The sequence below is a fragment of the Heloderma suspectum genome, chromosome 3 (genome assembly GCF_057233095.1).
Source record: "Heloderma suspectum isolate Gila_16-S chromosome 3, 16-S_ref, whole genome shotgun sequence".
NCBI lineage: Eukaryota > Metazoa > Chordata > Lepidosauria > Squamata > Helodermatidae > Heloderma > Heloderma suspectum.
This window is the reverse complement of record NC_139460.1, coordinates 201,990,221-202,134,399: the sequence shown is the minus strand read 5'-3', so window position 1 is coordinate 202,134,399 and position 144,179 is coordinate 201,990,221. Positions and strand designations below refer to the sequence as shown.

Below are 144,179 nucleotides of genomic sequence, written 5' to 3'. Positions count from 1 at the left end.
AACCCTCTGGAACTTGATTATTCAATTATCAAAGAACCTGCTGGTTTAAGAACAGAGTTAAGGCTATCTGATGTTGGCTGAAGCTCCACAAAGCCATGAAATTGGAAACTAAGGCTCATGCCTTAAAACAGGGGTTGGCAACTTGTGACCCTTCAGATGTTTGGAGCTCCAACTCCCATGATCCCTCACCATTGGTTAAGCTGGCTATAGCTGATGGTTGTAGGCCAAAACATCTGGAGGGCCACAAGTTACCCACCCGTGCTTTAACAGACATGCCCTGTGATCAGTAATTATGTGGTTTTTAAAAAAATGTTTTATTATAACATTCTGACAAAAGAAAGAAAATATGTGGCTACATAGTTCTGAATATATCAATTTATATGCATACATATGAAATGCTTCTATATCTCTATCTATATATTGATATAAAAATACAGGTTTCTAAAAACTGTACATTAACTTTAACAAAAGCAGACCAAATATCCAAAATAAGTATCCATTTGCAGGTGGCTTTCATACACCAGCCATTCAAATGTTGAAAGCATTGTAAGGTCTTCAGTCCAGTGCATTATAGAAGGTGAGTGTTTATCCTTCCAGTGTTCTAATATCAGTCTTTTAGCTGTCAGAAGGATGCAGAGAATCCATTTGCGCTGACCGTGCGTTAGCTTCCAGGAAGCACGTAGATAATTTAAAGGAGCATGTACATCAGTAAATATTAAGCAGTATTCCAATACAAAATTCATCCGTATATTGACCAGATGCTGAAGCTGTAAAAGCAGCAGGGCCAAATCTAGATGTTAACAAATGCTGCAATTGCAAGCATTGCCATTCAGCCATAGTTGGCTAATCGTATTTAGCACACAAAATAGAAAACAACAAAAACTCATCATCAGCACCCACCAGTTGATCCACGTAAAAATCGCCTTATCCATCCATGTCCACAACAAAAACATTTTCTTACAAATTCTTAGACCTGTATTTCCCCATAGTGTTAATTTAACATGAGAAAATGGATCAAAATGTAATTGACCTGACATTATATGCCATACATCTCTAACCCCAGTAACTGTGGGAGGAACCCTATCCATTCTAATATGCTGAGAACCTAATGCCATCCATTTAGAAAGAGGGTCCAGACAAGCACCAGCTGCACTGGTGTTTCTGAGCCCAATTTAAAGTGCTGGTTTTGACCTTTAAAGCCTTAAATGGTTTGGGACCAAGTTACTTGAAGGCCCACCTTCACTGATATCAGTCTGCCCACACTTTAAGATCAGAAAGAGAGGCCCTTCTCATTTGCCCATCCATGACAGCAGTTAGGTGGGTGACCACACGTGAGAGGGTCTTCCCTGCAGTGGCCCCACACCTTTGGAACAAGTTGCCATTGGAGGTCCGTCATGATCTGTCATTGCAGGCTTTTAAGAAGGCCTTGAAAACATATTATTTTACCATGGCCTTCTCATGATATGATTACTGCTGTTGCTGTTTTTGCTGTTGTTGATGGTTTTCTTGTCGGTTTTAACTGTTGCTTTTATTGCTATTTTATTGTGTTTCTGTTTTTATCACTTTTAATATTTTAACTGTTTTTATGTATTTTATTGTTGTGAGCCACCTTGGGCGGGCTTCTGCTCTGAAAGGTGGCCAAGAAATTTTTTAAATAAATAAATAAGATTCCAAAACTGACCAAAGTGGAAAATCTGATCTAAACAGAAAATACTAAAAATTATTACAAGTCAACAAATAAGCCCAATGATATAAAGCAAGATCCAGAAAACCAAACCCAACTTCTTTAATTGGAGTTGCATTCTTTTTAAAGATAATCATGGCAGAGAGGACCCCCACCCCCCCAGATTTACAAAATAAAGCATTGACTTTTTGAAAATATTTGCCAGCTATAGATAGAGGAATCCCACCTATAACATAAACAAGGTACAGTATTCATCTTGAGTGTATTTACCTTGCCCCACAAACTCAGCTTTAAAGAGGCCCATCTATCTAAATCCCAAGATATCTTATTTATCAAAGAACTTGGGCAGGAGTAGGTAACCTGGTGACCTTTAGATGTTTGGACTACAACTTCCATAAACCCTGGCCGTTGGGCATGCTGAAGGAGGCTTATGGGAATTGTAGTCCAAAACATTGGAGCGCACCAGGTTGCCTGTCCCTGAACTTGTGAGAGGTGTACCTCTATCTGTTCAATGATTTAAAAAGACCCTGCTGGTTTAAGACAAGAGTTAATGCTATGGAGTGTTGGTTCCAGCTCCACAAAGCCAGAAAATTGGAAGTTAAGACTGTTGCCTTAACAGACATGCCTCATGATCAGTAATTATGAGTGCAATGTCAGAAATGGTGCTTCCTTACATCTTACGCTCCTAACACCCACACTTCTCCTTGATCTTTCAGGCCCAAATCCAGATGAGGAGGATGGAGTGCCTGGGACCAGCAAAGATGCCCCACGTTATCCTGGTCCTTATGAAGCATCTGAGCATTACTGTTCTGCTGGAGGAGTCCTCGTGTGTGGTGAACTATGCCTGTTTCTTGCTTGTAAGCAAACATAATTTGTCACATTGCACAACATAATTACCGATTGGGGTACATCTCTTAAGGCATCAGTCTTAACTTCCAGTGTTCTGCCTTTGTGGAGCTAGAGCCAACATGAGAAGATAGCCTTCACTCTGGTCTTAAACCGGCAGGTTGCTTGATCATTGAATTGCCCTGGTTTTAAAAAAGGAAGGTATTATTACAGTGTTTGGGGGCGCTGGGGGGGGGGACTAAAAAACAAAGCACAAACTAAAAAACAAAGTACAAACAAGTTATGAACTAGGTAGATGAGTAGAAATGAATAGGTGTATCCCTGTATGTTCAGAAAGGCTTACTTCTTAGTAAGTATTCACAGGATTCCTGCATAGCTTTTCTTTTACCTTCCTTCTCATCAGTGCTCTGTCAAGCAGAATAATTCCCTCAGCCCTCAAAATTGCCTCACTCTGCCTCAGTAGACGGTTTGCTGCTGCCTCTCTCCCACCGTCAGTATGCTGACAGGAGAACTGCACTAGGCAAACTTGACTTATGACAAGCATCAGGATTCTAAAATCCCAGGGACAATTTCCTGTGGGTAGAGGAGTCTCTCCTTTGCAGACAGTTGACCTCCACATTTGGGTGGGGGGCAATAAGAACAGCAAGGGAGAGCAGCGAGCTAGTGGACTCATTCCCACTCCCCTTTGCGTGTACAGCTTACACATGAGCAAAATGACAGAAAAGGGCTAAACTCTCACAACCATCTTAATGAGTGCACCTAATGTTCAGTAATTACACTGAACATTACACAGGTTCAGTGTAACGTGCAAATACACCTAGTGAAAGACACAATCATTGCATGCCCTTTACTTACCACACAGAAAAGTACAGCAAAGACTGAGGCCCTCACACTGTTTTTCTGCCTTCAGAAATGCAGCATATGGGCCCCAATCCCCTTCTTTCCTTTCCTACCACATGAAAAGGAAGATCAGGGATCAGGGCCCTTGTGCTGCACTTCTGCTTTCAGAAAGGTGATATGAGGCCCTGATCCTTCTGCTTCCACCACCTGTGCATTCCATCCCTCCACTTCCTTGAGGATCAAACTACATGTTACTTTAAAGAAGTAGCTAGGGTTTGGGGGGGGGGGTTACTCAAAAGTAAACACATGAGACCTATGGATCAGGACACTAGAGGGGGATAAGGGGCCTTAACGTTTGCCCTACGCCTGTAATTTACATTAGAACTGGATGCCTTTTTGTCAATGTAAATTGGAGGTTTGGGAGTCCTGATCCATATTGGGACCATGGGGGCAGGGATTAAAGTCCCCTAATTCCCCTTTCACATGCTAGAATCCCAATTGGTGTAGTAACATGTAGCCTGACCTTGTGAGGCCATGCTGCATAACTAAATAAATAGACATTGCACATAAAATCCACTAGATTCCCTCTGTAACATAGAATTCCTCTGAAAACACTGGAGTACTGGCAGCAATCTCACTTCAGAATGAAACTGAGCATGCACGATATAGCTTTGCCAGCAGTTGCTGCCACAGGTTTTAATGGAGAGGGAAAACCTTAATAACATTTGAACTACTGCCCAGAACTTCACCAAACCAGTAAAAGGCACACTTCCTTGATAAGCCTGAATAAAGAACATCAGTATTTTTCACCAAAATTTGAAAGAAAGATATACTTGGTGTTGCATATTGGCAGAAAAAGGGTAAATGTGTGAACGTTCAGCAATTTTTCACTTGCTGTATCTGTGGCAATTTTTATGAGATAAGTTTGACCTTTTGCACACATGTAGACATCATTAGGTAGATCACGGATGCCAAGGTTCAGGTTATTAGCTCAGCAGGTGTCTTTTTTTATAAGCAATAGAATTTTGAGACTTGTAATGGCAAAAAACTTTTTTTTTTTTTTGGCTACTCATCTTATCTAAATGGGTACTCCCCTGCCCCTTTAATAACCAGGAAAAAAATGAGGAGGGGGTTCAGATACTTCATAGTGGTAGGGAACTTTGGTTCTCCAGATGTTGTTGGATTACAACTCCAATCATCCCTGACCACTGGCCATGCTGCTGGCTGGGGCTGATGGAAGCTGGAATCCAACATCTGAAGAGCCAGGATTTCCCACCCTTCTTTAGGACTTGCCTGAAAATGTCCTTATGAGTTCCTAAAATGCTGCTAGTTTTGCTTAACTGTCCACAGGGCTCCCATAAGACTCTTGATTACCGTACCTATTTATTTTCTGCATTACAAGACAGAAAAGGCCTCCCTACCGCTTACCGCAAAACAACCTTCAGTCCTCTCTCATTTTTGTCTGTTTCACAGAGCATTTTGTATATTTGGAGAGTGGCTAAAACCTCAGTACTATGTTTTTTCAGTCTGTTACCTGTTAAATTTCAAATTAAGGAGATCAAGGGGAAGCTGGAAACCAGTTTATTCCCCCTACATCAAAACTGTAAGACCTTAAATCCTACAAAAGGCCTGTTTAGGAATGTAATTAATTTTTCTGAGGGTAGTTTGAAAATACTGTTGCACAAATTATGCTTAAGTTCGTTCCCTCTAGGAGGGGTATGCCAATATCCCCTTAGAGACACACAGAACTCTGAGATTCAGTCCAACACAGTTTTATTTGGCAGGAGACAAACAGCGCTGTTTGGGTGGATTCTCGCGGCTAACTCCACAAAGGAGAACCACACCCTAGATGTTTTTGGTACAGCTTATATACATTCAGTATAATGACCTCATTAGCTATGCGGGGTGGGCCACATAATATTCATGAACTTCATTAAGCATGCGTAGTTGACATGTCTCTACGGCTGACCTGTCCTTGCAAGCTGGGCAGGAAGCGATCTAGCTGGAACTGGTTCTAACCAGCTGCAGGACTGGCAGCTACTCGGGGGGGGGGGGGGGCTCCTCTGGCTGTACCTGATATGAAACAGACCGTTACTGTTGGTGTCAACAAGGCAGTTGATAAGACTATCTTCCTCTGGGACTTTCCACTGTAGAAGGCTGCCTCAGATGGCTGCCAATACTTCAAGACGGTGCCTCTTTGGTTCTATCAATCCCCCCTTAAAAGCCTTTCATCGAGCATTAAACACGTTAGTCAGCCATCTCGACTTTGTCATAAAGCAAAAGCATTTGTTTTGACAAGGCAGCTTCAATTAATCTTTGGGACAGACCCCTAGCGCAGGGGATGATGCAATAGCCAAACAGTACCAAAACTCCGACTACCACTACAAGTGAGATAAAGATAGAGGCTGCCAAATGTTTCCATTTACCGAACCATTTTCCCAGCCAGACGGTTAAGGGGTTGTTGACTCCTGAATTCTCAGCTAATTCTTCAGATAGGGTGGTGAGGCCTTGCAACGCCTTCATTACCGTGCCATCAGGGGCGGTGTTGTTGGGGATGAAGGTGCAGCATCTCCCGCCTAACATAACGCATACTCCTCCTTTTTCTGCTAACATCATGTCAAGAACACGCCGATTTTCCCAGGCCATTTGGCTGGTGGTGTCTAATTGTTCAGCCAATCTCTTTATAGCATCTCGGGTATAGTTTATAAACCTTTGCTGATTATAATAGATGTAATTAATCCAACCTACATTTTTGTTAATGGTTGCCCGCCAAAACAGAGTAGATTCAAATCCCGCGGCTATTTGGTTTCGCCCTTTAAACTCATCAAGGACTCCTCTTGGCACTCCTATGGAATCTATATATATTCAATTGTCAAAAGGGGTCGCACTTTGCCTTTGGCGGAAACGGGAAGGCTGCTGAGGTGGGTGGAAAGCAATGGAAAAGGGGACTGCAAGCTGAACCAGCCTGCAGGTCCCAGACCAATTTGAGGGAAGGGTTTCAAAGAGCTCCAGGCCTCCGCAATACCACCAGAGGTCGGCTCGGGGAACGGGCAGAGAGTTACTATGGAATGTTGTGGTATTGAGGCAGGTTGAGAGATTGCCCAGAGGGGTACTATCTTGCTCTAGGGACTGGTAGATGCATCCGGTGTGGTTCCATCCCTCCATGGAAGACACAGGGGGTGGGACGCGACCTTCTATTTTGAGGGGGGGTAGAGTTTATTGAGGTCTTGGCAACTCTCGTCGCCCCACGCATCGGGATGTTGAAACAGATGGATCATGCAAGTAAGGAGGAAAGGCTGGTCCCATCCTAAGGGAAAAGGTAATACCTTGGCGACGGATCTTCCGGCCGCGCATACAAAACAATCGGATTTGTTTAAGGACTTGGCTGTGTATTTTACCCACTCTAGCCATACATTATCAGTTTCTTTTGTCACTGGGATCCCTAACCGGGCTCTCCAGGGGCAGTCTTTTATTTCTGGGATTTGCACTAAGGGTGGCTTGGCAGGGGCTTTTGTAATTAATCTGGTCTGTTGTATGACTTGCTTGATGGTTTTATGGACCCGCGGTGGGCTCCACTGATCCAACCCCCGCTGTCCTCCCTTGGTGAGGCAGACCTTGGTCCCTAGTGGTAACTGGCTTTTCTTGCTGCCAGTGTAGTAGGTGTAAGGTTTAATCAGTTGTACCTCAAAAACCCTTTTTCCTAGGCAGGTGATGGACTTCATGGATTTATAATATTCTGCCCCTAAAGAAGTTCTGAAAACTGGCCATTTTCTTGAAAACAAGACTGCCCTGCTCCCACTACTCCATTGGAAGGTACTGCTAGGACCCACAGCCACTTCATTTTCGGCGAAAAAGTCCCTTCAGCCCCTCAAGAGCCTGATAGTCCCACGCCGTCTCTAAATCTTGCCCTGTGCCTCCCCGAGTGTCCAGGGTCAGGGAGGACAGAGGGTTGTTGCTTGTGGACCCCAGGTCTCCCTGGGGACAGGATGCAGAGGTCTGGTCTGGATACTTTTTTATCCTAGTATGATGAGTCCACCTATCCCTCCCCAAATGTTTTACCGCTGTGTGGCCAGTCAGGGCCACAGTATAGGGTCCGTCCCACCTGGCAGTCAGGGGCTCCTTTTTCTACTTTTTGACCAGGACTTGGTCTCCGAAGCGGAAAGGGTAGGGATGTACGAAAGGCACTTACCTGGTCCCGCAGCTTGCTTCGTGGTGGGGGGGAGGCGCTTCCGTTCTCCCCCTGAAGTTCAGGCCGCGGGGGGGAGGCGCCCCACCTCGCCCGGCCGAAATTCAGGCCGGGGAGAAGCGCCCCGTCTCCCCGGCCGCGAAATACAAAAGTGAAACAAACAAACAAACACCCATGATAGGCTACAACCCTGAGTGCTCATTGGAAGGACAGATACTGAAGCTGAAGCTCAAATATTTTGGCCACCTAATGCGAAGAGAAAACTCTCTGGAAAAGACCCTGATGCTTGGAAAGACTGAAGGCAAAAGGAGAAGGGGACAGCAGAGGATGAGATGGCTAGATAGCATCACCGATGCAATGAATATGAACTTGAGCACACTCTGGGAGGCCTGGCTTGCTATGGTCCATGGGGTCACGAAGAGTCGGACGCGACTGAACGACTGAACAACAAAGCCTATCACGGGTGACTTTGGAAAAAAAAAAAAGCGCATACGCAAATAGCGTTGCCCTTATTTTCGCCATAGTCTACGTAAATCTTTATGTAGACTACCCAGGCCCAAATAAGGAACACAAATGGCGGTGCCCATGGGCGCTGCCATTTGCGTACGTGCTTTCTTTTTTTTTTTCAAAGTCACCCGTGATAGGCTACGTAACGATTTATGTAGCCTATCACGGCTGACTTTGGAAATCTAGCCGTGATAGGCTACGTAAATCGTTACGTAGCCTATCACGTGTTGTTGGTTTTTTTACTTTATTTTGTAATGGCGGCGGCGGCAGCCAGTCAGAAGACCGGCCGCCGCCCCCACCGAACCGCCACCAGGACCCGCCACCGAGAGGGACATTTGCAGGAGGTAAGTCCCATCCCGGGGGGGGCGGGGGGGCGGAGAATTTCACCGCCAATTTCGGGGGGCCGAATGCGTTGGCATTTGGCCTCCCCGAGATTCGTGGAGAAATTCTCCGCCATCCCTAGGAAAGGATGGACAGTCTGGTCAAGCGGCAAAGACTGGAACTCCACAGCATGGCAGTGTAACTGAAACAAAAGAGACTGCAAACCAGTAACATGGTCCCACAACATTTGCTTTCCCACTTCCCAAGTGGCTCCCTCACGTTGTCCTGGGGGCAGAACTCGGGGTGGCCGCCCAAACATGAGCTCGAAAGGGGACAACTTAATCCCTTTGCGGGGTGTTTTCCAGATTTTAGTTAGGGGGAGGGGGAGGGCCTCAACCCATTTGAGGTGAGTCTCAGCACAGATCTTAACTAAAGTTTTCTTTAGGGTCCTATTCATTTGTTCGACTTGGCCAGAGCTTGGGGCCGCCAGGGCGTGTGAAGGTGCCACTGGATCCTCAGAGCCCAGGTGGTTCTCTGAGTAACTTGGGAGACAAAGCGGCTCCCCATATCAGATTAAGTGGACTCAGGGAGGGAAAACCGAGGTATTATTCCATTGAGTAGGGCCTTAGCCACAGCTTGGGCTTTGCAGGTACGGGCTGGGAAACATTCCACCCATCCAGTGAGCTGATCAACAAACACAAGCATATACTTAAAACCTTTACATGCGGGCATCTCAGCAAAGTCAACTTGAAGCCTTTGGAATGGATAGTGAGCCCACAGTCTCCCTCCCATCGGGGCGGGAGGCTGTTTCCCTTTGCTGTGCGTTTTTAGGCAAACAGGGCAGTGTGTGAGTATTCTCTGTGCCTCCGTGTGCATGGCGGGCCCTAGGATGGTGCGTCTAGCTAAATCTACCATGGGTCCAGCTCCCATATGGCCCTGGGTATTGTGCAGGTCTTCCAAGATCTGCCTTAAAATTACTAAAGGGGTGTACATGATTCCATGGGGCAGGACCCACCACCCGTCTTGCCCCTTTTGCCCTCCTTTTGGCCTGTGTCTCTTCCTCCTCAGTATATTGGGGCTTTGTTACTGGCGCGGGCTTGGCCAGGCATATCCAGGTCATCCCATCCTTGGAGGCTTCTTTGGCTGCGATGTCAGCTTGGCGATTCCCCCGCTTTTGAGCGGGATCCTCGGCCCATCCATGTGCATATACATGCACAACTGCTAGTTCCTTGGGCAGCATCAGGGCTTCAAGGAGGGCTGTGATCAGACATCCGTGGGCCACCTTGTGTCCGGAGGCGGTTATGAAACTTCGCTTTCTCCATAGCTTGCCATGTGCATGCACTGTCGTGAATACATACTTGGAGTTGGTGTAAATGTTCGCCCGCTTACCAGTGGCCATTTTTAAAGCTTCTGTCATCGTGACCATTTCAGCAGCCAGGGCCGAAAGGTGGGCTGGGAGTTTATATAGCCAGCGGTTTGAGCTGGATACCACAGCTGCTCCGGTGTGTCGATGCCCATTTTTCATGAAACTGGGCCCGTCAACGTAGAATTCTTCATCGGGGTTGGACCAGGGAACGTCTTGCAGGTCTGGCTGAGCCAGGGTTTCTTTGCTGAGGACCTCTAGGCAGTCGTGGGTGGCTCCCTGACCTGTTTCTGGCAAGAGGGTTGCCGGATTCAGAGTTGTGGAGGTTTTGAAGGTGAGATTTGGGGCAAGCAGAGGGGAAATCTCATAGCGTGAATGCCAGGCAGGGCTGAGGTATTCCCCCCCTGAGCCTAATATCTGGGGAACCCCATGGGGAACAACCACTTTCATGTCTCCTCCTAAGGTTAGTTTTTCTGCCTCTTGAACGAGGAGGGCGCAGGCTGCAACAGCTCGCAAACAGGCAGGCCATGATCGAGCAACGGGGTCCAGCACCCTTGAGTAATATCCTACTGGGCAAAGGAAAGGCCCACACTCCTGGCAAAGCACACCTGCCACCACCCTGCTTTGCTCATGCACAAAGAGGCGGAAGGCCTTGGCAGGATTTGGGATCATCAAGGCCGGGACCATTAGGGACCATTTAAGCTCTAGAAAGGCTTTTTCCATCTCTCTGGTGCAAGCCCAATTGAGCGCCCCTTCTTTTGTCAAGGATTCATAGAATGGCTTAGCCTTGCCACCATAGTCTGCAATCCATAAGCGACAGAATCCGGTGAGGCCCAAGAACGCCCAAAGTTCATGTGGGCAGCTCGGGGAGGGGTAATCTTGAATGGCCTGTATTCGGCTATGATCAAGGCGGCACTGGCCCTTTGAGATTTTATAGCCTAAAAAGGTGACTTCAGCTTTTATGAGTTGTGCCTTTTTGCCAGAGACTTTATACTCGCAGGTGGCCAGCAAATTGAGCAATTTGCGGGTTTATCGTTCACAGTCTTGCGGGGTCTCGGCGGCGATCAACAGGTCGTCACAATACTGTAAGACCTGGCCTTTTTCGAGGCCCCCCTTCCAAGCAGCCAGGTCTCTTTGCAATTGGGACCCAAAAGTCTCAGGAGCGCATGTGAGCCCCTGAGGCACTACTGTTCACATAAGCTGGGTCTTGTGGTGGGTGTCAGGGTCTTCCCATTCAAAGGCAAACAGGGGCTGGGCCATTTCATGGAGGGGTATTGAGAAGAACACATCCTTCAAGTCTAAGACAGAAAAGCAGGTGCTCTTTGGAGGGATCTGGGTCAGGATCGTGTGGGGGTTTGACACAACAGGATAGGGAGCTATAATTATAGATTCATAGAATAGTAGGGTTGGAAGGGGCCTACAAGGCCATCGAGTCCAACCCCCTGCTCAATGCAGGAATCCAAGTCAGAGCATCCCTGACAAATGGCTGTCCAGCCTCGTCTTGAAGGCCTCCAGTGTGGGAGCGCCCACCACCTCCCCAGGTAATTGGTTCCATTGTCGTATTGCTCTTACAGTCAGGAAGTTTTTCCTGATGTTCAGCCGGAATCTGGCTTCCTGTAACTTGAGCCCATTATTCCGTGTCCTGCACTCTGGGATGATCAAGAAGAGCCTTCTTCTCTGTGACAACCTTTCAAGTACTTGAAGAGTGCTATCATATCTCCCCTCAGTCTTCTCTTCTCAAGGCTAAACATGCCCAGTTCTTTCAGTCTCTCTTCATAGGGTTTTGTTTCCATTCCCCAGATCATCTTTGTTGCCCTCCTCTGAACCCTCTCCAGTTTGTCCGCATCCTTCTTAAAGTGTGGTGCCCAGAACTGGACACAGTACTCCAGATGAGGCCTAACCAGTGCTGAGTAGAGGGGAACTAGTACTTCCCGGGATTTGGAAGTGATGCTTCTATGAATGCAGCACAAAATAGCATTTGCCTTTTTTGCAGCCACATCACATTGTTGGCTCATATTCAGCTTGTGATCAACAACAATTCCAAGATCCTTCTCGCTTGTAGTGTGGTTGAGCCATGTATCCCCCATCTTGTAACTGTGCATTTGGTTTCTTTTTCCTAGGTGCAGAACTTGGCATTTGTCCCTATTAAATGTCATTCTGTTGTTTTCTGCCCAGCGCTGCAGTCTATCCAGATCACTTTGAATTTTGTTTCTGTCTTCCAAAGTATTAGCTATCCCTCCCAATTTTGTGTCATCTGCAAATTTGATCAGCATTCCCTGCACCTCCTCCTCCAAGTCATTAATAAAAATGTTGAAGAGCACTGGGCCCAGGACCAAGCCCTGCGGTACCCCACTCGTTACCTCTCCCCAGTTTGAGAAGGTCCCATTGATAAGCACTCTTTGAGTCTAATTCTGTAGCCAACTGTGGATCCACCGGACCTTTGTTTCATCTAGCCCACTTTGAGCTAGTTTGCTCATCAGGATATCATGGGGCACTTTGTCGAAAGCTTTGCTGAAGTCGAGGTATATGATGTCTACAGCATTCCCACTGTCTACGAGGGAGATTACTTGATCAAAAAATGAGATCAGATTTGTCTGGCAGGACTTGTTTTTGACAAATCCATGTTGGCTTCGAGTAATCACGGCATTGTTGTCAAGGTGTTTCCAGATGGATTGCTTTATGATCTGTTCCAGAATTTTCTCAGGGATTGATGTCAGGCTGACTGGTCTGTAGTTCCCAGGTTCCTCCTTTTTACCCTTTTTGAAGATAGGGACAACATTAGCCCTCCTCCAGTCATCTGGCACTTCCCCCGTCCTCCATGATTTCTCAAAGAGAATAGACAGCGGTTCTGAGAGTTCTTCTGCCAGTTCCTTTATGACTCTAGGATGCAGTTCATCTGGCCCTGGAGATTTGAACTCATTCAAAGTAATGAGGTGTTCCTTGACCATATGCCTGTCGATCTCAAGCTGCAATCCTGCCCCTTCAGCCTGTACTTCGCTTTTGCCAGAGGGGTCATAGACCCTCTTTTGGGAGAAGACTTTGCCAAAGTAGGAATTGAGCACCTCTGCCTTTTCTTTGTCATCTGTTATCGTTTTGCCATCCTTATTTAATAGCTGAACCACCATTTCTTTCCTCTGCCTTTTACCATGCACGTAGCTGAAGAAAGCCTTTTTGTTGTTTTTAACATCCCTTGCTAACCTCAGCTCATTCTCAGCTTTAGCCTTCCTGATGCCATCCCTGCAATTCTGTGCTATCTGCCTGTACTCTTCCTTTGTTACTTGGCCTTCTTTCCACTTCCTATATGTGTCCTTTTTTGTTTTCAGGTCATCCCTAAGCTTTTTGTGAAGCCACATTGGCTTCTTCTGTTGTCTTCCACCTTTTCTTCTTGTTGGAATTGCTTGTGATTGTGCCTTGAGAATTTCCTTTTTTAAAAGCTCCCACCCATCTTGGACTCCTTTTCTCGCTAGCATCGCTTGCCATGGGACCTTGCTGATCATTGTTCTGAGTTTATGAAAATCAGCTTTCCTAAAATCCAGGGTACACGTTTGACTACACTCGGCTTTTGCTTCCCTTAGAACCAAGAACTCAAGTACAACATGGTCGCTTTCCCCCAGAGTTCCTGTAACTGCTACTTTATCCACTAAGTCATCTCTGTTGGTTAGGATCAAGTCAAGGATAGCCGATCCTCTAGTTCCTTCCTCTATTTTCTGTAGGAGGAAGTTATCCGCCACACAAGTCAGGAATTTCCTGGAGAGGCCATGTTTTGCAGAATTTGTCTCCCAACACATATCAGGGAAATTGAAGTCCCCCATTACTACTACATCATGCTTCCTTGAAACATTGACTATTTGCTTTTCAAAAGTTTCATCCTTGTCTTCTCCTTGATTGGGTGGCCGGTAGTAGACTCTGACCACCAGGTTCCTTTTATTCTTTGCTCCATTTATTTCAACCCAGATGCTCTCGATGGGGCTACCAAGTTCCTCCTCCTGTATTTCTGTGCAGAGATATGTATTTTTCACATACAGTGCAACCCCACCTCCCTTTCTGTTCCTCCTGTTCTTTTTTAACAAGTTATATCCTTCAATTGCTGTATTCCAGTCATGAGAGTCATCCCACCAAGTCTCAGTTATACCTATCAGGTCATAATTTCCCTTTTGTATTAAGAGTTCAAGTTCGTTCTGTTTGTTTCCCATACTCTGGGCATTAGTATATAGACATCGAAGACCATGTGCTTCATAGTCTGGCTTTCTTCCTACATTTGTTTTGTACAAAAATTAATTTGTTGATAAAGCGTAAGTCTTGCACAAGCCTGTAAGCTGGGCCCCCCAATTTGGGGACCCCCAAAATGTGGGTGTTGAATGGGGAAGTTCCTTCACGGAGCCGGCCGCAAGCCTTGAATTTCTCAATGAGGGGTTTCAGGCCTTTCCGGGTAGCCAGTTTCATTGGGTACTGGTGGACCTTGACAGGGCCGTGGCCGGGCTTTAGAGTAAAAACAACGCAGGCTGCAGTCTTTGCCCGGGCCCATCCTCCGTTCTCAGCCCAGGTGGAGGGGTCTACACTTGGGAATCGTGACCACTCAGGACTCCCCTCAGGAGCCCTGACCATATAAGTCAACAAGGCCATCTGGTAGTTGGACCGCTGTTGTTTGGGAATTCTAATTTCTATTTGGCCATTGCAAAAGCTTATCTCGGCTTGTAGTTTTGTCAAGATGTCTCTTCCCAGGAGGGCTACAGGGCATGCGGGGCTGCAAACCAACTGATGAGTAAGGTGCGTGTCACCAATTTTAGTGAGGAGTGGTCAGGTCTTTTCAAGGTGGGTCGTACAACCCCCTTGACTTTCTCTTTTTCTTCCCGCCTATCATAGACTTTCATTGCAATCTCAATAAGCTCTTCAATGCCCTTTCCCATTACTCCTTCTACCTTTTGCAATTTTCTTCTAATGTCATCATATGACTGGCCGACAAATAGGGACAATAGATCCCGTTGATTGTCAGGGTTCTCAGGATCCAGATCAGTATACTTCCGACATACCTCACACAACCTTTCATAGAATCCCACTGGGGACTCTTCTTTTGTCTGCTTTATTTCATACAGTTTGGATAAGTTGACTGTCTTTCTAATACACTTCCTCATTCCCTTTACAAGCAAATTAGCATAGCTGGCATGCTGCTTGCCCTCCGCATCAGTCCCATGTGACCACCCGGGGTCAGTGTCAGCGATGGCCTTGGCTCCGCTAATCTTATCTTTGTCCTCGCCCTGTGCTCGAGCCATCTCAAAAACACATTCCCTTGCTTTTGTTTTTACTAGTCTACGCTCCTCAGCTGTCAATAGGGTGCGCATGACAATCTGCCTGTCTTGCCAAGCGGGCTTGTGAGTGTCAGTGATAGTCTCGAAGACCCCATTCGGCCCGGATCTTCGGAGAAGGTAGGATTTGGATGTTTCCAATTATAGAGGTCGCTGGTAGTAAAGGGAACATACACATAGGCCGTGTGTCCCTCTGAGTCAAGGACTTCCCTTAAGGGAGCTTGGAGAGATGTTTCTGGTGCCACCTCAGGGTTGTTTTGGTGGGGGTCTGATTCGTGGCTCCGGAGAGACTCTAACCGAGCCTTGGCGGTGGCCACCTGCCTCTCTTCACATTCCTTTTTCCAAAAATCCTCCCAAAATTTTTTCTCTGCCTGAATCTCAGCCGGAGTTTTCTGAGACACAGGTTGTGGGAGGCTGGGACATAAAGCAGGGGGGGTAAAATGTCCTCGGGGGCTGACGGGGGGCAGAGGCTGTCCGAAGCTGCAGCCTTCGGGGGACCTCTGCGGACAGTCTTCATTTTACACTGAGACATTTTACATTTCAATAACCATGACGGCGAAGGATTCCTTGTAATCACGGATTCCCAGGAATCAGTATATGGAAGCTGGTCTAAATGGCCGTCTCTGGTGACTACTTGGTAAACAGAAGAGACCAGCGAAGGGTCATAAGAGCCTCCCTTGGGCCATCCAACGCCAAACGTTGGCCACTCGCAGTTACAAAATTTCTCCAAAGTTTCTCTAGACATTTTGACACCATAATCACCCTTAAACTGTTTCCAGTGTTGAAGAATACACCCCAGAGGTGTGCCCTCAGAACATTTACAAGAGGCAGAACCCATGGCTCTCCTGGCCTCTGTTCCAATGTTAATTCCAAAAGAGAAACACACTCTTACCTCGTCTGAGGTGGCTGTGTCTGGCTGCTTCAAACCGTCACCTCTGAGCAGAGGACTGTTTGTTCTGTGTCCAGAAAGGGAATTCCCCTCTAGGGTCCCCGGCACTGGTCAACACATGTCCGAGAAGCAGGGGAATGGCGGATCCTAATTCAGGCTTCCGGTGCGCACTTCATTCCGTGTCGTCGGAGGTCGTTTGGCCACGGGGGTCGACTAGAGGAAAAGTCCTGGCGAAGTCGCCATTTGATTTGTTGCACAAATTATGCTTAAGTTCGTTCCCTCCAGGAGGGGTATGCCAATATCCCCTTAGAGACACACAGAACTCTGAGATTCAATCCAACGCAGTTTTATTTGGCAGGAGACAAACAGCGCTGTTTGGGTGGATTCTTGCAGCTAACGCACAAAGGAGAACCACACCCTAGATGTTTTTGGTACAGCTTATATACATTCAGTATAATGACCTCATTAGCTATGCGAGGTGGGCCACATAATATTCATGAACTTCATTAAGCATGTGTAGCTGACATGTCTCTACGGCTGACCTGTCCTTGCAAGCTGGGCAGGAAGCAATCTAGCTGGAACTGGTTCTAACCAGCTGCAGGACTGGCAGCTACTCGGAGGGGGGGCTCCTCTGGCTGTACCTGATATGAAACAGACCTTGGTATCAACAAGGCAGATGATAAGACTATCTTCCTCTGGGACTTTCCACTGTAGGAGGCTGCCTCAGATGGCTGCCAATACTTTAAGATGGTGCCTCTTCGCTTCTATCAATATTATCCTGAGATTCTGAGAGTGCTTCTGGACAGAAGGCTCCTAGTTTTAACATTTAAAAGCTGTTCTATCTTTCCTTTCCTAACAGATTTTTTCTGGTAAGAAAAAAGACAGAAGTTGTGGGAAAACATGGGAGGGTTACAAATTGAAGTCTATGATGTCTGGAACGACCCCCCTCCCTTAAAATTCCATAAACAAGGAGGTGTGATTGCACAATAAAAGCTTCAGTTGGAAGCACCTTGGATTGGCTGGGATACCAGGGTTGATGTAGATTAATGTCACCCATATTAAGATTATAGTTGTGAGAAATTTAGTACAGAGGTATTGATAATTGTCAGATTTGTATTAGTGTTAATGATTAATCATTTACTGTTTCAGTTTATGCTAATCGACTGCAATGTATTTATTTTCTATTGTGTGCTATACGCAAAACAATTATATACAGCAACGGCATTGGTCTACTAGATTATGAACAAATTGACTAATCATTAGAATACAGAAAAAACACAGATGAACATTCATATTTATACTATGTTTAGGCTGCAATCCCATATACCTGGGACTAAGAACATGAGAACCCTGCTGGATCCAACCAAGGGTCCATCTAGTCCAGTTCACACAGTGGCTAACCAGCTGTCGACCGGGAACCCACAAGTAGGGCACGAGTGCAACAGCGCCCTCCCACCCATGTTCCCCAGCAACTGGTGTACATAGGTTCACTGCCTCTGGTACTGGAGGTATCACATAGCCATCAGGACTAGTAGCCATTGATAACCTTTTTCTCCAGGAATTTGTCCAACCCCTTTTTAAAGCCATCCAAACTGGTGGCCATCATACTAGGGATGGCGGAGAATTCTGCCACGGATTTCAGTGAGGCTAAATGCACTGGCATTCGTCCCCCCGAAACCCGTGGCGGAACGGCCTCCCACCCCACCCCACCCCACCCCTGCAGAATCCCCCCGGGACGAAGCTTACCTGGGGCGGGGGCAGAGGCGGCAGCAGCGGCTCCGGTGGCAGCGGCAGCAGCTGGTCTCTTGGCCGACTGCTGCAGCCACAAATGGCGGCCGTCATAGCGACCACCATTTGCATCCTTCCAGGCTGCCGTGATAGGCTACGTAAGTATTTATGTAGCCTATCACAGCAAAGAACAGGGGCGCAAATGGCGGCCGCTACACCATTTGTGCCCCTGCTCTTTGCCGTGATAGGCTAAGTAAGTATTTGCGTAGCCTATCACGGTAAAGGTAGCCATGCAAATGGCGTAGCGGCTGCCATTTGTGTAGCTGCCTTTACTGTGATAGGCTACGTAAATACTTACGTAGCCTATGATGGCAGCCTGGAAAGACGCAAAGGGCGGCCGCTATGACGGCCGTCATTTGCGGACACAGCAGCCCAGCCGCGGCCGGAACTCTGGCTGTGGCTGGCCCCGGCCGGCAGCTCTGCGGACCTGCTGCAGAGCGGAGCCAGCTGGGGAGGATTCCAGGGGGAGGGATGGAGCGCCTCCCGCCCACCGCGGATGCCCCAGCACGGAACCAGGTAGGTGTTTCGTACATCTCTAATCACTACATCCTGTGGTAGCGAATTCCATAGTTTAACTATGTGCTGTGTGAAGAAGTCCTTCCTTTAATCTGTCCTGAATCTCCCGCAGTCAGGAGCACCCTAGCGGCCTCTGACAGTCTACTCCAATAGCCAACTAAAGACACAGACAAAAGGATTCTTTTCAAGGCTTTAATCCTTTTACAACTTAATGACTCTTTCAGATGCTAATCACCAGCGACTAAGCAAGGAACAGCACTGGGGAAAGATAGCAGAGTAGCCTATGCTCTGGGTTAGGCAGTTGGTCCCCGTTTGAAGGAGAATCACGGGCAGACCCTGAACCTATGGGCTAGGGAGAGATCCTCCTTCTTTCCCTTGGGTCCTCGGGACGCAACTGTTGCTTGTGCGCCAAACGGGCGCTATGCCTCCTTTCCGCGCCCTCCATCGCTCATCGCTCCCTGCGTCTGCGTCGAGCGTCCAGCAAGGCCCCCTCCAGCACTCTCTCACTGCCAGGGTCACTATCTATCCCAGGAATGCTGGCAGGAGGAATCTTTGCCAGCTGCTGTGCCTGTGAGAGATGAGCGAGCTCCTCTCCCATGGATTGCTGATCGTCCTCAGAATCACAACTGCTCTGGGGTTCTATCGGCTCAGTTTCCACCCTGACATCCACCAATCAGCTTCATAGGATGACCCCATGTTCTAGTATTTTGAGAAAGGGAGAAAAATGTCTCCCTGTGCACACTGCCTCTTAATTTAATCACACCATACTTAATTTTGTACACCTCTATCATGTTTCTCCTTATCCTCCTTTTTTCCAAGTTAAACAATCCCAGCTGTTGTGACCTTCTCTCATAGGGGAGATGCTCCATCCCCTTGATCAGTTTAGTTGCCCTTTTCTCCCCTTTTTCAGCTTTACAATATCTTTTTTTAGGTGTGGTGACCAGAACCGTACACAGTCTTCCAAGTGTGGTCGCACCATAGATTTATATAAGGGCAGCATGATATTGGCAGTTTTATTCTCAATTCTTTTTCTAATTATGCCTAACATGGAGTTTGCCTTTTTTGCAGTGGCTGCACACTGGGTTGACATCTTAATGGAGCTGTCCACCACAACCCCAAGATCTCTCTCTTGGTCGGTCACTGCTAGCTCAGATCCCATCAGGCTATACTTGAGGTTGGGATTTTTTTGCCCCAGCGTGCAGCACTTTATGCTTACTTACACTGAACCACATTTGCCATTTAGATGTCCATTCTCCCAGTTTGGAGAGATCCTTTTGGTACTCTTCACAATCCCCCCCCCCCGCTTTTTAACCACCCTAAATAATTTGGTGTCATTGGCAAACTTGGCCACTTCATGGATCACTCCTAATTCCACATCATCTATGAACAGGTTGAAAAGCATTGGTCCTAATACAGATCCCTGTGGGACCCCACTATTTCCTTCCCTCCATTGGCTTACTTATAGGATTGCAGTGTTAATCTTCCAAAAATCAATGAAAGGATGTAATTCTGCTGCAAAGTTTCTTTTTCATAGAATCATAGAGTTGGAAGGAACCTCAGAGATCATCTAGTCCAACCCGCTGCTCAATGCAGGTTCTGTACTGCAAGGTGTAGCTACAGCATCTCTGACAGATGGCCATCCAGGTCTGCTTAAATAGGGTTACTCAACCAGCTGTGGATCCACCTGATCTAGTATTGTCCAACCCACATTTTACCATCTTGTCAACAAGGATATCATGAGAAACCTTGTCAAATGCTTTGCTGAAATCAAGATATACTATGTCCATAGCATGCCAATGATCTACTAAGCTAGTAACTATCAAAAAAGGAGATAAAGTTGGCCTGGCATGACTTATTCTGGACAAACCCATGTCAACCCCTTGTAATCAATGCATTATTTTCTAGCAGCTTATAGACTGACTGCTTAATCATCTGTTTGAGATGTTTGCCCAGTGTTGACATCAGGCTGTGTCATGATCAGAAGTCCTCCTCAGAGGAAAAGCTACAGCTCTCAGAAAGTGTGGACACCCCAGAGCAGTCACTGTCACCAGACCAGGAGGAGCCTGGACCCTCAGGGGAGATGGCTGCAGGTCCATCCCCATCAGGGGGAGGGGACTCTGCTTCTGAGGCAGAGGCTGAGCAACCCTCTGACCCCCAGGAGCATCATCACCCCAAGCAACAGGCCAGTAGGGCTCCCATGAGGAGGAGTGCTCGCTCGTGAAGGACTCCTCGGGAGAAAATAACTCCTCATGAGCAGGGCTCTGACCAGAGAGCTCTAATGTACTGCAGCTCAGCTCTGGGTGGGGCTCAGCAGACTCTGGTGTTAAAAACTGCCTAGCCAATGCTGGAACCATATTATTCTATCAACTCCAGTGCCTTGAATCCCTGATCTTGCTTTGTGATTGACCCTCTGTGCTACTGACCCTTGCACACTTATAGAGCGATCCTATGGTCCCTGAGAGAGCGTCCCAGGGCCCATAGGATATTTCTGATTCCCCCTCCCAAGGCCATAGACACCCCTTTGACCTTGGGAAGAAGAAATGTGACATCAGATCCCTTCTACCCCACCCCCCCATTCATCCCCTTGCAGCCACTGCAAAATAGCAGTGCTTTTTGAGATCACAGTAGAGACTTTGAACAACCTCACAGAAAAGGGGGCATTCTGGTGAGCAGAGAATGTAGAATCCTATGGCCTCTCTGTTCCCCATCCTTGCCCACCACTCATAAGTGAGCTAGATGGGTTCAGAGGCCCATCTAGCTGTTTGCTTGTTTTTGTTTTTTGGGGAAGAACAGGAGGTGAAATCACCTCTGTCCTCTTCCTGCCCTGCCAGCAACAGCCCAGCAGGGCATAGGATTTTTGGAAGCCTCCAAACTCAGAGGCTTCTATCTAATGGGCAGCAATCAAGTAGGATTGTGCCCTTAATTAACACTGCCACACACTTCTATGGGAAACTATTAAAGAACCCATGCCAAGAATTGGGGAAATGCATTTGAATTTGCTCTAAAGGACAGTAGAACAAGTGTGTTTGGGGGCAGGTGGGGAGAAGCAGGGGAACTCTCAATAGGAGAAAAAGCCAATAAGAGATAAAAGTCAACAGAAAGAAAATTCTGTTGAATCTATCATGTGACTCATAGGTTATCAAGCCATGGCATAAAAAAAGTATTCAAAACCTGTCAAATGAGTCATAATTTGATCTAGTGAATCATTTTAAACAACCTTCCAAAGATCTGATTTTTTAAAAATGCCTTCTGGCACACAATTTGCTCTGCTTCAAGATGAAGTTCAGGTTTTGTAGATATTTTTCTATTCCCACTCTCTTTCCAGGCACAATTCAAAGTGCTGATATTTACTTGTAAAGCTCTAAACTACTTGGAGGCAGGTTACCTGAAGGATCATCTCCTCCCATAAATACCTGCCTGGTTGCTAAGATCATCTTCAGAGGCCCTCCTCCAAGTGCTCCTGCCAAATGAGATGAGACGGAGGTGGCTACTAAGCAGAGGGCCTTTTCAGTGGTGGCACCTCAATTGTGGAATGACCTCTCCAGAGAGGCTTGCCTGGCACCTATGTTGACCCTATTTGCATGATCACTGTGGCTTAAACAAGCTACTGTACGTGCCAGGCACCATTAGCCTAATTAGCCCCCAGGTACAGCTTGTTGTATCAGCTGAACCCAGGTGGCATGGCTTGTTAGAGGGAGAAACAGCCTTCAAATGACCCAACAACAGCCCAAGCTTCACGCAGATGGGTAATTAGGCAAATCGCACCCACCACGCACTGCTGCTTAAACAAGCCACCATGGCTTGTTTAAGCCATGGTGAACATGCAAACTGGGTAATTGTGTGTGTGTGCGTGCGCGCGCGCGGGGTGGTGGTGCCACGAAGTGAAGACCATTTTATTTCCCCAGGCTTCTTAGTCCTTCTGTTTTGTTTTTAAAATGTGTTGCTGAGGGTGTTCAGATGATGGTGGGGGGGAGAAGCCATCATGGCTTCTCCCCCCGCCTCTGCGCATACACCTGTTATTTATATAATTACCCGCACTGCAGCGCGGGTTGGCATGTTGTCCAAACCCAGGAGGTGGTGGGGTGGGGGGCTTCATACCCACACTAAACCCCTACTGCAAGGGAGCTTCAGCTTTTGGGCCCTAAAGAATTGTAGTAAATAAAATGATATGCTCATAAGTGGCAATGCCAGGGACTGAACCTGAGGCATACAAAGCAGGTACTCTCTATAGCAGGGGAGGCAACTTGTGGCCCTCCAGGAGTTTTGGCCTACAGCTCCCAAGATCCCTCACTCTTGGCAATGCTTTCTAGGGCTGATGGGTGGGGGGCAATTGATATACCACTCTATATCAATTGCCAAGGAGTAATCCCCCAATGTTACTCTCTGAAACTGACCCTGCAGGTAGGCACATAGTGCCTCCAGTGCCCAACTCACAGAGCTGGTCCAGGACGATACCATAGTTAATGGTACCAAAAGCCAATGAGAGATTGCACTCCCTGTGTCCCTCTCTCAATAAAGGTCATCCATAGGGGTGACTAAGGCTGATTTGGTCCTGTAACCAGGTTGAAACCCGGACTGGAATGGGTCTAGATAATCAGTATCCTCCAAGAGTGCCTGCAGTTGCACACGGCCCTCTCAAGTACCTTCCCTAAGAAAGGGGTATTCATGACTGGACAGTATTTGTCAAATACCATTGGGTCCAGAGTGGGTTTCTTGGGAAGTGGTCACACTACTTCCTCCTTAAGGACATCAGGAAGCACCCCTTCATGCAAGGACGCATTTACCATTCCCTGGACCCACCTGGTTATACCTCCGCCTTCTAGTTTTTATTAGCCAAGGATCGAGAGAGTACGTGGTCAGTCGCATTGCTGCAAGCACCTTGTCCACGTCATCAGACTACAGCTACTGAAATCAATCCCACAAAAGCAGGCAGCTGGTGGCATCAAACACCTCAACTGGAGCTGCACTAGCAACAGCATCAAGTTGGCTGTGGAGACAAGCAATTTTTTCCTCAAAGTGTGATATAAAAAGGTCACAATGGGTCCTCAAAGGGACCAATGCACTATTCACTGGGGAGAGCGTTAACAGCCCCCAAATCACCCAAAAGAGCTCAACTGGATGGCCACTTGAAGATGCAATGGAGGGAGCTGTCTTTCCTGCCCACACCACTTGCAACAGACATGATCATGTGCTCAAAGGTGTGCTCGGTGTCTTCACTTCGAGCTCTACACCATTTGTGCTCTAACCACTGTCCAGCCTGCAGTCCCCCAGTATATCAAGGAGCAGAGTAGGCTCAACAGTGCTGGAGAGGGTACTTAAGTCGATGGCCCTCCACATCTCACTGTTTCACAGTGAGACTAGGGCCTCAGCTGAATCACCAGCTCTCTCCACTGGAAAATTCCCAAGAGCTTTCAGAAATCCACTGGATTCCATGAGTCTCCTGGGGCAGACCATCCAAATGGGTCCCCCACCCTGCAGGAGGGGAGTATTATGCTGTGAGTTCAAATCTCACCAGGAAACAATCTGACCGTGACAATGAGGTAACTTGGACCTCCTCAATTTTCAGACTACTCATCTCACAGCCTGGAGCAAAGACCAAATCAAGGCTATGCCCCACTTTATGTGTTGGGGCAATAACAAACTGAGACAGCCCCATGGTTCCCATGGAGGCCATGAAGTCCTGAGCTGGGGCTCCAGAGACAGCCTCAGCATGGAAGTTGAAGTCAACAAGAACCACAATCCTAGGTTCCTCCAACACCACACTTGAGACTGCCTCTGCCAAATCGGTCAGGGAAGTCACTGGGTAGCAGGATGGGCAGTACACCAGCAGCATCCCCAATCTGTCTCTATGGCCCAACAAGAAGTGCAACCCCTCTAGGCCCACTCCAAGTAGTTTCCTGGTGAGAGGTGGAAGTTATGTAAACCACAGTGACTCCCCACTCCTGGTCCCAGACCTCCAGCCTATTTTGGTACTGCACTGAGTACCCAGGTGGGCAAAGCTGACCCAGCTCACCCACCCAAGTCTCAGTAATACAGTTGTGTGAATCATTTATTCATTCATTGCTCTTCTTTCAAGGAGCTCAGAGGGGTGAAAATGGTTCCTTCACCCATTTTATCCACTACCACCCTGTGAGGAAAGTTAGGCTGAGAGAGACTGACTGTCCCAAGGTTTTGTGACTGAGGGGGATTCTAACCTGGGCCTCTCTGGCCCTAGAGTGACACCCTCACCCAGTGGTCCTCAATCACCGAATCCCAACTACTGTTGGACTCTAATTCCTATCATCCCCAGCCAGCATGGCCAGTGGTCGGGCATGATAGCAGTTGTAATCTAACAATATCTGTCCATACCTTTTTGAAAAACTGCCAATTGTTTTCTTTCTTTGCAAAAAAAAAAAAAAAGCATTTCTTTAAGAAAAATAATTATTTTTAATATCTTTGAATAAGTGCTTTTAAAACTGTAATCCTGTACACATTTCCTTGGTGTGGCTTAGATCTGGTGTGGCTTATATCTGGTAGATATGCATAGGATTGCACTGTACAGGATGTAGAAACAGATTTTTTGCTTTAGATCCTGGGATAATTTGTAATTTGGCAGGCACTAGAGAAGAGAGTGACCGGTGTGTGGAGAATAAGTTGGATAAGCAAGGCATTAATATCTCTTTAAGGCTGCAATCCTAAATGCAACTAATTACTAGAGAGTAAGCCCTGCTGAACAAAGTGGGACTTACTTCAGAGTAAACATGCATAGCATTGCACTATAAAGGTCTGTACAGAGAGGAAAGGAGGAAAAATTGCCTGATATTCCGGCTCAGAGAAATATGAATGCTAAACGCATGCATCCACAAAATTTCTGGAGAGACAAGGTCATGCAGAACAGCAGTCTTTCACCCATTGTGCTGATGGATTTATTAAAACAAATGATAGATGTTACCGACCTGTATGTGAGATGAATTTAATTCTTCCTTTACAAATAATTGCAAGGGAGTTTTAATGCTTAATTTAACCTTCCCCCACAGTTAGGATCAGTGATATTCCAGGGAGGTGCTTAAAACCTTTGTCCTAGCTGTGGCATGATGGCAGTTAATTAAAGGCTCAGAACAGGATGGGAGGAAAAGGGAACAGAATTTCATACACTGATCCTGACCCAACCATTCCTTCTGGGTGGAGGAACACCATTGTGCTCCTGCTTGCAAGGGTTTCCCCATACACTTCCATGGAGGAGCAACTCAGAGGGATATAAAGAGTATCAGGCCATGGCTAAGCTCCACGACAGGATGCAGCTGTGTGGGTGAGGGTGGCAGTGTCTGGTTCTTGCACAAGCAAACAATCAAAGGGGCCACAGACTGATGATGTGGTTGAAATCAGCGTGGTGGTCTGGTTCTGAAGATGGCAGATGAAGATCAAGAGCATCAGTAGCAGAAGATGTGGTCAAAGATGGGCATGTGGTCAGATTCCTGGGAGCCACTGGGGAGTGGAGGGAGCAGAGCAGAAGGGAGGAAAATATCGGAATAATATATTTAAGCAGCCAGATGGAAATTTGCCAGTTGATCCAAATAGGTGAAAATGGTTGCCTAAGTTCAGGCTCACCAATTAGAATCAATCTTTAAAAGCTCACTAGGCCAAAAAACAAAAACAAAACACCCCACTTCCCCAGGTACTTTGAACAACAGCAAACTGGAAATTAGTTGTCTCATTACTTCCTTTGACACTGTGGATCAGGCCGAGCCACCAGCAAGATCAAAATAAATGTTGGCTTTAGCTGTCTAAGAGTGCAATCCTATGTGTGTGTAGACAGAAAAAAGTCATACCACTCATTGGATTAGATGCATTCCTTAAACATCTTAAACTGCAAACCTAAGCATTTTCCTGGGGGTAAGCATTACTGAACTCAATGGGATTTACTTCTGAGTAAACATGCATGGGAGTACTCTGAGCTGAGTCTCAAGGTGCAGGCTGGTTGCACAGTGCAAGCTGAGAGACCTTGAGTTCCTTCTGTGTCTTCCAATGTTTTGTGACGGGCCCCTCCCCTCCCCCACAGCAGCCTTTTTATGGTGGTGCCTATCACACTTCCTGAAACTTCCTTCTGTGTCCATGGTTCCCAAAAGGTTGGAGACCCCTGTTCTGTGGAATTACTTTTATCTCTTTTACAGATCCCTGAATAGTGGGTAAGTAGCCCCAGCTATGGGATATTTGTTCAGCACTGAGGACCATGCTGTAGATGATTAAGATGTCCTCAAAACATCTCTGAAACCATGACAAGGCGAAGGGTCAGACAGGGCCCACAAACCACAATTGCTCACCCATCCTTTTGAAGCCATTGGACCAAACTGATGTCCCAACTGTTTACTAAACACATTGGTTTTGTCCTCACTCTAAGAAGCTCAAGGAACAAAGATAGGTTTTTTCCACCATATCCTCATAGCAACCCTGTGAGGTAGGTTAGGCTGAAGAGATAGGAGTCAAATGACACGTGATGCTAAATGCATCTTTGTATCCCTGCATTGGGATCTTCCTTTCCTTTTGCTTTCCACCAGCACCTGGTCCAGGTTGGGACATGGGGGGAAAGAGAGTAACCCTTTCCACCTGATCCTATTTTCCTAACCCTTGTCAGTTCTTCCCTCAAGATTCCAGCCTCCAGTGGTGGCTTTTCCTTTAAAAGAAAAGGGTAGGGACTACTTGACCCTTTCCCTCTCCGTCATTTCTCCATCACCAGCTTGGGGAGGGGGGATTCTGAGTAGGCAAATGGTCAGCAAAGAACGTGCTCACTTGCCCTCATGCCCCCTTTCCCTATCCTCTCTTCAAGATCCCAGCCTCCTGCTGGTGCGTTTCCTTTAAAAAAGGAAACAAAACAATGTCATCAGGGAAAATGAATCAAGCAATTAAAGCTAATGTATAGTTCGGACCAGAGCAGCTTGGGACTGGAGCTGCTCCCACATGGCTGAATCTCATGCCACCTGTCAGCAGCTGTAGAAAGCGATCACACGAATCAAAGAAATGCTGCAGTTATTTCTCATACCAGCCTTATGATGGAACAAGCATCTGTTGCCCAAGCAACATTATTGTTTCCTACAGCTGTTATTGGAGCTCCCATGTCACTCCTGTAATGTGTTCATTTGGCCTCCTGATTCTGTCTAGCAAGACTCTGGGCACGAAGAGTTCTGGCCAGTGTGGCCTGTATTCAGCTGCAGGCATGCACAGAATTATGCTGTTTGCACATCACCCAGTGTCATTAAACATATGAAACTGTCTTAAGCAGGGTCCTCAGAGGCCAGGATTGTCCAACATGATTGGCCATGGCCTTACACTATTATCTGAGATCCTTTAACTGGCACTGTTAGATGATGACCTGGAGCTTTATGCAGGTAAAGCAGGGGTGGGCAACCTGGTGCTTGCTGGATGTTTTGGGACTACAAAACCCATAATTCTTGACAATTGGTTGTGCTGGCTGGGGCTGATGGGAATAATAGTCCAAAGCATCTGGAGGGCACATGGTTGCCTGCCCCTGTAAAGCATGTGCTCTACTATTAAGCGATGCCGTTTTCAAGCATTTGCAAGTGGATACCGAAAACATACAAATCTTACAAGTAGAGACAGAGTTTTTTTAATTCATTTATTTTACAAAATTTATAAACTGCTCTATATATACTGCTCAAAATTTATATACTGCTCAGTTGCCAAGGAATAATCCCCCAATGTTACTCTCCGAAACTGACCCTGCAGGTAGGATCAGAACCACTGTTAACAGAGTGCCTCCAGTGCCTAATTCACAGAGCTGGTCCAGGAGGATACCATAGTCAATGGAGAGCCAGTGGGCATGTTTGGACAACACAGGAGGAAATGGCAGCCATGGAACCATGCTGCAGAGAGGTTTAGGGAAACCACAGGCCACACACACGCACGCACACGACGGTGCAACCTCATCATGCAGCACGGTTTACCTATCTTCCCTGAGCTATGTCCCCTCCGGAGTCCCCCTGCCACACATCCCAGTGGCTACCGCAGCAGAAAAAGGATCTCAGTGGCCACACCATCAGTTGCCAGGCAGACCTCGACCATAGAGATCTGCCAAGTGGAGCAGAGTGGCAACAACATTTTCAGCCACTCTAGGCACCCATCTCCAGCTAGGTCCCTGTTACACTCGCGTACTCCCCACACGACATGGTAAGCCACCACGGGGCCCTTTACCCCACTGCAGAGTGTGGGTTATGAGGGTGTAATTAACCCTTTGTGGGTGGCAAAAATGGCACCCACATGATACGTTAACTCCTCGTGGGTCGCTTCTGGAATGTACCCACCATGGCTTAGCATGTCATGTGAACCCAGCCAGTGTGGTGTAGTGGTTCGTGTGTTGGACTGGGACTCAGGAAATCCATGTTCTAGTCTCCACTAGGCCAAGAAGCTGACTGGGTGACTTGGGCCAGTCACTGACTCTCAGCCTAACCTACCTCACAGTGTTCTTGTGAAGATAGTATGGAGAGGAGGAGGACTATGTAAGCTGCCTTGGGTTCCTTGTGAGAGGAAAAAAAGTCAGGATAGAAATGTAGTAACAATAATAGTAATAATAAATAAATGGTATCAAAAGCCGATGACAGGCTGAGCAGAAATAACAGGGTTGCACTCCCCCTGTCTCTTTCTTGATAAAGGTCATCCATTAGGGTGACCCAAGCTGATCAAGTTGTTGCATATGACTGGTTGGCTATAGGTAGGTGGGTGGCACAAAGAGGATTTCCAACTAGCTTTTTAGCACTTATCACAAGTAATTGTGACAAAATGTGGTCCACTGGAGAAGGAAATGGCAACCCACTCCACTATTCTTGCCAAGAAAACCCCATGGAACGTATCACAAGGCTAAAAGATATGACGCCGGAAGATGAGCCCTCAGGTCGGAAGGTGTCCAATATGCTACTGGGGAAGAGCAGAGGGTATTTCCAAGTAGCGCCAGAAAGAGTGAAGCGGCTGGGCCAAAGCCGAAAGGACACTCAGCTGTGGATGTGTCTGGCGGTGAAAAGAAAATCCGATGCTGTAAAGAACAATATTGTTTAGGAACCTGGAATGTCAGATCAATGAATCAAGGTAAGCTGGAGGTGGTCAAACATGAGATGGCAAGATTGAACATCGACATCTTGGGAATCAGCAAACTAAAATGGACAGGCATGGGCGAATTTAATTCAGGTGACCATCATATCTACTACTGTGGGCAAGAATCCCTTAGAAGAAATGGAGTAGCACTCATAGTCAACAAAAGGGTGGGAAAAGCAGTACTGGGGTACAATCTTAAAAACGATAGAATGATCTCAGTACGAATCCAAGGCAAACCATTCAACATCACAGTAATTCAAGTCTATGCCCCAACCACTGATGCCGAAGAAGCTGAGGTTGATCGGTTCTATGAAGACCTACAACACCTTCTAGAACTAACACCAAAAAAAGATGTCCTCTTCATCATAGGGGATTGGAATGCTAAAGTAGGAAGTCAAGAAATCACTGGGATAACAGGCAGGCATGGCCTTGGTGTACAAAATGAAGCAGGACAAAAGCTAAGAGAGTTTTGCCAAGAGAACACGCTGATCATAGCAAACACTCTTTTCCAACAGCACAAGAGATGACTCTACACATGGACGTCACCAGATGGTCAATATCGAAATCAGATTGATTATGTCCTTTGCAGCCAAAGATGGAGAAGCTCTATACAGTCAGTAAAAACAAGACCTGGAGCTGACTGTGGCTCAGATCATGAGCTTCTTGTTGCAAAATTTCGGCTGAAATTGAAGAACGTAGGGAAAACCACTAAACCATTCAGGTATGACCTAAATCATATCCCTTATGAATATACAGTGGAGGTGAGGAATAGATTTCAGGGATTAGACCTGATAGAGTGCCTGAGGAACTATGGACGGAGGTCCGTAACATTGTTCAGGAGGCAGCAACGAAATCCATCCCAAAGAAAAAGACATGCAAGAAAGCCAAGTGGCTGTCTGAGGAGGCTTTACAAGTAGCTGAGGAAAGAAGGGAAGCAAAAAGCAAGGGAGAAAGGGGAAGATATATCCAACTGAATGCAGAGTTCCAGAAGATAGCAAGGAGAGACAAGAAGGCCTTCTTAAATGAACAATGCAAAGAAATTGAGGAAAACAACAGAATGGGAAAGACTAGAGATCTCTTCAAGAAAATTGGAGATCTCAAGGGAACGTTTTGTGCAAAGACGGGCATGATAAAGGACAAAGAAGGCAGGGACCTAACAGAAGCAGATGAGATTAAGAAGAGGTGGAAAGAATACACAGAAAAAATATACAGGAAAGATCTGAATGTCCCTGATAGCCATGATAGTACGGTCACTGAACTTGAGCCGGACATCCTCGAGAGTGAAGTCAAGTGGGCCTTAGGAAGCATTACTAACAACAAAGCTAGTGGAGATGACAGTATTCCAGCTGAGCTATTTAAAATCCTAAAAGATGATGCTGTTAAAGTGCTGCATTCAATATGCCAACAAATTTGGAACACTCAACAATGGCCGCAAGACTGGAAAAGGTCAGTTTACATTCCAATTCCAAAGAAGGGCAACGCCAAAGAGTGTTCAAACTACCGCACAATTGCGCTCATTTCACATGCCAGCAAGGTGATGCTCAAAATCCTACAAGCTAGGCTTCAGCAGTATGCGAACTGAGAACTACCGGAAGTACAAGCTGGGTTTCGAAGAGGCAGAGGAACTAGAGATCAAATTGCCAACACTCGCTGGATCATGGAGAAAGCAAGAGAATTCCAGAAAAACGTCTATTTCTGCTTCATTGACAACGCTAAAGCCTTTGATTGTGTGGATCACAACAAACTGTGGCAAATTCTGAAAGAGATGGGAGTACCAGACCACCTTACCTGTCTCCTGAGAAACCTGTACGAGGGTCAAGAAGCAACAGTAAGAACCAGACATGGAACAACCGAGTGGTTCAAAATTGGGAAAGGAGTACGACAAGGCTGCATATTGTCACCCTGCTTATTTAACTTATATGCAGAGTACATCATGAGAAATGCCAGGTTGGATGAATCAGAGGTCGGAATTAAGATTGCTGGGAGAATTATCAACAACCTCCGATATGCAGACGATACCACCCTAATGGCAGAAAGCGAAGAGGATCTCAAGAGCCTCTTGTTGAGGGTGAAAGAGGAGAGTGCAAAAGCTGGTTTGAAACTCAACATTAAAAAAACGAAGATCATGGCATCTGGCCCTATCACTTCCTGGCATATAGAAGGGGAAGAAATGGAAGCAGTGACAGCTTTTACTTTCTTGGGCTCCAAGATCACTGCAGACGGTGGCTGTAGCCATGAAATTAAAAGACGCTTGCTCCTTGGGAGGAAAGCTATGGCAAACCTAGACAGCATAGTAAGAAGCAGAGACTTCACCTTGCCAACAAAGGTCTGTCTAATCAAAGCTATGGTTTTCCCAGTAGCAACGTATGGCTGTGAGAGCTGGACTATAAGGAAGGCTGAGCGCCGAAGAATTGATGCTTTCGAGCTGTGGTGCTGGAGAAGACTCTTACGAGTCCCCTGGACTGCAAGGAGGTCAGATCAGTCCATCCTAAAGGAAATCAACCCTGACTGCTCATTGGAAGGACAGATACTGAAGCTGAAGCTCAAATACTTTGGCCACCTAATGCAAAGAGAAAACTCTCTGGAAAAGACCCTGATGCTGGGAAAGACTGAAGGCAAAAGGAGAAGGGGACGGCAGAGGATGAGATGGCTAGATAGCATCACCGATGCAATGAATATGAACTTGAGCACGCTCCGGGAGAGAGTGCAGGACAGGAAGGCCTGGCGTGCTATGGTCCATGGGGTCACGAAGAGTCGGACACGAATGAACGACTGAACAACAACAACAACAACAACAAGTAATTGAGCCCTGAGTACAATAAGAAAGAACATTGGATACAATATATTATTTATCTGTGGTAAATGTGGTGGAACCCAATGACAATGTATTTTATAACATATAAACCAAACTGGCAAGATACAATATTTGATAGATCTCTTTTTAAAAAACTTTGCTGGAGCTATTTAGGTTAAAAGCTCATCCATAATTTAATCCAGATAAACTCCACCATTTGAATATTCTGACAATCATAGGAAAGGTAAGAAAAAAAATAGGGCACCAAGGGGAGATGATTCCTTCCACCTGTCTCTTCAAAGCAAGAGAAACATTCATGTGTTTTCTTTGATTTAATACGTTTCACTTTTCCAATCTGTTCAGTTTATTTTATTGAAACTGAATTTGATAGAGTTTCAGGAACTAAATCATCTAGGCTTGATGAGAAATTGTACCACTGTTGTTTAAGATGAAACTCCTGTCTTACTTTGAGTTTATATTTTGTGTGTACCAGTCTTCCCAACAAAAGAGGGTTGTTGTTGTTTTTCAATAGCCCACTTCAATTTCAGGACTGTATATTACTTGTAATGCTCAGTTGTGGGGGAAGAAAAGAATGACATTATAAATGCAGCATAATGTTCATTCCCCCCCTTCCCTTTCTCCTTTTTGTTGTTGCTGTTAAAAAGGCCAGACTTTGAAGAAACCTTCACTTATCTGCACCTGCTTTTTGCGATAACAATTGATCGATGTTACAAAGAGAAAAAAGCTAAAGAACTGCTCAAGTCTCCTGTAAAACATGATAAGCAAGTGCTGTAAACAAATGTGTATGTGTGTGTGTGTGTGTATTAGGGATGGGGGAGAATTTCTCCCCGAAACTTCGGGGGGCCGAGTGCCAACGCATTCGGTCCTCCGAAGGTTGTTCGGGGAGAAATTCTCCGCGCCCCCCCTGCCCCCCCCAGGATGGGACTTACCTTTCACGAATGTCCCTCCCGGCGGCGGGTGCTGGCGGCAGTTCGGCAGGTCTTCGTCAGGGGCGGAGGCGGCAGCCAGTCTTTCGACCGGCTGCCACCGCCGCCATTACAAGAAAAGTAAAAAAAACCAAAACGCCCCTGTGATAGGCTACGTAACGATTAACGTAGCCTATCACGGCTAGATTTGCAAAGTCAGCCGTGATAGGCTATGTTAATCATCACGTAGCCTATCACGGGTGACTTAAAAAAAAAAAAAAAGCGTGTACGGCTAATGGCGGCCCCCATAGGGAGCCGCCATTCGCGTTCCTTATTTGGTCCCTGTAGTCTACGTAAAGATTTACGTAGACTACGGCGAAAATAAGGGCAACGCTATTTGCGTTGTTGTTAATATTTAATGATAAATAGTCATTAATCCAATACAGGGACCAATCCCTCCATCTTCAATTTATGGTGTTCTAGACTTGGCAGAGGAAGCATGTAAGTTGGTGAGGAGCACCAAGAATGGTATCTAGTTTTTAAACTATAGAGAATCTGGGCAGAGATGGGTTTTGTTTCAGGGTTGTGCAAAAAGTGCAGGCAAAGCTGAAGAGCCAGATAGATTTTTCTAGGAGCCCATTGGGAGTGATGGAGACCAGGGTGCCAGTATGAAGACTGGCTTTAAAAGGGGGCTAGACAAATTCCTGGAGGAAAAGGCTATCGGTGGCTACTAGTCCTGATGGCTATGTGCTGCCTCCAGTACCAGAGGCAGTGAGCCTATGTCCACCAGTTGCTGGGGAACATGGGTGGGAGGGAGCTGTTGCACTGTGTGAACGGAATGCTGGTCTAGATGGATCCTTGGTCTGATCCAGCAGGGCTATTCTTATGTTTTTATGTTATGTTCTTATGAAGAAGACAGCTGGACCATGGGAAAAGGAAATGAATCTGTTCAGGGCTTGGCCAAGAGTAGGAAGCAAGAGTTTCCTAAAGCAGGCTCCTGCCCCCCGCTCTGTGCTCTGAAACCATTACATGCCGTCTTGCTCATAACATCTCCCACCTCCCCAGCTTGTCAAGACATAAAAGAAGCTTAATGCTGTAAGACTGTATACATTTACCTGGGAGTAAATGTCCCACTGAACTAAATGGGGCTTACTTCTGAGCAGACATGTATAGAATTGCACTGCAAGGGCGGTTCTACACCAGCCTAAAATCCTGCATTTAAAACGGGGCTTTCTGCTTCCGTTTTAAATGTAGGATCACAACTGACTCATGCACTTCCTTTTTTCCCTCCCCCTCCTTATCTGAGTCTTCCATTAACTATCATTAATCTCGTGCCTCTTCTTGCCACTTTAAGTCTTTTGACGGAGGAAACTGAAGCAGAACACAACCCGGTAATTTGAGAGCTCATTATCTGCAATCTATTTAAAAATGGAACAAAGGGCGTTTAGTCCAGGAGGGTCACGGTGTCATGTAAAGAGCCAGGAAACTTCCATGAAGGAGCAAGGATAAAAGCCCTGTGTGAAGGAGCCCCTAAGTGACACTGAAGCCGTCATTTAATTAAGTGTCTGTGGCTGCTTTAAACTATGCTGGAGTCAGCCCTATGCAGCCTGACCCTAGGTAGGTTTACTCAGAAGTAAGCCCCACTGAGTTCGATGGAGTTTACTTCCTGCTAAGTGTGCGATCATAGCCTTAATGAGTCATTCCTTATTCCCTGGCAGCAGGCTCTTTGATTATTTTCTTTTTAAAATTATCACAAATACACAACTGTGCAATGAGGATTAAAAACAATCAAATGGGTTAAAAACAAACAAACAAACAGGTATTTCAAGAGCTGACCACCAGGGTACAGGAACTACCTCTTTTTAGAATTAGTCCAGTAATGGTAGTAATGCCATGCCTTGGACTCCCTTACCAATTCTTTTCTTCTGTGTAATGCTGAGGGAGTTCTCCAGCATGGCCAGGTTGAGGGAACAGTTGGAGGGCACATGGGTTTGCATTGGATCCTAGCTGTGGCTCCTGATTACATGACTTGGCACCGTGCCCCGACCAAAGGTTGCTGTTCTCAGCAGCTTCCCACCACACTTTCTGTTGCCTGGACCAAGCAGTGCTGGTGACCTTTACTCCTAGAGTCTGCTCTAAAGGCACATGAAAAAGTGATCTTACTGAAGCTAAGCCAGTCTGGACTTGGCTGACACTTGGATGAGAGACTGCTTGCAGTAGTGGCGGCTGGCACTCACTGGGGCTGGTGGGGCAGAGGGCAGGGCAGATGCTCAATGTTCTACTGAGATGGTCAGAGAAGGGCAGAAGAAGATCATGCGTGGCAATCAGTAGCGGCATGCCATGCAGTGGAGCAAATGTACCCAGTTGTGGTGAGATTTCTCTGCCACGAGTGGGTGGGGGAGAGGCAGAGGGTCACTGCCCCATTTGCTCCAAATATAGCCGCCTCTGGCTTGCAAACCTTAAGTATGCCACCTTAGATTCCATCATAGATTAAAAATATTGTTGTTGTCATATGATGTAAATAGCTGGGAGTGAGGGGCCAGGCAGAACACAACTGTGCAAGTGTTCTTCACTTCCATGAAGGTGTCACCAAGACACCAATCCGAAGCCCTAGAACTACTAACAGGGTGGAGAGAGAGTAACCCAAGGACTGGCTGATGGCCAGCTCTGGTGACCAAGTCCTGCGCACTACAGTAAACTGCAGGTCAGGCAAGCAAAGCTGGCAGTGGCGGAGAAGCTGAAATCCAACCCACACAAATGCCCATCTGAAGGCACTCTACAGTGGCAGTAATGGTGGGAAAATGTCACTGGTTGGCAACTTCCCCCACTTGCTGTCATGGCTGCACTTGCTGCTGGAAGAGGGGTGTGTGTGTGTGGTTTTTACAAGGCATTTGTCTTCAAACCGCATGTGTGTGTACCAGCTCTTTAAAAAATAAATAAATAAATTGTCCCCATATACCGCTAAAATGCAGATTTTGCATATGTGCACACCTGCATGTTTTAGCGATACATTGCGATTTTGTGCAAGCATGCATTTTAGCACTATGGCGATTTTTGCACAATTTTCCGCCATTTTTATTTATTTATTGTTTATTTCTATAAAAGGAGCAGAAAGAAGGAAGAAAATGTCCGCCAGCGGCCATCAGCAACACTGCTCCTGTAATAGCCATGTGAGCTGCAGAGACTGCTAGGATCTATGAGGAAATGGTTGCAGAACTGCAGGAGGGAAGGTGGTTAGAGAGTGGTTAGGCTAACCATGCTGTGGGCCATGGTTAGCTACACGTGTGCCAGGGGCTCTTGCTGCACCGTGGTTAGCTTAACCACCTTGCCCCAATGTGCATGGAAACAGAGTCATTATCAGTTTCACTGAAGCATCCCCTCCCCATACACACACACAATATTTGTCAATTTCACTTCCAACAGAAAACATGGGAAGCAGCAGGGCAGGTAATGCAGGAAGACAGGGTCACCAAACATGTCATCAACCATTGCCCTGTACAAGTGCGGCAATCGTGCTAAGCCAGCTCAAACCTGAAAGAACTATGCCTCAACCATGCAGGGAGCGAATAAATATTAGATAAATAATAAATACTAGAGCTCAACACCGTTGTTGTTGTTTTTTTAAAAGGGAGTACAACACAGGAAACATTGTAATCCAGTGGTTTGTCAGTAACATCATCTGGATTCTCCATAGTAACTGGATGAATGCATGATGTTAGTTGCAGAGAAAATGGCTGCTCTTAGTAAAGAGAGCTGTAACCTCTATGGACAGAATAATGATTGTCCCCCTGTACTAATTCCCTTGGCCCTTGTTGCTTGGACAACCTTTGATCTATTAATTGCTCGATCCATGGGAGATGGAGACAGGCTAATGGGTTTCTGGCCATGGTGTGTGTGGTTTCATCAGTTTGCCCTGATTAGGATTCTGCCCAGACTTCATAATTTTCCTGGACAGCTCCCCCCCTAGTGGCTCCCGTTGTAGAAGCAGACACAATAACTGCAGCATTGTAGCTTGCTAACTGTCCGAATTGCTCAGCATATTTCTGAATTGACAAGTAAATCCACAAAAAGTTCTTAGCTCACCTCCTTTCCCCCAAAAAACCCTGCCCACACATTCCTATGCTAGTCATTCACAATTTTTCTGCTGGTCACCTTGAGGTGATTCTTCCTTGCCAAAGGTGACCAGGCCAGTACCTGTTTGCAAGTTGCTCTTTGAACCTGCTTGTCCTGGGGCAAATTATGCACACAAGCAACTATTTTTAACTCTTGTTTATTCATAACATGCATACTCCACCTTTTAGGTAAAGTCCTCACAGTATTGTAAGTCTCATGGCTTACAACAGAAATGTTTAAAATTATCCAATAATGCCAGGGTGGGCAACATGCAACCCACATGAAACTTCCTGGCCCTTTTTGTGGTCCCCATGTTTGCCACTATCACAATTGAGCAGTGCAGCAGTGGCAAAAAGGAGTGATCTTCCTTTAAAACAAGGTGCACAGGGAGCCTACATCTTGTTTCTTCTGGGGAGTGCAATTTTGCTTTAAAATAAGGTCACACTTCCCACACACCTTATTTTAAAGAGAAATAAAAGCTTTTTTTTGCCACAGCCACACTGCCAAAATTTGGCAGTAGCAAAAAAGCACTTATCTGGTGGCACATCAGCAATTTCAGTATGGCAGGGAGGGGTGTGGCCCCTGGTGGGTTCCAGGAGAGAGGAACTGGAACCCCAAACCCCTTAAGTTGCCCACCTGCAATAATAGGATGAACAATCAAAACAACTTCAGCAATACACTCAACAGAAAGCTTGGAGAAATAAAATAGTCTTTAGGATCTGTTTAAAGCAAGCATGGGCAGTAGATCTCCAGATGTTTGGACTTCAACTCCCAGAAGCCCCTGCCAGCAAGGTCAGTGGTGAGGAAGTTGGGAGTTGAACTCCAAAACATCTGGAGATCTATGTTCTGCCCATCCCTGGTTTAAAGGCCAAGAGAGGGGGCCAAGCAGAGTTCTTGGGGGAGGGAATTCCACCAATGTGGGGCAACCGCTTTCTTTCTTTCTTTCTTTCTTTCTTTCTTTCTTTCTTTCTATTTAGTGTCTTTATATTTAAGGCAGAGGTGGCCAACCTGCGGCCCCACAGATGTTGTTGGACTTCACCTCCCTTCAGCCCCAACCAGCATGGCCTGTGGTCAGAGACAATGGGGTTTGTAGTTCAACAACATCTGGTGGGCTGCAGGTTGCTCACCCCTGATTTAAGGACTTCCTTTATTCTACTGCATTTGATAGAGTTTCCCAGCCTTGTGCTGGGACTAGAGATGGGTTTGGGTGACATGCATTCAGAAAAGCACAGGCAGGAAAGCAGTGATACTTGAAAGGGGTGGTTTTCAGGTGCCCTCTTTGAGTCACTACCATTTGATGGTATCTACCATTAAATTGGGTGTTATCTGATTCAGTGGAGGTAACTATATAAGGTAGCCATCAAAAGAATAACATGAAAATGAGTACTTCTGCTCTGTAAATTTCGGAGCTCCCTGCATCACACCCTCCTCTATATCCACCTGCTATACATATATAATTCCCACCCCTCCTTCTTACTCCCCTCCTCTGTTGTTCTGCATCTTGGCCCTACAGCATCTCTGCTATCCCACTTTACAGGGTTGTTGTGATGATTACTAAGATAATGCATGGGAAGCCCTTTGAGCAGACGTGCTACACAAATGCAAAAACCCAAGTACTCCAGCAAATTCATGCTTTACCAGTGACATAGAAACATTTTGGTGCAACCAGTTTAAAGAAATGCAGTACTACCAAGACTGCCTCTCGTTAGGATGTCTGAGATCCACAGAGGGCATGCTGTGAATGAAATCATTTATGCATCAGGTTCAGGGGAAACAGGCCCAAAGAGAGGCTGTAGATTCACCACAGTCCAACCACGCCGACCTTTCAGAAGCACTGGAAACCGTACCTATCTGGGTTGGCCTCTGGGGCTTAGGGCTAAGTCAGGAAAGGGTGGGGAAATGGTGGTAAGTTGGATGGAATCTTAATTCTGTTTTGGTGCTTTGCTTTTTGCTTGTGTTACTCTGGGTTAGGGGCCAGGGCTAGTGGACCGATGACTCTCGCAGCAAAAGCAGGCATCTTACAGCATCAGAATGGCAAATTACCAGAGGGAAGGATTTGCTGGTCTGCAGGGGCACCACTGCAGATGATCATAGGGTGGTCCTGCAGCTACCAACTCAGCAGGGATCAAGGGGCCAAGAGGGTTGTACCTGATCCTATCACATTACTAACCAGTGTAGCTCCTCCCTGTGAGCAATTCATTTCTTGGGTAAAGACTTAAGTGTTTTGGATGCTGTTCCTGCCTTCTTGACCCCAGGCCATGAGGTCTGACACCCACCCGAGAGCCAAGCACATCCTGTATGTGTGCATCCCTTTTAATGTAGGCCAGGGTTGTGTAATTCACAAGCATTTTCAGCTCATATAGTGCATTCCTTGAGTATGGGGCAGAGCTGGTACTCTTCAAATGATGTGCAGCTGTTTTTGTTCATTGAGGAGAGAGAGAGAGAGAGAGAGAGAGCTGTTTACATGGAGTATAGTAATAACAAGTGGGACCTGCAACAAAACGTTGCAATGTGAGGTGCTTCTGTTCAACATTCCAGCCAGCCCTGCCTTATTCCAGTCATTCCATTCCTTCTCCCACCCACCCTCTGTTTTTCAACAGCAGGCCAGCATTTTGGGCCCACTGAGCATGCTTAATCCTCATTAGGCTGACTTGGGGTGTGTTCTCACCCATCCCGCCTAGGATTTCCTCCCTTTTTTAGTACTTCTTCAAACATTGGGGTTCCCCCAAGCTTGTTGATACTTCTCCTCTGTGCATGGATGGTGTCGTTTTGGCTACATCAGGGCTGGCATTTGGAGAATTGCTGGTAGTATAGCTGAGTAGTAGTAGTATTGTATCAGTATTATATCTACCTTGCTTTTTTGTCAAATAGCATTAGAGGCACTGATGTCAATGTTCTAAAATACAGATCAAAGTAAGCACTGCAGGCATCTGCATAGGTTACATTCTACTTTCCAGATAAATGTGCTCTGAATGAAATAAACGGCTCTTTTTAGAAGGATAATTATAGAAGAGATAATGTACCGCCAACTGTTTATAAGAAGCCTGTGACCCCTCTTATGAATCCTGCAGATGCAAACCCCACAACTATAGAATTCCAGCCATCCAGCCATGACCCAGCGCAATTTATGTACCTTTGGGGGCAACAGAAATGGGCAATTTCTATTATCCATTTGTCATTTGCCCACCAACTGGTGCTTTTCAAAAAAACGTTGCATGCATTTCTTTCCAAAAGGTTCAGGGAAATGGGAGGATTTCTATTATTCTTCTCTTCCTTCCTGTGCCATCGCATAGAAGACAACCTTCTTCTGTAGTTTCTCTCTTAATTGGCTTTTTAGCCTTTTCCCTCTGTTAATTTGCACAGTTACTGCTTTATTCATTAGTATCATACAGAGACTCTTTATGTCTATCTACTTCTGTTCTCTTTTACCAGGGTATGTGTGTGGCACTAATACAAATTGGCAGGCTCCTCTTTAGTAATTGTAGAGACTATTACAATCTTTGATGTAGGCAGAGGGACAGAGGATACTTCTGGAGGAGGCTTTTATCCTGCAATCGCCCTGCCTCGTGCACAGAATCTTGGAGGGGGTCCAGATGATGTCATCTTCCACTCATAACCCTCCTATGTTTGCCCACCACTTCTTCCATCTTTTTTTTTTTTCCTTTCCACAAAATGATGATAGGAAGCTGGAATAGCTGTGTAATGACCTTTCACTGGTAGTGCTGGGAGCTGTCTGTCTGGAAGCACCCAGAAATTAGAGCAGCAGGGCAGAACCTCAGGCCTGCAAGCCAAATCCAGCCCATCTGGGTTCCCAATCTGCCTCTCCAGTGTTCCCCAAATAGCCTCTCCCCCGTCCCCTGGTCCCACACACATTTTCCACAACCACAGATCATTTGGTGGTTTCCTGGGTTTTGCTGTGAGACCTTGCCCCAGTCTCAGGGGAGCTGTAGCCTGTGACAACCTATTCTGAGTCAGAGGGGGAAGCTATAGAGTCAAGCCCAGCTGTGGGAAGCCAGGCGCCTGAGAATGCAGTTTTACCAGGCCTCCAACTGGTGTACAAGCTGGGAGAGGGTGAGACTCAGCACACTGAGTTGCCTGTCTTCCACAGCCAGGACACCTGACCTTGACAGAGGCCCCTGCTTCTTGACCAGGGACATCTTCCATGTGAACAGGGCAGGAGGAGGAGGACTCTGCAGGAGAGGGAGTTTGGGGGGTGTTTCTTTTACTGTGTTGTCAACTAAAGAGGGTGGTACAGATATGTACGGTGATGCACAGCAACCGTCTGAGACCTAGGTCTCCCTACAAGGATCGAATGTCCAATAGTGATCTTTAGAGGCCACTCCCCTGCATTTAAACCAGAGCAACGGGTAGCAGGCTTTGCTGGAAGTAATGTCTTGGTAACCTAGAAAGCTTTCTGGTTTTGTTGGAACTGTAAACTTGTTTGGATCTATTCTGTATGCTGAATCCAGGGCTGACTGGGTATTTTGCTGCAATGCTCATGAACAGATTCTGGACAAGGAACTATGTTGTAATCTGTTATCTGTGGATCTTTACTGGGACTGTAAAGGCTTATAGCTGCTTAGTGGAATTACTGCAATAAAAGTTTTTACTGAGTCTCGTGCCTCGGCTTCGGGAAGTCAGGTCCTGACATTTGGAGCATCTCTACACCAGCCTAAAATCCCACATTTAAAAGGGGGCTTTCTTCTTCCGTTTTAAATGCAGGATCACAATGGGCTCCCTTTACATATGCTTCATTTTGTTGGGGAAATCATGGTCCAAAAGACTGGAGGTCATACATGTTCAGAGGATTGGGTAAAGCACTTCATTCATGCATGAGGTTGCTCTCCTCAGAGAAGAACAACATCTCCAAAATGGTGGCACACATATATATACATATAAGAGGCGGCCTCTGGGCGGGATGGTTCTGCCTTCAAGGCGGCCTCCATGCAAGGGTTACACAGCCAATAGCAACATTTGGCGGCAACTTACAACCAATCATATTAAGATAACACAGCAAAGGTTCTGCACATGCTCAGTTATACCTTACTCATGTGGGCATGATGATCGCATCATAACTCTTGGCACATATGCAATGGTATCAGTTATCAATGACCTCGGTACTTCAAGGCACTTCCTTGCATGAACACAATAGAAACGCGAATTTGCTTTGTCCACCTCCAGCTATTGTCTCTTACTGTTTACCCACAGGGGCTTGCTTGCTTGTGTGAAGTATTTTTATCCTGTCCCTCAGCCAAAAAAGATTCCAGAGTGGCTTACATATAATCAGTAAAACAAGATAGTCCCTGCCACAGGCGGATAATCTAATCTCATCTAATCTTTTGCCAACATGATCTGGAGAAATCAGCAAGGTGAAGCTTTCCAGGGCATGGAGATAAGCATTGTTGTTGTTCAGTCCTTAAGTGGTGTCTGACTCTTCATGACCCCATGGACCATAGCACGCCAGGCCTTCCTGTCCTCCACTCTCTCCCGGAGTGTGCTCAAGTTCATATTTATTGCATCGGTGATGCTATCTAGCCATCTCATCCTCTGTCGTCCCCTTCTCCTTTTGCCTTCAGTCTTTCCCAGCATCAGGGTCTTTTCCAGAGAGTTTTCTCTTTGCAGTAGGTGGCCAAAATATTTGAGCTTCAGCTTCAGCATCTGTCCTTCCAATGAGCAGTCAGGGATGATTTCCTTTAGGATGGACTGATTTGACCTCCTTGCAGTCCAGGGGACTCGTAAGAGTCTTCTCCAGCACCACAGTTGGAAAGCTTCAATTCTTCGGTGCTCAGCCTTCCTTATAGTCCAGCTCTACCACTTGCTGAAAACTATAGATCATCAAGCTGCTTTTAAGGGCACAGGAGCCAGTGGAGAAATTGGCAACCCCTGTTCTCTAGGCCTTCTAGTCTTTTACTGCTTCCCCCACACTTTCCCCTCCCCCCTTTTCCCCCTTATCTGAGTCTTTGATATGTTTCATTATACAGCTGCTAGATGGTGCTGTGGTCTAGCTCTTCTTATTGTGGGCTTTCCTCTTTTCATGAGGGAAATCAAGAGGAATTCGAGCACTGTAATTTGATAGCTCATTATCTCCGATCTTTTAAAAAATGGAATAAAGGTAATTTAGTGCAGGAGACGCCCTGGAGGTTGACGACGAGGACCCATAAACTTCCGTGAGTGAGCAATCTCAATAGCAGGATAAAAGTTCTGTGTGAAGAGGCCCTCGCACATCCGCCCCCACCCCCATTCTAAAAGGTTGAAATGACTCACCTAAGGCTTTGTTATTGACAGCAAGAGCTTGAAGCTAAAATATGTTGTTTTGATCTTTTGGCCCCATCTGTTTGTCTTTGGCTCTGCCCCATTTTGCCCTTGGCCTCGTCCACCACTGGAACGTGGCCACTGAGAGCTTCTCCAACGCTGAATTTGGCCCTTGGGCTAAAAGAGGTTAAACACCCCTGGATTAGAGGACAGCCTTTGAACTGATGCACTCACGTGACTAAGGGCCTGTTCATACATACACGCTCATGTTCACAAATGCACAATGGCTTCTGTGTGTGAAAGAGTCATAATCATAGGGAAAATATACTACAGACAAAGGTTTCAAATCTGGGAGCATGTGACGCTGTAGCTTTGCTGAAGCTCAGATCAGCAGCTGGATGGGAGTCCACTGGTAGCCCGATGGGAGCTAGTCACAGCATTCTAGAGAGAAAGAGCCAGATACGAGTATTAAATTAACTGGGAGACTTGTGGCACCTTAAAAACGGGGCATTTCTACACCAGCCTAAAATCCTGCATTTAAAATGGGGCTTGCGGCTTCCATTTTAAATGCAGGTTCACAACTGACTCCCTTTACACATACTTCCTTCCTCCTCTTCCCCCCCGCCTTCCCCCCCCCCCCGCTCTCCCCATACCTGATTATCTTTCATGGATCTCACTCCTCTTCTTGCGGCTTCAACCCTTTTGACTGAGGAAAATGAAGCAGAACACAACGGGGTAATTTGACAGCTCATTATCTGCGATCTATTTAAAAATGGAACAAAGGGCATTTAGTGCAGGGGGGTCATGGCAGGGTCACGGCATCATGTAAAGAGCCCCCAAACTTCCATGAAGGAGCAATCTCAATCGCAGAATAAAAGCCCGGTGTGAAGGAGCCCTAACACAGTTTGTATGGCATAAGCTTTCATGGCCTAGAGTCCACTTCATGAAATACATGAAGTGTTATCCTAAGTTGGCAGGAATTGGTAGTGCTAGGAGCTGTTGGTCTGGAAGTCCATAGAGATGGAGCAGGGGTGGGGAGACGGAAAAAAAATCAACAGCAGAACCAAATGGCAATGAATTTCAAAAAGTACAAACTGTGGAAATTCAATTAAAGCTTAAAGGTATGCAAAATAAACACAGCGACCATTCACAACAACAGAAATTGGTAATGATGGTGGACTTCTTCAGGTGTTCTAAATTCAGGGAAAGTAAACACATGAGGAGGGGGAACACTAGCTCCACCCCTCCATCATCGCTTGCATCGCCCTTGGCACATGGAGAGCAACGTTGTGAAGAGGAAAGCCCCATCTGTCTGTAGGGGTTCTGTACGCAATTCAGAACACTGTAGATGTCTCAAGAGCGGCCACTGACTCTGCTCAGCTTGGTTTGCAATGCCCGTGACTGATCAGCATAGAGACCACGAAGCCCCAAGGAAGCTTGTGAACACACAAGATGCCCCATGGATTCGGTTCCTGCCAACAAGCCACATCACTTGGTCTCTGAGGGATCTTTCCCAGAAATGCTGCATAAAAACACTGAACAGAGGAGAGAGGGGTTCCAAGAAAAGTGGGACCTTCTGTGCAAAATGCATCACCTGCTACAGAGCTATGGGCCTCTCCCGGAAACACGTCAGATCTTGAGCCAGTTCGCTGAGCCGCTGCAGGGGCTGGATAGCCATTGTCTACAACTGTGCCACTTTCAGACCTTCTGTGTGCTTGAGGGGTTGGTGCGAAGGTTCATCTGTTGATGGTGCAGCCTATCCCAGGAGTGTTGAACCTCTTTCAACCAGAGGGCCAAATTCAATTTTGGAGAAGCTCTTGTGGTGGGGGGGGGGAGGCAAAGGCAAAAGGGGGCAGGGCCATAAATACCAGCCTGTTTCAGCTTACAGCCCTTACTGCCAGTAACGAAGCCTTAGGAGAGGCATTCCAACCTTTCAAAATGGGGGGGGGTCAATTGGTGGTCAGCTGAAAGAGGCCATGGCCATCTGGGGAGCCATGGTGGGCCAGAGTTGGCCGACAGCCTTGAACCCAATCCAGTAGGTAATTTCAAATGGGTGGCTCCTCGTGCTGCTAATCAGAAGACGTTGTGGAGCTATTCCTTCTTCCCTTCCTTAATTTTTTTAATGGAAGTTAAAAAGATGGAAGAAGCAATGTGAAAACACAGGAGGATTACAAATGGAAGACGACTGAGTGTGGACCCCCAGCAAAATTCCATGAATGAGGCAGAGCGATTACATGATAAAAGCCTCATCTGGAAGCACCCGTAGTGCACAGCTTTTTTACACAAAGTCCTGAAAAGAGAAAGTTAGGTGAACTTATTTCTTTAGTAGTAGTAGCATTATCATTATCATCATCATTATTATTATTACATAAATGGTCACATCTGAATGTAGCAGCTAGTCTGAACACATGAAATATTCAGGCAGGGAAACCACACATGAATTTCTCTGATAACTGGGGGTGGGGTGGGGGGCATTTCAGCAGTGAAATTACTTCTGCTATTCTCTTTGAAAGCAATTTTCATGATTGGTGCTGATGACAGAGGTGGCAAGAAACTATAATAGAGCCATTACAGATGTGTGATGATGGTGACTACATCTGACTGCTGAGCAATGATGCTGTGGCTATGAACTGCAAAATGTACATTCCTGCTTCTTTAGTTAAGACGTCTAAGAATGTAACAGTCTAAGTAAAACATGTCTTCTTTAAGAGGGCTTTCTCTCCTCTGTAGATAAATTGGAGCTTTGGAATTTTGGGAATCCCTGTGATGCTAAAGATGGTTTGATCATTATCTGCTGATATATTCTTATTTGCTTTTTAAGTTGCTGTGTTGAAATCTGATGTATTTTTGCATTATGTTTTTAACTTTTGAGAGGTGTTTCAAAGGCAAACTGAATGAACAAATGTAACAGTGCAAGAAACTGAATCTCGGAAGCGAGAGAGGTTGAATAATCTATTGAATGCTTTCATGGACGACACACGGATCAGGAAGAATGAGTAATTTCTAGGGATTGGGGACAGGGGACAACAAAAAACACCACAAATTACTATCTGTATTTAGTTCCATTGACTAGCTGCAACCACTGATAGCTAAGTACAACTTTGGGGGGGGGGTACAAGTGTGGAACTACCTTTACAGAGCAATCCTATATTCCCATGGGGGGTGGGGGTTTGAGGGTAACCGCTGTAGTTATGTCCTCAAAACGTGCTGCATCCAACCACTGCCAACTCAGTTCTGAAAGTTCATATTTAAATGATATAGTCAATTTACTTTCATAACTTGTAAAATACAGTCAGGGCCAGAAGTATTGGAACAAGGATAACTGTTTGGCAGTTGGCCTCTGTACACCACCACATTGAAGCTGAAAGGAAACACACCCAGATGGGAGCGAAGTCAGGACTTTCAGCTGTAATTCAAGGTGTTGGACAAAAGTGGGACACTAACCATTCAGGAAGTGCAGCCAGTGGCATACACACACCCCCATCATTGGTGGTTCATAAGTAATGGAACAAACCAACATCATTTCAAACTTAACGATTGCCTTTAATACCTGGATGAAAATCCTTTGCAGTCAATGACTGCCTGAAGTCTGGAACCCATGGACATGACCAAATGCTGAGTTTCCTCCCTCGAGATGCTTTGCCAGGCCTTTACTGCAGCTGCTTTCAGCTGCTGCTTGTTTGTGGGTCAGTTTGGCAGCATTCGGCTGAATCTGAGCAGAAAGTATAGCCCTATACACTTCAGAATTCAGCCTGCTGCTTTTATCAGCAGTCAGGTCATCCATAAACACCAGTGACCCGGTTCCATTGGCATTCATACATGCCCAGGCCATAACACTGCCTCCACCATGTTTGACAGATGATGTGGTATGCTTTGGATCATGGGCTTTTCCTTTCCTTCTCCATACTTTTCTCTTCCCATCATTCTGGTGCAAGTTTATCTTGGTTTCATCAGCCCAAAGAATCTTATCCCAGAACTGGGCAGGCTTTTTTAGGTGTTTGCTGGCAAAGGCTAATCTGGCCTGTCTGTTCTTGAGCGTTACCAGTGGTTTGCACCTTGTTGTGAAGCCTCTGTATTTACATTCATAAAGCTGCCTCTTGACTGTAGATGTTGACAACAACATGCCTACCTCCTCAAGAGCGTTCTTGACCTGGCTAGATGTTGTGAAAGGGTTCCTCTTCACTCTGAGCAGAATTCTGCGGTCATCCACTTTAGTTGTCTTCCGTGGTCTTCCAGGCCTTTTGCTGTTGCTGAGCTTGCCAGTTAATTCCTTCTTTTTCAGGATGTTCCAAACTGTTGCGTTGGCCACTCCCAATGTTTTTGCTATCTCTCTGATGGGTTTATTTGGTTTCCTCAGCCTAATGATGGCCTCCTTCACTCACATGGACACCTCTTTGGACCTCATGTTGGGAGTTCCAGTGAACAGCTACCAAATGCAAATGTAATACTCAGAACCACCTCCAGGCCTTTTATCTGCTTGATTGGTCATGGGGTACCCAAGCAACAGGCCACACCTGGCCATGCAGCTGCTTGTCAGCCATTAGTTCCATTACTTATGAGCCACCAATGATGGGGTGTTTGTGTATGCCATTGGCTGTGCTTCCTGAATGGTTGGTGCCCCACTTTTGTCAACCCCTTGAATTACAGCTGAAAGTCCTGACTTCGCTCCCATCTGGGTGTCTTTCCTTTCAACTTCAATGTGGTGGTGTACAGAGGCCAACTGCCAAAACAATTACCTTTGTTCCAATATTTCTGGCCACCCAATTGCAGATGGATAGTGACCCAAACATACAGCAAAAACTACCCAAGAGTTTCTCAAGGCAAAGTCAGTCACCTGATCTCAACCCAACAGAGCATGCTTTTCACTTACTGAAGACAAGACTGAAGGCAGAAAGACCCACAAACAAGCAGCAGCTGAGGGCAGCTGCAGTAAAGGCCTGGCAAAATATCTTGAGGGAGGAAACTCAGCATTTGGTCATGTCCATGGGTTCCAGGCTTCAGGCAGTCATTGACTGCAAAGGATTTTCATCCAGGTATTAAGGGTGATCCTTAAGTTTGAAATGATGTTGGTTTGTTCCATTACTTATGCGCCACCAAGGATGGGGAGGGGGGGTGTATGCCACTGGCTGTACTTCCTGAATGGTTAGTGCCCCACTTTTGTCAAACCCCTTGAATTACAGCTGAAAGTCCTGACTTCGCTCCCATCTGGGTGTGCTTCCTTTCAACTTCAATGTGGTGGTGTACAGAGGCCAACTGCCAAAACAGTTATCCTTGTTCCAATATTTCTGGCCCTGACTGTAGGTGGGTTTTCCTGACTTAAAAAAAAAAAGCAAAACAAAATCTTAAAAGCAGCAAATTGAATCAAGCTAGTGGCACTGGGGGAGGAGATATTCAATTCATTCCCACTGAGCCATTTTCCTGATCTATAAATCACTCCCCTCCACTTGCCCCTTGGCTGCCATAAGCCCACTGAGAGGGGGCAAGGCAGACACAATACAGGTACCTGTCACTTTTCCCCATTATGGTTTATAGCAGCTTAATTTATATATAAAAAAAGAGCATGGATGAAAGGGCTAAACATCCCTTCCTCCACTACTGCTGCTCCAACCCAATCAGAACCTCCTACAGTTACTTTTGAGACTTATAATAATGTCCGGAGATTCAATCACAAATCACCCACATGACATCTGTTTTAATTTATTTCAATGTTTTTTTTTAAATCCCACCTTTCTTCACCAAAGAGTACTCATGCTGATTCACAACAAAAACAACTTCAAATTGTAAGCTATAAATCAAAGATAAAACACAATTAAAAGACCTCTAACCCCAAACCCACAACAAAACAGCCTGGCAATGTAGGCACTGCACTTGCTCTTGGGTAATCTGACATTAGAAGCCCATCCTAGGGCTGCCAGTTCTTTGCTTTCCCTTCAAGGTTCCTTTACACACACACACACACACACACACAGACACCGCAAATAGATACATCTCAATCTTGGTACTAGTTAATCAGCTATTAAAAACTGTATATCATCGAAATAACAGATTCTAGAAAGGCACAACTGTTTCCCTCTGTGGGAGAGGTGATGTCATGGAAGGTTTTGATGACACACCAGTCAGGAAGCTAGTCAAGAAGTTTATCTCTGCCCAGCAAGAACAGAACAGCCACAGGAAACTCCTGACTCCACCCAGATACAGCCAAATTCAGTGCCACATAGTAGCTAATCTATATCTTGACACTATCCACACAGGTGGTATTCTAATACCTTCCCCAGCCTTCCCCAGCTTGGTGCCCTCCAGATGTATTGGGCTACAACTCCCATCATCCCATTGGTCATGCTGGCTGGGGATGATGGCGTTTAGTCCAAAACGTCGGAAGGACATGTCGGGAAAGGCTGCTCTAGTCAGCAAATGATTTCTTAAGGGGACCATATTTTGACATTTGAATGGAGCAGGAGCTGAAGGGCTCATCTGTCATCTCTTCTGAAAGGAAATGTCTCTCCAGGTTCTCAGGCAGAAGTTCTTCACACTGCCTGCTATGTTGCTCTTTTAACTAGTAGTGCCAGAGATTGAATCTGGGACCTTTGGCTGCAAAGCACATGCTCTACCACTGAACTATAGTCTCTCCCCTACAAGCAATTGGGATTGATCTATAGCAGCTTTCTGCAATCTGGAGCCTGCCCCCCCCCCCTCGGACAGGTTGGATCACAAATCCCACCACCCCCAGCCAGCTATCTGGGGATGATGGGAGCTATGGTCCAACACTACTGGAGGGCACCATGTTGGGAATTGGCTGTTCTATATATAATTGGGAGATCAGTCTCTATAACTAGGGGCCAATGGGAATCCTGTGGGAAGTTGGAGTGAACCTCTGGGCTGTGTGTTGCCTCGAATAAAGCCCACCTTGCAGTGCATGTGGTGGGAAGAGAGGGAGGCAACAGGGCATAGGATAAGAGGACAGGGCCATCAGTTCCCCTGCCAAAGAACCACTTTGGTCTCCCAACTGAGGTTAACTGTAGGCCAAAAAGTAATATAAGAGCTGTAATCTCCAAGTCGGTCCCTGAAGGCCCAATTTCCCCCTCTTCCAGTGAGATTTCTCTCACCTCACAAAGGGGTTTCAGTAATAGCTCATGCGGTCTATTTTTACAACTAAATTTAATGATGGTAATTAAGGTCAATCAGGGAGCAGCCAGGGTGGCTGGCAGACTCGGGAACCATGACAGCAGCAATTAAGCGTGGCTGTGATATTTGGGTAGCTGATAATTGGCCAGATGTTATCCAGTCTTTTGATCCTCACTTGTGCTGAAAGCCCAGGGGTCTTTGATTTGGCAAAGGAGGGTGTGCTCACATTCAAAGATACAGAAAACATCAACCCCAGCCAGCATGGCTGACTGAGCTGGATGGGGATGATGGGGGTTGTAGTTCAAATGCATCTGGAGGGCACCAGGTGGGGGAAGCCTGGTCTGGAGGCAATCTTAGTTTAGAGCCAACAAATTGTTGTTCTGTCATGACCCAGGGTTCTAATTCTTCCTCTGATATTGACCTCTCAGACCCAGAAGAGGATGTGGCCATAGAAGCACCCATTGATGCTCCTCTCTCCTTGGGGCTCTCAGCCACAGAGGAGCCCTTGGGACCAACCCCTCTGCTTCCAGAGGAGGTCGCATATAACCAGGACTGCTTATAAAGCTATCAGCGCACCCCAGTTGCCTCCATGCTGTTGCAGCCAAAGGCTTCAAACACAAGCACAGGCCTTTTAAGGGAGAAGGTCTCATGCAGTGTGTGGAAAGAGCCAACAGGCTCTAGGAAGCCCAAGGCCCAATCTACATGGCCAATTTAATGTGGAGGGAGAGTACATTGGTGTTTGCGACACATGACACTGTCGCCAATCTGCAGGAACCCCACAACTTCCCTCTGGAAAAGGCTAGGGATGTACGGAAGTCACTTACCTGATCCTGAAGCTTGATTCGTGGTGGGAGTTCTGGCCGGGGGGGGAGGCGCCCCGAAATTCTGGCCGGGGGGGGAGGCGCCCCGTCCCTCCCACCCGAAATTCTGGCCGGGGGGGAGGCACCCCGTCCCTCCGGCCGTGAAACCTCCTCTCCTGCTGGGACGCAAATGGCGGCGGCCGTAGCCGCTGCCGTTTGCGTCCCTGCAGTCAGCCGTGATAGGCTACGTAAATGTTTACATAGCCTATCACGGCTGATTAAAAAAAAAAAAAAAAAAAGCGCCTATGCAAATGGTGGCGCCCATGGGCGCCGCCATTTGCGTTCCTTATTTTGGCATGTGTAGTCTACGTAAACATTTATGTAGACTACGGCGAAAATAAGGGGAACGCTATTTGCATTCCCCTTATTTTCTCTGTAGTCTACGTAAATGTTTACGTAGACTACACGTGCCAAAATAAGGAACGCAAATGGCGACGCCCATGGGCACTGCCATTTGCGTACGCGCTTTTTTTTCTTTTCCAAAGTCAGCTGTGATAGGCTATGTAAACATTTACGTAGCCTATCACGGTGTTTTTTAAAAATCTAGCCGTGATAGGCTACGTAAATCTTTACGTAGCCTATCACATTTGTTTGTTTGTTTGTTTGTTTTACTTGGTAATAGCGGCGGCGGCAGCCAGTCGGAAGACCGGCCGTTGCCGCTGCCGAACCACTGCCGAACCGCCGCCGGAGCCGCCGCCGCCAGGGACATTCGAACAACGTAAGTCCCATCCCGGGGGGGGGCGGGGGGCAGACCGTTTCTCCACCAATTTCGGGGGGCCGAATGCGCTGGCATTTGGCCTCCCCAAGATTCGTGGAGAAATTCTCTGAAATCCCTAGAAAAGGCACATTTTTGGAAAGTAGTTTTAGTGTGTTGTTTTCCTTAAACGTGGCTCCCACGTAGTTCCACTGCAGTGTGCCCAGTCCCCCTGCATTAAATCCTGGGCATGGTGTTTCTGTGACCTGGTCAAGGGGTGGGGCACTTTTGGACACAGGCTTCCTTTCCTACTTAGCAGTACTTCACATCACCCATTCAGAATAGCATATTAGTTCGCTTTCACCATTCGTAAATAGTAGCTTCTGGTTCCTTGATTCACAATCATACAATCACGCTATTTCTTCCCTTCAGAATAGCCCATTAGTTTGCTTTCCCCATTCATAAATAGTAGTCTCTGGTTCCTTGATTCAGAATCATGTAATTGCACTGTTTCTCCCCTTCTGAACAGCACTGTCAGGGCCCAGCTTCAGTACTGCAGTGGGCCTCGTAGGTTATAGCCAGGATTTGATTAGAAGTAGCCTGGAACGGCTTGGGCCTATTCAGCCTCTGGAATGTCAGAGTCTGTGTGAGCTTATCTCTGTCAGTGTTCTCAGAGCAGAGCCAGGGGGAGTCACCCAACTCCCTGGGCCGATCTACATTGCACCTGCCATCGCAATGAATTCGGTGTCCCATCAGGTTAAATGCTCTTGCATTAAAACGTGATTATTCACACTTACCCATTTTCCCTGTTGCAGTGCTTCATCGAATGTATGAGCTCGGTTCACACTCAAGCACTGTGCTGTTTTCCTGCGCGCGCTTGTCTGATCTCGGATGCTAAGCAGGGTCAGCACCAGTCAGTAGTTGGATGGGTGACCGCCTGGGAATCAGGCTTCCTGCATTGAGCAGGGGGTTGTTCTATCCTTTCAAATGAGACTAAGTTTTGCCCCCTCCTATCCACACTCTGGATGGGTTTTTTTTAAAATTAAGGCATTATCCTTGCAGAATCGGGGCTTCTCCGCGATGTTTGTTTTTTTCTAATTCAGGCATGAACTTCGAAGATTCGAAGTTGTGAAGCTTCACAAGTTCAAATCTTCAGAGATCATGTCTAAAGCCAATGGCTGCTGAAGCAGGCATGGCACCATTAACTGGAAGAGGCTGATGCTGACCACCCAAAAAGGACTAAAGCCTCATGTAGGTCGCAGTCTGGGTTTTTAAAAAATGTATTATTACATGTATATCCTGACGTTTTTCCTCTTGCAAGGAACCCAAGGCAACTTACATGATCCTCCTCCTCTCCATTTTATCTTCACAACAACCCTATGAGGTAGCTTAGGCGACACTCAGTGATGAGCCCAAAGTCACCCGGCAAGCTTCATGTAGACCTGCCTCCGTATAAATATGAACTGAGCTCTGAGTGTACGTTCTAAACAAAACTGAACAAAAAACATTTTAAAATTAAATGTATTTTGGTCCATTAGATGCACGCTGTTCTCTTATGAGTGCAGTTCAGGTGGCAGGGAAAGAGGGATGTAACCGGGGACTGGTTTGAGCCCTTAGCATTTTTAACAGTCTGTTTTCTGCCTGTGTTTAAATCCAGAGGTAAAAGAGACTACCACATAAGACAAGCTGTATTTGCTTTAATGTTATCATATTTAAATCTTTCCTCCTTTTGTTGTTGCTGAAACCAGAGCAAAGATTAATTTTGACCTAGATTTTAAAGCAAACCCATTAACACATACATAAACAACATAAACCAGCTTCATAACTGAATCCATTTGATACATAAGGTCCAGTCCAGGCAGCGTTAAACCCTCCTAAGTTGTATTTATTTCAGAGGGACATTTGAACATGCACTTAACTCTTTCCCACTGAAATAACAATAGGACTTCTTTAAGAAGTAATTTTGGCTGGATGCTGCTCTTTATATTTCTGTGTTTAGAGTAAATGTTGTTTTCGGATATGGACAAACTGATATGCCTGGGCTCAAAAATGACCATTAGATGCACTTTTATATATATTTAAAAATGATCAACAGTTTGGTGGCTTTTTTTAAGACTGTCTTTACCATGCTTTTCTCTCTCCTATTAGGGTGATGGTGTCTCAGGCTTGTCCAAGGAGCAATGGAGGAGATATGATGTCGAATTGTCCGTCAGTTTGACAGCAGAGTTAAGCCACTGCTTTGAAATTTGCATGGGACAAATCAGACTCTTACTGGGCATGTGCAAAATCTGCAGGCTCTTATATTTAAATGGAAAGCTACTTCTGTTGCTACTGCCTATTGCTGAGCTTAGAGACTGAAAGAGGGAAGCTGGAGCTTTATGGAGAAAAATCCCCATTGGATTGTGCAGAGTTCCAGAAAAGAGAAAGAGAAAAGCTGGAAAAGTCTTTTCAAGAAGTTTAAAATGGGAGAAACTATGTTGATTGTATAAAGGGTTCATTGTAGAGGATTTTTATTTTGGTGGCATTTCTTGGGGATTTTTTTTCTCTTATCCATATGAGTACTCATTCCTTCCGAAGAGGCATTTCATGCCCACCCACGGACTTCAGCTGCAGTAAAATCGTAGATGTCCTAAATGACTCAGAAGCAAATGGCTATAAGCTGGTGGACTTGGGCACCCTTAGCTTCAGCAGCAGTAAGTGTGGCAAAGAAATTGCTTGTCTGTGATTTAAGCTTCTAGCAAATGGTTTGACTGGCAATATTGCCAAATTGAATGGAGCTGTAGAGGGACTGTTCTGTCAGGGTGTGTGTGTGTGTGTGTGTGTGACTTTTACCTGTGTAGAGCTAGCAATTCACAAACAAGAATCTTTCACAGAAACTTGGAGGGGGGATGTAATTTGTTTAAAGACAACTGATGGAACAGGAAATAAACCTCTTTGGTCAGAATGTGAGTGACTTGTCTGTAATTTCACAGCAACCCCCACAGGGAAGAAGACTACAAATTGCCATTTTGCAGCTCTTGCAGGCAAAAAAAAAGAAAAAAGATTTAGAATATGGTCAAGTTCACACGAACAGAAGTAGAATAACAGATGGCAAAATTCAAATCTTCTTGAAAGGCCTTTTATAGACTTTCAAGTTTCAATTGAAAGAAAACATTTATGACCTTCCAAAAGAGCAACTACATTAGTATCTTGCAGCAAAAATGATAGTCTTGCAGCATCTTAAAAACTATCTGCTTGATTGCAGCTTCCATAGAAAGTAGCAGTCTATAAAGAGTTTGTTCTAGCATGAGCTTTCATAGGAAAAAAGCTGGCTTTGAAAGAAAGTGTCATAGGATTCATTTTTATGTTTAACCTGTGCCATGGTTATATTTACTGTTATCTTGTGGTGATCTCTCTGGAGTTTCAGGAAATGAATGGAATGAATTTACCTCAGGATTTCTGAAAACTAAAATGCCCCATCATTCTCTACCTCATACTTTGGATAGTGGATCAAAATAACATTTGTTCACATTTTCATAGTCTCTAAAACTGAAACAAACAATGAATAAAGTATGTTGAGACTGATGGGGGAAACAGAAGCTATTTTGTGTGGCTGGGGGGGGCAGGAGAGCGTTCCATGCATTCACAACCCAGTTCTTTGAAGAGTTCGTCTATTGACCTCAGTATGGTTAGACATGCTCAACCCTACAATGACTTGGCCTGTTATGTTACACCTCGCAAGTGACAGGTATACATATTTTTCTCTTTTTTTCTAAAAAGAGCTTCATTCCATGTTTGAAGCCACCCATCGATTTGTTCAGATTTAAATTTTGTGAGTAAATTCTTGACATGGCCATCTATGAAATTAGTGTTCAGAGAGTCAGTTCATAGGTTACCTCAGGCATCTCTGTTGCTCATGCAATTCGTCTATTCACATGACCATCATAGGTGGGAATGCAGAAAAAGTGGTAGGCAGCAGTATTGCAACCGAAACCCTCCCCACGACCTGAGTTCGATCCCAGCGGAAGCGGGGTCCCAGGTAGCCAGCTCAGGTCAACTCAGCCTTCCAAACTTCCAAGGTCGGTAAAATGAGTACCCAGCTTGCTGGAGGAAAGGTAGTTACGACTGGGGAAGGCAATGGCAAACCACCCCGCTATAGTCTGCGATGAAAACGCCAGCGCAAGCAGCGTCCCTCTAGGAGTCAGCAATAACTCGATGCTTGCACAGGAAGAACCTTTACTTTCCTTCTGTGCTCAAAGGGTGATCTTCTACAAATTCTCTCCTCTCCTCTCCTGATATACTGTTGTGCAAAATAACCATCTGCAGAAGCACCAAGAGAGTCAAAACTTCTCTAAATTAGGCTGCAATCCTATGCACATGTATTTGGGGTAAGCCCCCTTGAAAGCAATGTGATTTACTTCTGAGTAGACACACATAGGATTAGTCTTCTACATTTAAATAACTTGGGCAGGAGTGGGCAATCTGGTGACCTCCAGATGTTTTACCACAGCTTCCATAATCCCTGGCCATTGACCATGCTGATGGGGGCCTTACGGAAGTTGTAATGCAAAACATTGGAAAGCACCAGGTTGCCTGTCCCTGAACTTGTGATATGGATCTATAGCTATTCAATTATGATTTTAAAGAACTTGCCGGTTTAAGACCAGGCTATTTCATATTGGCTCAAGCTGTGCAAAACCAGGAAATTGGAAGCTAAGACTGATGCCTTAACATATGTACCCCGTGATCAGTAATGATGTTGTGCAATGTCACAAATTGTGCTTGCTTACAAGCAACAAATTTGCATGGCTCAACTCACAGGAAGATTCCTTTATCGATACAGAAGGGCTCAGATGTTTCATAAGGCAATACAGGACCAGGGTAATGTGGGGCATCTTGCTGTTCCCAGGCATTCCGTCCTCCTCATCTGGATTTGGGCCTGAAAGAGGAAGGGAAAGTGTGGGTGCATGGAGGGTTGTTTATTTATTTATGTATTTATTTATAGACTGCCCAATAGTCAAAGGTCTCTAAGTTGTCAGCAAGCACAGTTTGTGACATTGCACAACATCATAACTGATCACAGAGCAGATCTGTTAAGGCATCATCCTTAGCTTCCAATTTTCTGGCTTTGTGGAGCTTGAGCCAACATGAGATAGCCTTAACTCTGGTCTTAAACCATCAAGGTTTTCTTTTTTATCATTGAATTTTCTTAGTTTTTAAAAAGGAAATTTATTATTTCCGTGTTCTGAAAGAAACTAAAAAACAAAACACAAGTAATTTACTGAGTAGATGTGTACAAATGAATAGTTATATCCCTGTATGTTTAGAAAACTTTATTTCTGAGTAAGCCTGAACAGGATTCCAGCATAGCTTTTTCCTTTTCCTCCCTGTCTTCATCAGTGATCTGTCAGGCAAGAATGACGCCCTCATCCCTCAAAATTACTTCATTCTTATCTCACATGACAGTGTCCTGCAACCCCTCCCCACTGTCAGAATGCTGATAGGAACACTGGAATCCCTCCCAGAACACTGGAGTACTGGCAATGTTCTAGCTTCAGGGTGAAACTGAGCATGCCTGACATAACTTTGCCAGCAGTTGCTGCCATAGGCTTTCACAGGACAGAAAAACCTTAACTTTTGAACCGCTGCTCAGAATTTCACCAAACCAATGAAAGGCACATCTCCTCAACAAACCTGAGTAAAGTACATTAGTAGTTTTTACCAAAATTTGAAAGAAACATGTGATACACCAAGCCGTAGTTTTCAGTAAAAAAGTACAGATGTATCACTTTTCAGCACTTTTAAAGTTGTAACTGTGGCCATTTTTATTGGAGTGCTTTGAAAATTTGTACAAATGTAGACTTCATCAGGTAGATCATGGATGCCAGGCTTCATTTTATTAGCTCAACAAGTGTCATTTTTATTTTATTCTGCTTCTATGGGCAGAATCTTTTTTTCCTTTTTTTTTTTCTACGACCCACCTTAACTAAAGGGGCACTCCTGTGTCCCTTTAATATATATAGATCTTTATACAATGTGTGTATGTGTACACGATATTATCAAGTGAAAATAATGTCAAGTTAACATAACGTCAAGGGCTTGGGGTAATGGTGGGACTGGACTTTGAAGATTTATTAATACAGCAGCATAGATGTACACAGTGCTTTACGGTAATGTAAGCCAAAAAAACAGGCCCTTGCCCCAAGAAGATTACGATCTAAATGTCAAGAGAGTGGAAGACAACAGAGGGAGGGGAGGGGAGGAAAAGGAGAAGCAAGAAGTAAAGGGAGAATATTACACAAAAATGCATTTACACATACTTTGGCTTTGTTTCAGTGGAGAACTAACTTTTTAAAATATACGGTAATTACACTAATTTTTAATAATTGCATTTTAGAGGTAAGTTGTCCGCCCCAGGACTGTGCAAGCTAACTAGGTGGATACAATCATGAAAATGGATAGCAGACTGTGTGACTGGGGTGGGGTGGGGGGAGATTAAGGATGGGGAGATTAAGGATAAGTGCAAAGTGGTCCAATGAGGATGTCATTTACAGTTGGACAAAAGGTCAAAGCTTTGGGAGTACATCTGCCGCTGCTGGCATCTTTTCTAAGTTAACTGCTTGTATATCATGCATTTAACTTTACGTTTCCTAGCAGTGCTTTTTTATTCTGCAAAAGGATTGCATTTAATGGTGACTGACCACACATAGCTAATGCAGAGTTTAGACTGAAATCCAAAAAAAGATGGTGGTGCCATTGCTGTTGCCCAGCTGGGCAGCCTTTGTGGGGCAGGAAGCTTCTCACAACTCCTAGAAACTGGGGCTTATCAGTGGCGTCATCACGCTGAAATCATGTGGATCTCTACACCACAAGTTTATTCCTCATTCATGGTTGCTCACTCACTGAATTGTGCGGATCCATTACATGACGTCGTCGTTGTCCAGTCATTATTCCACTATTTCCTCCCACCTATCGCATGTTTTTCTCAAATGAAAAAAATTGGGTATTTTTCCAGATATGCGCAACTGGAGCGCCATGTACTCCCTGTGTATTTCTCCCCTAGCATGAGTGAAGCGCTGAGCGTGGTTGTTGGGGGCATGGTCATGATGTTGAAGGTGGTGACGAAGGCCTGATGGGCATTCAGGCTTCCCACTCCTGCGCCATTTTGGCTCCTTGCCATTTTCAGCCTGCCTGTTCAAAACAGAGCAGCAGAGCAGCAGCGGGGCGCGGGCAGCAGAGCAGAGGAGCAGCAGAGGAGTTGAGTGGCAGGGACTGGCCAAAAGCATGGAAGAAGGAGGCAAGGCCCAGGGAGATCGGGGGGGGGGGGCATCCGCATCTCAGTCCCCATCCACCAGTAATGTGCAAGGGGAGGGAAAGGGGCAGGAACCCAGGAGCAAGTATCGCTGAACCTGGAGCACGTGTAATGCCTCTTCACAGAAACAACGCTGTGGGAATGGCCATCTACAGAGAAGGAAGCATGTGTAAAGGGAATCACTTGTGATCCTGCATTTAAAACGGAAGTAGAAAGCCCTGTTTTAAATGCAGGATTTTAAGCTGGTGTAGAAATCCCCCATAAGCAATTGCTGCTGGGATTAGGTTTTTCATTGCAGTTGCCAGCCACAGGAAGAATGTTTACCAATGTGACATGGGTCAGAAAATCGTGAAGCAGGAGAAATATGGTAGTCAGTAAGAATTTTACAGTGCAATCCTATGTATATTTACTCAGAAGAAGTAAGCCCCACTGAGTTCAGTGGGGTTAACTCCCAAGTAATTGGGTATAGAATTGCAACCTTACAGCCTTGCTACACAATGCATTTATTGTACACTTGTGATTCCTCACTTATGGTAGTTTGTGGGTCCTTTACACAACCTCGTCATCCTCCAAGGCCTCTCCTGTGCTTTACAACCATTTTAGCATTTTTTTTTTCTAATGAGGAAAGTCTGGTAATATTTGTGAATGGCAAGGTAAAGTCTAGTATAATCGTGCAATTCCGCTATACTGCAGCACCACCTAGTGCTTGTGTAATGGAACATAAGGAAAGGAAGAGAAAGAAAGACCTGGGAAAAAACACATGTAAAGGAGCTGATCTTAATCCTGCAAAGAATCTGGAAACAGAAGGCTCAGTAAAGAGGCAGGTTAAGTCTGTAGATATGCCCGTCATCTATCCTCTGTGATCAGCTAGCTAGATGGCCTTAAGCAAGCCTGCTTGTCTCTCTCTCTCTCTCTCTCTTTCTCTGTCTGTTTGTCTCAGTCTCTTCCCACCCTCACGTGCATGCTAATTTAACTTACAGGGTTAAGGCAGGCATGGGCAACCTTCTGCCCTCCAGACATTATTGGATTACAACCCCCATCATCCCTAACCTTTGACTATGCTAGCTAAGGCTGATGGGAGTTGCAGTCCAACAGCAGCTGGAGGGGCACAAGTTGCCCACCCCTGTGGTAAGGCTAGATAATGCTTGAGAAGTGCTTTGAATACTTGGGAAGATGGGAATTGTAGTTCAAGAGATCTGAAGGGCACCTAGTCAGGGAAGGCTGGTTTAATGTATATGTTGCTTTTCCACAGTGGACTGTGCCCAAAGTGGGTTCCGATAAACATCTACTTCTTCTCAAAATACACAGTATTTTGGGTGGTGAGGGAGACCTGATTGGTTACAAAACACTAGCCGTCTTCAGGTATTCTTCGTCTCATATTGAATGAACGTGCGAGGAGAGGAGCAGCCCCACCCCGCCCCCATTCCTTCCTCATGTGTTTCCATTGCCCTGTACATGTGGAGGGCAACAATCTGAACAGCACAGCCTCCTGTATCATGTGTACAGCCCCTAGGGATACAGGCAGCTCTCCTGTTCAGACCATCAGGCGACAGAAACACACGAGGAGGGGGTGTCCATTCAAGATGGGAGGAAGAATGCCTGAAGAGGGCTGCTATGAGTGAGCAAAGACAAAATCAACAATGCAATAAATGTAACATAAGGCCAATATTACAATGAAATAGTCTAGGCTTAATACACAAGTACAAAGCAAAATAAAGGCACCGACTCAAGTCTGACCTATAAAGCCTTACACGGCTCAGGAACACAGTACTGGATGGAGCACCTCTCCTGGCATGAACCAAACCGTACACTATGCTCAGCATCCAAGGCCTCCTCCAGGTACCTCCTCTGAGAGAGGCTCAGAGGGCGGCAACAAGGGAGAGGGCCTTCTCGGTAGTGGCTTCCCTGTGGTATATATGGCCTGTCTCTTTAAGAGTCATGTGATTCCTGGGAGCTACTCCCCTCCCTGGGTGGCAGGAATCCTTCACTCTGCTGTTGCCTGTAGATGGTAAACAGTTCAGTGCTGCTCCGCTGCTGTATTTTAATAAAGTTTCCTGTTCAACTCTGGAGTTCTGTTGCTTCCTGGTCTTAGAGCAGCCACTACTGAAGGTCCTCTCACAAAGTGAGTATCCCTATCCTTAAACCCACATCAAAGAGGAAAACCTTACATTCCCAGTTGTGGAGTGATCTCCCCCAACGAGGCCCACCTGGGGCCAATATTGTTATCTTTTTGGCACCAGATTAAAACTGCCCTCTTTTCTCAGGCATTTGGCAGCATATAATGTGTTTAAGTTAGGTCCTGGATTCCCCTTGGCTGATTGTTTAAAAATTGTTTTAAGATAAATGTTGTCTATTGTGTGTGCCATCTGTTTCTGTGTCTTTATGTAAATTTTTTTTTTGTATTTTGTATAATGTATTTCAAAGGTTTTTAATTTCTGTGAACTGCTTCAGCTATGGGGCGGTATAGAAATATAATAAATGAAATGAATAAAAATTAACAAGCTAAACCAATATATATAGCTAACCCAGCCCTCACTGCTACAGCTGGGCTTACTACATTCCAAGGAGCCACAGTACTTTGGCTTAAATGTAGAACATTTAAGAATCCAGTTTTAGACAGAGTAGAGTCCTGACTAACGCAAGTCCCACTGGTTTCAGTGGGTCCACTCTTAAGTATGTCTAAAACTGAATTGAGCCCATTGTTCTCTGCAGGTGAGCCCTGGCTTTTCCAACCTGGTGGCCTCCAGCTGTGATGGACTAAAACTCCTATGTTGCCTGGGAATTATGGGAGTTGTAGTCTACCACAGCTGGCAGAAACCAGGTTGGGGAAGGCTGGGCTTGCGCCTCAGTTTTCACTGTATCATCATCCACCAATTCCTCAATGCTGCTGCCATTTTGAACACATTGTGGATACTTGTTTCATAATACTGCCATCTTAAATATACCATGCATATATACTCAGTGCATTTAAAATGTATTTACTTAGGTTCAGTTGACCCCCCCCTCATATGTCCTTTGAATGTGGGGAGTAGCCCCATTTTGACACACCAGTGGCAATGCCCCCATCATCTGTGCACATCAAAAGGGGCTTCATGTACCAATTTCTGTCAGTAGACCTCCTCTGCACAAGGGCCGAATCAGGAGCCCTTACGTGGAGGACATCAATGTGCATACATTAGTATGTGCTTAGAGTCCCTTCTGACATGAGCCAAATATGCAAATGGGGAAGGCGCTAGCCTGTGCAGCCCCACAAACCCCTTCTTTGAACTCCCTTATAATGACTGGGAACATTTTGTGCAAACACAGGCATGATAAAGGACAAAGAAGGCAGGGACCTAACAGAAGCAGATGAGATTAAGAAGAGGTGGAAAGAATACACAGAAGAACTATACAGGAAAGATCTGAATGTCCCTGATAGCCATGATAGTGCGGTCACTGAACTTGAGCCGGACATCCTAGAGAGTGAAGTCAAGTGGGCCTTAGGAAGCATTAGTAACAACAAAGCTAGCAGAGATGACAGTATTCCAGCTGAGCTATTTAAGATCCTAAAAGATGATGCTGTTAAAGTGCTGCATTCAATATGCCAACAAATTTGGAACACTCAACAGTGGCCACAAGACTGGAAAAGGTCAGTTTACATTCCAATTCCAAAGAAGGGCAGTGCCAAAGAGTGTTCAAACTACCGCACAAGTGTGCTCATTTCACATGCCAGCAAGGTTATGCTCAAAATCCTACAAGCTAGGCTTCAGCAGCATGTGAACCGAAAACTACTGGAAGTACAGGCGGGGTTTCGAAGAGGCAGAGGAACTCGAGATCAAATCGCCAACATTTGCTGGATCATGGAGAAAACAAGAGAATTCCAGAAAAATGTCTATTTCTGCTTCATTGACTATGCTAAAGCCTTTGATTGTGTGGATCACAACAAACTGTGGCAAATTCTTAAAGAGATGGGAGTACCAGAACACCTTACCTGTCTCCTGAGAAACCTGTATGAGGGACAGGAAGCAACAGTAAGAACCAGACATGGAACAACCGATTGGTTCAAAATTGGGAAAGGAGTACGACAAGGCTGCATATTGTCACCCTGCTTATTTAACTTATATGCAGAGTACATCATGAGAAACGCCGGGTTGGATGAATCAGAGGTCGGAATTAAGATTGCCGGGAGAATTATCAACAACCTCCCATATGCAGACGATACCACCCTAATGGCAGAAAACGAAGAGGATCTAAAGAGCCTCTTGTTGAGTGTGAAAGTGGAGAGTGCAAAAGCTGGTTTGAAACTCAACATTAAAAAAACTAAGATCATGGCATCTGGCCTCATCACTTCCTTGCATATAGAAGGGGAAGAAATGGAAGCAGTGACAGATTTTATTTTCTTGGGCTCCAAGATCACCGCAGACAGTGACTGTAGCCATGAAAGTAAAAGACGTTTGCTCCTTGGGAGGAAAGCTATGGCAAACCTAGACAGCACAGTAAGAAGCAGAGACATCACCTTGCTGACAAAAGTCCGCATAATCAAAGCTATGGCTTTCCCAGTAGTAACGTATGGCTGTGAGAGCTGGACTATAAGGAAGCCTGAGCGCTGAAGAATTGATGCCTTCGAACTGTGGTGCTGGAGAAGACTCTTACGAGTCCCCTGGACTGCAAGGAGGTCAAATCAGTCAATCCTAAAGGAAATCAATCCTGAGTGCTCATTGGAAGGCCAGATACTGAAGCTGAAGCTCAAATATTTTGGCCACCTAATGCAAAAACTCCCTGGAAAAGTCTGGGAAAGACTGAAGGCAAAAGGAGAAGGGGATGGCAGAGGATGAGATGGCTAGATAGCATCACTGATGCAATGAATATGGACTTGAGCACACTCCGGAAGAGAGCAGAGGACAGGAAGGCCTGGCGTGCTATGGTCCATGGGGTCACGAAGAGTCGGATACGACTTAATGACTGAACAACAACAACAACAATAATGACTGGCCCCAAATCACCACAGTAAGTTTCATAGCCTGGTGGTTAGGGACCTGAATCTGTGTCTCCCCAGGTCCTCGGTTTGACACTCTAAGTCATCCTTCACCAACCTGGTGCCCTCCAGATATTTTGGATGACAACTCCCAGCATTCCACACCATCGACCATGTTGGCTGATAGAGTTTAGGTCCAAAACATCAGGACACCAGGCTGGGGAAGGCAGTTGTAACCACTGTAAAAACAACAACACAATGGCACAGTTGATACTGTTACAGGCAGAGGACTACAAGAAGGCAGCAGAGTCAGGAGAGGGCAGCATGTTGGCAGGGAAGGCAGCATGAGAAGGCTGTAAGGCTCGAGATGAGCAAAAAGAGCTGAACGTAGCATGATGGAACCATTGTGTCATTGTTCACGATGAACCCATTGATTCTACTAATAACAGGTTGTGAGACCTGAATGGGCTTGAAGCCACAGAGCTGATTCCCACTTGTATGTACATCACCTCTCTGCTCTACACTTGATGACTGCCAGTTGAATGTATGAACTGATTCCATTCAGAATGCATTCAGTAAATAATGAACATGCAACCATGAATCAGCCACCACATAGCTATGAAAGTGTCAAATGAACCTAGACAGTATGGTCCTTAGTGGCAGTGGGGCAGTCTTAGCCTCCCACCCACTGGTGTTTCCAACATAGCTCAGTGGTAGAGCACCTGCTTTGCATGCCAGGTTTAATCCCTGATATCTCCAGGCAGAGCTAGGAAAGAATCTTGCCTGAAACCTTGGAGAGCCACTGCCAGTCACCAATACTGGGCTAGATGGACTGACTCAGTAAGGCAGATTCATATATATCTGTTTTCTCTCATTTAAATGAATGGCTGCCATTCACTCCTATGGGGGAAAGCAAAGTGCTGGACTTGGGGAGTAAAACTACAGTGAGGACAAAATCTGCCCATTACCCTGGATGTTCTAGCTTCCATCAACAGGACCGAAGCGGGGATATCTTTCTGTGAGCAGAGTACACAAAGCCTCAGGTATCCTGGAAACATCTTCCCCAAAAAACATACACCATCCATCCATCCATCCATCCATCCATCCATCACAGTGACACACATTTTGCTAGTTAGTTGTATGGGGTGCAATCCTGAACATTGTTCATAGGAAGTAAGCCCCATTGAACATAGTGAAACTCACTTCAGAGTAAGCATGCATGGAATTGTTGTGCTGTCAGTACCAGGTGAAACTGGAAATAAAGTTTGCAGGACAAGGTTCTTAATGGCAAAAGTTCTCCTTTCTGCACGTCAGAGCATTTGCTGAGGCCCACAGCATCCCAGCAAAGTCATCACTGACACATGCTGTCCCCCTTTAAAAGCGTTTGCATCAGGGAGCCACCATTTTAATTTCTACCATGTCCCAGAGAGATGCTGCAATGGAGCATTGTGGAAAATTAAAATGCTGATTTCGGGTGCTTCTGCTGCCCACTGCCAGCTAATCCCACTAGGTCTGAAAAGTAGAAAAGGCACCCTCCTTCCTCATGAATTTGCAGATCCTGCAGTATTCATGAGGAACTGCAGATAATTCTGCACTAATTTGTTTCTTGTACTAAGAAACATTAGAGCAAGCCTACTTCTTACAATTTCACATGAATGTTTGACAAGGCATTAACTTTATTTGTTTTTATAGAGAAATGCTGAGTCTTTGGGAAACAATCCTGGTGATTTAAAAACATGTTATCCCCCTAATCCCGCTATGGTATTCAGTTTAATTGATTTTATGCAAACTGTGTATTTTTTTTTAGAACTTTGTAAATCTTGAACAACAGAATGATGGTCTGTGAAAAATGACCTGGTTGGTTCCATAATATTTTGAGTGGATTATATGGAGATACTGGAAAACCGGAGAATGTTAAGTGATGCAAACATAGTAGGGTCAGGATATTTGACAAGCATTTCCTTTCTAGGCACTGGATGAATCTGACATTTCATTTTGTGTGCATTAAAAAGAAATGGAGAAAAAAGGAAATACATGCCCAGAAGAGATAAACAAAGATTTCCTTGCCCATCTGATTTAAGCTGTTTTAAACGGTGGAGTTCATTAGTTCAGCAAAGAGCTTTAAAAAAACATTGTTGGGTGTGGTCACATACAATTCTGCCTTTTAGTACTGACTGTGTCAATTCTGTATGTCAGTGTGGAGAGCCATCTCTATCATTAGGCAGGGTGAGGTGATCACCTCAGGCGGTGAGTTCTCCAGAGCCAGGGGCAGGCAGCAGTGAGCTGTTGGAGACCAGAACTATGTCTGACATGCAGCCTGCCTTGCGGGGTGCATGTTTGGGCAGCTTCCTTCCTTCCTTATTTATTTAAATACTACCATAAAGCTTAACATGAAACAAAAAAAAATCCCTAAGCTGTTCACATTAAAGCGTATAGATAATACAATATGAAATCAATATAGAAGAATAAATACTTTAAAACTTAACAGCAAGAATGACAATAAAACAGGGCAGTGACATAACCCATTACATGTCGGGGAAAGCCTGTGTAAACAAGTAGGTTTTCAAGAGGCATTGGAAACTTACCATGGTTTCTGTCTCTTGAACCGCATGTGGGAGAGTGTTCCAGAGGGTGGGTGCCACTACTGAGAAGGCCCGCTTACGTGCTGTAACCTGACAACATTCTATTGGTCCTCATATGTTCTCAAGGGTTGGATGGGTGTATATAAGGCAAGACAGTCTGCTAGGTATGCTGCTTTGAAGTGTGGGTGTGTGTAGGGGAAAGTGGCCTGCTTTCTGCTATATAGTCCTTCTATATGTGAAATGTGTCCTTTGCCTCAGGCAACTAAATGTCTTGGTCTGGCCCTGGGCCCAAATACTATGTAGGCTGTACATTAGAAATTCAGACATGAGAGCTGTGAAGACAGATTTAACTGCTGCTTATGAAACTGCCTCAGATTTTGGAAATCCTCAGTGAGCAAGGAAAGGTATAGCTCATATTTTAGTTTGTGTGCGTGTGTGTGTGTGGGTAATTAATGTTTTGCTGCTGTGTGGTTTTTGTACGTTTAGAATGAAGTTTTACAGAACAATCCTATTAATGTGTACTCTAAAAGTAAGTCCCACTGAAAGCAACGGGGCTTACTTCCAGGTATGGGATTGCAGCTTTAATGTTTTGCTTGGAGCTCATTTTAACAAGCATTCTTTACACCAGGCTGGGGAGGATGGGGGTTGTAGTCCAACACATCTGGAGGGCCCCAGGTTGGGGAAGGCTGTTTTAAGCCATAGCCTTGTGGTGGGGTTTGGACTTCTGGGAGCACTGGGGTTGGCACGCTGCCTCCCTGCCTGCCCGCCCGTCAGTGACATGAGCAAACAGCTTTTTGTCTTGCGAGTAAAAGCCTGTTCATACAGAAGGACCCCAGAGAACCCGCTTGGATAAAGGCTATTTAAAAAGAAAGAACTGTTCCCTGCATTTTCTTTTCTTGTTGTCACGAGAGCGATTTGAAATGTTTCAATGTTTCATCACGGTTTGCTTTCTGTGGCATTGTAAGGTGAGTTTGGATTCTTAGACTGATGGCGCTGTAGCTTGAATGCCATCTTAACCTCCTATCAATACAGTGAAGGTATACTGGCACCAAGTGGCCTGAAGCCTCAGATGCAGGAATTTCTCTCCCCCCACCGCACACCTCTCTCTTTTTTCTCGGCTTGAGGAATACGGTGGCCTCGTGACCTTTATCCAGACATGCCACCCAACTCCTGCAACTAAGCTTTGTTTTGTTTAGTCTCTCTAGACTAGATGCATTTGATGGTGTTCATTTGAGAGGTGAGGCATAAAAAAAATACATGGGATGGCAGAGTTTTGCCCGCCTGAACCAGGCACCCTCCAGATATGTTGAACTACAACTCCCAGCACGAGCATGGAATGGTGGGGAGAGCACCAGGTTGGAGAAGGATGTAGAACATCGTAAGGCATGTTGGGATGGATCCAGGATCTGCCTTCTGCAAACGGAAGGTCTCTCCACCCAATTTATGGGGGATCCCTCCCACGTACACCACAGCTCACCCCATTCAGCAGGGGCAGCAGGCTGTGCAGCATTTTCAGGGGGTTGCAGGGGCTGCCATGGGAAGGAGAGGGCAGGGAAGTCCGCTTCTCCCGGCATCGTTTATCCAGTTTAAACCTGGGGGTTCATCACACAGGGGCAGAAATCTGCATCAATACCAGGGCTTTCTCCATCTGATTCCATCATGGGATTAGATCAGGCTCCTTTACACAGTTGTTTCTATCTCATTTTATTCCCTTCCTTACTTTTTCATGGAGTGGCTTCTTTTCCGTGAAAAGCCATTACACATACTGGGGGCATTGCGAAATTTCCTCCCTGGTTCCTGCCCATTTCCCTCCCTTGCAGATTACTGGTGGTTTGGTTGTGATTGACATGCAATGTGGGTGGACAGCAACCTCCACCAAACTGCCCAAACCCCGCCCCCGTAGGCACCAGCTTCCCGGCGAACTGCTGGCCATTCTGTGTTGTGGAGTAAGCAACCGAGGTCGGGAGCAAAAGTTGGTGCATTGCATTTAGTCATGGCACGGTGGCAAGCTGGCATGGCAGCAAGCCAGCAGGTCAGTATACTGACATGCCCACCACCCTGCCGTCGTCATCATGATCGCGTCCCCAACAACCCCAAACAAAGTGGTTTTTTTGCTCTACAGGAGAAGTACACAGGCAGGCCATGGCTCTCCTATGTGCGGGTTGAAAAAAATACTGCATTTTTCCCATTTGGAAATAACATGGGATAGACAGGAGGAAAAGGCGGGAAACCACTGGAGAAACACAACGTCATGTAAAGCACCCGCAAAATACCATGAATGAGAAATAACAGTTGCATTACAAAACTGTGGTGTAGAGATGCCCCTGGATGCAAACCCTCCTTTTTTAAAAAAAGTGTCTCCGTTATGAAGGAGGATGCTTTGAAGAACTGTGACAGGTGTGGCATAACTGTTGTTGTTCAGTTGTTAAGTCATGTCCGACCCTTCGTGACCCCATGGACCATAGCACGCCAGGCCTTCCTGTCCTCCACTCTCTCCCGGAGTGTGCTCAAATTCATATTCATTGCATCGGTGATGCTATCTAGCCATCTCATCCTCTGCCATCCCCTTCTCCTTCTGCCTTCAATCTTTCCCAGCATCAGGGTCTTTTCCAGGGAGTTTTCTCTTCGCATTAGGTGGCCAAAATATTTGAGCTTCAGCTTCAGTATCTGGCCTTCCAATGAGCACTCAGGGTTGATTTCCTTTAGGATTGACTGATTTGACCTCCTTGCAGTCCAGGGGACTCGTAAGAGTTTTCTCCAGCACCACAGTTCGAAAGCATCAATTCTTTGGCGCTCAGCCTTCCTTAGAGTCTAGCTCTTACAGCCATACATTGCTACTGGGAAAACCATAGCTTTGATTATACGAATCTTTGTCGGCAAGGTGATGTCTCTGCTTCTTACTATGCTGCCTAGGTTTGCCATAGCTTTCCTCCCAAGGAGCAAGCATCTTTTACTTTCATGGCTACAGTCACCGTCTGCGGTGATCTTGGAGCCCAAGAGAATAAAATCTGTCACTGCTTCCATTTCTTCCCCTTCTATATGCCAGGAAGTGATGGGGCCAGATGCCATGATCTTAGTTTTTTTTAATGTTGAGTTTCAAACCAGCTTCTGCACTCTCCTCTTTCACCCTCAACAAGAGGCTCTTGAGATCCTCTTCGCTTTCTGCCATTAGGGTGGTATCGTCTGCATATCTGAGGTTGTTGATAATTCTCCCAGCAATCTTAATTCCGACCTCTGATTCATCCAACCCAGTGTTTCTCATGGTGTACTCTGCATATAAGTTAAATAAGCAGGGCGACAATATACAGCCTTGTCGTACTCCTTTCCCAATTTTGAACCAATCGGTTGTTCCATGTCCGGTTCTTACTGTTGCTTCTTGTCCCTTGTACAGGTTTCTCAGGAGACAGGTAAGGTGGTCTGGTACTCCCATCTCTTTAAGAATTTGCCACACTTTGTTGTGATCCACACAATCAAAGGCTTTAGCGTAGTCAATGAAGCAGAAATAGACGTTTTTCTGGAATTCTCTTGCTTTCTCCATGATCCAGCGAATGTTGGTGATTTGATCTCTACTTCCTCTGCCTCTTTGAAACCCAGCTTGTACTTCCGGTAGTTCTCGGTTCACATACTGCTGAAGCCTAGCTTGTAGGATTTTGAGCATAACCTTGCTGGCATGTGAAATGACCACAATTGTACGGTAGTTTGAACACTCTTTGGCATTGCCCTTCTTTGGAATTGGAATGTAAACTGACCTTTTCCAGTCTTGTGGCCACTGTTGAGTGTTCCAAATTTGTTGGCATATTGAGTGCAGCACTTTAACAGCATCTTCTTTTAGGATTTTAAATAGCTCAGCTGGAATACTGTCATCTCCGCTAGCTGTGTTGTTAGTAATGCTTCCTAAGGCCCCCTTGACTTCACTCTCTAGGATGTCCGGCTCAAGTTCAGTGACCACACTGTCATCGCTATGAGGGACATTCAGATCTTTCCTGTATAGTTCTTCTGTGTATTCTTTCCACCTCTTCTTAATCTCATCTGCTTTTGTTAGGTCCCTGCCTTCTTTGTCCTTTATCATGCCCATTTTTGCACAAAACGTTCCCTTGATATCTCCAATTAACAAACTTCTGAGTTCCTTGGCTTTAATATTATTTTACTGTTAAAAATGATCAGGTGTTGAGGAAAGGGGTGATGGTCAGCCAAATGGCAGGCAAAGGAAGGGCACAGTAGGGAACCGACCGAGAACTGAATTAGTTCTGTTGGGGCAGAGCTAGATATGTGGGGCAAATGTGTGTACATTAAACTTGTGTTTTCCCTGTCTGCATAGAAAGCGGGAGAGTGTGTATGGGATTCTTCTAGAGAGCAGGAAGCTCCCCAAAGATCACACATTTTCTCAAGGGCAATTCTTCATTGACATGTTCTTTGCATATCCAAACATGAAGAAAACAAGAGAGCCCGATTTGCAATGTGATGCAAACCCTGTGATTCGATGCATTTTGAATGGAGTCAGTGGGACAAAAACCCACTTGAATCTAAACCTTCTATGTCGGGTAGAAGGTTTAGATTCCACCTGGTGGTGGAGTGATGTGCTGAGCTTGGGAGGGGGCACAGCTCAGTGGCAGAGCACCTCCTTTGCATGCAGAAGGCCACAGGTTCAGTCACTGGAATCTGCACCTTAAAAAGGAGCTCAGACAGCAGGGCTGGCAATGCTCGGGACTACAGAGGCATGCTGAGCGTGGCCTTTGGTTTCAGGAAACAGCTTTGCCGCATTTCTGTGGGAAAGACTGCTGCCTTGGAGCAGCCATATTCAGAGGAGACCATACTGAGCTAAAAAAGGAGGATGTAGGAGAAGGAAGCAAAATCTGACCCAGTGCCGTGCCAGCTCCAGGTTTAGGGGGGGGGTGTGTCATAGGGCAAGGCACCTTTAATGGGTCCCTTCCTTTAATGAGTCTACCTTTTCACCGCCATTGTCACCTGCTGTTGTTGTTGCTCCTCCTTTTCCTCATTGCTGCCACTTGCTCACTTGACAGGCAGAGAGCCAGTGAGCAAGCAGGCAGTGGCATCTCCTCCTCCTTCTCGCCACCACGATTGCCTGGGCCAGAGCAAGAAGCAGGTTGCAATGGAGAACAGGAGGGGCGCTTGTCAGTGGGCCCCCTGCTGGAGTGTGGGCCCTCAGCAAGTGCCCAACCACGCTGATCCTTGGCCCTAATCTGTTCCCTCACCCACCTTACCTCACTCTACTGCTTTTAAGCAGTGTGTCCCCCCGCCACACACACCCAATCGGCTGATATGGGAAGTGAGCTGGATAGGGAGAAAATCTATAGAGAAGCAATGAGGTAAGGTGGGGGGGGGGCGTGCTTTACTCCCTTGTTCTGTGAACAAGGGCGACCCTAGACTAACGGCCAGCAACTGGCGACCTAGGCACCCCCACCCCCAAGGGCAGATCTAAGCTGAGGTTTTTGGTAAACTGAGAAACATTTTGCCCCTATTTTCCGCTTAATGAAGAGGCAACCCCCCACCCCAAACACATGTCTTCATTTATAATAAAACATGCCCAAAATGGGGGAGGGGTTAAACTAAGCACTGTGTCAGCACAGAGCATCTCATAAAAACAACGAAGGAGACAGGCACAGCTGTCCACTCTGCGAAGTCCCATCCACAATTCCCAAGGGAGGTCCCTGGAAGAAGGGTCCCGGTTGCATCCTCAGAGTGACATGGCAATAAGGCTCCACCAGCCCCCAGGCTCAGCCCTCTGAGGGCAAAGGAAGCAGCTGCTCTCAGGGGAGCCTCTCACTCTCTGCTTCTGACTGGGAGCAGCAGTGGAGCAGGAGGCTATCCCATGTCGCCTGAGGGAGGACCAGGTCCCAAAGGCCTGCTTTAGCCCCACCATCCCCAGCCAGTCCCTCACTCACCTCCATAGCCTCAGCTATATTCCATGGGACTTGAAATAATGACATCTGTTATTTTATTTATTGGGGGGGGTATTTCTTCCCTTGAATTTGATGCCCCACTTAACTTGGCACCCTGGGCGACTGCGTAGGTCGCCCATATGGACAGGCTGCCCCCGCTTGTGCATTTCCTTTGTGTAAAGTGTAGCCCCACACCCTTGCTTTATTTGTCTGTTTTATTTATTCATTTGATTTCCATAGCACCCAATAGCTTTATCTGTGAATGGAGCATACATGTGTTTAATGTAATGCAGTTCCCATGCATGTCTAGTTTGGTCATTTGTAAGATCAGAAAAGTCACAGAATATGGCATTGAAACATAGGGACCTGCTTCATCCTGAATCAAGCCACTGATCCATCTAGTTCAGGATTGTCTGCTCCAGTGGTGGGAAGAAATGTTTTGCACTCCAGATGTTTTGCACTTCATCTCCCAGCACTCCTGACCATTGGTCATGCTGGCAGGGGCTTCTGGGAGTTGAAGCCCATAACATCTTGAGATCTGTCTTCTGCCCACTCCTGGTCTACATTCCACTGATTGGCAGAAGCTCTCCAGGGTTTCATACAGGAGTCTTTACTAGCTGTACTTGAAGATGCTGGGAACTTAATGAGACCGAGCTATGGTCCTCCCCCAGGGGTCACAGAACTGGACACAGAATTCAGCACTGTCGGAATCTCTCATTTCAACGCTTTAATAAAGCAAATGGCTGTGAAGATGTGCTTGAACATAGTGAGTGGCCGATGTTGGGGGGGGGGGTGTCGAGGGGTCCTTTTGGCCTTTCTTTTACATAAATTCCAGGCTCTCATCAAGTGAGAATGCAAACATAAATAGCTCTTTGACTCAAGCATTTCAACCATAGCTACAATGTTTGTGTTCAAAAGCTGAGTGAAAAAGAAATACAATTTTGGAAGGAATTAGTTTCTCTGAAATATTTGTTCAGTCCAGATATTGATACTATTCTCTCTCTCTCTCTCTCTCTCTCTCCCTGGCATGTGTTAGTATGCCTACCCTTCAGTGACAGGTATTTGGTTGGCATGCCCTTGTGAATTTCTGCCATTCTTTTTTTCCCTATAGGAGCTGACAATGCTGAATGTCCCGCACCCTTTCCCAACTGTGGATGTGTCGGCCCACGCTCACGATGCCATTGGGGCTGTCATTCTTGCAGTCGGGATCACAGGAAGTCTTGGTAATCTCCTGGTCATCTATGCTTTCTGCAGGTATCCAGTGCCGTTACTTTCTGCTGCCTAATATTCCTAGGGTGGCCATATGTCCTCCTTCAAAGAGGACATCCCTCTTTTTGAAAGGCTGTCTGGTCCACGTCAGTTTCAAAGAAAAAGGACCTGAAGAAAGGAGAGCTGGAGCATTAAAGCTGCCCATCAGGGACCTTAAAGTTATCCAAGTTAGCACCTGGACAGCAGACTGCGCAGTCACAGAGGTGTCCTGATCACAGTCTTCCCCATTATGGGGAGATGTACTATATTTCTATTTAAATTATAGTAATTCTTCCTACATTTTCTTTATTAATTATATATTTATTGAATGTATATCCTGCCTTTCCACTAAAATAGTGCTAAATTGGCATCTATACATATAAATTAGCATATGCAAATGTTATGCAAATCTGTGGCCTCTTCTGTCCTCTTTTTGGGGTACTGCATCTCCTCTTTGGCGATGTGTAAGTGGCCATCTGAGATATTCCTCAAGACAGATTTTCATGCTAGCAGTACCAGAGACCCTCAGACATTGGAGACATTGTAAGGCATTCCTGTTTGAGAGGAATCAAAGTTAGGCTGGCATTGGCTCATTCTGTATTTCCGCAGGGCACTTTGCTTGTATTGTATTTTGTTAAAGTGTAATGCAATGTGAGTTCTTCAGAAGCCCTTGAAATAGCTAACTATATAAACAGTGTGCATTTGTTTAAAGGAAAGCATTTAAGAAAGCAGTGGAGGAATCAATGTTTCCATTCCAGAAGAGTTTTGCAGCCTTTGAAATGAGGTACACCCAACTGAAAATGGGTCTTCTTATGACAAATGTAGAATGTTATGTCATATTCAAGGAGTTTAGATTGTGTGCTAAATATCCTGGATGCTGTGCTTCTATAGATCAGCCTTTCCCAAGCTTGCCCAGATGTGTTGGAGTGCCTGGGGATGATGGGAGTTGCACTCCAACACATGTGGAGGGCACCAGCTTAGGGAAGACTGGTCTCTGACACATACATGCATTTTAGAAACTGGATTTTTAAATTTATTTTTTTTAGTGACAGAGGGCTACCTCTCACTGAAGTAGTAAACCTGTGAGTGAATGCTCCTCCATATCTAAAAACAAACCCCCTCACCACCACTTAGAAAACTGGATTTCAAGGGCAAGTGTTGACTTTAGCCTTTTGCCTGACATGCTAGTTTTCTATAAGCAGTGCAAGTTTTTGCATGGAGAAACATTCTGTCATGTGAGCCCTCACCTGCAGTCTGAACTGGTATAGCCCAGACTAAGGTTTACCACCCCAGGGAGAGAACTAGGCTAGAGGAGGCATGGGATGGAGAGCAGCCACTGAGAAGGCACACTCTATGCTCAATAGGTCTGGAGTCAAGACTAGTGATGCCGCTGAATTTCTTAACTAGTCAACTCACTGGTTGAATGAATGCCCATTGGTAATGTTCACCTTTTTAATGAGCCTGGACCAGCATTTTATGAATTCGCTGTTAAGTTCAGAATTGATCATGAGCTTCTGAACATGCACAGTCTACATCTAAACAATGCCATTTCTGCGCATGCGCCAGCTTGGTTGGTGTACCCTCAAATGACCTGGTGCACCCATCTCTACTTCCTTCACCATCGTTGTCACATCTCTGGCTCCTCAAGGAGGAGAAGAAGGACTCTGCAGATCCATCTTCTTCTCTCCTCCATTTTCCGGTGATCAGCAATGGTGAGTAGACATCACATCACATCAGCAGGCCACATGAAAACACCGAATCAGGAAGGGGGTACACAACTTGGTCACACATAACGTCATGATGCACTATGCATTTCCAAGCTACAGGTCCCAAGATGCACTTCAATATTGCACATTCACAAAAGCTTGCTTACATGGAACAAGAGTTTGTTTTAAGGGAAAATTCTCATCCAAGCTTACATGGGTGAGTTTGTTATTATCCAAGGCAATAACGAATTCACCTGGGGTAAGTTCGCCCATCACTAGTCAAGACCTCAAGAGAATAAGCCAGGAATAAGCAACTGTGACATGGCCTCACTATACAAATAGAACCGGCCTCATTACAATTTGACTATTACTTAAGGTGGTGACCGCTTACACATGGCAAAAAACAGGAAATCCATCATCGAAAAAGAAGGCACCACTTTGAATAGCATTTGCATATGACCTTGGTAAAGAAGACTTGAGTAGGTGACCTGTGTGCCTGCTTAGTCTGTTATCCAGGTGTTCACTGCTGATGAGCACCTGCTCTCCCTTCTTAAGCTTTTTTTTTTTTTACTTTAAACCAGGCTTGGACTGGACACCTCTTCAAATAAAGGACACCTTCAAATTGAGCATTGTCTTCTGCCAGCTCTCCAAACAGAGGACTGTTCTCTGTAAAATAGGACACTTGGCCACCCTACTTTTACTACCACCAGTGTCCTTTGATCACCCTACCTCACTTCTATTTCTTCACAACCATGAGGCCCAGAAGCATGTCCTTGTTGTTGCTACAAATATGAAAGGAGATGTCCTTCAGATTTTGAAGCAGGCTCAGATTCCATGGCCCATTCTATGAACCACACTGAAGTCACGGCCATGCAAATCATTTGATCCAGCTCCTTGTTTTTCTCAAATAGTGTAGGGTGTTAGAGGAATAGCACAGAGGATGAGGCTTTCTGCATTGGATTCATGGCTTGGGCAAGAAATGCAAACTAAAATGTTTCAGGCAATATAAAATCATTTGGTTTAATCCCTAGATTTGGAAGCTGCTGCTAATCTGGCCAGCAGTGGAAAATGCCCTCCCAATTCAACATGACCCAGATGCAGAAAATCCATCCATCTACTTTAATTTTCTGTTAATCGCCAGCATCAGGGAGCAGTAGAGCAAAGCAACAGCATAAAGAGGCACACATTCTATCTTTGTCACTGAGGTAGCGACAAAAGCTTGTCCATGTAGTCCATGGTGCTGCATGAGCACATACTGTATTTATTTAAAGCATTTTTCGCTCCACTCTTCAGTCAAAAAAGATTCCCAGAATGGCTTACGAAGATCAATAATAAGACAATCCCTGCCCTCAGTGACTCTCACAATCTAAAGGACATGACACAAAAGGAAAAGGGATTGGGGGGGAGGAGGAAAAAAAGTAAACTCATGCACTAGTTCTTGGTTACAAATTTTAGCAGTTGGTAATTCTGCGGGTCATAGAACTGAATCTTAGATTGTGCTAAGATTCCTATCCGTCAGATGGCCTCAGCTGGAGAGAGGGAAGCTCCTGGCTGGAGCTGGATCTAGGCATGGTAGAGAGTATGGCAAGAGCTGGTAATTGTATCCATCCTCTAGTGGCCCTGCCAAATTTGATCAATGTATGGTAAGAAGTTTGCCCACCATTTCACTTGTAAGGAAAAGAAAATGTTTTCAAGTTGTACGAAAGCGATATACTACACTTCGTTGTGGCATTATCTTTGTATCTTATACGTAACCTGTCAATGTACATGTTTGTAGGCAATGCTATGCCTAAATGCATTGCTCCACAAGTGAGCAGCCTGTTATGTTAGACGGCAGCCTCCTTCTTGGAAGCCTGATCACTCATGAAGAGCTGAGTTTGTAGGGTAAAACAGTCTACTTCTGGTGCTCATATCACTGTTTTCAGAATAGAGAGGCTTCCCACAATATAGAAGTTGGCCATCTCTGTCATAAAGATGGGGCTGAAGTTCAACTCTGAGGAGCCCAAAATAGGAACTCCCCAAGATCAACAAGACTCACCCCAATCTGTGGGGAGCCCAGACTCTTCAAAGCCCAGGCCTGGCATTGTATTGGGGTTGCACACCCCACACTCCCTGCCCTGCTGGTCAGCCAGCCCTGCCTCCACTGTTCCTCCTCCAATGCTCACTTCCTTTCCCTTCTTCCAAATTAACCCGGTGGCAGGACAGGGACAGGAGCAGCAGCATCAGTAAGGTTTCCCCCCAACCGCTCTCCCATTGTGGTGCCATTGGACACAGGAGCTCAGGACTCCCTAAAAAATTTATTTCTCCAGGGCTCTCAAATCCACTGGATTCAGGAGCCCTGGAGAACTACATTTCTCCATGCACCTGGCTGCTGCTATAGCAAGTTTCTTCTAGGTGATCCAACACAGAGGGCATCTCTACACCAGCCTAAAATCCTGCATTTAAAATGGGGCCTTCTGCTTCTGTTTTAAATGCAGGATCACAATGACTCCCTTTTTCACCCACTTCCTTTCCCCCTTCCCCTTTCCCCCTCCTCCTCCCCATATCTGAGTCTTCCATTATCTTTCAATGATCTCGCTCCTCTTTTTGCTGCTTTTCCTCTTTTCACGGAGGGAACTCAAGCAGAACATAAGTGGAGTAATTTGGTAGCTCATTATTTGCAATCCATTTAAACACGGAACAAAGGGCATTTAGTGCAGGAGACGCCTTGAATGATCACGGTGTCGTGTAAAGAGCCCGCAAACTTCCGCAAAGGAGCAATCTCAATCGCAGGATAAAAGCTCCATGTGAAGAAAGCCAGAAAGGGGTACAGGTGCAGAGAGAGAGGGAGAGAACTGGCTGTCGCTAACCTTGTCTTGCCACCACATATGTTTTTGAGAAGGGGAAGATGGAGGTTCACAAGGGGTAGAGGGATCATAGGGTGGATATAAGGGGATTCACTTAATCCACTTGCTTTTTTGTGATAATTTTACAAGCATTCAAAAGGATCTGGTGGGGCTGGGGACACTGAGCACTTGCAAGGAAAGGCAACAGAAAGCAACTGTAAATCAAGGCAAGCCAAGGGGACACCTATATCATGATATACCATGGCACGTACACACATCGTTCCTGGCCACAAAAGAGGCACTTTTTCACATGAACCACAATGAGTCTTTGGGACACATTGCCTCCCAGCTTGTAGTGGGGCAACAGCATCCTTGCTTTAAAGGGCTGAATGAATACATGGAGGATAGGTCTCCAAGGACCAACTAAGGTTCTCAAGAGAAGCATTTGGGAGAAGAAGCACAAAGGATTCATGCTTTGCCTCCCCACACTTCTGGGCCTCGAAATCAGGGGGATATTTACCCCGCCCCCTCCAGACAAGGTTGAGAAGCACATTAAAGCCCTTGAATTTTCTGTCTTGCTGCTTCTTTTGAATGTTCAGTGTGGCTGTTTGTGGTATTGCCCCTGGAATTCTGACCATTGGGAGATGTGGAGAACGTGTAACGTAGGGGTAGGAAATCTGGTGCCCCACAAATTGTAGTTTTTGACTACAATTCCCATAATCCCCATCCATCCCTGATTTATCGTAGTTGTAATCCAAAACATCTGGAGGGCACCAGGTTGCCTACCCTTGGTGCATCTCTACTGACGTACCTTACAGGGTTGTTTTTAAAATCAGTGGGATGGAGTGCTGTGTGGAGTGTGAATGCTGTAATGAGCTACATCAGGAACAGGGAACCTGAGGCCTGAAGTTGCTGGGCTACCACTCTCATCATCCCTGATCATTGGCCATCCTGGCTGATGGGAAGTGGAGTCTAACAGCATCTGAAGGACCATATGTTTCCCACCCCTGCGCTACATCAGTGCTAAGTATTCTTATTTCACTAGAGAGAATCTATGCTGGGGATTAACAATGGGGAAAGCAGGTCCTCATCATATCGTGTTTGTACCTCTTTAGGTCAGGGGTTCCACAACCTTTTTGGACCCGTGGGCACATTTAGGAATTTGATATATTGCTGTGGGCATCACCACAAAATGCCTAATCAGTGGTCGCTGCTTTGGTGTCTGCCTGTTGTGTTTATGGTTCTTAGGCTGTGGCTTATTTAGCAAAAATGTTTGCTTTGTGTCTATTGGACACCGCAACATCTCTTAATAAGGGATTATATAATTCAAGTAATTGCTGGCAGTGCAATACAGCTAATGCTTTTTTAAAACATATGTTTTGGCAATGTCCAGTAGTTTTTTAGCGGGGAGGTTATTACACGGAAAAGGTTTGTACTGGAACAGTCTTTAATATTCCCTGAGGGACATGCTCTTTTAAATTATTTACCTGTTTCATGGAAATTAACAAATGGTCAATGTAAATAGATTCTCTGCACTCTTTTGACAGCTAAAAGCCTGATATTACAACACTGGAAGGATAAACACTCACCTCCAAAAATGTAATGGACTGAGGACCTTACAACATTTTCAATATTTGAAAAGGTGGCATATACAGTCAGGGCCAGAAATATTGGAACAAGGACAACAAGGCTGCAGAGAGACTGGGTGAGGGGATCAAAGCGGTGGTAAATGCCTCCCTTGAGGGAGTGATGCCATCAGCCCTCAAGGAGGCAGTGGTAAGACCGCTCTTAAAGAAGCCCTCCTTGGATCCCCAAGTTTTGAACAACTTTCGCCCAGTCTCAAATCTGCCATTTTGGGGCAAGGTGATGGAGCGGGTGGTGGCGATGCAGTTGAAGGCACACTTGGAAGAAACCGATTATCTAGACCCATTTCAGTCGGGCTTCAGGCTTGGGCATGGGACAGAAACGGCCTTGGTCGCCTTGGTGGATGATATGAGGAGGGCTCTGGATAGGGGTGAATGCTCCTTCCTTGTTCTCCTCAACCTCTCAGCGGCTTTTGATACCGTTGACCACGGTATCCTCCTGGACCGCCTGGAGGGGTTGGGCATTGGAGACACTGTATGGCGGTGGTTCCGGTCCTTCTTCTCCAGCAGGTACCAGAGGGTAGCACTGGGAGAGGAGTTTTCGGACCCATGGCCACTCACTTGTGGGGTGCCATAGGGTTCCATCCTCTCCCCGAAGCTATTTAACATCTATGTGAAGCTGCTGGGGGCTATCATCAGGAGGTTTGGGATGCAGTATCATCAGCATGCGGATGACACGCAGCTCTACCTCTCATTCAAATCTTCACCAAGGTTGGCCGTAGAATCCCTGTCCAAATGTCTGGAGATGGTAAGTGGCTGGATGGGGAGGCATAAGCTGAAGCTGAACCCCGACAAGACCGAGGTACTTTTGGTGGGAGACAAGAGGAGGCTGGGGGATGTTGACCTGGTGTTGAATGGGGTACGGCTACCCTTGAAAGACCAGGTCCGCAGCCTGGGGGTCATTTTGGACTCCCAGCTGTCCATGGAGGCTCAGGTGTCAGCCGTGAGCCGAACAGCGCTGTACCAACTCCATCTGATACGGCGGCTGCGCCCCTTCCTTCCCGACCATCTGCTCCCATCGGTAGTACATGCCCTGGTCTCCTCTTGTTTAGACTACTGTAATGCGCTCTACGTGGGGTTACCCTTGAAGACGGTTCGGAAGCTGCAGCTGGTACAGAACGCAGTGGCTCGCCTGATTAAAGGCAGCCGCCGGCAAGATCACATCACTCCAGTGCTGAAGGAGTTGCACTGGTTACCAGTTGTTATCTGGGCCAAATTCAAGGTGTTGGTTTTGACCTTTAAAACCCTATATGGTTCTGGCCCAGCCTATCTTAAGGAGCGCCTCCAGCAACACCAGACAGGCCACTTAACAAGTTCAGCCTCGGATGGCCTTCTCTCTGTCCCATCAGCCAGGACAGCTAGACTGGTGGGGACGAGGGAGAGGGCCTTTTCTGTGGTGGCCTCCACTCTGTGGAACTCCCTCCCAAAGAACTCCATCATGCCCCCTCTTTAATGAGCTTCCGCCGTGCATTAAAAACGTGGTTGTTCAGGCAGGCATTTGGGGTGGGTTAGAGTATTTTAGACAAAGTTTTTATTGTAGAATTATATTATTTTAAACTGTTTTATTATATGTTGTACATTGCCCAGAGTGGCTGGGTGACCAGCCAGATGGGCGATTAATAAATTTAATTAATAAATAAATAAACTGTTTTGGCAGTTGGCCTCTGTATACCACCACATTGAAGTTGAAAGGAAACACACCCAGATGGGAGCAAAGTCAGGACTTTCAGCTGTAATTCAAGGGGTTGACAAAAGTGGGGCACTAACCATTCAATAAGCACAGCCAGTGGCATACACCCCCCCCCCATCGTTGGTGGCTCATAAGTAATGGAACTAATGGCTGACAAGCAGCTGCATGGCCAGGTGTGGCCTGTTTCTTGGGTACCCCATGACCAATCAAGCAGATAAAAGGCCTGGAGGTGGTTCTGGGTGTTATATTTGCATTTGGTAGCTGTTCACTGGAACTCCCAACATGAGGTCCAAAGAGGTGTCCACGCGAGTGAAGGAGGCCATCATTAGGCTGAGGAAACCAAATAAACCCATCAGAGAGATAGCAAAAACATTGGGAGTGGCCAACACATCATTTTGAGACTTCCTGAAAAAGAAGGAATTAACTGGCAAGCTCGGCAGCAGCAAAAGGCCTGGAAGACCACAGAAGACAACTAAAGTGGATGACCGCAGAATTCTGCCTAGGGTGAAGAGGAACCCTTTCACAACATCTAGCCAGGACAAGAACACTCTTGCAGAGGTAGGCATGTCGTTGTCAACATCTACAGTCAAGAGGCGGCTTTATGAATGTAAATACAGAGGCTTCACAACAAGGTGCAAACCACTGGTAACGCTCAAGAACAGACAGGCCAGATTAGCCTTTGCCAGCAAACACCTAAAAAAGCCTGCCCAGTTCTGGAATAAGAATCTTTGGACTGATGAAACCAAGATAAACTTGCACCAGAATGATGGGAAGAGAAAAGTATGGAGAAGGAAAGGAAAAGCCCATGATCCAAAGCATACCTCATCATCTGTCAAACATGGTGGAGGCAGTGTTATGGCCTGGGCATGTATGAATGCCAATGGAACCGGGTCACTGGTGTTTATGGATGACCTGACTGCTGATAAAAGCAGCAGGCTGAATTCTGAAGTGTATAGGGCTATACTTTCTGCTCAGATTCAGCCGAATGCTGCCAAACTGACCCATAAACAAGCAGCAGCTGAAGGCAGCTGCAGTAAAGGCCTGGCAAAACATTTCGTGGGAGGAAACTCAGCATTTGGTCATGTCCATGGGTTCCAGACTTCAGGCAGTCATTGACTGCAAAGGATTTTCATCCAAGTATTAAAGGCGATCCTTAAGTTTGAAATGATGTTGGTTTGTTCCATTACTTATGAACCACCAACGATGGGGGGGGTATGCCACTGGCTGTACCTCCTGAATGGTTAGTGTCCCACTTTTGTCAAACCCTCAAATTACAGCTGAAAGTCCTGACTTCGCTCCCATCTGGGTGTGTTTCCTTTCAACTTCAATGTAGTGGTGTACAGAGGCCAACTGCCAAAACAGTTATCCTTGTTCCAATACTTCTGGCCCTGACTGCAGATGCCACCTTCAAATGGGTACTTATTTGGATGTTTGGTCCACTTTTGCAGAAGCCCATGTATAACTGATAGAAAGCTGTATGCATTTCATACAAATCCATGTATGTATATTTTAAAAAGTGGAAACAATTGTTTTTAAAAATTCGGGTGCCATTGGAGGTGCTTGTGGATGCCATTGGCACAATGGCGCATACAGGTGCCACATTGGGGCCCCCTGCTCTAAGGCTTCTCTCTGGATACATCAACAGATCAGATGGGCAGGATGATGGTGTTAGGAGAAAATCAGAATCGATATATTTTGTCAGTTTGTGGCTCCGTTTTGATCCAAGTGAAGCCACTGAGTCTTTGAGGCAAAGAAAAATAACAGCTGCTCCCCTTGAGCATTACTAGTGTTCCTTCTCTTCTCTTTGCTTACAGGAGCAAAGGCCTCCGCACTCCCGCCAGCATGTTCATTATCAACCTGGCTGTTAGTGATTTCCTAATGTCCATCACTCAATGTCTGGTTTTCTTCACCAACAGCCTCAACAAACGATGGATATTTGGGGAGAAAGGTACGTATCGATAAATTCTACAAAATTGTCCAGACTGAATAGACTGGCTTGAAGTCTGTCATTGCTGATGGGATTATTATTCTTTTAATCAATTGTTATCGAAAGTTTTACAACTTGTTTAAAAATTGTTCATTGAAGATTTATTGGCAGTTTCTCAAAACAAATAAGTACAAACTGTTTTCTGTCTGCTTCTCCCCTTACCCATTCCCCATCCTTTCTGCCAGCCAGAGCCCTAAACATATATTCACTTTCCCCAACCTGGGGCTCTCCAGATGTATTGGAGTACAACTCCCATTCTCCCCAGTCAGCATTGCCATTGGAGAAAGCTGCTCTGTAATATGGCATAAACCAGCAAGGCCTGCCCCGCCCCCCTCAGTCCATCTTTTGAACCCAGAGATGAGGAAGAAGAAAAAAAGGATGGGGGAGAAAAAGAGAGAATGAAAAGGAGGGGTAGGAGATTGCAAAAGGCCTTGCAAAAGAAGAGGTCAAGCAGTAGATCTGTGCTCTCTGCACTGCGGCAGTGCAGTAGCAACCTGTCAGCTAATTTCTCGCTTAAATTGATTTCCAAATAGTTCTAGAAAGACATGTCCAATCTCCTCAAATTTCTCAGGGCTCTCTCTCCTGGTGTAGATCAGGGCATGCAAATCCCCTTTGTCAGGCCTTTGTGGGAACTGTGTCACTTTCCCATTCTTTGCTCTTCTCCTTGCATCATAACATGCAAACGAAGTGAACATCTGAAGATGAAGCTTGCTTTTTTTAGCCCCTTCACTGAACCGCTTGTGTTTATAACGTAGAGCCACTTCACGCAAGAACACTGTCACCATGTGCACCGTTCAGTGTTTACGTGTGAGTGCAATAAACATGCGGATTCTGCAGGCCCACTCAGAAGGGAGCTGTGATTGGCTGCAGCTCCTTTGTTGAGTGTATCCCTGATGACAAACCAAGCGTTGTCTCTGTGCAATGTGTGTAATGGCCTTTAGGGAGCTCAGTAAAGGCCATTTCACACATTACACAGGGACAAACCTTGGCCAGTTTTACTCATTTATTTTATTTATTACAATACCTCTATACTGCTGGATATATTAAAGTCCCTAAGTAGTACACAGCATGACAATATAATAACCCAGATAAAGTAATAAAGAATGAAAACATTTAAAAACAAACAATAAGAACAGGTTAGTAACAGAGTCCCTCACGGGTCAGGGAAAGCGTTTGTGAACAGGAGTGTTTTCAAGGGGCATTTAAGACTTGTCAGTGCTCCAGTCCATTTTAAATTCTGAGAAATCAGTGAAGAATACCTTTCTTGTTCTGCCAAGCTTTCAGTGGCTGCTGACCATGACGAGTGGCCAGGAGAACTCCTTGCTTAAAAGCCTTACCTCCTTAGGGTGTAGACAGGCATCCTCTTCGGGCATGGGGCATGGCTCCCCCACATTCAGTCAACATGTGAGCAGAGACACACCCACTAGCCCTGCTCGTTGGTGTCAATGCATACAGCTTTAACAGTTGTAGTAGGGAAGCCTTCATGCATACAGGTGTACGTGCAAAGGCTTCCACAAATGTTGGCATTGTACACTTGGACATCTGGAGCAATGCTGAACATGTGAGCGTAATTTCTGAAGAGAGTCAGACAGACATTCTGAAGTGTGATGGAGGTGGTCAGAATACCTCATTGCAGCAATTCTATGTTCAAACCACACTTCCTCCACACTTAGGAGCCCCCAGCCTTTTTTTTTTTTTGGTTTGTGGGCACATTTGGAATTTTTAGAGTGCTGTGAGTGCTTTCACAAAATAGTTGCCATGGGGGCTTGCCCATTCACAAAATGGCTGCCACAGGAGGCATGACTGGCCCCAAAACACTCATTTCCCAGAAGGCAAACTGGTGAGACTAAAAGAAATGTAACTTGCCTAAGAACCTAAGAAAAGGCAGACATGGGGTCTGAGCTTCGACACACAAAACCACTGTTACAAACCCAAATAAAAATGGTGCTGGAGGGCAGCACTTTGCTTTTCATTATGCCAGTCTCCCAGTTTAAAATAAAATAAAAATTAAGGAATAAAATAAAAATCAGGGGAGGCAGGGAGCCTGGCGGGCACCAGGTGTCCATGGGCACATTAGTGCTCACGGGCACCATATTAGAGACCCTGTCTGTCTGTCTGTCTGTCTTCCCCTTAGTCAGCAGCAGAATGGGAGCCCAGTTACCGCACTGGCATCTCATTCCTATCCAGCCTGCTCACTGACCAAACCCAAAGCAAACTTACATGATGGCTCAGCTGACATTATGGCTGCAACACATGAAGCACCTGTCACGTGATACTCCAGTCACCTACCCACTTGACTGCATCATGACTCCTTTCATGCTTTGATATCCTTGAGGTTTTAATTTCAGAGTTCTTAATGTTCCATATTGTTTTAGCCTACTGTGTTGTAAGCTTCCTTGAGTGCCTATTGGTAGAAAGATGAAGGGCCGCCTTCTCCAGCATCAGCCTTCCAACCCATTCGGGTCACTGGGGGAAGCTTCTTCTCTGCGTCCCATTGCTGATGGAAGTGAGTTGGTGGGTATGCCAGAAAGGGGGTTTTTTTGGTAGTGATGCCCAAACTTTGCCCAATCCAGGGAGATCCATTCTGCCCCAGCATGATGACATTTCGTTAACGGATTAAATCTATTTTATTTCAGTGAGCTTTGGGGTTCAAATTATGTGATTTAGATAAGACGATCACCCAAATCTGTGTTTTTGTGCTTTTGTCTTATTTTATTTCTGTTGTTTTATCATGCTTAAACCATGTTAGCTGTGTGCTGCCTTGGGCATTGCTCTGCAATGGTAAGGAGGAGAAGAAGCAAATGTAATAAATGCATGAATTAAATAAAAAGAAAGTAAATACAATACAGTAAAATAACATTTGCTTTTTTAATCTGTCTGCTAACTCTGCTGTGCTCTTTCTGAAAAGGTTGTGAGCTGTATGCTTTCTGTGGTGCCCTCTTTGGCATTGCTTCCATGATCACACTAACTGTAATAGCCCTGGAAAGGTATTTTGTGATTACACAACCCCTGGCCTCCATAGGAGTAATGCCTAAGAAAGAAGACTTTGCTAATCCTATTAGGAGTCTGGCTGTATTCCTTAGCTTGGAGTCTCCTGCCCTTCTTTGGATGGAGTAAGTGAGACAGAATTCAAAAATCTGGTTACCCAATATGGGGAGAGGAAATGCAGGACTTTATATAATGGCCTTTGAGAGTTGGTGACAAATAAAAAGGATTTACATATTTAAGATGAGGAAGTTCTCTGCAAAGGAGACTGGTTCACCTCGAATAAATCTCCAGTTGTTTGAACCGAGGAGGGAAAAACTCTGTAGAGCTTATATCACATTAAATTACCTTGCAGTGACGCTTTGGCTGGAAAACTCATTAGTACATTACACAGGAAAGAGGAGATAAAAATCAGGGATAAAAAAATAATGTGGAAAAAAAATCTTTCATAACATTTGCATAACCTTTTATAGTCAGGCTTTGCTGAACAATATAAATAACAAGCCTGAATAAGCACAAGGATGGTGTGTGTGTGTGATATATTCAGAGTGATTGTTCAGGTTCACGTAAGAGCCATAGTGAAAGCCTTGAATCCTCACGTGGAATCATCTGTTCATATTTATCTAAATTTAGTCACTTCTTAATATTCTACCCATTCCCTATGCTATAAGCCTGGGTTAAGCAGCCTGGTGCCATCCAGATGTTTTAGACTACAACTCCTAGAATCCCTGGACACTGGCCAAGCTAGCTGAGGCTTATGGGAATTGTAGTCCAAAACATCTGGAAAGTACCAGATTACCTATTTCTGGCTCTAATCTGTCACAGTGTGTCAAAGAGATAGGACACTGGGCCCCAGTTAATGGAAGGGGTAGTAATATGTTGAATGTTCCCCATCTGACATCGGGAGGGTATCCTAATGCACTTAGGAGCTGGCTTTGAAGCAACAAAATGAGCAGGACCAGTAAACAGAATAACTTTAATTAAAGGCACATGAGCCCTTAACAGCCACAATAGCACTCGCCACTTGCCTATCCACACTGGTCATGTTGGCACTACATTTGAGTGTCGTCATCCCCCCCAAAATGCCACAACTCAGGTAGGGCAAATGTCATTTTCCATCCATGTCTCTTTTGCATGTGTTCAACCATAAATCCGTTCTGTTCCATTTCTGCATTAAAACAGCACAAAAGTTTTATATAAATATGCATTTTCTGTCAATGCAATGTTTAATGCAACATTTTAAATGCATCTTGATGGGTTTTTTGAGCTGAAATTTACATCAGAACACTCAGGAAAGGCCAGCGCTACCATTAGGCAGACTGAGGTGGCTGCCTCAGGCAGCAGTTGCTGGAGGATGGCGAGAAGCAGTAAGGTGTTAGAGGGCTATCCTATGTTCCCTAAACTAGTTTGCTATCTTCAGGTGTGGTGGAGAATGCTGTCCCATCACCAGTGTTGATTCAACTGCCAGGTCAGCTTCTGTATGTGGAACAGAGGCGCTGTTTTGTCCTTCACCTCAGGCAGCAAATGCATTGGGCCAGGCCAGCTTTGCATTCAGGAAGTGCAAAAGCTGGTGTCTAACTACATTCTCATCTGCCCATTTTTCTGGGAGGTATAGATCAGTTCAGTTGGTACCAGAATTGATAAATTCCTCGGGCATTCGTAAAAATCAAGTCTGAAACATACCCTGAAAGAAAAGGTGGTCTTTCAGTTATTTGTACTCTCTTATTGAATGCTGAGCCAATTCAGTGAAGCTCCCAATATGTAGCCTGCATATACAGCTGGGCACTGGACTCACACCACATATAGAAATTCTCTTGTGGCCTAGGCAGAGATGTCGGGACAGCTGTCTGGAGGCAACACCCTCTCTTTGGGAAAGCCTTCTCTTCAGACCTGATGTGCACAAAGTAACTTTATATACTTACTCAGTAGCGAGGGAAATGTACTCTTAATATGTTTAGGAGCTCATTTAGCTATTCTTTCTTGATAGGTTTTCCCTGGCTTTGGGAAACAGATGCCAAGGCTAAAGCTCAGACCTGGGGCACATATGCACCTATCCATATGTACGTAGTTTAATTTGGCCAGTTTATTAATAGACTGCATTTTCCACAAATACATTGTGCTCCAAAGGTGTTCACAGAAAATAAAGGGTACTAGGAGCCCTCCATCTGGATGCACCCAAAGAGACAACAGTCTGAATATAATAGCAGCACAGATGTTGCTGTTGAACCACCCTTAGCAGTAGTCTCCATCCACTTAAGGCCAACCATACTATATCCCCACACACAACCACAGCAAAAACCAGAAGCTCCGCTTCTCTTTCAGTTGATACAAAATATTTCACTGAGATCCCAAGTCTAGCCCCCAAAGAAAAGACAGCTTAACTAGGGATGGGGCAAGAATTCAAAACAGGAGTGTTCCAGGGCTGGTGGTCACATTCAACATTTTGGGGCTGGTGGTCACATTCAGAATTTTCTTAATTCACAAAATGGCTGCCACCAGGATTGACCATTTAAAAATGGCTGCCATGATGGGTGCAGCCAGTTACAACACCCATTTCTCAGAATAGCAAACTGCTGAGACTAAAAGACAAGTAACCTGTAAGATGCTGAATATGTAGCAGAAGTGGAAACTGAGCCCCCAAATACAAACCCATTCCTTTGAACCCACTGTTGTCTCTCATATTCAGCATCACACACACACACACACACACACACACACAGAACTCTCTCTCATATCCCACATGCCCCCACACAAGATCCACTCATACCAGTCACCCATTTCTCTCTCTTTCAGCCCCAGTTCCTGACTTCACAAGTGCAGGGGGAGGTGTCTGTTGGCTCAATGCCGCCCAAGGGCACCAGGTATGCAAACGCCTATACTTGAATTCTGCTCAGAACAATTAGAGGCTGGTACAGCCCATCTTGAGCAGCCCCCCACCTTGATTCTGCTCACAAATGTTGTTTGCCCAGCATTCCCTCCAAAGGAATGCATGCCCCCCCCCACCCCAAATATCAGTTTTGAACCAGACATGGGGATATTCATTCGCTTCAAACAGCCCATACTCCAGCAACAGAAAGCAACTCTCCTCTCACCAGGGTCCCATACAACTTGTCTGTATGATTTGTCCCCCCTCCACATTTTTCATGGTGGCTGGATAGAGGTTGTACATGTACCCCTGTCATACATGACATTCTGCATCATGGAGAGCTGGTCTGGCTTAGTGACTCGGAATATAAGCTGGGAAGTTCCCAATTCAAATATTACCTCAGTCATTAATTCACTCACTACACGCCCTTTGGCAAGCCACTTTTTTCTCAGCCCTCTCCCCACATGCATGCAATACAGTGATAATAATATTGAACTGGCCTACTTTACAGGGTTGTTTGTAAGACTTAGTGAGATAACATATGTGAACTTTCTTGAACCATCAAAAGGCATTATGCAAATACGAGCAAAATCTACCCATGGCAACGTAAAGGATAGCAAAGTTATTGCAGCATGAACAGGGCCAACCCAAAATATTCTGCTGCTTGAGGTGAAGGACAAGATGGCACCTCCTCCCATTCCATGTACAAAAGCCAACCAGACTGGCAGTTGAATCTTGTTTCAACACTGGCAATGGGATAGCATCTTCCACCACATCGCAAGGCAGCCAGATAGCTTAGGGGAACAGGACAGGCTGCGTGGCCCACAGCTCTTTCCTCCAACGTCTTGCTGCCACCTCCCAGCAACTGTCGCCTGAGGCAACTGCTTCACTGTGCCTTACGGTAGGGCTGGCCCTGGGCATGAGCTTTCATAGAGTAGAGCACACTTCATCATATGCATAAAGTATAATTTAGGCAGATATACTGTATATTATTGCACATTCCAGACTTCCCCAAGCGGTGAGAAGTTCCAGAGGCAATGCTAACTGTATTTGGCTTCCTTTGGAAGAATAGATCACTGGAGATTTATGGTGTTTTGTAATATTGAGTTTATTTGCAAATAAACAAGTAGAGGTTGGGTGGACGCATGCAGCATACGCACCCCTGGCACGCAGCAGATTTCCTTCCCAACATGAGATGCTCAGAAAGAGGTACTCAGCACCCAAATATACATTCCTCTCTCTCTCTCTCTCTCTCTCTCTCTCTCTCTCTGTCTGTCTGCTTCCTGACAAGGTTTTTACTGAGCAATTGCCCTGCCTCATTCATAAGTTTCATAGTCTTTTACTTATAACCCTGTGTTTTTCTACTTCTCCATCTTTTATCTTCCCACCAAAAAAAAATCAATTAAGGCAGAAAACACAGAATAGCTGCACAACAGGCTCTCTCTCACACCCCACCCCAAACCAAACTGCTTTTATTGTCTTCACTCTCTCATGCCCCACACTCCTAAATAAGCCTCTCCCCTCAGTTGGGGAGAGGGTCACCTTTTCAAAGCTGATGGTTTTCACATGAGAGATCCCCAAATGTCTCCCCAACATTAGTTCCAATTGAAAAAACATTAAGCACCCATCCTGGGCCATTAGCCAGTAATCCGCTTAACAAATAAAGATTGCTCAGTCACCATGACAATACACACACACACACACCCCCCGGGGACAGAGAAAAGAGCTTTGTAAATAGTAGTAGGATCAAATGGCCATGAAGTGCAAAGAGTAGCTGCAGTAGTTCTGTCACATTTCTCCTCCAAATGAATACAAGAACAGACTGATCCCTTCACAAAACCAGTTAAACATCATAATACTATCCTTCTTACTATTCTAACTGAACCTTGAAAGGAGAGAAGCAATAAATACTAAGCATTATTTTTACAGGGGTGGGGGGAGGAACGGGACAATATACCTCTGGCCTTACATGGTAAGGCCTTGTAAAAGCCAGCACATGTAGGCTTTACATGGTGAGGTATGGTGGCCACTTACGAATCACTAAAACAAGAGAATACACATCACCAAGACAGGACAAAAAGGGGACAGTGGTTTTCATAAATTTTATATATGCTAATTTATATGTATAAAAGCAAATGTAGAAATAATTATTATAATTTAAATAGAAACAAAGTACATTTGACCATAGTGTGGAAGACTGTGACCAGGTGACTTGTGTACCTGCTAGGGATGTACGAAAGTGACTTACCTGTTCGCGGATTATGTTTATGGGGGGGGGGAGGCGCTCCGTCCCTCCCCCCGGAATCCTTGCCGGGGGTGGAGGCGCTCCATTCCTCCCCCCGGAATCCTCGAACGGCCGGCTGTGCTCCGCGGCAGCTCTGCGGAGCAGCCAGCCAGGCCAGAGCCGTCCACAGCCGGATTTCCGGCCGCGGAGGGCTCTGGGTAAACAAAACAAAACTGCGTATGCAAATGGCGGCGGCTACAGCCGCCGCCATTTGTGTTCCTTCTTTTTGGCCGTCTTAATCTACATAAATATTTACGTAGACGATGACGGCGAAAATAAAGGGGAATGCAAATAGCGTAGCGGGCGCTGTTTGCGTCCCTTTTTCATTCACCGTTTAGCCTACGTAAATATTTATAAATAAACATAAATATTTACGTAAATAAATAAAAATATTTACGTAGGCTAAAACGGTGAATCAAAAGGGGACGCAAATAGCACCCGCTACACTATTTGCGTTCCCCTTTATTTTCGCTGTCATAGTCTACGTAAATATTTACGTAGATTAAGACAGTAAAAAGAAGGAACGCAAATGGCGGCGGCCTTAGCCGCCACCATGTGCGTACGTGGTTTATTTTTTTTTTAAACCCACCCAACCATGATAGGCTACGTAAAGATTTACGTAGCCTATGACGTCTTTTTTTTTTTTAAAACCTAGCCATGATAGGCTACGTAAAGATTTACGTAGCCTATCACGTCTTTTTTTTTTTTTTACACAAGCTTGGAAATGGCGGCAGCGGCAGCCGGTCGGAAGACCAGCCGCCGGATCTGCCGCCACCCGGAAGATCCGCCACAGGTAAGTCTCGTCCCGGGGGGGATCCGTGGGGGGGCGGGGGGGTGGCAGGCCATTCCGCCACGGAGTTTGGGGGGCCGAATGCACTGGCATTCAGCCTCACCGAGATCCGTGGCGGAATTCTCTGACATCCGTCGTGCCTGCGTGTTCAGTCTGCTGTCCAGCTGCTAACTATTGATGAGCAACAGTTCATATGGTTTGTTATCTTTAAACTAGAATTGAACAAGGCAGCCCTTCAAATAGAGGATGCCTTCAAATAGAAGACAGTCCTCTGTAAAAGAGGACACATGGTCCCCTAGCAAAAACCAGCTCGACAGAAAGGATATGTGTTCTCCATGGAGGATGTGTAGAAAGTAAATGTTAGTTGCTTTAGCAAGAGACCTTTTTGTTTAATGTGCGGCTTAAGACAGCAATATGAGAAAACGCACTTCACAGAGAGAGGCATAATCCGATGAGACAGAATAATCATGTATAGAGTATTAAATCACTGGTTTATAATTAGATTCTCATTGTATCCATAATATGCGTTTTCATGCAGCCAATAGGAAAGGCTGGGCTAGCATCTGTTGTAATATTTTCTGAGACAGACGTTATCACTAGAAGTGCTGGAAATTACTGAGGTTTAAAACAGTTTAATGTCCCCACAGCTAGCTTTATTCTTACACAGCATCCGTCAGGAGAATATTTCCTATTTTGTGTCTGCTGCTTTCTTTAAAAAAAAAGAAGAAAAAAGATTTATTCCACCACAAAACTAATTATATGTACCTAATTAATTTCTCTTCTGTTGGCGTTTGTCCTGAGGGCTTTATTAATCTGTTTAATTCCATGTTTGCTCAGAAGAAGTATGATTTTTATAGGGAAGAAATGGTGATAAGTTAGTTATTCATCAAAGCCTATCAAACCCACTAACTCTCACCAGAATCAGGGAATAGTGAGATCAAGAGATTAAAAGCCACCTCCATAATGGGAAGCCAAGAAGACAGATAGGAACTGAAGGAAAGTAGGGCCTCCACTTAGCTATTTAGAGCAGGAGTTGAGGTAGTGCGCTGAACCTGTTCACACTCAGTGGCACAGTGGTAAATTTTGAAGTACAGGCACTCATCATGACAGTCGCCATAGGCACACAAGTCCAAATATGCAGACATGTGGTGGTGCGTGGCTACCAGGAAGAGGGCCTTTTCTGCTGTGACACCCCGGCTGTGTAATGAGCTCCCTAGAGAGGTTCACCTGGCACCTATGTTGTACTCCTTTCGGTGCCAGGTGAAGACCTTTTTATTTCCCCAGAATTTTAGTATTCCAGTCTTTCAGCTCTGCTGTTTTAAATCTATATTTTAAATTTCTGCATTGCTGCTAGGTTTTATTCTGGTTGTACTTTTACATTGTAGTTTTAAGCTTTTATGCTTTATATTGTTTTATGCCGTACCTTGTGGTTTTAATTTTTGTGAACCGCACAGAGAGCTTTGGCAATTGGGCAGTATAGAAATAAAATCAATCAACAAATAAATATCAACAAACCAGTTCTAGCAGTTTTCATCTCCACCAAGGACAGGTCTTTTGAAAGTGAATGAGTCTTAGAGAAAGCTCACAACTATATATTGTTGCTGTGGAAAATCCCTATTCGCTCAGCTACTGTGAGACCTGCAGCTAAATTTATTTATTTATTTATTTATTGCATTTATATCCTGCCTTTTTTCCTCTTGCAAGGAACTCAAGGCAGCTAACATTCATAATTCATAATGAATTCTGAATTCATAAATTCAGAGGAAACGGGGAATGCTGAGGGGAGTAGCAGATGACATGATTGCCCCTGTTAATCTAAAAGTCCTGGCACTTTGACCCTGCGGGTTCTTGCTCCACTACACCACTGTTCAAACTGTAATACACATTCACCTTTCATGGCCCAGTACTGTCTTGATTCAATTATAAGGATGTTATTATCATTGTGTGGTCAGTGCTGTGGTTTGGATCCTAACTTGCTCTTCCAAGAGCAGAAATTACTCCTGCTTGTGCAGAGAGGGGTTTCGCTAATCCCCCTTCCTGCTACAGCTCCTCACACCACATGCCGTTGTGTTCCAGAGGATCCTCCAAATCCCAGGAGATGATTATCAGAGGGCTGCAAAGAGAGACAGGGAGGGAGGTGGAAATGCCCACTTCCATGAACAGAACTCCACTCTCTGAGTGGAACAGATGTGAGGATCTGAGCAAATGTCTCTCTAGGCACTCTTGTATTTATATGAAGATATTATGCGGCAAAGTATTCTGTGAGTTGACAATGCACTTCGTGGTAATGGGGAAAAAAAATACTTCCAGAGGCTCTCTTCTGCAATCTATTCCCTTGGTTTGGCCTTAGCCTAATGTCAAACAATTTCATTAGATGCACCCATGATTTTGAGAGAGAAGAATATTTTCCCTCTGTTCATTCCCTCCACAAAGCTCAGAATTTTATCAGCCTTTATCAATCTTTTTTAAAAAACATCCATAGTGCCACATAACCTCATAACATCTAATTACATCAAAATCTCATGATGACTGTTACAGAATTATTACTTGGGTTTGACAAGCTTGACATCCATTTTATAATAGTTTAATTTTTAAATGAAATAATACTTCTTTTGTTTTTACAAAAGCAAACATTTTCTGCCTTTCCACTAAGGTGCTTATATTCCAGAGGGCCTCTTGACTTCCTGTTCCTGGGATTTTATTACCTTCACCCCATCAGCCCGTGCCTACACGATGCTCCTCTTCTGCTTTGTATTCTTCATTCCCCTGATTGCCATCATATATAGTTACCTGTTCATTTTCAGAGCCATTAAGAATACAAACAGGTGAGTCACACACAAGCCAGCTTCCTATTGTTTGCTATTAGTGGAAGGTTACATTTTTAAAAAAGGAAAGTTGTGACCTTTAGCCGCAGGGAAATAGAACAGGAATATGTAGTACAGGCAGAATGCCTGTAAATTCTGAGCCAAGGTCCACATCATTTTGTTAGACACTCGATTCATTTACAGGAAGTAGATAGATATTACGGTGGCTGATTAGAAAGTAGCTCTACTATTTATCTTACTCATGATTAGAAGAGACAGAGGAATTGGAGTTAACCAGGCTAATTTTTAAAGATGAATGAGAAGCATGGTTGAAATTAAGAACTGACATGGTGCATTAGACCAATGGTCCATCTTTTTAAAGCTTTCTTTGCACCAAGAAAAGCAGAATTCTGCAACTGGTATAAATTATGCAAACAAGTATTTCCCTCCTGATTGTGTCTGTCCCTTTTAAAAAGCTCAAATTCTGCACTAAGGAAAGCAGAATTCTGCAGTCTGTATAAATTATGCAAACAAACCATTATTTCCTTCCCTTTCCTCGATCTTTTTGTCTATAAGATCTTTATTTATTACACAGTTTTGAAAGCACTTTAGAAATGAGAAACATTGGGCTGGATCCAGGATCTGCCTTCCGTGAATGGAAGGACTCTGCTCACCGAAGGTGCCTCTGCCCAATTTGGGGGGGATTCTCCCTCCCCTGCCACACCACAATTCACTCCATTCAGCAGCATATCCCCCTATCCGACCCTCTGTGCAGCATTTTCAGAGGGACTGCTCTGGGGAGGAAAGTACAGGGAAGTCTGCTTCTGCCAGCCCAGTTGCATGCGCCTAAAATGGGATCCAACCCAGTATTATTATTCATTATTCAAAGGTGTATCTGTTTTCTTTGTTTGCATTATTCTGTTTCTGCTGCTATAGAGAGCCATATTGGAGAGTCCTTGCCCAGGGTGGGTAAGCACAATGGCGGAGAGGTGAACACCACACAGCAGGGATGGGGAACCCGCGGCACTCCAGATGTTTTTGGACTCCAACTCCCATCAGCCACATGCAGCATAGCCAGTGGTTGGGATGATGGGAGTTGGAGTCCAGCAACATCCAGTGGGCCACCAGTTCCCCAGCCCTGCAATACAGAAATGCACAGAGGATGAGTCCCCTTTATTTTCCCTGTATCAGTAGCATTAAGTTGCAGATGAGGAGAGGAGGTGTTAAAGAGCGAAATGCACTATATGGGGAGAAGAAGGGCACGTATCCAGTGGAGGCTGGTGGCTCCTATGTCAGTGGGGCAGTGAATCCGCTCTGAGGTTCACTCAGAACTCTAAAGGAGCGATCCAAGGTGCTGGACCCATTTTGGAGATAGGGTTCAGAACTTTGGATAGCCTCCACTGGAAGAAACCCTGCCTTCAGAGCATGATCAGATTTAAAATGACATTGCATGCAAACTTCACTTTCAAGTGGGCAGTTTGGAGCATATGCAATGGGCAAATCTCCATTCCAAACTTGACCCACACTTTCCCAGAGAAACTGGGAACTGTAGATTTGTGAAGGCGCTTGTCACGTTCCTTCATCCTCTCCCTTCACAATTAGCACACTCCAATTTACCAGGAGTCAAAAGGAAACAGGTACTCCACACAATTATGGATAGCAATAGAGGAGCTGACGTGGAAGTTAGAGAAGTTGCTGGCAGTTTGAACAAGAACTTCCAGGACAGACTAGCTTAAGGGGGGATGCCCCTCCCTTACAGTTGCTCCCTCCTACATAGGCTATCACACATAGCCAATCTGGAGGAGCGTCTGAGCTCCGCCTCTAACTTTTCCCACTTCGCTCTGTGATGGACCCTAGCATCCCTCAAGTCACGCCCCTCACTCTCCTCCTCTACCGAGACCTGGTTTCTCATGGAGGAGGAAAAGGGGGGCCCTTCAGGTTGAGCCATCTGTGTGCCAAGGTCTTGAGAAGAAGGTCTTCCCATATCTGAGCAAACTAGGGAGAGCGCCTCTCCCAATTCTGGCTGTTCCCATTCTGAGTCTGAGCTGCTATCTCCACACACTCAGATTAATTCCTGACTTCGCTGGTGTTTCTGTGTTAGGGATTTCTCTGCCACTTTTACAGAACTACAATTCCTAGGGTTCCTCGACTGGCAGCCATGACAAATAAACTTGTCTGAAACTGGTTCGAATTGGTAGTATCAATGTGCCCTAAGATCAGCGAGGTTTTTGGCAGCACGTCCCCCAAAGATTTGCATTTTCCAGGCAAAATGTTTGCCAGCTGCTTCTGGTTTTCTGAAGTCAATGAGGACCTTATGATTGATTTACGTTGAGGAGAGAAAACAGGAGGAAATGATCGCACATACGCTTGGGCCCAAAGATCCACTTCCATGAGCAGAAGTACTACTGCCATGCCTGCATAGTTGGGGCAACTGATTTCTACACGCACACATAGCCAGAAGCAGGCCCCATCATGGCATGCTGCTCCAGAGCAGAAAGAGTAGCTGTAGCTCAGTGGCAGCATGCGTTCTTGGCCTGCGGAAGATCCCATGCCCAGTCCCTGGCCTCTCCACTTCAAAGGGAGCAGCTGATGGGAAAGACCTTTTGCCTGGGTCCCTAGAGAGCTGCTGCCAGTCAGAGGAGGCAATAGCAGGCTAGATGGACAACCAGCCTGACCTGGTGTAAGGCTGTCCCCCGTGTTCCTTATAGAGCAGAGGTGCAGAACCTCAGCTCCCGCAGGCCAAATCCAGCCCTCCTGGGGTCCCAATCCACCACCACACAGGATTCCCCAGAGGGCCACTTCCCCTTTCCTGGACCTCCTCCTAGTGGAGGCTGATGGCTCTGATTTCTATGCGGCTGTGAATCCACTCTGGGGTTCAGCCAGAACTCTAAAGGAGCTATCCAAGGTTCTGAACCCATTTGGGGGAATGGGTCCAGCACCTTGGATAGCTCCTTTGGAGTTCTGACTGAAACCTAGAGCAGATGCACAGCCCCACTGAATTCAGAGCCACCAGCCTCAACTGCCTCCTCCTTTCCCCTGAGTACTGACCATTTGGTGGTTTCCCAGCTTTTGTGCAGCTTTTTCTCCATTCTCAAAGGTTGAAATGCCTCTCCTTGGTTACTTAGTAAGAGCTTTAAGCTGAAATATGCTGGTATGATTGGTATTTTGCCCTGCCCCCTTTTGCCTTAGGATCCACCCACCGCTGGAATGTGGCCCGCAAGAGCTTCCCTGAAACTGAATTGAGCCCTCAGACTGAAAGCGGTTCAACACCCCTGTTAGAGGATCCTTGCCCCTCCGAGGTGACTTTTGTGGGACACAAGAAGCTGCAGTAGGGAAACAGAAATCAGCAATACATCCATGTATCAGTGGAAGTACTTCCATTCTTGAAAATGGATCTTTGGATCCGAGCCATTATCTATATTTAAAGAAATGCTGTTTTAGCTCATCCCACATTTATTCTATGAAGTCGTTTTTTGATATACTTGCTTTTTCCCCCAGGGCTGTTCAAAGAATCACATCGGACAGCTGTAAAGAATCCCAAAAACTGTTCCAGAGGATGAAGAATGAGTGGAAAATTGCCAAAATCACCTTCATGTTCATCTTGCTTTATGTAATCTCCTGGTCTCCATATTCTGTGGCAGATCTGGTGGCTTTTGCAGGATAACCATCAATATTTTTAAATTTGCAAGGGAACAGCAGCAGCGTAAGAAGCATGTGACAAAATGGCCAAGCAATGATGAATCCAAGTGTCTGATATAGGAAGATCCCCATATTCTGCAGCAATAACTGGAGTTGGGCAAATAATAAATGGGGCATGTGTTGGACATTCTCTTCCTGAATTTGACCTCACCACTGCATGTTTTTAGTTTTATCTGGGATCAGGTCTATGGGCTACTGCAGTCATGCAAAGAACAAAACCTCTCTATGTGATGCAGCCCTAGGGATGCTTTGGCACAGTGAGTATACAACAGGGGTGGGCAACTTCAGGAGGTCTGTGGGCCGTTATCACACACCAATCCAGACACTCACCCACCCTGTGGGTCACACTCCTACTATCACCACCAGCACCCCATGGAGTTCTGCAGGGCAGTGACAACCAAAAAATTGTTGACTTGCTGCTGATCTGTGGTGGCAAACCATGATGGAATGGTAAAACTGCCAAATGTAGCTTGAAAACAAGCTAAATTTGGCAACTGTAGTGTTCCATAGAGGTTTGCTGCTGATTTTCGTAGGGATGCACAAAAGTCACTTACCTTTTTGACGGGGTGATTCGCAGTGGGGGGGAGGTGCTCTGCACCTCCCCCCGAAATCCTAACCCGGCCGGCTCCACTCCACGGCAACTCCGCGGAGCCGCCGGCTGGGTGCATTCGCAGGTGCTGTGTGGAGCCTGCAGACGCAAATGGTGGCAGCTACGGCCGCCGCCATTTGCGTTCCAGTTTTTTGGCCGTGATAGGCTACGTAAATATTTACATAGCCTATCACGGCAAAAAAAAACAGGGGCGCAAATAGTGTAGCAGCCGCCATTTGCGTCCCTGTTTTTTTGCCATGATAGGCTACGTAAATATATACGTAGCCTATCACGGAAAAAAAAGGGTGCAAACCATTTGCGCCCCTGTCTTTTGCCGTGATAGGCTACGTAAGTACTTACGTAGCCTATCACGGCAAAAAAAGGGAACGCAAATGGCAGTGGCTACGGCTGCCGCCATTTGCGTTCCCTTTTTTTGCCGTGATAGGCTACGTAAGTATTTATGTAGCCTATCACGGCAAAAATAGGGAAGCGAATGGCGGCCGCAAATGCGGCTGCCATTCGCAAAGCAGCACAAACAGCACCAGGTAAGTGTCCCGTTTTGTGCACCTCTTGCAGGGTGGTGGGGCGGGGGGCTTTGTTCCGCCACGGATTTTGGGGGGCTGAATGCACTGGCATTCGGCCTCACCGAGATCCGTGGCAGAATTCTCTGACATCCCTAGATTTTCGGTGGCAAATCGGTGATGTTTTTGCTGCAGATTTTGGCAGCACAGCAGCAGCAGTCGGGGGGGGGAACCTCCAGGAGGTGGGGGTGGCAGGGTAAAACATGTGATCTGGACAGATACAGCTGCAGTTACCTAAGAAGGCTTATTAAAGGCTCCTAGCTCTACTATTCAGAAGCCATTGTGCAGCTATTCTATCTTTTCCTCTCTAATGGATTTTCTGTGGTAAGGAAAAAGATGGAAGAAGCAGTGAGAAAACATGCTTTTCTCACTGCTATGACTGGAAAATGATGATGTCTGGACCCCCAGTAAAACTCCATGGATAAGGCACAATGATGGCACCATAAAAAGCCTCAAAGATGCTGCTAGGACTGCAGAAATTGCCTCCAGAAAACTCAGTTGTATCTGTGGAAAGCTCTTGAAGATGGTTAGGAGGCTTCAGCTAGTGCAGATGTCTGCAGCCCATCTCCTGATTTGGGGGCAGGGGAGTGGAGGGTTGACATCCCAAACATCTGGAGGTCTACCTTCTGGCCACCCTTGCTCTAATCAGCCTCGCTCTTCCCCTGAGATCAGAGGGAGAGTCTCTCTGCTCTGTGTTCCATCACTTGCCCACACTGGCCAAGTTTAGGACCAAAGTTTCTCTCCACTGTGGCACTCACATTGTGGAATTCCTTCCCAATGGGAACCCTCCACTTTATATAATTACTTCCCTATCAGTCTTTGGCCAGCAGGTGAAGCCATTCTTGTTTCCAGAGGCCTTTACCAGAGGTTATCAATTCAGACATTGATTTTGCTTTGTTGTTGTTGTTGTTCAGTCGTTCAATAGTGTCCCACTCTTCGTGACCCCATGGAACATAGCACGCCAGGCCTTCCTGTCCTACGCTCTCTCCCTGAGTGTGCTCAAGTCCATATTCATTGCATCAGTGATGCTGTCTAGCCATCTCATCCTCTGACTTCCTCTTCTCCTTTTGCCTTCAATCTTTCCCTGCATCAGGGTCTTTTCCAGTGACTTTTCTCTTCGCATTAGGTGGCCAAAATATTGGAGCTTCAGCTTCAGTATCTGTCCTTCCAATGAGCACTCAGGGTTGCTTTCCTTTAGGATGGACTGATTTGACCTCCTTGCAGTCCAGGGGACTCGTAAGAGTCTTTTCCAGCACCACAGTTCAAAAGCATCGATTCTTCGGCGCTCAGCCTTCCTTATAGTCCAGCTCTCACAGCCATACGTTGCTACTGGGAAAACCATAGCTTTGATTAGACGGACCTTTGTCGGCAAGGTGATGTCTCTGCTTCTTACTATGCTGTCTAGGTTTGCCATAGCTTTCCTCCCAAGGAGCAAGCGTCTTTTAATTTCATGGCTACAGTCACTGTCTGCGGTGATCTTGGAGCCCAAGAAAGTAAAATCTGTCACTGCTTCCATTTCTTCCCCTTCTATATGCCAGGAAGTGATGAGGCCAGAAGCCATGATCTTAGTTTTTTTAATGTTGAATTTCAAACCAGCTTTTGCACTCTCCACTTTCACCCTCAACAAGAGGCTCTTTAGATCCTCTTCATTTTCTGTCATTAGGGTGGTATCGTCTGCGTATCTGAGGTTGTTGATAATTTTCCCGGCAATCTTAATTCCAACCTGTGATTCATCCAACCCGGCATTTCTCATGATGTACTCTGCGTATAAATTAAATAAGCAGGGCGACAATATACAGCCTTGTCATACTCCTTTCCCAATTTTGAACCAATCAATTGTTCCATGTCCGGTTCTTACTGTTGCTTCTTGACCCTCATACAGGTTTCTCAGGAGACAGGTAAGGTGGTCTGGTACTCCTATCTCTTTCAGAATTTGCCACAGTTTGTTGTGACCCACACAATCAAAGGCTTTAGTGTAGTCAATGAAGCAGAAATAGACGTTTTTCTGGAATTCTCTTGCTTTCTCCATGATCCAGCAAATGTTAGCGATTTGATCTCTACTTCCTCTGCCTCTTCGAAACCCAGCTTGTACTTCCGGTAGTTCTCAGTTCGCATACTGCTGAAGCCTAGCTTGTAGGATTTTGAGCATCACCTTGCTGGCATGTGAAATGAGCGCAATTGTGCGGCAGTTTGAACACTCTTTGGCATTGCCCTTCTTTGGAATTGGAATGTAAACTGACCTTTTCCAGTCTTGTGGCCATTGTTGAGTGTTCCAATTTTGTAGGCATATTGAGTGCAGCACTTTAACAGCATCATCTTTTAGGAACTTAAATAGCTCAGCTGGAATACTGTCATCTCCGCTAGCTTTGTTGTTACTAATGCTTCCTAAGGCCCACTTGACTTCACTCTCGAGGATGTCCGGCTCAAGTTCAGTGACCACACTATCATGGCTATGAGGGACATTAAGATCTTTCCTGTATAGTTCTTCTGTGTATTCTTTCCACCTCTTCTTAATCTCATCTGCTTCTGTTAGGTCCCTGCCTTCTTTGTCCTTTATCATGCCCGTCTTTGCACAAAATGTTCCCTTGAGATCTCCGATTTTCTTGAAGAGATCTCTAGTCTTCCCCATTCTATTGTTTTCTTCCATTTCTTTGCATTGTTCATTTAAGAAGGCCTTCTTGTCTCTCCTTGCTATTCTCTGGAACTCTGCATTCAGTTGGGTATATCTTCCCCTTTCTCCCTTGCTTTTCGCTTCCCTTCTTTCCTCAGCTACTTGTAAAGCCTCCTCAGACAGCCACTTGGCTTTCTTGCATGTCTTTTTCTTTGGGATGGATTTCGTTGCTGCCTCCTGAACAATGTTACGGACCTCCGTCCATAATTCCTCAGGCACTCTGTCTATCAGGTCTAATCCCTTAAATCTATTTGTCACCTCCACTGTATATAAGATATATGATTTAGGTCATACCTGAATGGTTTAGTGGTTTTCCCTACGTTCTTCAATTCAAGCCGAAATTTTGCAATAAGTAGTTCATGATCTGAGCCACAGTCAGCCAGGTCTTGCTTTTTACTGACTGTATAGAGCTTCTCCATCTTTGGCTGCAAAGTACATAATCAATCTGATTTCGATATTGACCATCTAGTGATGTCCATGTGTAGAGTCACCTCTTGTGCTGTTGGAAAAGAGTTTGCTATGACCAGCGTGTTCTCTTGACAAAACTCTCTTAGCCTTTGTCCTGCTTCATTTTGTACACCAAGGCCATGCTTGCCTGTTATCCCGGTGATTTCTTGACTTCCTACTTTAGCATTCCAATCCCCTATGATGAAGAGGACATCTTTTTTTGGTGTTAGTTCTAGAAGGTGTTGTAGGTCTTCATAGAACCGATCAACCTCAGCTTCTTCGGCCTCAGTGGTTGGGGCATAGACTTGAATTACTGTGATGTTGAATGGTTTGCCTTGGATTCGTACTGAGATAATTCTATCGTTTTTGAGATTGTACCCCAGTACTGCTTTTCCCACCCTTTTGTTGACTATGAGTGCTACTCCATTTCTTGTAAGGGATTCTTGCCCACAGTAGTAGATATAATGGTCACCTGAATTAAATTTGCCCATGCTTGTCCATTTTAGTTCGCTGATTCCCAAGATGTCGATGTTCAATCTTGCCATCTCATGTTTGACCACCTCCAGCTTACCTTGATTCATTGATCTGACATTCCAGGTTCCTAAACAATATTGTTCTTTACAGCATCGGATTTTCTTTTCACCACCAGACACATCCACAGCTGAGTGTCCTTTCGGCTTTGGCCCAGCCGCTTCACTCTTTCTGGCACTACTTGGAAATTCCCTCCGCTCTTCCCCAGTAGTATATTTGACACCTTCCGACCTGAGGGTCTCATCTTCCGGCGTCATATCTTTTAGCCTTGTGATACGTTCCATGGGGTTTTCTTGGCAAGAATCCTGGAGTGGGTTGCCATTTCCTTCTCCAGTGGACCACATTTTGTCAGAACTCTCTGCCATGACCTGTCTGTCTTGGGTGGCACTGCACGGCATAGCTTATGGCTTCACTGAGTGACGCAAGCCCCTTCGCCACAACAAGGCAGTGATCCTTGAAGGGGTGTTTTTGCTTTACCAGTGGTTATTAATGCAGATGTTGATATTACTTGCCACTGGACATTTTTACTGCTCTGACCGCTTTTATTACCAGCTGCTTTTTCGTTGTTGTCTTGTTTTTATGACTTTTTTTTTATTTACTGGTGTTGCAGTTTAGTGATTTAAAAGAAAAAGTTTATGTGTATTGTTTTGTACAGTTTATTGTTTGTGCATCATTTTGCTCTGACAGACTGTTGCTATTTCACTAGAGGCTTTGGCTTCTAGTATTTGCATTGGGCTGTTAACTCAGCTGTTATTTTTAGACTGGGGGTTTATCACACGTATGGTGCCGTTGGGCAGAGAGATGACCGGTCAATCTCTTCTCCATGTGAATGCACCCCAAAGTTCAGCTGAGGTGTGTGAAAGAGATTTTGCATGTCTGAACTGGCTCTGTGCAACTAACACTTGGAAAAAGTTTGCGGAGGACCATTCGGATGTGCAGTACGTTCTGTAAAGCGGAAAAGATGCATGAATATGCCTCTGGCAGAACTGAGCCTGAAAGTGTGTTTGCCTTTAGGTATTCCCATATCCTCACACCCTTCATGAACTCCATCCCTGCAGTGATTGCCAAGGCTTCTGCCATCCACAACCCAATCATTTATGCCATAGCCCATCCCAAGTACAGGTAGGCTTCACCATTTGTCAAGGAGTGGCGCCTGTATTAAATGACACATCTCCTTTAGGGTGTCCAGAAGCAATAGAGGAGGACATGACTTTCGTACTTTTCATACAGCCTTGCATTTAGCAATTAGCCTGATAACCATAGGCAAAGAGAAATTCCATGCAGGAGGGATGGATCTCTCCTTCCCTCTTCTGCCAGTCCAGTTGGGCAGATTTTTTTTTATTGGTCTGCTAGTTTCCATGATGGATGCAAAGTTTTACTTGTGTCCTGCATTTCCATGCTGGATGTGATGGAGGGGGCTTCCTCTCCTCCATGGCCAGCATGAAAACACAGGCTGCTAGCAGCAGGCTAGTAAAATAATTTCAGGCTAGTAATTTTTCAAGGCCGTTTTAATAGCTGTACTCAAGCAGGGAGTTTCAGCAGGTACAGCTTCTCTCCCACCTCCAGTTCTAGGACATGACAAGCAGCACCCACCAACATTCCCCCTCTTATACCCAACCATTAAACCATTAAAGGTATGGTATAGGTAGGAGAACCCTCCTGTCTTGGTATCTGGCTAGTCGAGTCTTCTCCATTTGAAATGGAGAAAATATTGTTGGCCTAAGATGTTATTTTCCTGATTTGTTGAAGTCTCTTTGCTTGCTAGTGGCCAAATTCTGATTAACTTCTGATCCATGGATTTCTGAAAGCTCTTGGGGATTTTCCAGTGGAGAGAGCTGGTGAGCCAGCCGAGGCCCTAGCCTCACTGTGGAACAGTGAGATGTGGAGGGCCTTCGACTTGATTGCACCTGAGTGTCCTCTCTGGCACTCTGGAGCCCGTTCTCCTCCCTGGTATACTGGGGAGCTGTGGTCAATGAAACAAGCTGGATGTCGGCTAGAGAGCAAATGGCACACGACTCGAAGTGAAGACGACCGAGCACGCTCTAGAGTGCTCTAGAGTGCATAATCTATGCTCTATGCACATAGAGCATAATCTATGCTCTAGAGTGCATAATCATGCCTACTGTGTGGCAGTGCAGGCAGCAAAGAAGGTTTATTTTGCTGCCTCCATTGCATCCTCAAGTAGCTGTCCAGCGGAGCTCTTCTGGGTGGTCCGGCGGTTGTTAACATCTTCCCCAGTAAATGGGGCCCTGGCCCCGTCAAGGACCCGCTGTGACCTTTTTGCATCGCACTTTGAGGACAAAATCGCTTGTCTGTACAGCAACCTTGATGCTATTGTTAGTGCAGTACCAGTCGAGGTGTCTGATGCCACCATCTGCCCAATTTTATGGGATCAGTTCAAGTTGTTATAGCCTGATGATGTGGACAAGATGCTTGCAATAATGCAACCGACCATGTGCCCTCTTGATCCCTGTCCCTCCTGGCTAATAAAAGCTAGCCGAGGAGGTATGACTGGGTGGGTCCAGGGAGTGATAAATGCTTCCCTACGGGAAGAGGTAGTCCCTGCTGTCCTTAAGGAGGCAGTAGTGTGGCCACTCCTGAAGAAGCCCACTCTGGACCCAACGGTATTAGACAACTACCACCCAGTCGCAAATACCCCTTTTCTAGGGAAGGTACCTGAGGGGGTTGTGGCGGACCAACTGCAGGCACTCTTGGAGGATACTGATTATCCTCCAAGGTGTAGTGGCTAGAGTGTTGGACTGGGAGCTGGGAGATTCGGGTTCTAGTCCCCACTTGGCCATGGAAGCTCACTGGGCCTGTCACAGACTCTCAGCCCAACCTACCTCACAGGGTTGTTGTTGTGAGGATGAAATGGAGAGGAGGAGGATTATGTACGCCGCCTTGGGTTCCTTGCAAGAGGAAAAAAGGCGGGATATAAATGCAATAAATAAATAAATAAATTATCTAGACCCATTTCAGTCTGGGTTTCATCCTGGTTACAAGACTGAATCAACCTTGGTTGCCCTGATAGATGACCTTTATCGAGAGAGGGACAGGGGGAGTGCAACCCTGTTAATTCTGCTCGATCTCTCATCGGCTTTTGATACCATCGACCATGGTATCCTCCTGGATCGACTCCGTGGGATGGGTATTGGAGACACTTTGCTACAGTGGTTCCGGTCCTACCTACAGGGCCGATTTCAGACAGTAACATTGGATGACTATTCCTCGGCCCCTTGGCAATTGAGCTATGGGGTGCCGCAGGGTACCATCTTGTCCTCAGTGTTGTTTAACATCTATATGAAGCCGCTGGGAGCGGTCATTGGGGGATTTGGAGCTAAATGCCATCAGTATGCTGATGACACACAGGTCTGTCTCCCTGTCACATCTGGATCAGGAGAGCCTGTGCAAGTCCTGAATCAGTGCCTAGACTCAGTGATGGGCTGGATGAGGGCCAATAAACTGAAGCTGAATCCTGGCAAGATGGAAGCCCTGTGGGTGAGTGGTTCCTGGGTCCAGGAGATAGGCACATTGCTTGTTCTGGATGGGGTTAGCACTCCCTCTGAAAAATCAGGCCCATAGTCTGGGGGTACTCCTAGATCCATCATTGTCGCTGGAGGCCCAAGTTGTCATGGCAGCTTGGAGTGCCTTTTACCACCTTCGGCTGGTTCACCAGCTACGTCCTCTCCTGGACAGGGATAGCTTGACCACGGTGGTACAGGCATTAGTAACCTCAAGACTGGATTACTACAATGCGCTCTATGTGGGGTTGCCCTTAAGGCTGGTCCGGAAGCTAGAGCTAGTGCAGAATGCAGCAGCTCGGCTGTTGTCGGGAGCTGCCCCTTTTCAGCATGTAACTCCTTTGCTGAGGGAACTACACTGGCTGCCTATTTGCTACTGGGCTAGGTTTAAGGTATTAGTACTAGTGTACAAAACCCTAAACAACTTGGGACCAGAATACCTGAGACAGCGCCTCCTTCCTTACCAACCTGCCCGGTCACTGAGGTCATCAGAGGGCATGTTCCTGGTGGTACCACATGGACCCATGGCCCAGTTGGAGTCCACCAGGAAAAGAGCCTTCAGTGTGGTGGCCCCCTTCCTGTGGAATTCCCTACCTTTAGAGGTCAGGCAGGCGCCAACATTGTATTCCTTCTGGCACCTCCTGAAGACGTTCTTTCAAGAGGCCTTCCTTGCATGACGAGCCGTGGTTTGTTAAACTCCACTTTGTTGGGGTTTGCCCTTTTTAAAAAAATGTTTTAACTCTTTTAACCATTGTTTTATTCTTTTATCATGTTGTTCACTGCTCCAAAATTTTCTGATGAGGAGCGGTATATAAATATTGTAAACAAACAAACAAACAAACAAACAAACTTGCAGTGATACAGACCAGTACACCGAGTAGTACAATAATGGACACAAGAGAAAGACAGAAAGATGGATGGATGGATGGATGGATGGATGGATGGATGGATGGATGGATGGATTCTGAATATAATACCTGGGTGCTTCCAGACAAAATGTTTTTGCACAATTGCCCTGCTCACTGACCTATGCCCCTCCCCATTTAGAAGGATGGAAGCACCCTCATTTGGAAGCACCCTCCATGTCAGTAAAACTTTTATGTGCAAGTTTGTACTTAAGATCAGATTGTTTTCTTGATAGCAAGGGGAAAATTAAGGCAGCAGATGCTCTTGTTGTCAAGCTGCTGCTCATGGTCTGCTCACCACATGGAAATGCTGCCAAGTTAAATTTATTTATTTATTTTTATTTAAAATATTTCTTAGCCCCCTTTCAAGGCAGGAGCCCTCCCAAGGCGGTGTACAACAATAAAACACATAAAAAACCCGATGCAGTATTAAAAATGATAAAAATAAAATAAAAACAGAAAGAATAGAATAAAAACAGCAATGAAAGGAAGTTACAAGCATCCTCCTCCATGGGATTGCTGTTCCAGGGGAAGCAGACCTCACACTAATAAATTATCATTGGCTGATAGCTCCTCTGGCCTGTAGCCCTGACAACTAGGCAGCTGCCTTCTCCTCCCCCTGACTGGGAACAGGGTCTTAAATTGATGCCAAGCTATGTAAGGGTGTTGCTGTTCTTTCAATAACAAAACCACAGTACTGAAGGAGTGATTTCTTGGGGTAAAGGTCATGTGTGACAGAACTGGTCCTTTGCACCATTCTTCTCCACCCCTGGCCTCCAGATGTGCTAAATTCCAATTCCCACCATCCCCAGGCAGCATGGTCTATAGCCATGCTGACTGGGTATGACGGGCATTGTAGTCCGACCCATCTGGGGGGCACCTGATTGGGGAAGGCTGCTTTACATTATGCAGTGAGGACTGCCCGCTCTCTCTATTCATGGTTTGGCCTTCCTGTGCAGCTGTGCCTATAGTCCTTTTACTTTTGCATTTACCGTACTCTGATCTAGCAAGGGAGATGCATGCCTGGAGCCAGTTTATTGCATTGCATTTAGTGCATTGTTCAGGGATTGGGAACCACATATGTGGAGGCCAGAAATGTGCACTTTCAGATGTGAGGTATCTGATGCAACCTCCCTTCATACTTCACAGTGCAGATGAGAATACGTATTTCCTACAATATTGTGTACTGATAAGTGTGTACACTGAATGTACACTGTCACCATATGCCTCTGACTGTACAGTTGTGTGTACAGCTGTATCACTCTCTGGACTAGGGTTTTACAGTGCAGTTGTATCTTCCTGCAATTTCCTTTATAATGCTAGAAGGCTCTCTCCCCCTGCCTCTCTCACTGAATGAATATACATTTTTAGCTTGTGTAGAATAGAATTAAGATATTTAGTATGTGTAGGGTGCGTGCGCATGTGTTTGCAGTTCTACTTAGGTAAGGGGGGAAACTGATTGGTTCAATTTCTCATCTGTTAGAATGGCAATTGCAAAGTTTCTTCCATGCCTTGGACTGCTGCTAAGAGTTTCTCACAGAGACTCCAGATCTTTCAGCTACCCTTCCACCAGGCATCTCACTGTCACCAGCCAGTCCTCTGACATACGTGGGCTTCCAAGAGGAAACCGAAGACTATCTTCCATCTCAGACAGCGAATCTGTAAGGAAATACTTCATCTACCTTGCCTTAGCACGCAACAAGAAGGAAGGGGCATACGACAAACCAGCGGCTAGTTTGGATGTGGTAATGCCTCCAATGATAGATACACAGGATCTTGAGCTAATGATCCTTAATTATGATTTTTTTTAAAGAAACATTTGGCCATAGGAGCCATTTTCACTTAACGACAGTTAAGCATTATGTCTGAACCCTAAAATGTGGTTAATCTTAACTATGGTTTGAACTTGGCTTGTTTCAGTAAACCATAGTTAACGCTAACCACAGTTTGTTGGGGTTTGGATGCAATGCTAAACTGTGGTTAGTTAAAAAGGGAAGTGAAAGTGTCTGATCTCCTTGTAGCCATGCGGACATAGAAAAGGGCACATGAGCCTGAGGCTCGTTCACATAATGATAAGCCATCATTTATTGTTATGTTCAGATGTAATGTATTGATTAGCCTAATCCATTTTGGTGTTTTGGAGAACTTAGATTTGGAAGTTGATATGCAAAAAATATACATCTCTGAATTTCCGCTGCTAGCGACAAACAGGAAAGGACCACCACATTCAGTTGCTGTCTGTGAGCTTCTGACAAGACTTGGGTATCTGCTTTTTGAAACAGAACTTGATTATATTACTACTAGCAGCCCTTTAAAATTCATTTTAAGTCAGGGATGGGGAATCTATGCCCCTCCAGATTTTGTCAGACTCCAACTCCCACCAGTCCCAGGCAACATGGCCAATGGTCAGGGATGATAGGAGTTGGTGGGTGGGGCCAGCAGCATATGCAGTGATGGTGGCAGGGCCAGCAGGCATGGTCCCCCCAAACATTTGATCTACATGGGCTACCAAATGTGTGCAAGGGGCATGTACCTTAGTCATATCTAGCAAGGCCATACTTGGAATTAGAGCTTGAATGTTACATTACTTAAGCCTGCTTTTTTTGTTCCCACAGGAGTCACACTTGCATCTGTATGAACACTTCATTTGTGAATGAGTAGAACATCCACATAGGGACTTAAGTAGAACTGGAAAAAGTCTGGAAAATCTCTCTGGAGATTTCCAGATCTGTATTACTTAGGAAACCTAAAAAAAGCCTTCATGTGGTAGGACACCTCTGGCTGGCTGTGTCCGCTGGGGATTTCCATTCTAGCCCTCTAACACTCCCCTCCCAGTCCCATTTCAGTAATCCAAGAATCCTTCTTGTAGGATAAGAGCACAGTAAATAAGTCTCAGCATCACCTTTGTTCCCAAAAACCCGCAAAGCATCTATAGTGGTGTGACTTCTATGGTGCAGCAAAAAAAATCCCTGCATTGCCATAGAGTGAATGAGAGGGCAAGCTGCAGCACAATGGGAAGAATTAGAGGCCTGGAAGAGGGCTTTCCAGCTGATTGTAGCAGCTGTCAGAATGGATAGCTGCTACAGCCAGCCAGAGGCTTCTGATCATGTTAGAGGCTCTTCTTAGATCTTCTGTGTGATCAGGGCCCAATTCACTTGAGGTTTATGTTTCTAGTTAACAAGATAATTTCTGCACACATTCTGTTCATGTATTCATTACAGTTCTGTACCTCTCAATAGTCAAAGCTCTCTGATCAGTTTACAAAGATTAAAATGTCAAAAATACATCATAAAAATCACTTACATACAAACATATAAACAGTTAGCACACACAGAGACACACATATATCTAAAACAATTTTAAACAATTTAAACATGTTGATTTAAACAATCAACATGAAGAAAAAAACAAGAAACAAGATGAAAAACTCATTATATGCTGTCAAATGCCTGAGTGAAGAGGAAGGTCTTAACCTGTCACTGAAAAGATAATGTTGTCGCCAGGCAGGCTTTGTCAGGGAGATCGTGGAGGCCACCACTGAGAAGGCCCTCTCCCTTGTTGTCGCCTTCTGAGCTTCCCTTGGAGGAGGCACCTGGAAGAGGGCCTTAGATGATGAACATGGTGTATGGGTAGTTTCATGCTAAGAGAGAGGTATTACTCGAGGAAGGCATCCCATTACTGCAGCGATAACATGGCATGAGCCCTCACAGGGTGAAGGGTGTACTTTTGTGAATTGAACACAAATGCTTTTGTAGTAAAGCAGACTGCATTTAGAAGATTTGCTGGCAGATTTAGAATGGACAGATCCATCAAATGACCATCCCACCCCTGCCCCGCAGAAGCTCTGGGCAGCTTGCTTCTTTGCTGCTAAGGGCCACCACATATTGTTCCTTGTGCAGAAGCTGGATGCAGTTCTGTAGTTTGGAGCAGAGACTCTTCATCTGTGCTATTAAAGGCACATTAGTGTGACATTTTTCAAACCTTTTTTATTTTTGTTTTTAAGACAAGCTCTAAAAACACAAGAATGCCATTATGTCCTCTAACCTGTTACATTTCTCAGCTAATGTGCTTATAGGACAAGCTGGAATACTCTGAATTCTTACAGGGGCTTTCAGCTGTGATGGTTCTGGACTCCCTATATTTTCTGTCCCTGATTTAAAATCCAACAAAGCAGATCTTGTTAAAACAACTTGGAGAGTCCATTTCCATGTAACATACACATTTATAAATGAGACAAAATAAATACTTCAGTACATCCATAATGGGCCTTTTCTTTGCAGAAATGCCAATAGCCATATGCAGTAGGGGTTCCCGCTCATGTGAAGTCTTTGCATATACGAAGTCTTCCTTTCTTTGCTGGTGTCTGTGTCAATGCACATGTGTGTGGGGTGGGGGGTGGGGGGGCAAGTTAGTGTGGACCCAGCTTCAGCTTTCACAGAGATTTTCTACATGTGAGCCCACACTTGAATAAAGCCATTCCTGGAGCAAGTTATCTGTCTGAGGTTCTGCGACTCCAGCTTGACCCACTATGCTGATTTAGTAGGGCTGGGTCAACCCCTCCCCCCACTCCATTCCAGAGCCTTCTTTTCTTTCATGGACTCCCCACTCATAGACAGGACAGGATAGGACAAAATGATATGATGCCTACTGACCAATGTCAAAAGTGGAAACTTTACTAATACATAGGAAAATACCATGTCAGAGGAAAAGGGTTGGTCTAACCCAGGGTTGTCAAACTTGGTTTAGTCTGGGGGCTGGATCCTGCCCCCCCAGTCATCTAGACCAGATGATGTCAGTGGTTGGGGCTCCACCCTCTGCCCCTGAAGCCCTTCCCCTTCCCTGAAAACATCTGGTTCTGCCCCGCTCTCCACACCCATTTTGCTTTTCTCCACACAGAGAGAAGCATGGAGAAAAGGACTTGGCCAACCCTTGGAGGAGTGGCTCCTCCAAATGCCGGCTGTGTCCCTGACTGTGAGACCATTTGTCATCCTGATTGGGACAGCAAGCAGCATGTGAATGTACTCAGCTAGCATACTAGCTGAGTCACCAGCTTCACGCACCACTCATCGTCTCGACTGGGAAGATGAGCAGTGCGCAAAGCCGAATCCCTGTGGTGCACAAAGCTGATTAGTGATCAGAGAGAACAGTGGTGATTCCTCTAACCCAGGCGATGCAGCTCAGAGGAGCGGGGCCTCTGTGGGCCGGGTGGGGAGCCTCTGCAGATCAGATTAGGCCCACAAGCCGAAGGTTCCTCATCCCTGGTCTAACCTTTTCCCTGACTTTCTGTACAGAATATTTATTTCCAATGGAGGTGCACTCAAACATGCAAACTGCACACAAACCCCATTTGCAGACAGAAGTGGAACTTGCACTCCGGAACCAGCTTTACCACTTGATTCTGCCAACTGGGTAAACCGGCCCTTTGTGAGAGCATTTGTTGAAGCGCCTTCCCTATTTCTGGTTCTCTTCATTAGTTTGGCACCAAACTTAAGTGCTTGAGGGAAAATAATTAAAGCCATGGAGAACCTATTAAAGCCTTCATATTGCTATATCACCGCAGGATTGGACTGACACAGAGGCTGATATCTCTAGTCTGAATTCCAGAGGCACTAGTGGGCAAGTTTCCTATGAAATGGGTGAAGACACTGCAGAAGCAAGTGACATCAAAGTGAAATCTAAACTGAAAAGCCACGATTCAGGGATTTTTGAAAAGGTAACTAAATGCTGTATTCTCAAACTAGACAGACTCACAGATGCCTACATCATTCCATATGATGTTCCATGTCGATACGTTTTTCCCTCTCCATCATTTCCTCCCAAACACCTTTTCTGACCTCTATAGGAAAGGTGCTGTCAAGGGCTCCTTGGAGGCCTCTCTCAGTCTAATCCAGTAGCCAAGTCCAGACACAGACAAAGGGATTCTTTTCAAAGCTTTATTCCTCTTTTACAACTTAACAACTCTACTGTTAGCAACTAGATATGAGCAGCAGAGTACCTATGCCCTAAGTTGGAACAGTCGGTCCCCGTTTGAAGGAGAATCACTGGCAGACCCTGAACTTATGGGCTAGGGATAGTCCCTCCCATTTTCACTTGGATCCTCTGGGCACAACCGTTGTTTGCACGCCAACCGGGCACTACGCCTCCTTTCCGCGCCCTCCATTTGGCGCTGCTCCCTGCGTCGGCATCGCACGTCCAGCAAGTCTGCTTCCCACGCGCTCTCACTCCTGGGACTGCTATCTATGCTAGGAATGCCAGTGGAAGGAATCCCTGCCAGCTGTTGGCCCTGGGAAGGATGAGCGCGCTCCTCTCAGAACTACTCTGGGATTCTATGGGCTTAGTGTCCACCCTGACAGGTGCCATTAGAAAACGTAACAGCTTATGCTTTCATTTGTGAGAAATAACCTCTCCAAAAAACCACCAGTGCTACCCAGTTGCAGGCAACCTGGTGCCCTTCAGATGTTTTGGACTACAACTCACATAAGCCCTGGCTAGCATGACCAATTGTCAGTGATTATGAGAGTTTTAACCGAAAACATCTGGAGGGCATGAGGTTGCCTACTCCTGCCCTATAGAAATCACAACAAGGCTGCATACATATGCAGGTTTGAATGCCTTTGTGACATCAATCCAGTCTCCTCCCTCTTCTCTCACCTATTGGCATGATTCCAACCTCCAGCACTAACTGACCAGCAGCTGCTTCACATTTCATCTTGTTCATTGAAAAGTATGAGCCTCATTCTTGCCTCTTGATTATACTTCTCACCTGTGCTGTAGCTTTGGGGCAGTTCTGCAGCATAGGAGACTGCATGTCCAGTACTGCGAACATTTGAAGGAGGGGGTTTATAGAAGCATAAAATAACAAGCATGTTTTAATAGAAAACCAACTGAATACAAAACCAAACCACATTTCCACTCCCGTTTTTACCATTTGATGGGCATTCATCAGAACTCTTGACAGTTCCTCACAACTCAGAACATGACATTTTTCACAAGATAGAGGAGCAGTGCCCAGTTTGAAGAACAATGACAGGATTATTGTCCTGCCCAACATGTAGCATCAAATATTTCTTGTGCAGCTAAGATTTTAGGAGTGGAGTCAGGTGGGATGGACCCAAGATAGGGCGGTTGGATGCATGTGGAAGCATTTATTTGTGAGTATGAATTATGGCAGAAGAGGAGGTTTGGCTTATAGATCTGTCATAGCCTTCCCAAACCTCACCCAATATACTTAATTTTAGATCTGCCTGCAGTTGGTTATGGGTTTCTCTTTTTATTGGCCCTGCCCCTGTGCCTTGGATAGCAGCCTGGCATACATAAGGAGAGCCAGTGTGGTGTAGTGGCTAGAGTGTTGGACTAGGACTCAGGAGATTCAGGTTCTAGTCTCCACTTGGCCATGAAACTCACTGGGTGACTTTGGACTGGTCACTGACTCTCAGCCTAACCTACCTCCCAGGGTTGATGTGAGGACGAAAGGGAGAGGAGGAGGACTATGCAAGAGGAAAAAAGGCAGGATATGAATGTAATAATAAATTTTAAAAATAAAGTTTAACAGGTAAAGCTTTTCCTACTATTTATCTGTTCTCTGGGAAAAAAGTAATTCTGGGTCCTTTATTTCTCCATGTCAGATTGGTCTGAAAGTCACAGAAAAAAAGGTGGTGGGCTGATCCTAGTTGGGGGGTGGGGATAACATCGGGCATTCTATTTCCAGCTCTTCATCACTATCTGTGCCCATAAGAACAGCTTTGGCAGAATATTTTGTACCTTGTTTTATTGTTATTCTTTCATCTTATAACTCTTGCATTTTGGCTTCTTTTTATATGGTGGCTTTTTGTTTTGGAAAATCCCAAAGACTGTTTCACTTCCCTGTAACTGCAGTCAAATCCCATAAATAATGCATTCCTATAAATAGTGTCTAGAGGGGAACAAAACAACGTTGTGTGCAGCCAGGACTGTTGCTAGCTCGTTCCCTCTCCGCCCCACCCCCCACAAAACACACACTTGGTTCAGCGTGCAACATTTCTTTCTTGTGGGACTCTGTTGGGTGCCCTTGTCTGTGCAAGTGCTTCCTTTCGCGCTTGGTGCTTTGTGCCCTTTTACCAGTGTCCCCCATCAACTATATCCCCGCTTTCTCCCTTGTATGCTCACAGGTCAAAGGTGTTCGAATTGAGCAATGTGACCCAATATTACACACTTCGGGCTGTGTGTTCACCAGTTGTGGCTTATATCTACCTGCTGCTGTTCGAAGATCGACTACTGGAGTAATCTCAGACCCCTCCTCCAACTCATTGGCTGTTGCTGGGTGGGACAGGATGGAATAGGATTGGGGTGGTCTATGGAACTGGGAATAATGGTATATTTGGGCATATACTTCTCTGTGCAATGCTGGTCCCAATCCTGGGATGGCATATAGAATAGCCAATAATTGGCTGCTCCCCATCCCTCTCCTGCCCAAGAAGTCCCCACCTCTTCACCCATTACTCAACTTTGCCACAACTGGCCTGTCATAGTTGCACCATGCGCAACACAAATTACGGTTAACAAAGGAGTATGTCATCTTAACTTGTGAATGAAATTATGCTGGTCATGTAGCAGGGTAGAATCATGCTGTGAAGGAGGATAAAAGCACCTATAGATCCAAGGCTAAGAATGGTTTATGTCTCTTTCTTCCCTTCTTTTATAGACTTCAGTGGATGTAGATGACATTTCTGTGGTGAAGGTGAATATCGCCGTATACTGTTTTACTTCTGTGGGATCAACATGTCATGTGATATTTTCAGGGAGGGCAGGGGGACTGGCAAGGAAAGCAAGACAATGGTACCATATATGGAGCTCCTTCCATTTGAGATGCCCAAATAAGATGCTAATAGATGCTAAGATTTCATACTCTGTTATAGTTCAAATAGCTCACTGGTTCCTTCTGTACTATAGTGAAGCAGCAGCAGTAATACATATTAATATAGTTTGCAGCTCAGCATCTGCTTCTTGCTGTACATTTTTAAAAATGCTATATAGGGAATATAGTTACCCATTCATGGGACTGATTCATTGACCATTGCATATTCAATGGTCAATAAAGCAAAAGCAATCAAAGGAATCTGGCCCTTCCTTAGAAAACGTTTGCTGTCTTTTCACTAGTACATTAATTTCCTTCCTTCATTAGCTCCAACAGTCCTCTCCACTACTATTTAGCAGGTGATCAGTTTTCACCTTGCATAGCTGGGACTGAAGAATTACTAGTAGAAAGGGAGTAAGCCTAGAGCAATCCACTGTCTCACAGCCTCTGTTCTCCTTCTGTAAAATAGAATAATCAACCTAGCTCAAAGACTTGGTGCTGAAATCAACCCCCCATCCTTAGTACATGTACATGCAGTGGTATAATCGTACATTTGGAAGTGCAGGCGCTCATCATGACACTCCCCACCACCACCCCGAGGAAAGTCCACAAATTGCAAGCTGTGTTAATATCAACAAACTTCTAGGAGTTTTCATCTGCTAAGAGTAGGTCTTTTATAAAGCTAATGGGTCTTAATTGTCCATTTGAGACCAAGCTACCCAAAGAGCAATATGTTGTTGCTGGGAAAATTCCTTTCCCGCCAAGCTACTGTGAGGATTGCAGCTAAGCTCAGAGGGAACAGGGAATTCTGAGGGGTAGAAGATGATGTCAGCATCCCTGCTAATAAAAAAGTACCACCGCTGCATCCCTGCGAGCTCTGTCTCACTACACCCCTGTGTACATGCAATTAAGGCTGTAATCGTGTGCCCACTTGAAGTCAGACGTGTTTCTAAGTATTTATTTTTATTTATTTATTTATTGCATTTATATCCTGCCTTTTTTCCTCCAAGGAACTCAAGGCAGCGTACATGATCCTCCTCCTTCCTCCATTTTATCCTCACAACAACAACCCTGTGAGGTAGGTTGGGCTGAGAGTCTGTGACTGGCCCAAAGTCACCCAGTGAGCTTCCATGGCCGAGTGGGGACTAGAACCCGGATCTCCCGACTCCCAGTCCAGCACTCTAGCCACTACACCACACTGGCTCTCGTAAGCAAGAGCCAGTGTAAACAAGTAAACAAGGTTATACTCCTCTATGTACATTGGAACTTCAGTGGGACTTAGAAGTAAGTAAACATATATCAGAACAAGGTAGTAATTTAATACAGATGCATGATCCAAAAATTACTATTCCAGTTATCATGTTCAAAACCAGAGACTTGTCCACATAACTAGAACATTTTGCAGAATGATTCATCTTGTTTCTATAGGATTTACCCTTTGGAGCCTATATCTTTGAAGATAGTCTGGTAAATTATGTTCCACTTTTTATTAATAGCCTCTGGCATGGACAATTGGCCTCTCGATGGCGTTGGGCTGAGCAGGCATATTTCCAGTGTGCACAAAAGGGGTGGAGCCTGCTAACATATCTTGGCCAAAGAATCTGGTATGAGCTTTCAGTAAAGCCACGAACCAAAAATATCAGAGGAGGGGGTGAGAAGGATGTAGCCAGCTACCAAAACTGGCTTCATTGGTCAGATGTTACACCAGCCTTCCTCAACCTGCTGCCCTCCAGATGTTTTGACCATTGGCCATGCTGGCTGGGGATGATGGGAGCTGAAATCCAAAACATCTGGAGGACACCAGCTTGGGGGGGGCTGTGCTACACACTGGCCCTGTTGCAGCCTGAGTTGTGTGCTGTAACCAGTGGCCTCAGATGGGTATCTGTGATTGCATCAAAATACCCTCCAGACAGTTTAATTTGGCTTGGATGAGCATCAGAATCCAGGTGTGGATTCAGAGCAGCTACATGTCCACGGGGATTTTCGTCACTAAATTCAGTTGGTTTGGCAAGAAATTGCCTGCTCTAGATAACAGTCCTATGAGAAATGGGTAGCTGTGTGCTTAGATAATGTGGTGTGGTAACATTTTGACATACTGATGACTGTTAACACAAAATCTAATCTTCTTTACAAACCTTTAGTATGAATCTGAGGCCTGGATTGTGTGCAGCAGAATTTGGTAAGAGATCTGAGGTAATAGAATAGACTGTATCACTTCAAACTGCAAGAGTGTGTGTGTGTCACATTTTTTAATGCTCATCCACATTAAAACAACAACAACAACAACAACTCTACCTTTCAAGTAGAAAAGTAGCATAGCAGGGAGCAGGTTAGGCTAAGCTTTCTCCCTGATGTGCTTGAATCTCCCCCTACCTGCAGCCTGAAGTGGTACAATCCACTCTACCATCACATTCCGCTGTGTAAGCCCGGCCTTTTCTTAAGGTAACCACCTTTTAGGTGCGGGGGCATGTCGGGTAGAATGTCCCAGGCCTTAACATGGATGACAGGCAGATATTCATGAAACCATTCCCATCACTGCATGCTGAAAAACCTTCAGCTGTTCATCTTCTGCTTGGTGCTGTTAGGCGCAGAGAGCCCGCCAAAAAAAGTTTTTTTAAAAGAAGTAGTAACCCTCCTCAATATATTGCAAATAAAACTGTCCCACTTACTTCTTTGTACTTTATTTTGCTTTCTTCCCTTTATTGACTCCGCTCCTCACGTGTTCATTGTTCTGAGGCCTGGTTTGACTTGGCAGGGTAGATTCTCAGAGTGTGTTTTAAAAAATATGTGTTGCTTTTTCTTTTCATGGGCTGTTGACGACTCAGACATGTCACATGTTTACATTTACTCTTTGATGCTTGCTTAAGACAGGTGAAGACTTGAATCATTTTGGACAGAGAGGGGAAGACTCCTGTTACAGACTGCCTACTGCAGCCCAGATCCCTAGCATTATAGTGACCTTCAGCAATGTCCAGAGAACAGAACTGCCTTTGGAATCCAGCCCTGATCCCTCGTACTCCAGGAATAGTGGCTATAGCTGGGAGAAGAATTCCAGCGGCCAGCTAGAATGGCTGTGCCAGGGTAGTGCCTTTGCTCCTACCTTAGAAACTAACGTGTGTCAGCTTAGTGTATCAAACCTTCCAAAACTTCTTTGAACTGGGGGCAGAGGAGGAGGGGTAAAAATCACCACCACCTTTCCTTTCCTGTCAGGGATTCAAAACCAGTTCCATAAAGCTACAAAGAAGAAAAGGGATTAAACGCTTCATCCTTTTATGATAGTTTGTGTTCTGTGCCAGTGATTATTTCCACTCCTACCTTCAAGACAAGAACAAGATTATTCTTTGGACTTGGAGAAATAGTCTGAGACTCTGCTCAGGGGCTAGCACAGGGGCAGACTACTGGCAGCCTGGTGGTTGAGTCCAGCCTCCAGAGGCTTTCTGTTTGGACCTATAGCCTCTGGATCCAGTGACATTCCCCTCAGCTGCTTTCTCCTTTACCTAGATGGCCTCCCTGCAATGTGATTTGCAACAGAAGTTCTGTCAGAGCCTTTCCCCTTATCCACATGAGCCACAAAGGCTAGCCTCAGACATTTTGCTGCCTGCGGTGAAAGACAAGATGGTAAATGCCTTTTTCACAACCTCCCACATACAGAAGCTGACGGGAATGGCAGTTGAATCATATTTCAACACTGGGCAATGGGACAGCATCCTAGCTGGGGTGTTCCTAGGAACTTAAAGGATTTAGGGCCAAGGCCCATAGGGCACAAATCTGCATATGCTACCTTATATCTTTATATGCAAGTACAGAAACAATTTTGAGACTTTATTTAAATTTTACAAGAGCTGGCCAATTAATTTCTCATCAAAACAATCTCAAATAAAAAATTCTGTTAAAATTTGCACCCTGCCCCAGATCATCTCAGACCAATGAAAAAAAAGGGTTTTTTTCTTCCGCTTAATTGCCAGGCAGGGGAAGACTGGGGGGATCGGTGGGTTGCCGCACATAGGGAGGTGAGAGTTAAGCTGCAGTCCCCCTTGAAAATTACCCCCTCGTGGCAATTAAACTGGGGGGGGACTCTTCTATTGGCACCAATGGACACTCAGTGCTCTGTGGAATCGTTCTGGGACCCTAGGAAATAGATTGGGGGCAAGGGTCCCTTGAGTCCAAATCTAGCAACCCCTCTGCATCCTAGGCTACTGCACCTGAGGAAAGCTTAGGGAGCCCAGCAGGGCAGGCTGCATGGTGCACAAACACTCATACACAGAGTTGTTCTCTAACATGTCACTGCCATTTCCTCCCCCCCCCCCGCTCCCCAGCATTTGCTGCCTGAAGTGGCCACTCATTCTGCCCAATGGGAGGACCAGCACAGCCAGCTGCTCACTCCTGCGTGTGAGCCGAGAGACAGGGCAAACGGGATGGAACAGCTGAGGTTTAGAAGAGGGGGGCTGCCACCAAGCTCCTGTTGCTTTTCATGTTGAGAAAGAGGGGCTTAAAAATCCCTTTGTGTCTGGACTCTTCCATTCTTTCTCAGTTGAAAAAGGAGGATCCCTGTTAAAAAATATTAGTTGCCAAACAGGGGGCTAGTGTTTATATGTGGGTTTGTATGAGCTCTTGCATTGACTTTGCAGTCAAGGGATGTTGGTTGACTCCTGCTCTGCTGGTTTTTTTACAAGGCTACTACTGTGAGATTTTTAAAAATAGGAAAAATAGCCAAAATGAGACAATGGGGAAGAATTTTCACTACCTGTTTGTTTTAAGTAGGTCATCATGTCTATGGGCAGTCCTCCCGTTCTTTCTTGGCCCGTGTTTATCACATTCTGCACAACATTCATGTTAAAAAGCCAAGCATTAAAATCAGAAGTATCACATAATCTCCCCTGAGAGCTGGTTCACACATGACCCTTGTGTGGAAAGTCTACACCTCTTGCTCACACCCACCTATCCACAGCTCACAACAGTCAGGCCCTGACAAGATCCACCTGGAGAGGGAATCAACATAGGGCAGGGTTGGGCAGTTTCAGGAGGTCTGAGGGCCATGTTTGACCCTCAGACCTGCCCCCCCACAGGCCACACCTCCTGTCACAATACAGAATAGTAAGAATAACATAGAAAATGGCATATGGAGTGGCTACAGAATGCCAGAAGGCTCAAAATTAACATGGTTTTAAGCTAGTTTTTATGCTTTTGGTGCTCCGTAGTAGCTTTGTTGTTCAGTCGTTAAGTCATGTCCGACTCTTCGTGACTCCATGGACCATAGCACGCCAGGCCTTCCTGTCCTCTGCTCTCTCCCGGAGTGTGCTCAAGTTCATATTCATTGCATCGGTGATGCTATCTAGCCATCTCATCCTCTGCCGTCCCCTTCTCCTTTTGCCTTCAATCCTTCCCAGCATCAGGGTCTTTTCCAGGGACTTTTCTCTTCACATTTGGTGGCCAAAATATTTGAGCTTCAGCTTCAGTATCTGTCCTTCCAATGAGCACTCAGGGTTGATTTCCTTTAGGATTGACTGATTTGACCACCTTGCAGTCCAGGGGACTTGTAAGAGTCTTCTCCAGCACCACAGTTCGAAAGCATCAATTCTTCGGCTCTCAGCCTTCCTTATAGTCCAGCTCTCACAGCCATACATTGCTACTGGGAAAACCATAGCTTTGATTATGCAGACTTTTGTCGGCAAGGTGATGTCTCTGCTTCTTACTATGCTGTCTAGGTTTGCCATAGCTTTCCTCCCAAGGAGCAAGCGTCTTTTACTTTCATGGCTACAGTCACCGTCTGCAGTGATCTTGGAGCCCAAGAATATAAAATCTGTCACTGCTTCCATTTCTTCCCCTTCTATATGCCAGGAAGTGATGGGGCCAGATACCATGATCTTAGTGTTTTTAATGTTGAGTTTCAAACCAGCTTTTGCACTCTCCTCTTTCACCCTCAACAAGAGGCTCTTTAGATCCCCTTCGCTTTCTGCCATTAGGGTGGTATCGTCTGCATATCTGAGGTTGTTGATAACTCTCCCGGCAATCGTAATTCCGACCTGTGATTCATCCAACCCGGTGTTTCTCATGATGTACTCTGCATATAAGTTAAATAAGCAGGGTGACAATATGCAGCCTTGTCGTACTTCTTTCCCAATTTTGAACCAATCGGTTGTTCCATGTCTGGTTCTTACTGTTGCTTCTTGACCCTCATACAGGTTTCTCAGGAGACAGGTAAGGTGGTCTGGTACTCCCATCTCTTTCAGAATTTGCCACAGTTTGTTGTGATCCACACAATCAAAGGCTTTAGCGTAGTCAATGAAGCAGAAATAGACGTTTTTCTGGAATTCTCTTGCTTTCTCCATGATCCAGCGAATGTTGACGATTTGATCTCTACTTCCTCTGCCTCTTCGAAACCCAGCTTCTACTTCCGGTAGTTCTCAGTTCACATACTGCTGAAGCCTAGCTTGTAGGATTTTGAGCATAACCTTGCAGGCATGTGAAATGAGTGCAATTGTATGGTAGTTTGAACACTCTTTGGCATTGCCCTTCTTTGGAATTGGAATGTAAACTGACCTTTTCCAGTCTTGTGGCCACTGTTGAGTGTTCCAAATTTGTTGGCATATTGAGTGCAGCACTTTAACAGCATCTTCTTTTAGGATTTTAAATAGCTCAGCTGGAATACTGTCATCTCCGCTAGCTTTGTTGTTAGTAATGCTTCCGAAGGCCCACTTGACTTCACTCTCGAGGATGTCTGGCTCAAGTTCAGTGACTGCTCTATCATGGCTATGAGGGACATTAAGATCTTTCCTGTATAGTTCTTCTGTGTATTCTTTCCACCTCTTCTTAATCTCATCTGCTTCTGTTAGGTCCCTGCCTTCTTTGTCCTTTATCATGCCCGTCTTTGCACAAAATGTTCCCTTGAGATCTCCGATTTTCTTGAAAAGATCTCTAGTCTTTCCCATTCTATTGTTTTCTTCTATTTCTTTGCATTGTTCATTTAAGAAGGCCTTCTTGTCTCTCCTTGCTATTCTCTGGAACTCTGCATTCAGTTGGATATATCTTCCCCTTTCTCCTTTGCTTTTCGCTTCCCTTCTTTCCTCAGCTACTTGTAAAGCCTCATCAGACAGCCACTTTGCTTTCTTGCCTTTCTTTTTCTTTGGGATGGGTTTAGTTGCTGCCTCCTGAACAATGTTACGGACCTCCATCCATAGTTCCTCAGGCACTCTGTTTATCAGGTCTAATCCCTTCAATCTATTCCTCACCTCCACTGTATATTCCTAAGGGATACGATTTAGGTCATACCTGAATGGTTTACTGGTTTTCCCTACGTTCTTCAATTTAAGCCGAAATTTTGCAACAAGAAGCTCATGATCTGAGCCACAGTCAGCTCCAGGTCTTGTTTTTACTGACTGTATAGAGCTTCTCCATCTTTGGCTGCAAAGGACATAATCAATCTGATTTCGATATTGACCATCTGGTGATGTCCATGTGTAGAGTCGCCTCTTGTGCTGTTGGAAAAGAGTGTTTGCTATGATCAGCATGTTCTCTTGGCAAAACTCTCTTAGCCTTTGTCCTGCTTCATTTTGTACACCAAGGCCATGCTTGCCTGTTATCCCAGTGATTTCTTGACTTCCTACTTTAGCATTCCAATCCCCTATGATGAAGAGGACATCTTTTTTTGGTGTTAGTTCTAGAAGGTGTTGTAGGTCTTCATAGAACCGATCAACCTCAGCTTCTTCGGCATCAGTGGTTGGGGCATAGACTTGAATTACTGTGATGTTGAATTATTTGCCTTAGATTCGTACTGAGATCATTCTGTCATTTTTGAGATTGTACCCCAGTACTGCTTTTCCCACCCTTTTATTGCCTATGAGTGCTACTCCATTTCTTGTAAGGGATTCTTGCCCACAGTAGTAGATATAATGGTCACCTGAATTAAATTCGCCCATGCTTGCCCATTTTAGTTCGCTGATTCCCAAGATGTCGATGTTCAATCTTGCCATCTCATGTTTGACCACCTCCAGCTTACCTTGATTCATTGATCTTACATTCCAGGTTCCTAAACAATATTGTTCTTTACAGCATCGGACTTTCTTTTCACCACCAGACACATCCACAGCTGAGTGTCATTTCGGCTTTGGCCCAGCCGCTTCACTCTTTCTGGCGCTACTTGGAAATACCCTCTGCTCTTCCCCAGTTGTATATTGGACACCTTCCGACCTGAGGGGCTCATCTTCCGGCGTCATATCTTTTAGCCTTGTGATAAGTTCCATGGGGTTTTCTTGGCAAGAATCCTGGAGTAGGTTGCCATTTCCTTCTCCAGTGGACCACATTCTGTCAGAACTCGCCGCCATGATCTGTCCGTCTTGGGTGGCCCTGCATGGAATAGCTTATGGCTTCACTGAGTGACGCAAGCCCCTTCGCCACAACAAGCCAGTGATCCATGGAGGGGTCCGTAGTAGCTACTCAATACTAAAAGAGTCAAAAAGTTTTCAAAATGGCTGCTCCAGATGCCGTTTTGTTTTTTTGTTTTTTTAAATTTACAATTTTGGGGGCAGTTGGAGGGGGGGCAGGAGGCTGCACTTTTCACACCCCCGGCTTAGAGGCTTATAGAGATAGTCTAGTGCAGTCATACCCAACCTGGTGCCCACCAGATGTGTGGGACTACAATTCCCATCACCCCCAGCCAGCATGACTAATGGTGTGCTGACCGGGAAGGATGGGAGTTGCAGTCCAACATATCTGGATGGTGCCACATTGGAGAAGGTGGGTAGACAATACCGAGCTGGATGGACCAATGGTCTGATGCAGTATGAGGCAGCTTCATATGTTTCTAATCCCCTGATTCCCAGAGCCAGGAAGATTTTCTTTGTTGTTAGTATCTTGTCTTGAACTACTTCCAGTTTTCTCCTCCAGCCAGTAGTCCTGCAGGGAATTAGTGCCTGACATCGCAAGGTTCCTGGCTAGAGCCCTGCAGTACCTGATACCAATGTCTGACTCAAGGGCAAGAGCTTATGTGGATAGCGTCATAATATAGTTTAGTTACTAGATGGCAGTGGACTTAGATGTTTCTGGGTGGAGTCAGGAGTTTCCTGTGCCTGTTGGAGAGAAACCATGACGTTCTTGTCTAGATTCTTGACAGGTGACAGCCTTCTGTGACAAGGCCTATATGCATATCATTCTGCTCATACAGTCCACCCACTTTCTCATCAGAGATGGATCTCTTTGGTAGGGCTTGTAGGCACCCCCATATGGGTCATCACACATTCTGCTCTATGCACAGTTTGGAAGATACAGGCTCAAGACCTCACCACACATAGACCATATATGGGGAAGTAAAAAGGTTATGTTTGCCATCTCGGTTTGTGGTGATTTATATGTTTAATAAGATGTGTCTGTCAAGATCCAGGCATGAGGATTATGGACAGGAGCCATCTTGTCATGCAAAACCTAACATGTGACTCATAACTCTAGTGTTGCGCCCTATCTCCGTGTTACAGTTAGACCTTTTCAAACAGCCTCTGCAACAATCACTGTGTTGTACTTCTGTATTATATGGAGATACTAGGTAGTTACCAGTGAGCGGAGCACCAACATGTGATTATTACATTTACAGTAGCCCTCTTTGGGTGATATGCCCCTCTCACGATAAGGAGATTGGGGGTGAGCACACTAGCTCTATCCCCTCTGTCACATTGCTGTACTTCTACCCACCACCCTCCATGTATTGGGAAGGCAAACTTCTGCAGCGGGGAGCCTTTTCTACTTCTGGAGGCTCCCTGCGTGATTTAGAACCATGACCTTTCTAAATCATGTAGGAAGCTTCCAAGAGTAGAGAAGCCTCTCCAGTGCAAACATTTGCCTTCCCAATATGTGGAAGGCAGTGAAGTTGGAGACAGGGATGCAACAAAGGACGCAGGGCCAACAGACTTGTGTCATCATGCCCCGCCCCGCGATGGTAATCTGTGGGGGAGTGAATAGGACTAATGTAGTGACCAGATCTATATATTACAATAGTGAGAATAGAGCCATCATGTGGAAGCCATTTCAAAGGGCTTCTGTAAACAAGATCTCAGGATTTGAGCCTGCATTCTGCCTTGAATTTGGCACCTAAGCGGTGACAAGGAGAGATTCAACTTTTGTGTCATCAGCAGCCAGCATCTGCCCAAAGAGGAAACTAAAAAGAAATCAGTGAGTCAAACCAACAAGACCTCAAGAATGACAGGCCAGACCTTAAGAATGACAGGCCAGAGCAGGTCATGTGGTACTTCCTGCCCCCTATAAGAGCTTCAGGGTCAAGCTTGTTCACTGGTCTGCTGTTGCTATTCTTTGTGAGAGTCTGTCCTTGTTCTCCTCTCCCCCTTAACTTGACAGAAGCTATATCTGATGCAAAACAGTGTCATAACAGCAAAAGGCAATGTAGGTTTTGTTGGCAATAGGAAGTGAGCCATTGTCTTTGGGAAGTGATAATGTAACTACACTGTATTTTGTGATATTTTATTATTTTGAATATCTTGATGTACTTTTCTTTTTTCAATAATATATATATTGTATGTTCAAACCCACAAGCTGCTTATAGGTTGCCAAATATCTCTGTTGCTTTGTTTCAGACATTATTACTCCCTGTTATTGCTTTGAGACTGAAAACAAGATTATGAGGTCAATGAGGAAAGAAGGAAATAAATTGTTCAGAAACCAGGATGCTTTCTTGTAAGCAAAATCAGAAGATGACAGAGATCTATTATAACTCCTCCCTTCTTCTGTCATTGCAGGATATTGGCCTCAGACAGAGGGTATACAAGATATTAAACTGATTGAAGAGAGATTCAGCTATAACAAATAGCGAGAAGGATGGAGAAAACTATATGAAAAGATAAGTTGTGGTTTGGCCCAAGCTAGGCCTTTAATTCAATTCCTCCTATTCACAAAGGAAATTCAGGAATTTGGATCCCCACCCCTATATAGCAATTCCAGACCTGCCCACTTAGGGCTGAAACAGAGGGTGGCTATGAGTCCTCTTTTACAGAGGACAGCCCTCTATTTGAATGCCTGCCACAGGACCACCTTCTGTTTGAAGGACTGTCCTGTCCAGTTGCAGTTTAAAGATACAGAACCATAATAAAAACTCTTGCCCATCAATAGTTAGCACCCGGGCAGCAGACTGAACAGGCAGGGACACAGGTGATCTGGTCACATAGGTTTCCACCCTATGGTGAGGTGTACTGTGTTACTATTTCAGTTTTAACAATAATTTCTACATTAGCATCTGTACATATACATTAACATATGCAGATTTTATGCAAATTGCTGTCCCTTTTTGTCCTCTTTTTTTGGTGATGCAATTCCTCTTTTTTATTATTCATAAGTGGCCACCCTATCTCCCCTCTCCTTCCCAGGGCCAATGGGGGAGAGGAGGCAGGACATTTTGAGGTGATCCAGAAATTGCACCAATCACATTGTTCAGCTAAAAGGCAGCTGTGCCAGCACCAGGAATATGCCTGGGGATGTCTGCACAATGAGCGGCTCTTCTCTAGGCATTGTCACAGCAGTAGAGCGTCAAGCCAAGAGCCAGCCTGGTATGGAGGTAGGAAGGGTGTTGGGGAATTATGGTAGAAGCCTTGGAAGTACTTTGAACAGAATTGGTTAAACTAAGGCTCCAATCCTGTGAGCACTTACCAGTGGGTACGCTCCACTGAAGTCAGTGAGAAGTATTTCTGAATAAGCATGTATCAGATCAAGCTGTCCTGTGCTTTCCATCATGATTCCTTTGTTCTTGGAACAGAACATCCAGGCGAACAATCCAGGCAGATTGCAGACATTTTGCAATCTGCTCCAGTTGCAAAATGTGACAATCCAGCCCCCTGCCACATCCTCTGCATCCCTTCCTCCTGCACACAAATCCCCTAACTCACCCTCCCCTCTCTCCCTCACTAGGCAGCCCTCCTGCATGCAAAGTGCTGAGTTTGTGGTAGAGCTCCATGTGCTTAATGAAGCCCATAGGGGAGGGGTTGGATCAGACCCTAAATTCCTTTTTATTCATTCCAAAATCCAGACAGTGTAATACCTTGATTAGGCCAACTCAAAGTTCACAACAAATGTGCAAGCTTTTGAGATCTCCAGATCTTCATGAAGAGATCTGGGGGTCTTGAAAGCTTGCAAGGTAGGTCACAATAGTCTGCAAAACAACATAAGATCACACAGAAACAACAACAACATTAAAGTATCAAGACAACACAATCTGATCACACAGAGAACATTACAATATTAAAACAGCACATGGACTAATATATCATATTTTTAAAGTCAGCTAAAAGTAACATCAGCAAAAGAAAGAAAAACATTTAAGTAGCAGCTGCAGAAACAGTTACAGCACCAGAAATCACCCCAAAAGCCACTGGAATAAAAAGGTCTTTATAGCCCACCTAATGGCCAACAAAAAGCATCAAATGTATTTTCCTGGAGATGTGAGACCACCACAAAAAAGACCCTTCTATGGTACCCACCATCCTAGCAGCAGCTCTCACTGGTGGACAAGAGAGCAGGGCCTCAGTTGCCAGTTTTAAGGCTCAGGCAAGTACGTACAAGTGCAGGTGGTCCATCTTAGGCTCATTTGCTACATTACATTTGTGAGACACAGATGCACTATTGGAAGTTCACCCACACTTGTGAATTACCAAGTGATGGTATTATTTTTACTTGGAAGTAAGTCCCATTTTAAGTAAATTAGGCTGGTGGTGGCTGGAGTGAAGTGCTTCTTGATTGTGGCATCCCATCTTGTAGAATGTCCTCCCCATGGAGACTCGGCTGACACCAACTCTGATGTCATTTTGGTGAAAAGCAAGGACCTTTTTGTTTTCCTGGGCTTTGATTCACCTAGCAAAAGCTGGTTGTAGGTTGTGTTTTAATCCCTTTGGCTGAGTTTTATGGGCTATCTTTAACAGCTGCTTTTTTCTGCTTCATTCAGTTGTTATGTATTTTATTCGTGTGTGTGTGTGTGTGTGTGTGTGTGTGTGTGTGTGCTTACCACTCTGTTGTAAGCCATTTTTACTGAAGGATGGTGTAAAAATATTTTTACAGTAAATTCCTATGCATGTTTACTCAGTAGTAAGACCTATTGAGTTCAGTGACACTTAGTTCCAGGTATGTGTGTATTCATTGTGTAACAGTGGTGCAGAAACTCACACCACCTTTCCCTGGCTCCACTCCCTTCCCTGAACCACTGGCTTGATGGTTTCCTGCCCCCCCCCCCAGGCTGAACTGGCTCACTTAAGGCTTAGTTTCTGGTAGTAAGAGCTTTAAGCTAAAATATGCTGTCAGTTTCGGTATTTTAGCCACACCCACCACTGGAATGTGCCCCCCTTCTCCAAAATGGAATTCAGACCTTGGGCTGAAAGAGGTTCAACACCCCTGCTGTATAGAGTTGTCAACTTAGGGTGTAATCCTATGTGTGTTTAGGCAGAAAAAGTCCTACTAGCTGGTGAATGCTGGGAGGTGTAGGACTTTTTTCTGTCTAAGCATGCATGGGATGGTGCCCTTAAATAGATAAACATGTGCTGCGCATCACCTCAGTTGCTCTGGAAAGGCACCGAATACATCTTATACAGAAATGAACTCAGTGAACCTCAGCACCTGAGGAACCTGTAGGCGTTGAAAATTACAAGACTTCTAAGGAACTTGCTGCATGTAACAAAAGAACTGGGCTAATCTATTTTACTACTTGTATTAAAGGAGAGGCATTGTTACAATGCAGCAAGGTACCCATTAATTGCTTCCTTCTTGAAGCTTTGATTTCTGTTTAACACAGTTTGGCATATTTAATATTCTTCAGTGCTCTGGTACAACTTTACTTAGAGTGGGTATTGAGGAAATACTTCCCTGCCTAGTAATGCCTTCTGAATCTAGACTGTAATGTTCAGCGTGTACCAGAGAAGATTCTGTTGCTATAAAAAGAACTACAGCTGTTAGAACATGTCTACTTGCAAGAGGATTGAAATGTGGGTATTAATTAGCAAATAACTTGCTCCTGAAGCATTTAATCTTCTGTATGTGCATGTGTATATAAACCATAGTCCTCTGTCCTCCTCTTTCTGGAGAGTGTTTTTAAAAATCCAGACTTCAACATGACATAAATTGATTCAGGCTACAATTCAACATGGTGAATACTGAAGAATCATTCATCTAAAAGTCCACTATTGTGGGTCTCGTCAGATATGATGAGGAATCCACAAAGAAGGCATGCATGACAACCTGTAGCAGGTGTGTTGAACCTCATGCCCATGGGCCAAATCCAGCCCACCTAGGGTTGCATTCTGGCCTTCTGGGATTCCCCAGATGGCCATGCCTTCTTCACCTGGTCTCACTGCCTTTCCCCCATTTACCAATCATTTGGTGGCTTCCTGGCTTTTTTGTAGATTTTTTCCTATTCTAAAAGATCAAAATGCCTCTCATAAGGCTTAGAGTGCAATCCTATGCCTATTTAGACAGAAAAAAAGTCCTACAACTCCCAGCATTCCCCAGCCAGCCATGTTTCTATCTAAACAGGCATAGGATTGCACCCTTAGTTACTGGCAGTATGGGCTTTAAACTAAACTATGCTGGGATTTTTGTAGTTTGGTCCTGCCTCCTCTGCCTTTGGCTCTACCCATCACTGGAATGCAGCCCCCCAAGAGCTTCTCTGAAAGGGAATTTGGTGTGTGGGCTGACAAAGTTTCAACACCCCTTATCTGTATTAAGGGTGTCAAAGATAGCATCTCACCTGTACTCTACACAAATTACTCTACACCAACTACTGAATTATCTTCAGGGCTAGGGAGCCAATGCATAGGCCAAAGGGGCTGTTCCATTAATGGCTGTTACTGCATGTCATAACATCAGCTGGCTCTCTCCACCATCCTATTCTAAATTAGGGCCAAGCTAGATGTGACATTTGCCATGCCCCCACTGGAGGAATCCTCCTTAGATGAGGAGCTAGAGCTCTCTGAGACGAAGATCATCCCAGAACAGCTCATGTCAGAAGACCAGGAGGAGAACTGAGCCCTTAGGGGAGATGGCCACAGGTCCATCCCCACAAGTGGTGTGGTGGAACTCTTCTAAGGAAGAGGCTGAGTGGCCCCCAGCCCCCAAGAGCATTGTCACTTCAAGAGGCAGGCTAGTAGGGCTTCTTTGAGAAGGAGTGTTCAATTACAAAGGAGTCCTCAAGGGGAAAAGACTCCTTGTGAGCAAGACCCTCCTCATGGGTAGGGCTTTTTTTTTTTTTAACCAGAGGACTATAACAAACTGCAGGTGAGCACTGGGTGGGACTCAGGGAGCTCTGGCTATACAAGCCTTCAGTTTTAGCCTAGCCAGTGTTGGCACAATATTATTCTATCAGCTCCAGTGTCTTGTATCTTGTTTCCCTGGCTTTGTCTTATGATTGAACCTCTGTACTACTGGTCCTTGGACTCCTGCTTGACTCTGCTTCTTGAACTGGTATTGTATCTGACTGCTTATCTGTGTTTTGACTGTGGCCACACCACAGACCTCTCTTCCGGAAACCACCTACTTGTCTGGTAATACTGTACTTGGTCTCCTTAACTGACTTGCATATTGGATTTTTCCCTGTATTTGCCAAGCATAGAGACTTACCCAGCTATCGTAGGACAACATTTTTTTTAGCATGCATGTTATTTTTGCAATGTAAGTCATATTAAGGGATGGCCTTGTAGGCCCCTTCCAACCCTACTGTTCTATGATTCTATGAAGGTGTAGTGCGGGGCAGCATTGGGACTGTAGTAGGTGGGGAGTTTAATCCCTTCTCTTCCGATGTGGTCACTCCTGTCAAAACTCTGGCCATTGCATTCTGCCCCCACTGAAGCTTCCAAACTGTTTTCAGAGGCAGCCCCATGTAATAATCCAAGCAGGATGTTACTAGAGGACGTGGATAATCATGGCCAGGCTACCTTTGTCCGGCAGAGGGCACAGGTGGTGCACTAGCTGAGGCTGGTGAAGGTACACCATGGAACAGAGATGACTTGGGCTTCTAAAGACAAGGCTGGATCAAAGAGCACCTCCAGTTATGGGAGTCCAGTGCAGTGGACTGAAACAGTGACAGCGGGGAACTTACTTTTGAGGGGTGGGAGGGATTTTTTAAAAAAAATGTGGACATGGATTCTGGACATCTGTTGGCCCAATGCAATTTGATTGATTTTTTTTTTTTTTACCTACACATGCGTTGTAGCGTACTTCACACAGGTGGGTGTTTTTGATGTTGGAATGTGTCAACCCTGCGGTGGTCCTTTCTGCAATGTTACACAGAATGAGGTGGCTTTTTCAATAAAGTAACAGAGTCACATCCTGGGTCCTGTGCTGTAGTGGAGTTAGGGCTCACAGGGTCAAAGCACTGGGACCTTCTGATTAGCAGGGACAGTGATGTCATCTGCTACTCCCCTCAGGCTTCCTGTTCCCTCTGAGCTTAGCTCCAGTCCTCAAAGTAGCTGCGGGGGAATGGATTTTTCCGGCAACAATAAATTGTTCTCCGTTCATTTTGGTGTGGCTTAGTCTCAAATGGGAAATTAAGATCCGTTAGTTTTACAAAACACCTACAAAATACATATAGTACACACAAACACAGATGGATCAACATAGCTCCCTGGATTTGTGGACTCTCCTGGGGGGGGGGCGGCTATGAGGACTGTTGTCATGAGCATTTGTACTTCCAAATTTACTGCTATATCACTGCCTGTGTCAGACTACAGAATGACTTGGTTTGATTTGTACTGAAGCGCAGATGAGTGAAAATACCCTGCAATATTTTGCGCTAAACCCAGGGAGCCCTTTAACCCCCTTTAAAGCAAGAACAGAAGTCAACAACGTCACTAGGGCACCCTCAAGAATCACTGCATTTTGGATTGTGTAAGGCGGGTAGTTCATTCAGGCATCTTCCACAAAACACACATTTGAATCCCATCTCCGGCCTCATCACAAAATATGCTGTGCATATTGACAACTGGACATACTATTAAACTAAAATATGCATTTAGGCTGCAAGAGGGAGTGAACTAGGTGGTGCTTTGGAGGCTTTTTGCATTAGAACAACTGTCCTTGGGAGATATTATTTAGGACAGAAACTGTGGGAAGTACAATAAGCTAAGATGTGAGCATTTCACCTCTGGAGAGATGGAGTTCAAATTTCAGCTTGGGTTGCTCAAGTGAAAATGTGTTTGGTGGTCTTGTTTCCCCAAGTACAAGAAATCACTCTGCAGTCCATTACAATTCAGCAAATTGGCAGGTGCTCCCATAGAGAGGCCGAAGACTGGAATGGCAGGAAGTTGTTGCAGGTCAAGACTGAAGCGTGCAGGGAGAATTGCAAATGAGAGACCTCAACGTGCTGCCGGTCCATGTGGAATTCTAGATAGCCAGGGGTTTTATATCTTGTTTCTTTGTTACTTTATCAACCCACTTTCAGAAGGAAACCTAATTAGCATGTCAGTCAACGAACTACATAGTTTTGAGTTGATTCATCAAATAATTTTAGTTGATAAGACATTGAACCAATTAATTCATTAAATTTACATGTTTGCATATTCTCACCACTTCAGTGTAAGTGGCCTCTATGTGGTATGAGAGACAGGATACCCCCTAGCCCCAGGGAGTAGGGAATGCAATTGGAGGTAGTGAGTGAAGCTCTGTGTGGGATTCAGGGAGTGGCATTCAGGGATTCTTCCCCCCCCCCCTTCATTTGTACTTTTTGAGTAGATGCAGAGGGCCTGATTCCATCTGGGACCCTAGTGTGGGAAGTAGGGGGGCTTTAACCCTTCTCCCCCCAGCTATGGACTCATGAGCTCTCAGCCATCCCCATTTGCAGTATAGGTAATAATGGATTACACTACAAAGTTATTGTAAGGATTTCAACTAGATAATGCAGGTGAAGCACTTTGACTACTTGGAGTAGTGATGTACAAATTTTAAGTGTTATCGTTGTTGATGTCCAGCAAATTCAGAGCTCTAAAATTCTGTCTCTGTTTCATCACTTCTTCATTAGAGTCTAGTCAACAGATCTAGTAACGAATACTGTGTATGGTTGGATTGTTGTTGCTGTGTCATCATGGAAAAATGTTTTTCATTTGTTTAAATTACATTTATTTCATTACATTCATTTTCATTCTTTAGCTTTCTTTTCCTTTTTAATAATGAACATTTGAACAGTACAGAAATTAGGCACATTCTCCTGAAGCAACCCTCCAAAAAGATCTGGTTTTTTGCCTTTGTCCGTGAGACAGTACCTAGGAACAACTTCAAACTCTCTACAGTACCCCATGCATCTAATGAAGTGGGCTACAGTCCTTGAAAGCTTATGCCAGAATAAATCTGTCAGTCTTCAAGGTGCCATAAGATTCTTAGTTGTTCTTTCTACAGTAGACTAACATGGCTATCCCTCTGGAAATTCATTATTCTTGTCATTCCCACTCTCCCATCACATTACATTCTTCAGAAGTGCCACCTTGTATTCATCAAAGCTGTTCTTTTTAACTAGCTGGTATAGTATGGCAACAGCTGCAAGGATTATCATGGTATAGTGTACAAGGAGATATACAGGGCTGGGGACAACCCCACACAGGGTATTAAACTTCACTGGCTATTAGTCTATGTTTCAGTGATGGGTCTTTTATTTGTTACAAAGGTAAATGCAAAAATAGCTAATTGTTATCAGACTCCAAGTAACAAGAAACCAACGTTGAGAGTATATGTAAAACAGATTTACGAAAATTGAAAGGAATACACACATCCTCTTCATTTTCTGGATACTTTAGAAGCTTTTACTTGTTGTGGAGAAAGAATCACCACCCCACCCCTGCTGCCCTTTATTTTAGAAGGTGTGCTGACATTTAAAGTCAACGGAATGCGCAAAACACATTCCTGGTATTACTTCCATTACTCTGTTGCCAGACCAATCATCCCCACGCGATGTGCCGTAAGAAATAAATTGGTTAAATAACGATAGGCATCTATGAGCCCAGAGTGGCAAGGCATTTTACTGCCTGAGGGGGAACAGCAACATTCCACACTACCGTCAAGGTGCAGAATACCCAAGGCCAACCAAATTCTTTTGATGCCTGAGGCAGAAAATCCTATATGTGTCTCTCCCCATCCCTGTCACTAAAAACACTAACAATAAATTAGACAGCTAACAATTTGCTACCCTTTCATGCTATCCCAGACCAGCTGCCTGAGGCAACCGCCTCACTCTGCCTAATGGTACAGCGGACCTTGTGAAGGCATCCTCAGAGGAGTCTGTTCGTGAGGCATGCCCAGAACAGTGACTCACACAAAAACACAGGGAGAGAGAGGATGGACTTCTCTGAATGTGGATAATTCTTAACGTGCTGCCAATGAGAAGGCACTGTGCAGCTATTCCCACCCCCCGACTATCTGTGGTAAGAAAAAAGATGAAAACATGGGAGGGTTATGAATAGAACATGATGATGTCTGGATACCACCACCACCCCGCCGCCCCAAATATGTTCCTCTAGACCTGTGCACAAACCTGCGCACATTCTCAAGATACAAATTTGTTAAGGGATCTTTTAACTTTAGCAATAGGGCATCTGTCAGAAGGAAACCCACTGAGACACACACACACACGCACATTTCTTCAAAACGGGAATTTATTAAGCACAATCAAGAATTTAAGATATATTCTCATTAATTAGGGAAATTTAATTTGGTAGAATATTTAGAAATCAAAACAAGTAAAACATGTTCAGTACCACACATATGCAAAATGTACAGGGAAATTAGCTTAACTCTTAGTGGCTGAACTAAGAGTTACAGTATTTAAACTAGGCCATGTGCATGCATGGCTAGCCAGAGCTGATCTGGACTTCTCAGTGTAGAGACAGGGTTTAAGTAAATCAGTCCCTAACACTGCTAGGAAAGGAAAAGAATGGTTTGGGGGCAAACCTGTAAGACTGGGGGAGAGAGAAAGGTTTGAGGGACTTTGTCCTACCAAGGAGTGGTGCGATCAGGCTAATCGTGATGCACTGTCACAGTAACAAAAGACTGGGGGAAGAAGGTTACCTATGCTGAAATTCATTTCTCTCTCTCTCTCTCTCTCTCTCTCTCTCTCTCTCTCATTTCCAGCACTTACTATTCCAACCTTGTTTGCTCCTTTTGATAAGGGAATAACCAACCCCAGTGCATCAAACCAGGCTCTTGGAAGAACTACAATGCTTGTGGTTCTTCCACAAGCTTGATCACAATGGGATGAGGGGCAAACAAAGAAAAACAGGACTCCTGGCTGTAGTTCTTCCCCGCAAGATGGCTAGGGGAAGGCTCTGCAAAATGGCTAGGACTCTGGCCAAATACTGTCCAAAATTAGACCAAATTACTCACTCTCCCCCACCCCCTCACACACATCCTATAAAAAAGAGGGTGTAGAGTAGGAGGCTACAATTTGTACAACAACTTCTTCAAAACAAGATAGAATTGCAAAAATACCTCTCCTTGGGTTTGAGAAACTGATGTCTGTGGTACCCTGGAACTCCTGAGACTCAGCAGGTGAAGGAAAAATAGGTCCATTTAAAAGAGAGGTTGCAGCGGGTCTCCATCTGTGCTGAGGCAAGAACCTAAAGAACCAAACTCTGTTGACTCTGGACAAAAAGTGGTGGAGGAGTGATAGAACAGTGGTGTCCCATGCCCTTTCCATGGCTCCTCTAGACTTGCCCGTGGGATTTGGGAGTTTCTCATGCTCTAAAAATTGAATGAAACTCCTGACGATAATGGGTAGACCAGGTGACCAAGGTGGTTTCAGTAGCATGGGGCTGATCTACTGAATCATCACAAGTGATTTCAGCAAAAGGGGGCCTGCCTGGCCAGGGTTTTTGTGATTTCAGTAGCGTGGGACCAGTCTGGTGAATTGGCACACTGAAGGTTCAGAACTTGGGTTTTTTATACAGTTTTAACAAACATTTCAAAGGTGCCAAGGATGACAGGTCTGTCATAACAAAGTCACAAAGGTGTTGCAGGATCATTCCCAGGTGGGAACTATAGTTCTAGGCTAAAAACAATGGGGTTGGGGCAATTATTTTATTAAAAATAATAAACTAGTCAGGCTACCCTCTGACTATAACATGTTATTTTTAGAATAAGGATGCTGCAGTGGGCGGTGTTAGCCCTGGTAGGCCTTGGCATGCCCATAAGTGGTGACTCCAGGTCTGCTTGCCACTGTCCCACCCCATCAGCTGTAGTTCTCTGGGTGGTCATTTGCCCCTCCCTCCAGGCTGTGGAGCCCTGGACTTTGGCCCTGAGGTCCAGCTCTCTCTTCACCACTGGTCAGAGATGATGGGAGGTATAGTCCAACAACTTCTGGAGGACCACAGGTTCACTACCCTGGGGCTAGAGGGACCTTGATCTGATCCAACAAAGCAATTCTTGAATGGGAGATGTGGTGAGAAAGCTACGGGAGTGCTCATAATATTGGTTGAAGTAAAATTGAAGGGCTTCTGTAGTCAATGCTTGTCCCTTTAACTGTGGAATAGGTTCTGCTTTTTTCAGCATCAGCCCCACTTCATTCTCCTGGCTACACACACACACACACACACACACACTGTGAAGTACAGTTAGCATACAGGCAAATCTATCAATTCCAGTCTGCTCTTGTAACTGGTGTACTTCACACTGGAGCGCCAAGCCATTACTGTTCTCCTTCCTCTCTGGCACCGTGCTATCCCCTTTTCCACACCTTTTCCATTGGAAAAACTTACTCTGAACCAAGTAGTAAAGCTGTCAATATTTTGTGCCTCAAGTGCACTTGTGGCTTGAGAAAATGGTACGGTGTGCAGTATTTGACATGTGCCAGCGCAAATTACATAGGAAAATACCACCCTAGTCCACAAGGTATTGTTCTATTCCCTTAGCATCATAGGATTGCGTGGTACTCACTGGATCATAGAGTCCAGCCTTCCCCAACCTGGTGTCCTTTAGCGGTATTGAGCTACAGCTCCCAACATTCCTGCCCAGCGTGGCCTTGGAAGGCACCTGGTTGGGGACAGCCGATATAGTCCAGTTCCCCATCCCCAAAGAGCCTGACTCTATCCTATACTTACAGTTTCTCTGAGAGGTGCCTGCCCAACCCTGGATGAAACAAATTCAGAGCTATCAATAGATATTAGTGAGGATGGATCAACCCCAGCCCAGGCCCCTGTAATTAATCCAGGTTGCTGGATGTTCAAAAATGAATCCAAATCTCCTAGTTTGGGTTTCATACTTGGCCATTATGGTCTGTGACTTCCCAAGTGACTTTTCCCTTTATGGATTTATGCACATGCAGGGGAAAAAACCTGTCCATCTGCAGACCCTGTCATGCATGAACGTCTTGTGTGTCTGTCCGGCCACATGGATGTGTTGGGAGTTGTGTGTGCCAGGCCTCCATAGACACCCTGACAGTCACTGCCTTAACAGAAGATGTCACTCCTAAAAGATTCTTAGCCATGGACTCCAGGGAATTGCAAATCACCATAGCCTCAGGGGTTATGTTAAAAGGATAATTGTGGACTGGACAGAAACACCCAGCAGAACTACATTTTTGTTTTTACCAATGTGGGGGCTCTGCTTGCTGTTGCTTTTCCTTCCATTTGACCCTTTGAAAATATTGCTGTTTTCAACCTTTTACTAGCATCCATGAGGGCTAGCATCTTGCAGAAACGATAGCAGACGTTTGGTACCCGAGGTTCTAAGGGAAACGTTTCATACCAGCAGCGTCTGGGGGAGTTTGCAAGAACTATTTCGCCCTGCAGTTTATAAGTGCACAGCCTCTGCTTGCAGCCCCCAATTCCGTACTGAACCACAGGGAAACAACTGAGAGGCTTATCTGCATTGCTGCTTCAGTTTGTCATTTGAAAGCAAACAACAGGACAGTGTATCAGCGCTCAGTGGCTGCTTCTATTCGTGAAAATGGTTTCATTTGAGTCAACACAGAGCCCTCTGCCGACTCTACCCATTCATCACGATCAGCTGTGCTTTATTTTATTTACTTTTCAGTTTTGCTTTACTGCCCCCTCCCCTCCCCTCCCCTCCCCTCCCCCAGTCTGTTTTGGCATTAAAACATCTATGCCAATTTATTTATTTATTTATTTTAAAAATCCCTGAGAGTGGCTTAGTCATTTTTACTATTACTCCTTGGGAAGGAAATGAATGACTTTCAATAGGGAAAAAACGGCCAGCCCAACAAGGTCAGAAGAAATAAAGCTGGAACATATCTGTGGCCAGCTGTGGCTTTAAGAGATCCACCTTAAGGAAATTCACGCCCTTCCCCCCTCCCGCCCTTGCCCTGAGTGAGCAACGTCAGTGGGGATGGCAGAGATCAAATACATGTGCCGTCGGAACTCCAGAAGGACCCACACGAGTCCCGCAGCGGATCTGCAGAGAGCTGCTCCCAGGTAGAGACGACCAAGCTGGTCTCTAGCTACTTCATTGTCATCTGTCTGGCTCCACTAACCCTCCTTCTAGCAGCCAAAGCCTTTCCCTCCCCATCCCTCCCCTACATACCACTTTGCACTGACTGCATGTTAACCTGCTGCTGCTACCGCCACCTCCTCTCTTTCCTTGCGGATTGTTGTCCCGCACTCACTTTCCCCTCCGCCTTGAGCGCGGCACACGCTCATTTTATTTCCTGAGGCTGCTGTCATGTCTGCATTTCATACTTGTGGCCTGTTGGGATATTAATCAGCCAAATGTGCCAGATAGGATTTATTGCAGGCCATTTGTTCACTAATCACACCGGATCAGCTTTTTTTATCCCGTTCCCACCCACCCGCCTTTCTGGTTTGCAACCACAGCGATCACCCTTTTTTTTCAGCCAGCGCTGTTCACAGCCCACAATTAATTTGCTTCCTCCCACCGCACTGCTCCCTTATCTAAAGCTACGTTTTATATTTATCACACACAGAGACCCCCTCTCCAAATAACAGGCTTTGTTTTAAACTGTTTTTATTGTATGTTGTACATCTCCCAGAGTGGCTGGGTGACCAGCCAGATGGGCGATTAATAAATTTAATAATAAATAAAAAAAATAAAAAGACTGGACCAGTCCTTTGGGCTAGTTTCCGTTTTAAACAAAACAAAACAAAATCTTTTGCATTCAAATTCCGTTTTTCTCCAAATTAAAATAAATGTTAAAATATTCATTAGAGAAAGCATTCTGCAATTACTGATGACTTGGCATTATTACCTTTCTGACACTGGCCATCTAGATGGCACCGATGCAGCCTGATTCTATCCATGTTTACTCAGAAGTAAGGCCCACTAATGACACTGATGGGACTTACTCCCAAGTTAGAGTACATCGGATTGCAGTTTTAAGCCCCAAATGCTAAAAGTACAGGACTACCATTTTTTTCTCTTTCAGAATGATTCTTTTGGCCAATGCTGCAACTACCTTTGTGCTTCTAATAGCTGCGCTATTAACACAATTGGTGGTTTTGTTTCCAACCCAGGAATTGTGTTGCCACCCCTCAATATCAGAGTGCTATGTACTTTAACTTGCACAGTCCATATTTCAAAATGCAAGCAGTGCTCTTACAGATGATGTAACAGAAATGGTACCCATAGCGAGAAGCAAAATCCAACTTGATATTGTCAGTAAGCGGTTCTTCAGATTGTCTCCTAATTTTTAAAGCCGGGATCACCAACTGACAGCTCCGATCCCCCATATAATATCCTCTTGCCCTATCACATTTTAATCAAAGTATGCTAAAAAGTTTGCCCACACTTTTCACTCATAAGAATTTTTTCTTTAAAGTTTTCAAAGTCATAAGAAATAGATATTCAGAACCTAGTTACATCTCTTTTCAGGATGTGTATGAATAATTCTGTATTTGCCTTTAGATGAGCAGTAAAGACTACCCTATTCCATCAGGCTTTTAATGCTGTATGTTTTGTCCTTCTTCAGTTTTAATGCCTCTCACAACATTTATTGAATCTCTTCATTTTTGCTCCATCGGTTTTTTTTGGTTTTATAAGAAGTTTTAATATTTTTACTGTACATTGTCCTGGATGCCTGGTGGGTGGAAGGTGTGATTTATAAATTAAATACATAATATATACATCACAGCTGAGCACAAATGATCCATGAATGTGAAGGCCATGTTGATAGGTGCTGCCAACTTTGATTATGGAGTCTCATTACTTGTCAGAGGCTCAGTTCGTGTAGCACAGCCTTCCCCAACGTGATGCTCTCCAGATGTTTTGGATTACAACTCCTAGCATTTCTGACCATTGTCTGGGATTGACTGGAGTTGAAACCCAAAACATCTGGAGGGCACCAGATTGGGGAAGGCTGGTGTAGCAAAATATACTTCCTTGCAGCCCCTGCAAGTTGGTCACCCCTGTTTTAAATGCCATAAAGCAGCAGGCCGAGGGGGAATTATGAGCATTGATGAAGTTGCACACTATTTTTGTCTGGCTTTACAACTAAGAACTGCTCATACACCAGAGCTGAGGGATCAGGTCCAACAAAACCTTGTCTCTTTAGCAGCTTAGGTTAACTAAAGTTACATACTGGCATCATGTAGAAATGCTTTCCAGCAATGTAACACTAACAACTCTCGATTTAGCAGTCTCAAACTGCTGACCCCTTGAGCAGCTGCTGTTGGATTTTATTCTAAGTAAAGCCTTACATTTTCAAATGGTCAGCTTTCCTCTAAAACCCATAATTCAACAGGAAAGGGGAGGGAAATAGCAGTTTTTCAAGAGAGGGTATCTGTATTACTCCTTTACCCTAGGGAACCGTAGTCCTGTAGGGGATAATCTCTTAACAGAATTCTCAGCAACCTCACCAAACTACCTCTCCAAACTACAACTCCCAGGATTCTTTAAGGAATCCTGACATGACAACTGTAAACCTGATATGCATGTGTAGTGTAGATAGGTCCTCCATAGAATCAATGCAAGAGGACTGGCAACTATTATTATATCAATTATATAGCATTTTGGCCTCAAAACTACCCTATAGGAAACTGAGGCTAAAGAGAATGACTTGCCTAAGGCCACTTTATAAGTATATAGCTGAGGAGGTACTTGATTTCTGGACTCTCAGATTAAAGTCCATATTTAGTACAACAGATAAGGAACCATTTATTTATAACATCTAAAGCCTTTTTCTGTACTCCCACATACCTTTCTACCCATGGGTTCAAGTGACTTATAATATTAAATATCATCGAAATACGTATCTATACAAACCATAACATTATTATTAACTCCAAAACTAATAAATACTTACATTATTGAGCTATTAAAAACAAGTGATCTGAAGTCTTGCGGGAACAGAAATGTTCTTGCCCTTTAAAACCAAAACCTGTAACATTGTTTTTTACACATCCATCTCCATCAGGGATACTAATCTTCCGCTATCTATGGATAAGTGGCAGAAAAAGGGATTGGGTTAGAGTTGTTCCCAATGGGCAGCAGCGCTTCAATCATTTGTCTTAACTCAGTAATCTTCAACATTTTCACATGCAGGAGCTACCTCTTAACTCAACCTGCAACATGGAATTCAATGTTCTTAATTTCGTAACATACCCCTCTTTCTCTAGGCATATCTACACTGTAGACCAGCTTTCCCCAACCTAGTGCCCTCCAGATATGTTGAACTACAACTCCTATCATGAAGGCACCAGGTTAGGGATGTACCAGTTTAAGTCATTCCTTCTTGCTAGAAAACCCTGGGAACTGTACTTTTGGAGGAGAGGTGTAGCAATTTCTGCCAGAACATTCTTAGTACTCACACCACATTATAATTCCCAAGATTATTTGGAAGAAG

The 144,179-nt window shown here is 45.3% G+C and overlaps 2 protein-coding genes across 4 annotated transcripts in view; both read left to right on the top strand.

The window, feature by feature from the left end:
* Positions 1 to 54,637: 54,637 nt before the first annotated feature.
* On the top strand, positions 54,638 to 120,570 carry OPN4 (opsin 4). Its single transcript, XM_084845599.1, is given in 14 exon segments — positions 54,638 to 54,776; positions 73,392 to 73,576; positions 73,922 to 74,064; positions 83,737 to 83,870; positions 86,818 to 86,945; positions 86,947 to 87,022; positions 95,488 to 95,659; positions 99,137 to 99,297; positions 105,170 to 105,278; positions 110,066 to 110,243; positions 114,143 to 114,295; positions 117,263 to 117,298; positions 118,844 to 118,882; positions 120,283 to 120,570. Coding segments are annotated over 14 exon segments (1,941 nt in total).
* A 20,114-nt stretch (positions 120,571 to 140,684) lies between these two features.
* LDB3 (LIM domain binding 3) overlaps positions 140,685 to 144,179 on the top strand; it is a 197,083-nt gene continuing 193,588 nt past the window's right edge. Inside the window, exon 1 of one of the 3 annotated variants that reach the window (XM_084845328.1) lies at positions 140,685 to 140,796. The gene's annotated coding sequence lies outside the window, so the exon portion shown is untranslated. The remainder of the gene's footprint in view (positions 140,797 to 144,179) is intronic. The other 2 variants (XM_084845330.1, XM_084845327.1) reach the window with 2 other exon arrangements.